We start from the raw sequence: 144,179 nt of genomic DNA on the forward strand, positions 1-144,179 counted from the left end.
TCGTCCATCCATCAACTGCATCTTCTGATTCTTCCTCCTCCCTCACCCTGGGAAGTGTTGTCACAATGGTCTTCGGCCGCAGAACCTCCACTTGTTTACCTGCTACAGTCGGGGTGAGTGAGAGCCTTTCTGCTGATTCGGAAGTGGACTACATGCTGTTTTTAACTGATCTTACATATTAAGCACACCCCATCTTTCTCAATCCACCATAACTTCGCAGCCTGCACCTCTCTCACAGTCCAGTAGCTTGTCGTGTTCACCCTACTCCACTCTCTGCAGGACACAGCAGCCAGCCCTCGTTTGTACAGTTGTGCTCATGTAAAAGATTGTTTCCTCCTACACATGGCAAAGCTAAGAGCTTGAACTTCACCAATTTCAATCTATTATTAATAATAACGCTTATTTATATAGTGGAAACATTTTCTGCAGCGCTTTATGAGTCAGCAGTTTATATAAAACAGTCAAAAGTTACAAACTTAACAATAATCAATCAATTAAAGTAAAAATAATGACAACTCTGCACTTCAGAGCTTACAGTCTACAATGATGTGGGGGTGACAAAAGTACAGGTGCTTATTTGCAATGAAAGTCCAACCATCTTCAGGAAATGGGGGTAGATAAAGGCTGCATGAGGCTTTTGGGTATGGTTGAGTTTGATGGAAAATTATCTTCAGAGAAGTAAAAAATAGGCTATATATAAAAAGAACTTTGATTAGAGAACGGGATGGGCCGCCCTAAACAGATGTGTTTCTAGAGAGCTTCTAAAAATGTGTAAGTTTTGGTTATACTCCTAATTTCATGAGGGAGAAAGGGTAATAGGTGAGTTATAAAGGTAGGAGATTGAACTGAGCCAGACAAAAACCAGATCAGGGGTGTTACTGTCTTTGTGTGTCTTATAAGTCAAAAGTTGTAAGAGGCCACGAGAAGTGGCTAGAGATAGAAGCTGGGATGTTGTAGGGGATGTGGGGCTGTTGAAGTCTCCCAGGAAAAGGGTTGGCAATTCTGAGGATATAAAATATGGCAGCAAGGAAGAAAAGTATTCAAGGAAGTGGGTGGGTGAGCCTGGGGAACAGTATATGACAGCTACTTGGAAGGAGAGGGGATAGAAGTTCCTAATAGTGTGAACCTCCAAAGAAGAATGGTGTCCAAAGGATCTGTATTTTTTTTTTAAAATGGGATTGGTGGTGGCAGCAAGGAGTGTGAGGTTATTGTGGAGTTAGAACTGATCGTACAGCGGAATATACTCATATTCCATGCTATTAGTTTTCTGAGAACTAATTATTGTGACCAGCCTGCAGCTTCCACAATTGATAGTCGCCCATTAATGTAATTGTCTCAACTATAGGGGCCAACTGAGAGCTTATTGCTTCAATGATCACAGCGGGTTGTTCTGCATGACTCACAGCCTGTGAGCTCTGTGATAATTGGATGGCCAATCCAATCTGTTGGCCACGGAAATGCAGCCTTTTTGCCTTGTGGATAGACAGTTTCTGAAAGCTGATGGCCGTTGTAATCCCCAGTACCAGTTGCTCAGTCACCATTACTTCTCTAAGAAAGATGTGCCTGCGATACACCAGCATGACACAGACAACATCACCCATTCCCTGAAAAAAATCTATGGCTTCAAGGAGCATTTCAACACTGACCTGGATGACCAAGCATGGACAGGGGTGTTACATCTTGCTGACTGGACTCTGGGTGACCCTGGTGCCTGTGGGGGCAGTCAGGGAAGGGGCTGCTCCACAAATCTTGGAATCCCCAAAGCTTGCAGTATGCTTGGGGATAGAGAACTAATCTACTAAACAGCTAGGGTTGGAGAATGAAATAAATACACACCAGAACATGGAGAACTAAACTAATACACAACAGGGGTTGGCGAACTAAACTACTTACTGCTTGGGTTGGAGAAATAAAATAGTACACACCTGAAGATGGAGATCTAAAGCACTAGACACCAAGTATTGGAATGGCCAGGTCTTGCGGGCAGGGCCGTATTTAGAGTTTATGCTGCCCTAGGCACTTTTAGTGCTGCCTCCCCCATTGGTGAGTATGACTAATGCAGCCACTGTTGGCAGTGACATAGGCTACTTTCACATCAGCGATTTTTGCCATTTGCGGCAGATGTGCGTTCTGCCTCATTCATTCCCTTCTGCTATAAGGACATGTGCATCACTTGTGGTTCCACCGCGATCCGGCAAATGCGGTACTTGCAGCAATGGGAAGAAAAGCTGCAATGAGGCCGAATCAATGTATATGCCCATGTAGCTCTTTCAAAAACAATTCCAGCAATATTTTTACATGTTTAGTCCATTCATCTGAAATCGATTTGCATACAAAAGTAAAAAAAAACAAACAGTACATACTTACCTACAGCCGTCTGTCCTCCAGCGCTGTGCTCTGCACTCCTCCTGTACTGTCTGTGTGAGCACAGCGGCCGGAAAGCAGAGCGGTGACGTCACCGCTCTGCTTTCCGGCTGACCGACGCTCACAGCCAGTACAGGAGGAGTGCAGAGCACAGCGCTGGAGGACAGACAGCGGTAGGTAAGTATGTACTGTTTGTTTTTTTTTACTTTTAGGATGGTAACCAGGGTAAACATCGGGTTACTAAGCGCGGCCCTGCGCTTAGTTACCCGATGTTTACCCTGGTTACCAGTGAAGACATCGCTGGATCGGTGTCACACACGCCGATCCAGCGATGTCAGCAGGGAGTCCAGTGACGAAATAAAGTTCTGGACTTTATTCAGCGACCAACGATCTCCCAGCAGGGGCCTGATCGTTGGTCGCTGTCACACATAACGATTTCATTAACGATATCGTTGCTACGTCACAAAAAGCAACGATATCGTTAACAATATCGTTATGTGAGAAGGTACCTTAAGTAATGAAGAGAAAATGAGTGGCAGCCATAGATATCACTTCCAGTTAATGTCCCATTAACCCGACACTGGTGGAACAGAGCCAACACAAGGGGTCAACCTTCACAGAACTGTGGTGACAGTGCAGGCAGGGCTGCCACTAGGAATTTTGGGGCCCCATACTGGTAAAATTTGCGGGCCCCCTTGAGACTCTGCCCAGGCTCCACACCGAGCTCCGCCTCCACAGCCTCAAGCGTTCCATAGTCCCAACGCCCACTCTTCTGGACCACATGCTCACCAATCTGATATTAACAGTTCTCAGCAGACAGCAAATCACATACATAGCCAGCTGCTTTTGATTTGGCCAAAATAATTTTTAAGCCTCCACCACAAAAAGGTAGAATTTTTTGGCCGGGCCCTACTCTACTCTGACCTATTAAACATTTCTTAAAATATCCAATACTCTTTTTAGGTATATTTTTATTTATTTTTAAGGGAATAAGTCACATATATTTTTTAGAATTACCATTAATACCACATACAAGAGAGAAATACCATCACACCATGACCAGACAACATATTACCACCACATAGTGAGGAATAATACTACATACAAGGAACAAATACCTCCATACCGTGGCCATATCACATATTCCCATCACACAGTGACCAAATAATACCACATACAGGGAGAAATAATGCCACACTGTCATGCTGCTGCAGTGCAGTATAGCGCAACCTCTACCAGGGGGAGCTTGAGAGGGAAGTGAGACTACACACAGAGCAGCAGTACAGACGCCACCAAGTGGTGAGAGAGTGGTCAGACAAGCCGAGTCAAAAAGCTGTCAGAAGCAGAAATACCAACAGTAGCAGCAGTATAAATGGTCAGGAACAAGCCAAGGGGTTCAGCAACGGTCAGAAGTGGATAAGACAAAGACAGAAGGCAGAAGCGAGTCCGATTACGAGCCAAGTCAAAATCAAGAGAATCAAACCAACAAACAGGGAAACCCTGGGAAAGGGGTAGACAGAGGGAGTCACAGCAGGACAGATCAAGAGCTACCAGAGTCAGTTTCACATGCCGAAGGCAGAACTATAGCTAACATTGCCAGCAGGATGCATCGGAGCTAAATAGCAAACCTGAACCCAGAATGAGGCAGAGCAAAGTTAACCCTTGACATAATCCACCCGGATAAAGGGCAGACAGGATCATGACACACACCATAACCAGATCACATATTACCACCACATAGTGATAAATACTACAAAACTGATCAATAATAAAAAAACAACACTAATGCCATTTTACACAGGAGCTCTGTATATAATGTCAGTGTATAGGTATTAGAGTGTATAGTGTCAGTGTACAGGTAACACACTGTTTGTGCTCTCCAGAATGTGCACGGAGGCATAGTGAGGCCATGAGGGCATACTTCAGACACAGATGTAGCTTTAATTAGAATGGTGAAGCAGTGACTGATTAAAAGCCCTGTAGTAGAGGGGGAGGTGTGTCAGTGTTGTTCTTGGAAGCAGACAGAGCAGTTGTCTGCAAAGCACTCCCTGTGTGAAGCAACACAGGGGTGAGAGGAACCAAAGAGACTGACACCCTGTGTCTCGGGCTGTCGGATGTTTACCCAGCTGCAGTCCGGAGTATAAAGCGTGCGGTGCACGGTGTGAGTAAAGAGACTTGATACCGGCGTATGGTCGTCCAGGGAAACTGGACAAAGAGAAGTCCGGCCTGTTTAGGGACTGCAAAGTAAAGCCATGTGTTGTGTATTTCCAATGGTCTGAGTGAAGAAGCCGAGTATTGTGTATTTCTAATGGATTGTGTGAAGTAAAACATTAAATGAATTTTTTGTTTGAACTTGCTTGGATCACTGCCATTTGACTGCATACGGTGCTACCACTGCATCACAATAGTTGCCTAGAGCACCGCTTCCAGAGCACATTCCCCACTTTTTCCCTTTCTTCTGCTGCACTACACATCTGAATACAGACGTGCACCCACCATTAATATTTAATTAGTTATTATTAATCCACCAATACACACCAACAATAAATAGCGATTTTCCCCACTTAATAAATATACACATTAATTAGCCCCTGTACGCTTCCCCCCAATTCATTACCAGTCACTGCATCCTCAACGCCCCCGCTCCCCCGATTCATTTTATTTACATGCCCCTTCCAACCCAATTAATTGTCATTTCTTCTCTCTCACCCACCCCTACCCTCTATTCATTATCAACTGCTCTCCCCCCACATTCAATACATCATTTACTCCCACTACCCTCAAAATTCATCATTACTTGCTCTCCCCCAGGTCCTCATTTGCTCTGCCCATCCCCACTTCAATTGCTGTCCGCCATCCCTTTCTTCATCATTTGCAGTCCCCCTCACATCATCATTTGCTTTCCTACTCCCCCTCATTCCATCATTTGCATTAACCCTTCCCATCCCTTCATCATTCACAGTCCCCCATTTTCCCTTCACTTCATAATGTGCAGTCCCCTTCCATTCATGTGCAGTCCCCCGTCCCCTCCCTCACATCATTTGCAGCCCCCTCCATCATTTGCAGCCCCTTCATCATTTGCAGCCCCCTCCATCATTTGCAGCCACCCACCATCATTTTCAGCCCCCTCCATTATTTGTAGCCCCCTCCATCATTTGCAGATCCCCCTCCATCCATCATGTGCAGATCCCCACCTCCATCCATCATGTGCAGACCCCCCTCCATCCATCATGTGCAGATCCCCATAATGTCCAGACCAGACCAGAGGCAGAGATATATTATACCCCCACCCCACTCAGTCTATCTGGGACTTGGCACAAACATTGCCAGTGCTGCTGCTGCTGTCTGTGCTCCAGCCTCCAGGCAAAAATGACCCTGAGGAGTCTGAGGGAAGTGGTGAGTCACTAACAAAGCCATGCAGCAGGCAGTGCCAGGGCGGGAGATCATGTTTACTTACCGACATGTACTACTCTGCCATTGCGAGTCCCAGGCCAGGCCAACAATGTATGTCCCAGGCAGGTCAGGAGACAGGGCACCACCATTCCATCTTAGCCCCACCCCCGGTAAGTGGACGAGTAACTTTGGTAACAGTCAGTCATCACCTTCCGGGCCGGATATGAAGATAGGCTGTGCCTGTGAGCAGGGGCACATGCACAAATCATGTCACTGTATGTCATCAGGGAGTAGGGAGAGTTGGCACCAGCACCACATGTACTGACTGCTGCTCTGCCGCCCCCTGAATTCAGGGATGCACCGCCGCTGCCGGACTAAAGAAAAAAACATGCTTAGGTGCCACCTTCCCACATCCTCCTGCCCTAGGAATGTGCCTTCAAGTGCCTAGTGACATATACGGCACTGTTTGCAGGACAAACCTCTATATCTAACACTTCCTTCACTGTTTCTGCCTCCTCCACCTCCTCTAGGTCCTCCATCTGTGCCCCCAACTTCTGCCTTAATGAGACACACATTCCAACACTGCAAAGAGAGTTCCCTCTTCACATCCATGCTGCACAACCAGGGCTCACCACAATCAGGCAGTGTTTAAATAAATATGCCTTGGAGATCACAGTCGTACAGATCAATAGTTGTGGACAGCTATCCATGCTGCGTTTGACCATTAGCTGTCTCCACTGAACCTGGAGCCAGAGAAAGCCGTGTGCCATAACTGTGCAAACCTGGTGGCGGCACTACGGTGAGGCAACCTCACACCATTGCCTTGCATGTCTCGCATCCTCAACCTGATGGCACAGCAATTCCTCTGCCACTGTCCTAGCCTAGATGCGCTGCTGCAGAAACCACTGTCATTGTGTGCTCATTTCCGCCATTCTCAACCCGTGGATCATCATTTAAATTGGTATAGAGATCTTTCATTATACTGGTTAACAGGTTGATATGTAATGTGACAACACCATAGAATTCAACTCTGCACATGTTGCAGCAACTGTAGTAGCAGTACTGAGACCTGGTACAGTATGACATTTTGCATAGCCTGGCCCAACGCAGTACGGACTTTGTGTAATTCACAGTTGCAGAGTGGACACAGATGAACAACCTCTGTATGTTTTCAAAATGGCGACTAAGATGGTTAACGCTGATGATTCTGTCATCAGCATCAGTATTCCATTCATTTACATGCTGGAGCACATTTTGAATAATCTGCGAGATGAGGTGGTGGTGGCCCCAGAGAAAGAGGAGAAAGCAGAAGAGGATGCAGAAGGATAAATAATATCTGTAAGTTCTGGTCTGTCATCTCACAGGTGGTTGCCATGGGAAGAACAAATGAAGAAGGATGAGGAGGAAGAGGTGATGGACTCACAACAGTTAGGAGATGAAGAGGATAATTATTCCCTTTCTGTTGTCCGTGGTTGCCAGGAGGGAAAGGAGGAAGCAAGCTTGAGTATTATCCAGCCACCAACACACTATGGACTTGGACCTCATGAAAGAGAGTGATCCATGAGCACCTTCTTGCAGTTATATCTGCACCATGATTGCTGCCCATATTGTTAGGATTCAAAATAGTGCTGACTAATGGGTTGCTAGTCTGTTCAATCCACGATACAAAAGTACATTTTGCCATTTTCTTTACACCCTGGATAGGGATGCACCCATGCTGCAGTATCAAAACATGCTTGAAGATAATCTAGGTAGTGGTTTCCCCAAGACAGCAATGAGGCACACAGTGTGTATCGCAGTGATAGGCTTCCAACATTGGAAAGCTGAATCGTCAATGCAAAAACATTAGCAGTCTTGCAGCGCTGGGATCCTGTGTTCCATCCCCACCAAGGACAGCATCTGCAAGGAATTTGTATGTTCTCCCCATGTTTCCAAGGGTTTCCTTTGAGTACTCATTTTTCTTCCCACATTTCAAAGATATACTGATAGGAAATATAGATTTTGAGACCCAAAGGGGACAGTGCCATTGATGTCTGTAAATTTCTGTAAAGCACTATAAGGCTGCCGTCATACTAGCAGCATTTGGTCAGTATTTTACATCAGTATTTGTAAGCCAAAACCAGGAGTGGAACAAATAGAGGAAAAGTATAACAGAAACATATGCACCACTTCTGCATTAATCACCCACTCCTGGTTTTGGCTTACAAATACTGATGTAAAATACTGACCAAATACTGCTACTCTGTGTGCAGAATTATTAGGCAAATTGTATTTTGATCACATGATACTTTTTATACATGTTGTCCTACTCCAAGATGTTCAGGCTTGAGAGCCAACTACCAATTAAGTAAATCAGGTGATGTGCATCTCTGTAATGAGGAGGGGTGTTGTCTAATGACTAGGGTTGAGCGAAACGGATCGTTCATTTTCAAAAGTCGCCGACTTTTGGCACAGTCACGAAACCCAACCCCTGTGTGGGGTCGGCCATGCGGTACGCAACTTTCACGCCAAAGTCGCGTTTCAATGACGCTAAAAGCGCCATTTCTCAGCCAATGAAGGTGGACGCAGAGTGTGGACAGCGTGATGACATAGGTCCTGGTCCCCACCATCTTAGAGAAGGGCATTGCAGTGATTGGCTTGCTGTCTGCGGCATCACAGGGGCTATAAAGAGGCGTTCCCGCCGACCGCCATCTTACTGCTGCTGATCTGAGCATAGGGAGAGGTTGCTGCCGCTTCGTCAGAAGCAGGGATAGCGTTAGGCAGGGTCCATTAACCACCAAACCGCTTGTGCTGTAGCGATTTCCACTGTCCAACACCACCTTTTGTTTGCAGGGACAGTGGAAGCTACATTTTTTTTTCCTCAGCGCTGGAGCTCATTGGGCTGCCCTCGAAGGCTCCCTGATAGCTGCATTGCTGTGTGTACGCCGCTGTGCAAACCAACTGCTTTTTTCAAAGCACAAATCCTGTTGTTCCTTCCTTTCTGCACAGCTATCTTTTTTGCTTGTCCACACATTTGATTTAATTTGTGCAGCAGTCCACTCCTTGTTATTGCTGCCTGCCATACCTGGCTGAGATTACTGCAGAAAGATAGTAATTGTAGGACAGTCCCTTTTTTTTTTTTTAAATTCTCCCTAAAAAAATAAGTTGTGGGAGATTAAGATTGGCATTTCTGCTAGAGTGCCAGTCCTGTGTGTGCCATCTCTCGTAAATAGTGGGCCATAGAAAGCCTAGTGTTTTTTTTTTTTAAATTGGTATCTAAATTCTCCCTGAAAAAAAAAACAGTGGGAGATTAATATTGGCCTTTCTGCTTGTCTGCCAGTCCTGAGTGTGCCATCTCTCTTAAATAGTGGGCCATAGAAAGCCTAGTGTTTTTTTTTAAATTTGGTATCTAAATTCTCCCTGAAAAAAAAAACAGTGGGAGATTAATATTGGCCTTTCTGCTTGTCTGCCAGTCCTGAGTGTGCCATCTCTCTTAAATAGTGGGCCATAGAAAGACTAGTGTTTTTTTTTAATTTGGTATCTAAATTCTCCCTGAAAAAAAAAAACAGTGGGAGATTGATATTTGCCTGTCTGCTTGTCTGCCAGTCCTGAGTGTGCCATCTCTCTTAAATAGTGGGCCATAGAAAGCCTATTTTTTTTTTTAAATTTGGTATCTAATTTCTCCCTGAGAAAAAAAAACATTGGGAGATTAATATTGGCCTTTCTGCTTGTCTGCCAGTCCTGAGTGTGCCATCTCTCTTAAATAGTGGGCCATAGAAAGCCTAGTGTTTTTTAAAAAAAAAATTTGTATCTAAATTCTCCCTGAAAAAAAAAACAGTGGAAGATTAATATTGGCCTTTCTGCTTGTCTGCCAGTCCTGAGTGTGCCATCTCTCTTAAATAGTGGGCCATAGAAAGCCTAGTGTTTTTTTTTTAAATTTGGTATCTAAATTCTCCCTGAAAAAAAAAAAACAGTGGGAGATTAATATTGGCCTTTCTGCTTGTGTGCCAGTCCTGAGTGTGCCATCTCTCTTAAATAGTGGGCCATAGAAAGAATATTTTTTTTTTTAAATTTGGTATCTAAATTCTCCCTGAGAAAAAAAAACATTGGGAGATTAATATTGGCCTTTCTGCTTGTCTGCCAGTCCTGAGTGTGCCATCTCTCTTAAATAGTGGGCCATAGAAAGCCTAGTGTTTTTTTTTTTAAATTTGGTATCTAAATTCTCCCTGAAAAAAAAAAACAGTGGGAGATTAATATTGGCCTTTCTGCTTGTGTGCCAGTCCTGAGTGTGCCATCTCTCTTAAATAGTGGGCCATAGAAAGCCTAGTGTTTTTTTTTTAAATTTGGTATCTAAATTCTCACTGAAAAAAAAAAACAGTGGGAGATTAATATTGGCCTTTCTGCTTGTCTGCCAGTCCTGAGTGTGCCATCTCTCTTAAATAGTGGGCCATAGAAAGCCTAGTGTTTTTTTAAAAAAAAATTTGTATCTAAATTCTCCCTGAAAAAAAAAACAGTGGAAGATTAATATTGGCCTTTCTGCTTGTCTGCCAGTCCTGAGTGTGCCATCTCTCTTAAATAGTGGGCCATAGAAAGCCTAGTGTTTTTTTTTTAAATTTGGTATCTAAATTCTCCCTGAGAAAAAAAAACATTGGGAGATTAATATTGGCCTTTCTGCTTGTGTGCCAGTCCTGAGTGTGTCATCTCTCTTAAATAGTGGGCCATAGAAAGCCTAGTGTTTTTTTTTTTAAATTGGTACCTAAATTCTCCCTGAAAAAAAAAAACAGTGGGAGATTAATATTGGCCTTTCTGCTGGTCTGCCAGTCCTGAGTGTGCCATCTCTCTTAAATAGTGGGCCATAGAAAGCCTAGTGTTTTTTTTTTAAATTTGGTATCTAAATTCTCCCTGAAAAAAAAAAACAGTGGGAGATTAATATTGGCCTTTCTGCTTGTGTGCCAGTCCTGAGTGTGCCATCTCTCTTAAATAGTGGGCCATAGAAAGCCTAGTGTTTTTTTTTTAAATTTGGTATCTAAATTCTCACTGAAAAAAAAAACAGTGGGAGATTAATATTGGCCTTTCTGCTTGTCTGCCAGTCCTGAGTGTGCCATCTCTCTTAAATAGTGGGCCATAGAAAGCCTAGTGTTTTTTTTTTAAAAAATTTGTATCTAAATTCTCCCTGAAAAAAAAACAGTGGAAGATTAATATTGGCCTTTCTGCTTGTCTGCCAGTCCTGAGTGTGCCATCTCTCTTAAATAGTGGGCCATAGAAAGCCTAGTGTTTTTTTTTTAAATTTGGTATCTAAATTCTCCCTGAGAAAAAAAAACATTGGGAGATTAATATTGGCCTTTCTGCTTGTGTGCCAGTCCTGAGTGTGTCATCTCTCTTAAATAGTGGGCCATAGAAAGCCTAGTGTTTTCTTTTTTAAATTGGTACCTAAATTCTCCCTGAAAAAAAAAAACAGTGGGAGATTAATATTGGCCTTTCTGCTGGTCTGCCAGTCCTGAGTGTGCCATCTCTCTTAAATAGTGGGCCATAGAAAGCCTAGTGTTTTTTTTTTAAATTTGGTATCTAAATTCTCCCTGAAAAAGAAAACCAGTGGGAGATTAATATTGGCCTTTCTGCTTGTCTGCCAGTCCTGAGTGTGCCATCTCTCTTAAATAGTGGGCCATAGAAAGCCTATTTTTTTTTTAAATTTGGTATCTAAATTCTCTCTGAGAAAAAAAAACAGTGGGAGATTAATATTTGCCTTTCTGCTTGTCTGCCAGTCCTGAGTGTGCCATCTCTCTTAAATAGTGGGCCATAGAAAGCCTATTTTTTAAAAAAAATTTGGTATCTAAATTCTCCCTGAGAAAAAAAAACAGTGGGAGATTAATATTGGCCTTTCTGCTTGTCTGCCAGTCCTGAGTGTGCCATCTCTCTTAAATAGTGGGCCATAGAAAGCCTAGTGTTTTTTTTTTTAAATTTGGTATCTAAATTCTCCCTGAAAAAAAAAACAGTGGGAGATTAATATTGGCCTTTCTGCTTGTGTGCCAGTCCTGAGTGTGCCATCTCTCTTAAATAGTGGGCCACAGAAAGCCTAGTGTTTTTTTGTTTAATTTGGTATCTAAATTCTCCCTGAAAAAATAAAAAAAAAAGTGGGAGATTAATATTGGCCTTTCTGCTTGTGTGCCAGTCCTGTGCCATCTCTCTTAAATAAATCACCAAGGAAGAATATCTTCATATACGGCCAATAAAATAGACATAATCTTTATTAAATCTTTTGAAAACACATATCAGTGCAACAGGTACATAACCACAGGCACAGGTAACAGTAGGTGGGAAACCCCAGGTAATGACTCCAAAGTTAACAAGAATATATATAATACATATGATAGCTCACAAAACATGTGATATAACAATTAACACAGGTACCATGTCTGACAACTGTGTAGCCATGCAATCTTCAGGCACAAAACAAAAAATAGTAAAAATACAAGTGTATAAAAAGTCAATACTATAACATATTTACCAAGGAGCACTCCTGAGGACCCACCACACCCGACGCGCGTTTCGCACGGAATTGCTTCGTCCAGGGGTGGTTGGGTGCTGGCCAGCTATGTTAATATATTCCCTATGGACCAATAAGATAAGCGCACTAATCAAACGGATAATAGATACCTACTGTGTAAAGGACACACATAACACACATGGAACGCCAGAGTACCGGAAGTGGATCACCGCAGTAGTATAGGCGCATACAATTAGCTAAACCGCCCAAGTATGCGGCCGCCATGTAACAAAGAATAAGGCCCGCTGACGTCATATCCGGCGCGCATCCACCAATCATCGGGACGCGACTCCTAGGAACTACACGCCACCGGATACAACGGCGCATGACCGGAAACGCCCACATGCAACAGCACCGCAGACACATAAACACATAAGGTGACAGACCTCTGACATCATATCCGGTATGCGCCCTGCACTCAATTAATGCGACTCCTAAGAACTACAAACTGCCGGATAAAAAGGCGCATGACCGGAATAAGCACCTAACGCGCAATAATAAAACCGCAGCTACTCAAAAACCGTAATAAGCAGCGTAAAAAGTGCGTAAAGTGATTTAAAGTGCGTATGTGCATAGAAAGATGATAGAAAGACCTATAAAAAGGAAAATATTAAGACACATACAACAATACACATATAAATATATATATGTACACATGTGATATTTATAGGGTATAGTAATTTCCCACGGGATCAATAAAGTGTATCGTATCGTATCGTAATATAGATGTACAGGTGCATAAATGCATATATTTATTTACAAAAAGGGTTTACCAAACAATCATATAACATTAATAAATCACATATAGTGCCAAAAAGTGCATGGACACACAGCCGCACGACAGAGGGTAAATTCGAAGGAGCCATCAACGAAGAATAACACTTAAGTCCAGTGCTTGAGAATCCACTGTAGGGAAGCAGATATCGGTACTACAAAATCCTTAAAGGGAAAAACACATAAACAAAAAAAGTTAAAACAAATAAAACCAAGCTAAAAGGCCAGAATCAAAAAGACAGCAATATGAACAGAGCAACCAATCTTATCAAGGGGCCACCGACTCAGACAGGTAGAAAAGGGGCAAAGCTGTTATGGTCATTAAGGCCAGATGGTGAAATAGTATCCAATTTAAAGATCCATCTGGCTTCTTTCTGTGCCAACATCCTTTTCCAATTGCTGTCTTTTTGATTCTGGCCTTTTAGCTTGGTTTTATTTGTTTCAACTTTTTTTGTTTATGTGTTTTTCCCTTTAAGGATTTTGTAGTACCGATATCTGCTTACCTACAGTGGATTGTCAAGCACTGGACTTACGTGTTATTCTTCGTTGATGGCTCCTTCGAATTTACCCTCTGTCGTGCGGCTGTGTGTCCATGCACTTTTTGGCACTATATGTGATTTATTAATGTTATATGATTGTTTGGTAAACTCTTTTTGTAAATAAATATATGCATTTATGCACCTGTACATCTATATTACTATACCCTATAAATATCACATGTGTACATATATATATTTATATGTGTATTGTTGTATGTGTCTTAATATTTTCCTTTTTATAGGTCTTTCTATCATCTTTCTATGCACATACGCACTTTAAATCACTTTACGCACTTTTTACGCTGCTTATTACGGTTTTTGAGTAGCTGCGGTTTTATTATTGCGCGTTAGGTGCTTATTCCGGTCATGCGCCTTTTTATCCGGCAGTTTGTAGTTCTTAGGAGTCGCATTAATTGAGTGCAGGGCGCATACCGGATATGATGTCAGATGTCTGTCACCTTATGTGTTTATGTGTCTGCGGTGCTGTTGCATGTGGGCATTTCCGGTCATGCGCCGTTGTATCCGGTGGCGTGTAGTTCCTAGGAGTCGCGTCCCAATGATTGGTGGATGCGTGCCGGATATGACGTCAGCGGGCCTTATTCTTTGTTACACGGCGGCCGCATACTTGGGCGGTTTAGCTAATTGTATGCGCCTATACTACTGCGGTGATCCAATTCCGGTACTCTGGCGTTCCATGTGTGTTATGTGTGTCCTTTACACAGTAGGTATCTATTATCCGTTTGATTAGTGCGCTTATCTTATTGGTCCATAGGGAATATATTAACATAGCTGGCCAGCACCCAACCACCCCTGGACGAAGCATTTCCGTGTGAAACGTGCGTCGGGTGTGGTGGGTCCTCAGGAGTGCTCCTTGGTAAATATGTTATAGTATTGACTTTTTATACACTTGTATTTTTACTATCTTTTGTGCCTGAAGATTGCATGGCTACACAGTTGTCAGACATGGTACCTGTGTTAATTGTTATATCACATGTTTTGTGAGCTATCATATGTATTATATATATTCTTGTTAACTTTGGAGTCATTACCTGGGGTTTCCCACCTACTGTTACCTGTGCCTGTGGTTATGTACCTGTTGCACTGATATGTGTTTTTAAAAGATTTAATAAAGATTATGTCTATTTTATTGGCCGTATATGAAGATATTCTTCCTTGGTGATTTATCTGGCATATTGCTTCATGGCCCCATATATAGGATATACTTAGGTGTGCATCTCTCTTAAATAGTGGGCCATAGAAAGCCTATTTTTTTTTTTAAATTAGGTATCTAAATTCTCCCTGAAAAAAAAAAACAGTGGGAGATTAATATTGGCCTTTCTGCTTGTCTGCCAGTCCTGAGTGTGCCATCTCTCTTAAATAGTGTGCCATAGAAAGCCTAGGGTTTTAAAAAAAAAAACAGTGGGAGATTAATATTGGCCTTTGTGCTTGAGTGACAGTCCTGCGTGTGTGGCATCTCTCTCATTTGGTGCCACAGAAAACAGAGTGTGTAACATCGTGCCTGATTTTCCTTGCGGTCTCACCCACCTATAAAGGGATATCTAAATCATACAGAAGTTAGAGTTCACCTTGTAAGTTGTTTGACAGTAACAAATACCGTTAGTTTGGTGACGTTTTTAAAACAATGAGGAAGTCTGGTGGAAGAGGTCGTGGCCGTGGGCATTCATTGCTAGCTGGTAATGATGGTAGTGGTAGTGGAGCATCGGGTGGTCGTGGGAAAAAAAATATAGCACCTAAGTCTCGAGCTGTGGAGCCAGGTTCGTCGTCTGGCTACACAAGGCCTCGAACGCTCCCTTTTCTGGGAGTAGGAAAACCGCTTTTAAAGCCGGAGCAGCAAGAGCAAGTTTTCGCTTACCTTGCTGACTCAGCCTCCAGCTCTTTTGCCTCCTCTTCTGAAACTGGTAAATGTAAAAGCAGCGCGTCGTTAGTGGATGTTCACGGTCAGGGACAAGTCACTTCCTTGTCCTCTTCAGCAAAAACAGCAACAGAGAAGGATGCAGCAGGCGACACAACGGGTTACTCCATGGAGCTCTTTACACATACCATCCCTGGCTTAGAAAGTGAAACAGTTAACAGGCCATGCCCATTACAAGTTGAATCTGACATGGAGTGCACTGATGCACAGCCACAGCCAGATTACTATGCTGGTCCTTTGACTCAGACCACAACATTGCCCTCGCAGGGTGCTGATCAAGAATCAGACCCTGATGAGACTATGTTGTCCCATCATGAACGCTATACCACCGACTTACACGGTGACACAGACGAAGTTGCACACGAGCTAGAAGAGGAGGTTATAGATGACCCAGTTGTTGACCCCGATTGGCAGCCATTGGGGGAACAGGGTGCAGGCGGCAGTAGTTTTGAAGTGGAGGAGGAGGGGCCGCAGCAGGCATCAACATCGCAACAGGTTCCATCTGCCGGGCCCGTATCTGGCCCAAAACGCGTGGAAAAGCCAAAACCTGTTGGAGGACAGCGTGGCCATCCGGTTAAAGCTCAGTCTGCAATGCCTGAAAAGGGATCCGATGCTAGAAAGAGTGCAGTCTGGCATTTTTTTAAACAACATCCAATTGATCAGCGCAAAGTCATCTGTCAAAAATGTTCAACTACCTTAAGCAGAGGTCAGAATCTGAAAAGTCTCAATACAAGTTGCATGCATAGACATTTAACCACCATGCATTTGCAAGCCTGGACTAACTACCAAACGTCCCTTAAGGTTGTGGCACCCTCGGCCAATGAAGCTAGTCAGCAACGCTACATCCCTTCCGTCAGTGTAAGGCCACCATTTTCCGCACCACCTGCAGTATCTGTGCAGATTTCTTTGCCAGGCCAAAGCAGTCATGGTCAGGGAATCACCAGTTTCGTAGTAGGAAACACTGCATCTAGGGCACCGGCAGCAATAATACCGTCTCCAACCGTCTCTCAGTCTGCCATGTCCACCGGCACCCCCGCAAGTTCCACGATCTCCAGCTCTCCAGTCCAGCTCACCCTACATGAGACTCTGGTTAGAAAAAGGAAGTACTTAGCCTCGCATCTGCGTACACAGGGTTTGAACGCCCACATAGCAAGACTAATCTCGTTAGAGATGATGCCCTACCGGTTAGTTGAATGTGAAGCTTTCAAAGCCCTGATGGACTACACTGTACCACGCTACGAGCTACCCAGTCGACACTTCTTTTCGAGAAAAGCCATTCCAGCCCTCCACCAGCATGTTAAAGAGCTCATTGTCCATGCACTCAGGCAATCTGTGAGTACAAAGGTGCACCTGACAACAGATGCATGGACCAGTAGGCATGGCCAGGGACGTTACGTGTCCATCACGGCACACTGGGTGAATGTGGTGGATGCAGGGTCCACAGGGGACAGCAATTTTGGGACAGTTCTGCCTAGCCCACGGTCTAGGAAACATTTGGCTGTAGCCGTTTGCACCCCCTCCTCCTCATCCTCCTGCAGAAGCGAGAGCTCGTCCACAGACCGCAGTCGCCCAACCACTCCATCCGCAGCTGCCACTGTTGCACACCAGTTGTCCCATTATGGGGCAGCTACTGGCAAGCGTCAGCAGGCTGTATTGGCTATGAAGTATTTGGGCGACAACAGACACACCGCGGAAGTTCTGTCCGAGTTCTTGCAGAAAGAAATGCAGTCGTGGCTGGGCACTGTAGATCTTGAGGCAGGCAAGGTAGTGAGTGATAACGGAAGGAATTTCATGGCTGCCATCTCCCTTTCCCAACTGAAACACATTCCTTGCCTGGCTCACACCTTAAACCTGGTGGTGCAGTGCTTCCTGAAAAGTTATCCGGGGTTATCCGACCTGCTCCTCAAAGTGCACGGACTTTGCTCGCATATCCGCTGTTCGCCCGTACACTCCAGCCGTATGCAGACCTATCAGCGGTCTTTGAACCTTCCCCAGCATCGCTTAATCATAGACGTTGCAACAAGGTGGAACTCAACACTGCACATGCTTCAGAGACTGTGCGAACAGAGGCATGCTGTTATGTATTTGTGGGAGGATACACATACACGGGCAGGCAGTAGGATGGCAGACATGGAGTTGTCAGGTGTGCAGTGGTCGAAGATACAAGACATGTGTCAAGTCCTTCAGTGTTTTGAGGAATGCACACGGCTGGTTAGTGCAGACAACGCCATAATAAGCATGAGCATCCCCCTAATGCGTCTGCTGATGCAAAGTTTGACGCACATAAAGGAGCAGGCGTGTGCAGCAGAGGAAGAGGAAAGCCTTGATGACAGTCAGCCATTGTCTGGTCAGGGCAGTGTACAGGACGAGGTAGCGGGCGAACAGGAGGAGGAGGACAAGGAGGATGATGGGGATGAGTATTTTGTTAATGAGGAAACTTTTCCGGGGCCACTGGAAATTGGTGGCGTGGCAAGGCCGGGTTCTGGTTTTTTGAGGGACACAAGTGACGTAGATTTGCCTGAAACAGCCCCTCAACCCAGCACAACCGCAGATTTGACAACTGGAACTTTGGCCCACATGGTGGATTATGCCTTACGTATCCTCAAAAGGGACACATGCATTACTAAAATGATGACTATTACTGGTTGGCCTGCCTCCTTGATCCTCGCTATAAAGGCAAATTGCAAAATATTATGCCACATGAGAACTTGGAACTAATATTAGCAACCAAACAATCAACTCTTGTTGACCGTTTGCTTCAGGCATTCCCAGCACACAGCGCCCGTGATCGTTCTCACACGAGCTGCAGGGGGCAGCAGACCAGAGGTGTTAGAGGTGCAGAAATCAGAAGTGGCGTTGGACAGAGGGGTTTTCTGACCAGGTTGTGGAGTGATTTTGCTATGACCGCAGACAGGACAGGTACTGCAGCATCAATTCAAAGTGACAGGAGACAACATTTGTCCAGTATGGTTACTAATTATTTTTCATCCCTTATCGATGTTCTCCCTCAACCGTCATTCCCATTTGATTACTGGGCATCCAAATTAGACACCTGGCCAGAATTGGCAGAATATGCATTGCAGGAGCTTGCTTGCCCGGCAGCTAGTGTCCTATCAGAAAGAGTATTCAGTGCTGCAGGTTCAATATTAACCGAAAAAAAGGACTCGTCTGGCTACCCAAAATGTGGATGATCTAACCTACATTAAAATGAACCACAACTGGATTTCGAATTCTTTTGCCCCACCTTGCCCGGCTGACACCTAGCTTTCCTATGAAAAGGTCTTGCTTGTGGACTACTCTGACTGACTTTTCCAATCTCGTAATTTGCAGCAGCTGATTGTGCAGTATACGACATGTTTACACCTCCCTAAATGGCCAAACTCCCCCCACGGGGCCGTGGTCTCGCCACTTGGCGCAAGCACCCGTGAGAGTGCCGTTTGTCTGAAGAAGTGGGTGTGCCCGCTTTTGGTCGACGGCACTGCCACTGGGTCCCTCATAGTACAATAAATTGACTCTGGTGGTGGTGGTGCGCACCCAACGTCAGACACACTGTTGTAACATGAGGGGCCCTGGGCCTGTACCGCCGGCCACAAGAGAGTTCCCCCCCCAGCTCAAACATTGCTCTACCACTTGCACAATTATCTCTCACAGTTTCACCAATGTTTAGTCTATGCGCTGACATCATTCAATGCCTGGCACTGACAATACCATTGTGTTGACATGTATGATGGTACTTAACAAAGTCAGGGGCAGTGTCCAATATTTACACCAGTAAATAATTAGCGCCAAATTACTAGGTCTAAAACTCAGTAGAGGAGCCCACCCCTGTACCTTATTATTCCACCCTTTTGTGTTTTGGTTTTGTTGTAATGCGAGACAATAACATCTATTTATTTTTTTGGAGTACTAACTGGCAGACACTCACTACAATCGGCCTCCGCTGACAACACCAATGCTGCCTGCGTACCCCTGCAAGAGAATTGCAAGTGCGTACAGCCAAATTTTGTTATGTTAGGCCTACTACGCCTGTCTGCGGTCCCTCCTTCCACTCGTCCTCCAGTGACCTGTCCACTGCTGCCCGTGTACCCCTGGAACCAATGTAAAAGTGCCTACAGCCAAATTTTGTTATGTTAGGCCTACTACGCCTGTCTGCGGTCCCTCCTTCCACTAGTCCTCCAGTGACCTGTCTACTGCTGCCCGTGTACCCCTGGAACCAATTTAAAAGTGCCTACAGCCAAAATTTATTATGTTAGGCCTACTACGCCTGTCTGCGGTCCCTCCTTCCACTAGTCCTCCAATGTCCTGTCTACTGCTGCCCGTGTACCCCTGGAACCAATTTAAAAGTGCCTACAGCCAAATTTTGTTATGTTAGGCCTACTACGCCTGTCTGCGGTCCCTCCTTCCACTCGTCCTCCAGTGTCCTGTCTACTGCTGCCCGTGTACCCCTGGAACCAATTTAAAAGTGCCTTGTTATGTTTGCTAATGACAGGTGTTATGAAGGCAATCCAGAAACACAGTGTGCTTAGCGATCAGAGCGCACACAGTGATCTGACAAATACCCAAAAATACAAGAACGAGCTCTGAGACGTGGAAACTCTGTAGACTGCACACCTGATCCTATCCTAAACACAACTAAAAGCGGCTGTGGATTGCGCCTAACAACTACCTAGGCAACTCGGCACAGCCTAAGAAACTAGCTAGCCTGAAGATAGAAAAATAGGCCTGACTTGCCCCAGAGAAATTCCCCAAAGGAAAAGGCAGCCCCCCACATATAATGACTGCGAGTAAGATGAAAAGACAAAACGTAGGGATGAAATAGATTCAGCAAAGTGGGGCCCGATATTCTAGGACAGAGCGAGGACAGTAAAGCGAACTTTGCAGTCTACAAAAAACCCTAAAGCAAAACCACGCAAAGGGGGCAAAAAAAAACCACCGTGCCGAACTAACGGCACGGCGGTACACCCTTTGCGTCTCAGAGCTTCCAGCAAAACAAAAGACAAGCTGGACAGAAAAAAAGCAACAAAAAAGCAAAAAGCACTTAGCTATACAGAGCAGCAGGTCACAGGAACAATCAGGAGAAGCTCAGATCCAACACTGAAACATTGACAAGGAGCAAGGATAGCAGCATCAGGCGGAGTTAAGTAATGAAGCAGTTAACGAGCTCACCAGAACACCTGAGGGAGGAAGCTCAGAAGCTGCAGTACCACTTGTGACCACAGGAGTGAATTCAGCCACAGAATTCACAACAGTGCCTACAGCCAAATTTTGTTATGTTAGGCCTACTACGCCTGTCTGCGGTCCCTCCTTCCACTAGTCCTCCAGTGACCTGTCTACTGCTGCCCGTGTACCCCTGGAACCAATTTAAAAGTGCCTACAGCCAAATTTTGTTATGTTAGGCCTACTACGCCTGTCTGCGGTCCCTCCTTCCACTAGTCCTCCAGTGTCCTGTCTACTGCTGCCCGTGTACCCCTGGAACCAATTTAAAAGTGCCTACAGCCAAATTTTGTTATGTTAGGCCTACTACGCGTGTCTGCGGTCCCTCCTTCCACTAGTCCTCCAGTGACCTGTCCACTGCTGCCCGTGTACCCCTGGAACCTATTTTAAATTGCATAGAGAATCCTTTTTTTAATAGTAGGCATACAAACTCTGTCTGTGGTCCATAATTGAAATTGTCCTCCACTGAACAGACCAATGCTGCCTGTGTACCCCTGTAACCTTTTTTAAACTGCATTGAGCAAAATAATGTGTTTAAGGCCTACTACCTGTGTCTGTCTGCGCCACTCAATACAGCTGTCCTCCTTTTAAAAAACTGAGCGTCAATAGTCTGGTTTTCAGCCTATAGGAATTTGAAAACTGCATTGGGGCTACTACTACTACTTCGCTAGGGCCTACTAACGGTGTCTGCCGCTCTAAGGTGTTCCCCAGGTTTCCTCTCTATAGCTTAGAGCTTCTAGCTCTCGTTTAGTAGTTGTTGAAAACAACACTGCATTCGGCCTACAAGTTGGGTCTGGGGTGTAGAGACGGTGTCTTCCGCTCTAAGGTGTTCTCCAGGTTGCCTCTCCATTGCTTCAATCTTAAAGCTCTTGTTTAGTAGTTGTTGAAAACAACACTGCATTCGGCCTACAAGTTGGGTCTGGGGTGTAGAGACGGTGTCTTCCGCTCCAAGGTGTTCTCCAGGTTACCTCTCCATTGCTTCAATCTTCTGGCTCTCGTTTAGTAGTTGTTGAAAACAACACTGCATTCGGCCTACAAGTTGGGTCTGGGGTGTAGAGACGGTGTGTTCCACTCCAAGGTGTTCCCCAGGTTGCCTCTCCATTGCTTCAATCTTAAAGCTCTTGTTTAGTAGTTGTTGAAAACAACACTGCATTCGGCCTACAAGTTGGGTCTGGGGTGTAGAGATGGTGTGTTCCACTCCAAGGTGTTCCCCAGGTTGCCTCTCCATTGCTTAAATCTTAAAGCTCTTGTTTAGTAGTTGTTGAAAACAATACTGCATTCGGCCTACAAGTTGGGTCTGGGGTGTAGAGACGGTTTCTTCCGCTCCAAGGTGTTCCCCAGGTTGCCTCTCCATTGCTTCAATCTTAAAGCTCTTGTTTAGTAGTTGTTGAAAACAACACTGCATTCGGCCTACAAGTTGGGTCTGGGGTGTAGAGACGGTGTCTTCCGCTCCAAGGTGTTCCCCAGGTTGCCTCTCCTTTGCTTCAATCTTAAAGCTCTTGTTTAGTAGTTGTTGAAAACAACACTGCATTCGGCCTCCAAGTTGGGTCTTTGTTGTAGAGACGGTGTCTTCGGCTCCAAGGTGTTCCCCAGGTTGCCTCTCCATTGCTTCAATCTTCTGGCTCTCGTTTAGTAGTTGTTGAAAACAACACTGCATTCGGCCTACAAGTTGGGTCTGGGGTGTAGAGACGGTGTCTTCGGCTCCAAGGTGTTCCCCAGGTTGCCTCTCCATTGCTTCAATCTTAAAGCTCTTGTTTAGTAGTTGTTGAAAACAACACTGCATTCGGCCTACAAGTTCGGTCTGGGTTGTAGAGACGGTGTCTTCGGCTCCAAGGTGTTCCCCAGGTTGCCTCTCCATTGCTTCAATCTTAAAGCTCTTGTTTAGTAGTTGTTGAAAACAACACTGCATTCGGCCTACAAGTTGGGTCTGGGGTGTAGAGACGGTGTCTTCCGCTCCAAGGTGTTCCCCAGGTTGCCTCTCCATTGCTTCAATCTTAAAGCTCTTGTTTAGTAGTTGTTGAAAACAACACTGCATTCGGCCTACAAGTTGGGTCTGGGGTGTAGAGACGGTGTCTTCCGCTCCAAGGTGTTCCCCAGGTTGCCTCTCCTTTGCTTCAATCTTAAAGCTCTTGTTTAGTAGTTGTTGAAAACAACACTGCATTCGGCCTACAAGTTGGGTCTGGGTTGTAGAGACGGTGTCTTCCGCTCCAAGGTGTTCTCCAGGTTGCCTCTCCATTGCTTCAATCTTAAAGCTCTTGTTTAGTAGTTGTTGAAAACAACACTGCATTCGGCCTACAAGTTGGGTCTGGGTTGTAGAGACGGTGTCTTCCGCTCCAAGGTGTTCCCCAGGTTGCCTCTCCATTGCTTCAATCTTAAAGCTCTTGTTTAGTAGTTGTTGAAAACAACACTGCATTCAGCCTACAAGTTGGGTCTGGGTTGTAGAGACGGTGTCTTCCGCTCCAAGGTGTTCCCCAGGTTGCCTCTCCATTGCTTCAATCTTAAAGCTCTTGTTTAGTAGTTGTTGAAAACAACACTGCATTCAGCCTACAAGTTGGGTCTGGGTTGTAGAGACGGTGTCTTCCACTCCAAGGTGTTCCCCAGGTTTCCTCTCCATTGCTTCGATCTTCTGGCTCTCGTTTAGTAGTTGTTGAAAACAACACTGCATTAGGCCTACTAGTTGGGTTGGGGCCTTCTATCTGTGTCTGCCGCTCCTTGCTGTTCTCCTTCAGTGAACAAAGCTGTGCCGCCGGTTTACTACTGTTGCCAATTTTGAACTGCATTTAGAATACTTACTGATTTGGGCCTACTCTCTGTGTCAGCCTCTCATTCCAGTTGTCCTCCACTGAACAAAACAATGCCCCCTGGTTAGTCCTGTTACCAATTTTGAACTGCATTTAGCCCACTTTATTCTTTGGGCCCATATCTGTTTCCCTCTCATCCTGCCCATTGCCCAGCCAGTGATAGATGTGTCTGCTGGTACATTGACCAATAATGCAACATTCCCCGTGCACGCTACACTGCAAGATTGCAAGATTGTGACCCTGCTGAAAGTCAGGTTCCTCTTCCCGCATACCATACCACCTTACACGGGGACAAAGAGGAAGGTGCAGATGAAGGTGCAGGTTCCTTCATCAGGTGGGGGGAGGAATACTCGTTGGCGACGTCACTGGCACAGGGCCTCTCATAGTACGCAAAAGTGTTGCTGCCGGTGGGAGGCGCCCCCGCTGTGCAAACACACCGCTGTACTTTGAGGGGCCCTGTGCCAGTGCCAATGCCAACGAGTGGGCCCAGCCCCTGCTTGCTCAGGATCACAGCACTTGCAAAGTTGAAATACTTACCTCTCCCTGCTCCACTGCCGTGACGTGGTCCAGATTTACTGGGTCCACTAATTACTTGAACCAGCCCTACCCCCCACAACTTTAGCCAAATGACCCCCAATTTCAAATGCCTTACAATTATTATAAGCTAAATTAAGATTGACAAGCTTCAGTAACAAGAATGAATGTTTTTGCCATTAAAATGGGCTCTGTACATGTTTTCCTGGCCTCTACTCACTGCCGACTATGCTCCCCCATTCACTTGCATTGGGTTTCCTGTTTCGGTCGATCCCCGACTTTTCGCGATAATCGGCCGATTCCACTCGACTCGACTTTTGAGATAGTCGGGTTTCGCGAAACCCGACTCAACTCTAAAAAGGTCAAGGTCGCTCAACCCTACTAATGACATCAAAACCCTATATAAGGTGTGCTTAATTATTAGGCAACTTTCTTTCCTTTGGAAAAATGGGTCAGAAGAGAGATTTGACAGGCTTTGAAAAGTCCAAAATTGTGAGATGTCTTGCAGAGGGATGCAGCAGTCTTGAAATTGCCAAACTTTTGAAGCGTGATCACCGAACAATCAAGCGTTTCATGGCAAATGGCCAACAGGGTCGCAAGAAGCGTGTTGGGCAAAAAAGGCTCAAAATATCTGTCCATGAATTGAGGAAAATCAAGCGTGAAGCTGCAAAGATGCCAATTACCACCAGTTTTGCTATATTTCAGAGCTGCTACTGGAGTAACAAAAAGCACAAGGTGTGCGATACTCAAGGACATGGCCAAGGTAAGGAAGGCTGATAAATGACCACCTTTGAACAAGAAACATAAGATAAAGCATCAAGACTGGGCCAAGAAATATCTTAAGACTGACTTTTCAAAGGTTTTATGGACTGATGAAATGCGAGTGACACCTGATGGGCCAGATGGATGGGCCAGAGGCTGGATCAGTAAATGGCAGAGAGCTCCACTCCAACTCAGATGCCAGCAAGGTGGAGGTGGGGTACTGATATGGGCTGGTATCATCAAAGATGAACTTGTGGGACCTTTTCGGGTTGAGGATGGAGTGAAGCTCAACTCCCAGACCTGCTGCCAGTTTCTGGCAGACAACTTCTTCAAGCAGTGATATAGGAAGAAGTCGGCATCGTTCAAGAAAAACATGATTTTCATGCAGGACAATGCCCCTTCACATGCCTCCAACGACTCCACAGTGTGGCTGGCCAGTATAGGTCTCAAAGAAGAAAAAATAATGACATGGCCCCCTTGTTCATCTGATCTGAACCCCATAGAGAAGGTTGTGTGGAGGCTGTGGTGGCTGCTGAACGCAATGTTGATCGTAAACAGATCAAGCAACTGACAGAATATATGGATGGAAGGCTGTTGAGTGTCATCATAAAGAAAGGTGGCTATATTGTCACTAATTTTGGGGGGGTTTGTTTTTGCATGTCAGAAATGTTTATTTCTAAATTTTGTGCAGTTATATTGGTTTACCTGGTGAAAATAAACAAGTGAGATGGAAATATATTTGGTTTTTATTAAGTTGCCTAATAATTCTGCACAGTAATAGTTACCTGCACAAACAGATATCCTCCTAAGATAACCAAATCTAAAAAAAAACCACTCCAACTTCCAAAAATATTAAGCTTTGATATTTATGAGTCTTTTGGGTTGATTGAGAACATAGTTGTTGATCAATAATAAAATAATCCTCTAAAATACAACTTGCCTAATAATTCTGCACACAGTGTAGTGTGACGGCAGCCTATAAGTGAGTAAAAAAAATAAATAAATAGAAATTGATGCCACTTTAGTAGTATCTGCCCATAATTTTTGAAAATGTTTGGTCTCCACTCTCCAATTTGGGCCTCCTTCATTTGTGTTGCCTATATTTGGCAGAGCTCTCAGGGCAAGAGGCCTACACCTGTCACTCATCCACTAGGTACTGATCAAACTTTAAGCAAGAAATACTGCTCCAAGCCCTGTCCAATGCTTTAATGTGGCGTGGTTTCAGGACCACACTATTAGCACAAAGAATTTATGTTGTGAAATGTGGACTTCTGGCTGGAGCACAATACTTGCCCAAAATAATTAAACGATTTAATGTGGCCTGCATTATGTAGCACAGTTGTAACAGAAAAAAAATTAGATTTTTTTTTTACTGTGGACAAGCCTTGGATACAATAGAATCTCATTACAAAAGAATTACAACCTCAGATGTGGCCAACTTTTTGGAGCACGGTAATAACAGAACAAGTTTATATTTTATGATGTATACCCCTGTATGGAGAACAATATCTGCACCAAAGAATGGAAAGATGAAATGTAGCCAGCTTTAAATAACATGATAATAAGAAAAACAATTTAGATTTTATCATGTATACTTCTATATGGAGAACAATATCAGCTCCCAAAAATTTCAAACTGACATCTGGCCTGGTGTATGACGTTACTAACAGAAGAAAGTATTTTTGTTATTGTGGATGAGGTCTGTATAACTTGGAATATATGTTCCAAATAATTTCAAACTGAGATCTCCCTTACTGTATCACGTTAGTAACTGAAGAAAGTATTTTTTTTTGTGTGTGGTTGAGGCCTGTATAACATAGAATATACTCTCCAAACAATTTCAAAAATCAGATCTAGCCTGGTTTACCATATTTTACACTGCATGAACTCTTCACACAGCTGAATTTCACCGCCACAAAATAACAAAGTGACATACTGTAGGACACTAGCTATCTAAACTATCGAACAACCACCTAGCTAACAAGCTAAAATCTATCAGCAAACAATCCAATGATGGCAAAACAAGATGTCTGTTCTTCATATACACACGTGGTCAAAATTGTTGGTACCCCTGGTTTAATAACAGAAAAACCCACAATGGTCACAGAAATAACTTGAATCTGACCAAAGTAATAATACTTAAAAAAGATCTATGAAAATGAACAAATGAAAGTCAGACATTGTTTTTCAACCATGCTTCCACAGAAATTTTTAAAAACTAAAACTCATGAAATAGGCTTGGACAGAAATGATGGTACGATTAACTTAAGGCTACTTCCACACATCAGGTTTTTCGCCACATGCCGGTTCCATTTTTCAGCCTAATCAGGTGTCCGGATCCGGCGAGAAACTGGAGCCATCCCATCCGGTTGTCATTTGTTTCATCCGGTTTTCCATCCGGTTTTTGACGGATCCGGTTTTTCAAAACGCCCCCTGAAAGGCTGAAAATGTGATTGGCCCACTGAAAACTATATATACAGTGTTCCTACAGCCCATCTGTGACAGGTTTGAGAGGAGCAAGATACAGAGCAAGATAGACATCATTATTGCAAAGATTCTGCAGAACAACGTGGATTTCATCGTGGAGGCGAATCGATTGAAAACAATTGTTCTTGAGAAGGAGCGAGAGAGACAGCGCATCATGCATCTGCTGATGGCCATCGCCAATGCGGATTACAAGTTTGTAGCGGTGAATATTGGGGCATATGGCCGCTCTAATGATTCCCAAGTTTTCAAACTGTCTGCAATGGGGCGGCATTTGTATGGACACACTTTTCAATTCCCCCTCCAAGTCCACTGCCTCAAACCTCTGAGCTACCAATGCCTTTTGTTTGTGTTGGGGATGAAGCTTTTCAGCTTTCAGAACATCTTTTGAAACCCTACTCCAGTCGTGGTTTACCCAAACTAAAAGAATTTTTAACTACCGACGCACATGTGCATGGAGAATGGTGGAGTGTGCGTTTTGGATCTTAACCGCCAAATGGAGAGTTCTCCTGACATCCATTAAATTAAAGACAGACACTGTGGATGAGGTAGTGAAAGCGTGTGTTGTCATGCACAATTATGTGATATCCAAGGAACAGATTTCCATTGAGGACTAGTCTGAACAAACCACCTTGGCTGATTATAGCAACCAAACGTATAGAAGTTCTGCCACTGTTTCCAGAATTTGGGATTACTTTGCAGAATATTTTATTTCACCCGAAGGAAGAATACACTGGCAGGATGAAAGAGTTTAAACAATTTGTCTTGAACCTAGTAACAACTTTTTTACCTTTTACCCATGTCGTGTACCTGTTTGGGTAGTACCCAAAGTATTTAACCTTTTACCCACGTTGTGTACCTGTTTGATTTTACATTTGACCAAAGTTGTGTACCTATTTGGTTAGTACCCTATGTATTTTACCTTTTACCCAAGTTGTGTACCTGTTTGGTTTTACCTTTTACTCAAGTTGTGTAGCTGTTTGGTTTAACCTTTTACCCAAGTTGTGCATCTGTTTGGGTTGTACCCAAAGTATTTTACCTCTGACCAATAAACCATGTTTAACCAAAATGTTAATCTATACCTTATAAAGAATAAATACAAGATAGCTGTAAACAACAAAGTTTTATTCAAACTTTTTTTTAAATATAAAAACCAAAGTTTTATTTTGAAACACAAAAAATAAATAAATTTTGCAGCATACAAAAACTAGAGATTGGAATAAGTCGGGGTGGAGATAGTGGTGGAGGGGCTGCCGGATAGGGACACTTCGACAGTGGGAGTGTGGAGAGAGGAATGTGTTGTTGGTGGGGAAGGATCAATAGGTAGTGGTGAAGGAGTGGAGAAGGCAATTGAGCGGGTGGACAGGAAAGTGGGATTGGGGTTAGGAGTTTGGTAGGATGGAGGGGTGTAGCTGATGTTTTGGGAGGATTGGAAGGCAGAAGCAGTGATGGGTGGAGAAGAGGGTTGGGAAGGAGGTGAAATAGGCTGTTGGTAGTGGGCAGGGAGAGGAGGCTCGGATGAAGTAGAAGGGAAGTGGCAAGGGTCAGGATCATCATATTGGTGGGAAGGGGCACGGACGGGACGCTGGTAGTGTGGCTGGTGGTAAGGGGCACGGGAATGCTGTGAGGGTTGTGGCTGGTGGGATGGGGTACGGGCATGATGTGGTTGATGGTGGGGATGGTGGGATGGGGCATGGGCAGGTTGGTGGTATGGGTCAGGAGGATGGTAGTGGCTGTAGTGATGGACAGTGGAGGAAGGGGGCAGTTGCAGCATGGGTGGCAAGAGCATCGGCTTTTGAGGCAATGAGGGCTAGAGTTGACTGGCAGGATTCCATTACTTGCATCTGCTGAGAAGTAGATAGTGTCTCCATTTGCTCAAGTACCGACTGGAAAAAAGTGTTGTTCGGTGACTGTCTTGCCTCTGAATGCATCGTTACCAGAAGTGTATGCATCTCGAGTATACTTTTATTTATGAAATTAAAACCTGCAGCCATTTGCTCGGACAAAACTTTCAGACAGTTCTGGAAGGATGCATTCAGGTGTAAGAATTCGGGAGCATAACTCTGCACCTGACCTCTCTGCCGATGGCGCCCCGATGCTACAGGTGTACTAGAGGTGGCAGCAGCACAGGGGTGGGGTACAGAAAACGCTATATCCTCACCAGCAGATACATGCAATGGAACCGGCCAGGATGCTCCAGCGCTCGCGGATGGGACAGAGGGATCCGATGTGTGGGAAGGCTGGGAATGTGTAGAGTGGGAAGGTTCAGAATAGGAAGGTGCAGAGGGGCCCTCACTGTCAATGTGTCCCTTGGTGGCGGCCTCCTAAGGTATCGCCCCAGAAGTATTCAACTGTGCTGCAGGCTCCCGAGTGCTGCCGACGGTGCTGTGGAACAAAAGAGAAAAAACAAGCAATTAATATACTATAATTGCATGGCCCTGGCTGAAAGAGCAAAAGAGGGTTAGACATGTAAAACATTGGTTATCATCACATGTGGTGCGTAATGTTTACCTTTGTGTCACCATCGTTGACCTGAGGAATGACAGGGCTTCAGCATACTTGTATCTGCTCCTGCGTCCTCCAGATCCACTCGGGGCCCGCATCTCTTTATTGAATTCCTTCTTGAAGCGATCCCTAATCGACCACCACCGTTTTACAATCCTCTCACCTGTTAAAAAAGGAGAAACACAACTTGGTTACTAAAAATACTTAGAATGCATCAAGAAAACTGAACAGAGTATACTTACGTTCTTGATTCTGGGCCCGAACATCGAGGTCCTCCCACTTCGCAATAAGCTGTTGGCAGACTTGCTCCCAGAGTCACTGGGTCACGGTGATATCAGCATGGTGGAGGTCACCCATGTTCCACAGCGGCTCCCTGTCTCGGACAAGATCGATGAGGAGTTTAATATCTAGGCCGACCTCCTCACTGTCAGAATCAGGAGCATGCTGTGAAGCCGGTTAAAAGAAAGAAAAAAATTAAATTAAATTGTAAACAACATAAAGAATAAACCTTAAAAAATATATATATATATGCTTACACGATGACGGCCGCCATGACTCACATGCCGACGACCCCGGGAGCCACTGGGAGGACCTCTGGATTGAGCACCAGAATCCAAACTCTAGAAGAGAAAAAAAAATAACAATTATGTGCTTGAATGTTGCCTTTTTATGTGTAGTGTGCCGTGTGATATCTATAATGATCATTTTTTTGGTGTTGTGTGATGTCTGAATTTATCAGTTTGTATGTTTTGAGTTCTATCTGTAACTATCTTGTGTTGCTGTGTTGTGTGTAGTATGAGGTTGTGGTTCCAAGATACATGAAAGAAACATACCAATTGTGATCCCTCTCCATGCCTTTCTCCACCCCTTCCCTCTTCTTCGGGGAGCACCTCTTGAACTGTGGCGGCAGCTTCAGCAGCTTCCTACAAAGATGAAAAATGGCAAAATACATTAATATATACACATACATACACAAATACACATACAGATATGCATACACACACATGCACACACACATACACACACATACACACACACACACACACACACACACACACACACACATACACACACACACAAAAGACAGTGAGGGAGAGAGAGCAAGAGAGCAAAATTATGTTAAAAACATATTTACCTCAGTGCGCTGCTGACGGGAGGGAGGGCTCCCAGAAAAAGACATGGCTGCTCTGGTACGGCTTGGCTGGCTGGGCTCTGTAGCAGGAGAGCTGGCTGTAATCTGTGGCAGGAGAGCTGGCTGGGCTCTGTGGCAGGTTATAGCTGGCTGGCTGGCCTCTGTGGCAGGCCCGTGGCTGGCTGGGCTCTGTGGCAGGAGAGCTGGCTGGGCTCTGTAGCAGAAGAGCTGGCTGGGCTCTGTGGCAGGTTATAGCTGGCTGGCCTCTGTGGCAGGTTATAGCTGGCTGGCCTCCGTGGCTGGCTGGGCTCTGTAGCAGGAGAGCTGGCCGGGCTCTGTGGCAGGTTATAGCTGGCTGGCCTCTGTGGCAGGAGAGCTGGCTGGGCTCTGTGGCGGGTTATAGCTGGCAGGCCTCTGTGGCAGGTTATAGCTGGCAGGCCTCTGTGGCAGGTTATAGCTGGCAGGCCTCTGTGGCAGGTTTATAGCTGGCTCCGCTCTCTGGCTCCTTTGTTCTTCTGTCTTGGCTAGGTGTGGTCTCTCTGGCTGGCAGTATGGCTGGAAATGAGTGAAGGCCTCAATGGCATTGTTTTATATATGTGTCCTGTGGGCAGGCCCATAGTTTCTGAGCATGCTCAGTGTAAAAAGCCGGATCAGGCCGCCGGATCTGCCTTTTTCCAATCCGGCGGCCATAGACATGCATTGTAGCGAAAAGCCAGAAAGGCTGGATCCGGCCCTTCCGGCTTTTTCGCCACAGACAAAAAACGTTACAGTAGACGTTTTTTCCAGGCGCCGGAATCGATTGTACACTGGATACGACATCAAACTGGAAAGAACGCTGGGCCATCCGGCGCAATCCGGCGCTAATACAAGTCAATAGGGGGAAAACTGGTTCCGTTTTTCTATTTTCCGATTACGGTTTTTCTCTGAAGAGCCGTATTTAGCCTGAAACAAAAAACCTGATGTGTGAAAGCAGCCTAATATTTTGTTGCACAACCTTTTGAGGCAATCACTGTAATCAAAGATTCCTGTTCTGCACCTCTTTACAGGTGTTTTTGCCCACTCCTCAAGAGCAAACTGCTCCAGTTGTCTTGTGTTTTAAGGTTGCCTTTTCCAGATGGCATGTTTCAGCTCTTTCCAAAGATGCTCAATAGGATTTAGTTCTGGGCTCATAGAAGGCCACTTCAGAATAGTCCAATGTTTTATTCATAGCCATTCTTCGGTGTTTTCAGCTGTTTTGGGTCATTATCCTGTTGCAACACCCATAACCTGCGACTGAGACCAAGGTTTCTGACTCTGTGCAGCACATTTCTCTCTAGGATCCCTTGATAGTCTTGTGATTTCATTGTATCCTGCACAGGTTCTAGACACACTGTGCCAGATGTAGCAAAGCAGCCCTAGGACATAACAGAGCCTTCTCCATGTTTCACAGTAGGGACAGTGTTCTTTTCTTGATATGCTTCATTTTTTCGCCTGTGAACATAGAGCTTATGTGCCTTACCAAAAAGTTCCATTTTTGTCTCATCTGTACATAGGACATTCTCTCAGAAGTTTTGTGGCTTGTCAACATGTAGTTTGGCAAATTCCAGTCTGGCTTTTTTAGGATTTGTCTTCAACAATGGTGTCCTCCTTGGTCGTCTCCCATGAAGCCCACTTTGGCTCATGCAATGTCGGATGGTGCGATCTGACACTGATGTTCCTTGAGATTGAAGTTCACTTTTTATCTCTTTAGAAGTTTTTCTGGGCTCTTTTGTTACCATTCGTATTATCCATCTCTTTGATTTGTCATTAATTTTCCTCCTGCAGCCACATCCAGGGAGGTTGGCTACAGTCCCATGGATCTTAAATTTCTGAATAATATGTGCAACTGTAGTCACAGGAACATCAAGCTGCTTGGAGATAGTCTTATAACTTTTACCTTTAACGTGTTTGTCTATAATTTTGCTTCTAATCTCCTGAGACAACTCTTTCCTTTGCGTCTTCTGGTCCATGTTGAGTGTGATAAACACCATGTCACCAAACAGCACAGTGAGTATCTGAAGCCCTATATACAGGCCCACTGACTGATTCCAATATTGTAGACACCTGTGATGCTGGTTAGTGGACACACCTTGATTTAACATGTTCCTTTTGTCCCATAATTTTCAGGGATACCATTATTTCTGTCACGGCCTATATCATGAGTTTTATTTTTTTTTTTATTCTGAGGAAGCATGGTTGAAAATGCAGTGTCTGATTTTCATTTGTCATTTTCATAGATCTTTAATTTATTATTACTTTTGTCAGATTCAAGTTATTTATGTGACCATTTTGAGTTTTTCTGTCATTAAATGAGGGGTACCAACAATTATGACTATGTGTGTAGAGAGGGACATGTGATTTCAGCAGCCAATGACATGATCCCTTGTGTCGTGGACATTGTGGATGTTTCATGCACCTTGATTGGCTAGCCGATATATGCATACATAAAGACAGAAAATAAATACATAAATAAACAACAAGCACACCGCTCCACTGAACCCTTCTCATTCAATCTCCTCATCAAACACATGCTCTCCGCTCCTGATACACCACCACTATCCTAGCCAAAGGTCTAAAAATACTTTTGTGGCAACGCAATTATTTTTCTGCACTTTTACACATTTTTACAGTTTTTGCCAATTATAAGAAAAATTCAGGTTTCTGATCATGAATCGAAATTTGCAATATTCATGCCGAATTAATGTTTGGCAATCGTTTTCCGAACATATTAGCTCATCTCTAGCTATAACTCACTACAGTAGATTATGACATGCACACTTTGTCTAGCAAATATGGCATTTAGATTATTTTTATTTTTATCAATATTGTATGGCTTGCTTCTGAATGAAGAATAAAAATCTGAAATGTTTAATTGAAGTAGCGGATGCAGCAGCGGCAGTGAACAACTACACTATAAAATAATCACAGTTGTGATCAATTACTGCTGCTCTGAACTCTACTTTCTCACTCTCCTTTTCCCTATAAATAGATTCTATGTAATATTCTCTTTTTATTACAGAATAGAATAACCTTCTTTTCTTCTACTGTTTTTCTATGTGTATAATCTGTCTACTGTTTTATGGAATTATCTTCCAATCTCTTTTGCTAAAATGTGAGCTGAGTAGTGATGAGCGAGTATACTCGTTGCTTGGGTTTTCCCGAGCACGCTCGGGTGACCTCTGAGTATTTGTTGGTGTTCGGAGATTAAGTATTCATCTCAGCTGAATGATTTACAGCTATTAGCCAGGCTGAGTACATGTGGGGGTTGCCTGGTTGCTAGGGAATCCTCTCATGTAATCAAGCTGTCTAGTAGCTGTAAATCATTCAGCTGCTGCGATGAAAACTTAAAGGGAACCTGTCACCCCCCCAGGCGTTTTTAACTATAAGAGCCAGCTTGTGCAGCACTAATGCTCCATTCTGTCAAAGTGGCTTTTAGTTCGGGCCCCTGCAAGCGCTGAAATAATTGCTTTTATAATGTGCCCCTCGTACCTGAATTTTTCAGGGGGGCATGTCTTTTCCCCCTGACACAAACGCCTCCCAGCCATCACTCAGGGCCTCCATGCGCCGGGCGCCGCCCCCATTGCCTTCATGAACGTCTCCGGCACCTACGCTGTAAGTTCGAAGGGCAGCGCAGACTGCGCATGGCAGAAAAAATAACTTACAGCACAGGCATCGGGGACATTCAGGAAGGAAATGGGGGCGGCAACCGGCGCACGGAGGCCCTGAGAGACGGTTGGGAGGCATTTGTGTCAGGGGGGAAAAGACATGCCCCCCTGACAAATTCCGGTATGGGGGGCACATTATAAAAGCGATTATTTCAGCGTTTGCAGGGATCCGAACTAAAAGAGCCACCTTGACAGAATGCAGCATTAGTGCTGCACAAGGTGGCGCTTTTAGATAAAATCGCCTGGGGGGGTGACAGGTTCCCTTTAATCTCCGAACACTAATACTCGGAGGTCACCCGAGCATGCTCGGGAAAACAAAAGTAACGAGTACACTCGCTCATCACTAGAGCTGAGATGTCCTCCCGCTATTTAGATTAATGTCAAAGTGACTGCTACATTCCCTTTTTTGCTTTTTCACAAGAGGAAGTGGTCCATCTTTTGCTTTGCGCTACGATGTGATATGATATTGATAAGGCATTATGAGGAAAACTGGCCAAAGTCATGTGAGTCTTTTTTGGCTGATGCAAAATACTGCAGTGTGTAAAATAGCAATGGGCGTTTTTTATCCTTCATGCAAAGCAATTCATAAATTATTAGAAAACCCCAAAATTCAACCAAAAATATGATTTCAATAAAATGAATTTACTCACCTCTACTTGTTTAATATAGATGGTAACTAAAGTACGAATTCCTCAGTCTTTGGCCTTACTCTGGTTCTAAGATTCCTTGTGGAAACTGAATTCATATATGCTTGCTGTGCCATTTAGGTGAACAGACTATGAGAATTTTTTGGCAAGAACTTGGGCTCTGTTTCCATGCAAAGCTATGTGCACACATTGCGGATTATATGCATTTTTGCCTCAGTTTTTTCGAGGCAAAAACGCATACACAACACAGCCCATTGAATTCAATGGGATTCCGCAATGCTGTGCTAATGCTGCGTATTTTTCCACAGCGGAATCGCATCGTGGAAAAATACGAAGCATGCTCATTCTTTGTGCGGAATCGCGGTGATTCCGTACAAATAGGAATGCATTGATCTGCTTACTTCCCGCATGGGGATATGCCCACCATACGCAAAGAAAGCGGATCATGTGCAGGTGGAACAGGGGTGTGGAGGAGAGGAGACTCTCCTCCAGGCCCTGGGTACCATATCCCTGTTAAAAAAAGAATTAAAATAAAAAATAGCTATATACGCACCTCCTGGCGGCCCCTGGATCCAGCCCAGGCCTTAGCGATGCTCCCGACAGCTCACGTTCCCAGTGATGCTTTGCGACAATGACCTGTGATGACGTAGTGGTCTTGCGTGATGCTACATCATCTGGGGTCATAGTTGCGAGGTATCACTGGGAACGTGAGTTGCTGGGACCATCGGGAAGGCTGTGGGGGCTGCCAGAAGATGAGAATATCATGACATTTTTATTTTTTAAAATATTTTTAAATATTATATCTTTTTACTATTGATGCTGCATAGGCAGCATCAATAGTAAAAAGTTGGTTACACTTGTCAAACATTATGTTTGATAAGTGTGACCAACCTGTCAATCAGTTTTCTAAGCGATGCTACAGAACGCTTGGAAAATGCTAGCATTCTGCAAGCTAATTATGCTTGCAAAACACTAGTGTTTAGCGGGAATACGCATGCCAATTCCACATGCGTTGTACCCATGGCAGGGAGTCGCGGAATTGCCGTGGAGATTTCCGCGGCAATTCAGCAACGTGTGCACATAGCCTTAAAGCTGTGGGATGCATAGAAGCTTACTTAATAAGAATTGGATTCCCAAAGTTAAGATAAAAACAGAGGAGTAATATCAGCCTTACAACTCCTGGTAAATGAAACAGAGAAAAAATATTATTGAATCAAGATGCAATAGTTATGAAAACAACTAGAGGTGCAGGCATTATTAAAAGAGCACCTGTTTCAACACGCTGAAAAAGATAAGATTTTTCATAAATGTGAAGGTTACTTCTTTTGCTACAATAGCAAGGACTCTACAGGACTCCTTTTTATCTAGTTCAAAACACCACATCATGGCATTAGTTCTTACTCAAAAAGAATTAGAAAATGAATTTCACTCATTTTACAAGGACCTTTTGACCTCTAAAATGTCAAAAATTGTAAAGGCTTTAATAAATATATAGACAAAATAACTTTATGTTCTGATGAACATGAACATTGCTCTTTACTAGAAATTTCCCTCACTACAGAAAAATTGGAGGATGCATTATGCATATTCCAGAACAATAGTGTCCTTGACGTAGATAGATTGCCAATTTCAATTTTATGAAAATCAGAAACATGTTTTACTTCAGGTATTTCAACATTTCTTACAGCTGGAAGATCAGATGAATTCCATGAAAAAAGCTATTGTAGTTACAATGCACAAATCCAGCAAAGATGCTAACAGAATCTAATAGACACATCTAACCTTAGAACAGATATAAAAATATAAGCAAAAGGCTGGGTTTACCAGCCAATGGAAGGGATCACACATCAACTACATAAAGACCAAGCAACTGAAACTTTGAGTTCATCCTTCAAAGATTCCAGTTTTATCTATGATCCTGCAACCGAAATGTGACTGTCTGCTGACAATAATTTTTTAGGGGACGTTTTGGAGTCAACAATGCTCAGTGGCATTGGTCTCAATAGAAACTCAGAGGATCACTCTAGTTTGAACATAAACTGTATCATATCGGTCGTAATGTCTAAAAATCAAAAGTGTGGTTTAGTTGCACCATATATTTGTATGCAGTCCAATTTAAACAATAGAAATTTGTCATCTTTTGCAAAAATTTTTCCAAAATCATTTGATTTGCCATGAATTAAAATACTGTAAGCCTCCAATCGCACAGGAAATAATTATATTGCACTCATAGGATTCCTAGGAATCTTATTAATCCTTTTAACATTTTTAATGGCAAAACAGCCTTAGTAATTTGTGAGTAACCTCAACCTATCTGGCTAGAAGAAAGCAGATGATAACAGGTGGCAACCCAATGCCTATTTAAAAATACACTGCAGTATAAGTCATTTTCAGGATACTTAAATTATAAAAACGATTCACAAATGATTCGTTTTTGGAGACCAACTGTCTGGCCGTTATTAGGTTCACAAAAACAAGCACCTGCAAATGCCTGCTGTACTCAGTTTGCATGCACTGGACTAATAGACTTCTAGAACAAAGTAGTGTGCTGAAAAATATTTTCCCCACTTTGTGAGATATATATCTTATATATCTTATCTAATGTAATCTATCTATCTAAATACATATATTATCTTTCCTGTATCAAATTTGTGAGATAGAATAGACATTTTCCTTTAAATATCAGCTCATGTGTTGTCCGTCTCATATGCACAAGCCTTGGATTCAGAATTTTTCTTCTGCAGCAAATTTAGGAAAGAGGGTTATTAATCTGCCTTCCTTGTTTGCAGTGAATCAAAAATAAAAAATATATATTATTAAGGTGCTTTTTTGCTGTATATTACAGATCAAACAATTCACAGTCTCCCTAACTCTGAAGGTACGGCACCTCACTGTCGTATTATTAGTGTTATTCACAGGCTGAGACAATCACTAATATTTTCAATGTGCTTCAGTACTGCAATAGTATAACACAATAAGATTTAGACTTTTTTATCGCTGCGTGGAATGAGCTATGTGCTCTTACCTTCTATCCCTAGGCTCTAAAAACCTAAACTGGCCATTGCATTCCATACCCTTAACTTTAATAGTCCCTATGATAGTTTCCCCTGATTAGCTGTGTTCTGTCTTCATACACGTTGATACGGTGTGTGACCCGACATACGGCATAAACCACTTCTGTCTCCCAAATAAGCAGACTGTTCTCTGTAGTCTAACTTGTTTATTGGTAAACATGAGCGCGGTAAAACGGATAATCTTAACCGGAATGGCAAGTAAGTGAGGTAGTTCAACACAGCAGATTAACACGTGTGTCCAGGGAAATACACAGAGAGAAAAATGGAGTTTCCCCTTCCCATGATACCTTGGTGAATCCCAGAATGCAACACTCTAATAGTTACTGAAAAACACAGGTAATAAATGTAACCACCACTGGGTGGTGCTATAACACAGCAAAACCAAAACTATGGTATTAAACCTTTTTAATACAAGATATGAACCTGTCCTTCGCTAGAAAGGGCAGAACACTCCCCGCTTGGCATCAACTGATGCCACCCACAGGTTCTTTTGGTGAAAACAGTAAGACAAGTTCCGCAACTGGTCTGAGGAATAGTTTACTCTCCCCGGACTTGCCTACTTTGACCTCAACCTTACGCACTTTCCCATCTTTGCTTGGGAATATTTTAGTGATGAGGCCTAGTGGCCACTCATTACGGTGAGACTGGCTGTCTTTCATGAGAATGACATCGCCGGTTTTGATGTTTGGTTTGTCGGTCTGCCACTTCTTCCTGGGTTGTAAGGTGGAGAGGTACTGCTTCCTCCATCTGTCCCAGAAGGTATTGGAGAGACTTTGGACTTGTCTCCATTGTCGTCTGTAGAGGTCTTTGTTGCTAAATTCTCCAGGTGGAGCGCTGAGAACGCTGGCTTTCTGAGTAAGTAACATGGCAGGAGTGAGAATGGTCGGATCCTCAGAGTCACTAGAAAGTGAAGTCAATGGTCTAGCATTAATGATCGCGGAAACTTCTGCCAGGAATGTGGTCAAACTTTCATGTGTGAGTCTTGCGCTACCTGCTTGCAAGAAGATGGAGTCAAGGATTCTGCGTGCCATTCCTATCATCCTCTCCCAAGCACCTCCCATGTGAGAAGAGTGTGGAAGATTGAAAGTCCAGGTGCATCCCTGCTCGTTCAAGTATCTTTTCACACTGGTGGTGTCTAGGTTGGAAGGAATTTGAAGTTCTTTCACTGCTCCTACAAAGTTGGTACCTCTATCGGAGCGTATGTGCTTCATGGGCCCTCTGATGGCGATGAAACGTTGGAGTGCATTTATAAACCCTGAAGTGTCCATGGACTCAATTACTTCAATGTGGACTGCTCTGATGGACATACAGGTGAACATAACCGCCCAGCGTTTGGCGTTGGCTTGGACTCTTCTAGTGTGCCGTGCAACCACAGACCATGGCCCGAATACGTCCAGTCCGACGTTGGTAAAAGGAGGTTCTGTACTAAGTCTGTCTGGTGGGAGATTGGCCATCTTTGGCTTTTGAGTCCCACCACGGAGTTTGCGACAAATCACACAGTTGTAAATGAGTTTACTCACGCATCGCTTTGCTCCAACTATCCATAATCCAGCCGTTCGTAGATTTCCTTCAGTAAACAGTCGGCCCTGATGTTTCACCAAGACGTGGTGGTGTTGCACAAGCAGGGTCGTGACATGATGATGTCCAGGAATTATTATAGGGTGTTTCTCCCCAAATTCCACTTCAGCTTCTTGAAGACGACCTCCAATTCTTAACAGCCCATCTTGGTCGATGATTGGATCAAGCTTCTTCAAGACACTGTCTCTAGAGACAGGTTGATTTTTATTGAGGTTATCTATTTCTTTGGCATAACATTCACGCTGTATGGTACGAATTATAACGTTCTTGGCATTTTCAATGTTTGGAACGGTAAAGGCAAGCTTGCAGTGGTGCCAACCTTTGCAAGGTTTCTGGATGGCGGGTGACGTTGACTTGTAGGATCGAGCCACATGAATTAAACAAACGAGGGCACGAACAAGCGAGTTCCAAGTTGAGAACCTATTGAAACGGTGGGATTTGAGGTGATTGTCTTTAGTCACCGTACGTAGGACGGATACCTGAGGGCGGATTTCCTCATCTGCCACCGGATCTACCAGTTCAAAGATGTTTGACTCGTCCATGTATGGCGTCGAACGGTATAAGCATGTAGGGCCAGTAAACCAGGTTGTGTCCTTAAGGTGACTTGCTTCAATGGATCTGGTTGCGTGGTCCGCAGGATTGTGGTTTGTGGACACATAATGCCACTGTTTAGGGTCGGTGGATCTCCTGATCCTTAGCACCCGATTGCTGACATAGACATAGAAACGACGAGTTTCATTGCAAATGTACCCCAACACTACCTTGCTGTCGGTGTAGAACTCGATTTCTTTGACCTCCAGGTCCATTTCTGTCGAGATAAGCTCAGCTAACTCTACTGCTAACACAGCTGCACAGAGTTCCAGTCTGGGTACTGTGTGTTCGCGGAGTGGGGCCAATTTTGTCCGGCTCATAACAAGCCTCACGTGGCATTGTTCATTGATGTCAGTAGTTTTCAAATACGCCACTGCTGCAATTGCTTTGGTTGAGGCATCGCAGAAGATACAAAGCCTTTGCATCTTGACTTCTGTTGATGGCACAGAAGCATATGGTCGTGCAACGTAGAGACTTGACAGGGCTTCTAAAGAGTTCTTCCATCTTACCCACAAGTCTCTTTTCTCACTGGGAAGCGGATCATCCCAATCGGACGTCTCTTGGGTGAAGTCTCTCAACATCATTTTACCTTGGATAGTTACGGGAGTTACAAATCCCAGAGGATCGTACAAGCTGTTCACAACGGACAGGATGCCTCTACGCGTGAAAGGTTTCTCTTCTTCGCTGATCTGGAAGGTGAATGCATCCTTTTTCAAATCCCAAAGTAAACCCAGGCTCCGCTGCATAGGAAGGGAGTCCGTGCTTAAATCCAAGTCTTTTAAATCGGTTGAGTAATCTTGAGAGGGAAAGGCTGCCATTAGTTTTTGGCTGTTGGAAGCAATTTTGTGCAACCTCAAATTGGATGAAGCGAGCATTTCTTGTTCCCTTTTCAGGAGACTGACTGCCGACTCATCTGTGGGTGTGGATTTCAGGCAGTCATCTACGTAGAAATCCTTTTCCACAAAAGATCTTACATCCGATCCATACTTTGCTTCACCCTCTCTGGCTGAATGTCTAAGCCCATAGATAGCGACAGCAGGGGAAGGGCTGTTCCCGAAGATGTGTACCTTCATACGATATTCCACGATGTCCTTGTAAGGGTCATTATCGCGGTACCAGAAAAACCTCAAGTAGTTTCTGTGTTCTTCTTTAACAAGGAAGCAGTGAAACATCTGTTGTATGTCGGCCGTAAATGCTACTGCATCTTTGCGGAAACGAAGGAGTACTCCCAGAAGTCTGTTGTTGAGGTCTGGACAAGATAGAAAGACGTTGTTTAAAGAAACACCTTCGTATCTGGCACTTGAGTCAAATACCACTCTTATCTGACCAGGTTTCTTCGGATGATACACGCCGAAAATAGGTAAGTACCAACATTCCTCGGACTCTTGAAGTACAGGTGCAATTTCCGCGTGGCCACTCTGGAATATTCTCTCCATGAAGGTAAAGAAGTGTTCTTTTGTCTCTGGTGACTTCTGCAATTTGCGTGTAAGGGAGACAAATCGACTGTACACAAGTTCTCTGTTGTTGGGTAAGCGTTGCCTCTGTGGTTTGAATGGTAAAGGTGCGACCCAACTCTTTGATTCATCTCTTACTATCTCTCGCTCCATGATGTCCAAGAACAGTCTGTCCTCTATGGACGTTGCTACCTGGTTGTCTTCTCTTGTCCTGTGGAAAACTGTGCACCCTATATGATCTTGCTCACCGTCGCATGCATGGTCTTCACAGGAGGGATCAGCTAACGGACAAGATGGAGGGGTGTTGTGTGGCAATTCTTTAATCAGGAAACTGCTCTCGCATGGCTGGAAGAGAGACGGGCGTCCATTCTCGAGGGTATTGGTGAGCATGCTGTTGACTGATGTCGGCCTGTGTGCTCCACCCAAACAGACGTCTCCCACAATGACCCATCCTAGGTCAAGTCTCTGAGCATATGGGGCATTTTGTGGGCCGTTGATCTGTCCTCTAGCCTTGTGGACCCGTAGAATGTCTCTTCCAAGGAGTAAGACGATAGGGGCTCCTTGGTCAAGCTCCGGTATCAGGTGAGCTATACGTCTCAAGTGGGTGTGATGAGCTGCTACCTCCGGTGTAGGTATCTCAGACCTGTTGTCCGGAATTTGATTGCACTCTAGTATTGATGGTAAGGATAAGCAGGTTTGACCGTCCATAGACTCTACTTTGAATCCGGTCGCTTTTCTCCCCGCCGTCTCGACAGTACCTGCACATGTCTTCAAGGAGTACGGAGAGCCGGGACCAGCAATGTTGAAGGTGTCGAAGAGAAAGGGCTTAGCTAGAGACCTGTTGCTCTGATCGTCCAATATTGCATATACCTTGATTGCCTTATCCCGTTGACTCACTGGGAATACTCTGACAAGACAGATCTTCGAGCAGGATCTCCCTGCTACAAATTCCTTGCAGATCTCTGTACACTGAGAAGTGACCACTGGGGTGTCAATGTCAGTGTCCGTCTGTTTTTCGGCAGACTCTTCTACTCGTGACGATACCCCTGAGGGTGGTCCAGGGTGTAAAGCCGTGTTGTGCTCCACACTACTGCATTCTGCGCATTTCACACTGGTTTCACAGTTCTTGGAGAAGTGTGAGGTAGTCGCGCAGCATCTGAAGCATATCTTGTTTTCCCTTAGGAAGCTCTTACGGTCTTCTAGAGGCTTCTCCCTGAAGGCTCTACATTTTAGTAGAGGATGAGGTTTCTTGTGTAGGGGGCAGTGTTTGCTGGGATCCTGAGGTTTGTCCTCCTCTGGAGAGGACTTACTTGCCCTGTAAGGAAAACCTGTGGAGGTAACATTAGTTTTGTGTACTGCCACTGGTGTTTTACTGGGTTTTACACCGGAGGCAGTGGTACATGACATAGTGAAATCGAACCTGGGGTCATTTCTAACTTTAGCCTGCTGAGCAACAAAGTCTACAAACACCCTGAAAGGAGGAAATGGCACCTTATGAGCCTGTTTGTAACGGGACCCGTGACTGACCCACTTTTCTTGTAAATTGTAAGGGAGCTTTTGGACAATCGGGTTGACACCTCTGGCAGTGTCCAGGAATGCCAACCCTGGTAGGTCACCTTCTGCCTGAGCAGCATGTACCTCCATTAACAAGTCGCTCAGTTCCCTGAGCTTTTGATAACCCTTATTTGCTATCTTGGGGAAATCATCAATTCTTTTATGCAAAGCATTTTCTATAGCTTCTATTGACCCATAACATTTTTCGAGTCTCTCCCACACCATGCGAAGTCCTGTGTGTGGGTACTTTATGTTAATGTTCCTGATTCTTTTGGCGTGTTCAGCTGACTCGTTCCCAAGCCACTTAACCAGTAGATCTAACTCTTCACTACTGGAAAGATGCAAGTCTCTGATGGCATTCTGGAAGGAGGCTCGCCATGCTCTGTAGCTTTCAGCTTGATCAGTGAACTTTACAAGTCCCTTGGTGACCAGCTCCCGGCGGGTAAAGAACCTTGCAAAGTTCATAGTGGCTGAGTCAGTGCCAACATGAGCTGGTGTGCTGTTGTCATGCGGTGTGTGTGGTGCATCCTCATACCTGGTAGGAGCTTCTGGCTTAGGAAAGTCTGTATAAAACCGTTCTGAAGCGAAGGGTGTCCCTGTCAGTCTGGGAGGAGGCCGTACCTTCTGTTCTGTAAGACGGTAGTGGTGGTCGACGTCGTTTTGCAGTATACCTTCCTGCTTCCAGTACGGTGTTTGGAGGAAGGATCTCTGGTAATCTGTATAGGCTGGTTGGTGTAACGGATCAGAGTTGTCTTCTATTCCGGGATGTTGGTGGACATATTCTGAGATGCGTTGAGCAGGGTCCTGACGATCAAGGTCTGGTCCACGTACGTCGCTGTCACGCTCAGATTCGGGAAACTCCACGGCTTCTAAGAACTCAGCTTTGGCTATTGCGGCTGCTGCTTCTTTTTCAGCGGAAAGCCTTTCTAAGGTCGCTCGCAGGCGTGCTGTATCTGCATCTCTATCGGCTTGCAGGCGGGCTCTTTCTGCTTCTTGGCAGGCTCTTTCTGCTTCTCTATCTGCTTGCAGGCGGGCTCTTTCTGCTTCTTGCTCTGCTTGTCTTAACTTTACCTGCATCTCTTGTGCAGCGAAGGAGGATCTTACCTTCGCCGCCTCAGCTTCTGCTCGGGCGAGGGTGACAGACCTTTTCGAGGAAGGCTTGCTAGAGCGGCTTGTTTGAGACCTCATCCTGACTGAGGATGCTCGACTTGCAGACATCGTGTGTCCGTTTGCAGGCTGTAGGACGTCTCAGAGCGGGTAGGAATGACTTCAGCGTAGACTGAGACGTGTAGCGCTTGGCGGGCAATATGGCGGCCGCTGCGGTATCTGCAGGCTGTGCGGTGAGGTACAAGCGGCTGTGTAAGTGGTCTTGTTATTGCTGGCGTCTAGCCTGGTTTTGCTAGCCTCCGCTGGTATTTAGCTTCTGTTTTACTGCTTGCTGGTATCTAGCCTGCGTTTTTCTGGCCTCCGCTGGTATCTAGAATCCGTTTTACTGCTTGCTGGAATCTAGCCTGCGTTTTACTGGCCTCCGCTGGTATCTAGAATCCGTTTTACTGTTCTGTCTTCATACACGTTGATACGGTGTGTGATCCGAAATACGGCATAAACCACTTCTGTCTCCCAAATAAGCAGACTGTTCTCTGTAGTCTAACTTGTTTATTGGTAAACATGAGCGCGGTAAAACGGATAATCTTAACCGGAATGGCAAGTAAGTGAGGTAGTTCAACACAGCAGATTAACACGTGTGTCCAGGGAAATACACAGAGAGAAAAATGGAGTTTCCCCTTCCCATGATACCTTGGTGAATCCCAGAATGCAACACTCTAATAGTTACTGAAAAACACAGGTAATAAATGTAACCACCACTGGGTGGTGCTATAACACAGCAAAACCAAAACTATGGTATTAAACCTTTTAATACAAGATATGAACCTGTCCTTCGCTAGAAAGGGCAGAACAAGCTGCAGTAGACCTTGTGATGTGATAGCTGCAAAGCATTATGGAGAAGTCATGCCTGATGTCATTAGTTCACATTATGTCTACTGCAATTGTCAGCACTATGTGAAATGACACCAGCATTTTCTTTTAAACTTCATGAATTAAATCACAAAGTGTTTGAATTCCCTCTTTCTGGAGAAATTCGGAAAATTGAACTCAAAGTCTATTCACAGTGTATGTATCTTCTCATCTAACTGGCATGCTGTAGCCATTTGATTTTGTGTAGAAAAATGTAAAGAGTAACCGCCATTTCAATTTTTATTTCATAATCATAATGCAATAGTACATATGAAAATAAGACATTTTGAAATATCTTTTCAGATAAATCTGCTTCTCTTTCAGGAATTATCTTTCATTTTAAATCCTCCCTTGGCTAAAATCTGACATGAGTGAAGACAGATTTTTACATTATTTAGGCAGGACATAGCAGTGGCTACAATTGAGATGCTATGTACAAGGGGCCAGCTCTGGGAAACCATTCTGCTTCCACATATGCAAATCTCTTCTTGGGCTGGTGGGAGGAAACTGTGGTGTTCTGTGAGGCTAATAACTGTCCTTCTTCTCATATAGCCATTGCTATGTTTTATTGATGATATGATGAATTTGTGAACAGGAACGGAACACCTCTTTGGTAAGTTTGTGACATCCCTGACCAATAATAAAATTGGTGTGAGTCTGACCTCAAATATTGATGTCTTTCAAATTCCATTCCTAGATTTCTGGATTATTAAAGTTGGAAATGGTCAACTATCAACCACCATTTACAGGAAACCAACATCTACTAATAGCCTGTTGGAATGGAATAACCATCACCCTCGTGCCTTAAAATGTGGAATACCGAAGGATCAGTTCCTCAGAGCTAGACGTAACTACTCTTAGTTATCTAAATTTGAGCACAGAGCAGTGGAACTGGAGAATAGGTTCAGGATCTGTGGCTACTCGAACAGAGTGAAGAAGCTTATCACCATGCAATCAGTCTTCTCTTCTAGTTCCTAAACCAAAAGATGATAACAATGGCATTATTATTTTGATAGTGACTTTTGACAATTGTTCTGGCAAAGTAATTGATACTCTCAAATTGTATTGGGAGATTCTGAAAATGGACTCAGACATTAAAGGGATTGTAACAATGAAACCATCAGTAACTTATTGACGTGAGTGCAATCAATGAGATAGGAATAATGAGATGACAATTTGTGTGACATATAAAATATATTGTTTACAGAGTGTTCCTGTATCCAATGGTATTATATACTCTGTCACTGATTCTTATCTGGTAGCAGAAGGGAGGGATTTAAGCTGTCACTTGCCCCTGGTTTACTGCGTGGCTTCTCAGATGCGTTTGTGAGTTGCTATGACTCTGGGAATACCTGCAATATCAGTATTGAGCCACCTATGACGTGTAAACATGTGACCATGAATAGTCTGATCTGGTTGGTTGGATAGTACAAGCACACTGATTGGTTCTGCAGCGACTTTATCATGTCTGGGGGTGAGCAGTTGTTTATAAAAGATCAAAGTTTGTGCTGTCTCATATTGTGGTTGCCAGAGTCAACATCAGGATTCTAGTGCCATATTTAAAAAATATTTTTTAAAAAGGGTGTCACCTGATGTGCTCACCCAGCACAGGGTGGGTGAAATGCATAGATGCGTTAGCTGACAGGGCAGGGCCGGCGTCAGCACCCGGCGTACCCAGGCAAGTGCCGGGGCCCTGGCAAGACAGGGGGGCCCATTGACGGTATGACACTGAGGTTCCTGGGGGGCCCACACAGCCGGACTACATCCCCTGTCCCCTGTAATACACAGTACAACTCATAGGACTCGGAGAACATCCCCAGCCGCAGGTGGCACAGAGCTCTGGAAGTTTCGCAACTGCTGGAGAGCCATGACGCGTCACCGTTGATTATCAGTCTCACCATGGATATGCAGTGACTTCCGGTCTGTGTCTTCACTTCCAGGTGAGAGTGAGGATGAGAGATCAGAGCGGTCCGTCCTGCCCTGGGAGTCCTCATTGTCCAGCGGCACGCGGGGTCCAACCGTCCAGTGCCCAGAGCATGAGCAGCATGAGCAAAAACGTGCAGCAGTGCAGCACATGTGGGTGTCCATGACAGTGAAAGTGAAGCAGTCTTCCTGGAGCAAAGGCAGACCTAAAGTTTGGCACCTGAGTGAGTGATGCTGGGACTTGTAGACTACTGTCTGTATATACTACACTACATGGCTGTGCTATATACTAGGTGGGCTGTGCTATATAGTACGTGGGCTGTGCTATATACTACGTGGGTTGTGCTATATACTACGTGGGCTGTGCTATACACTACGTGGGCTGTGCTATACACTACATGGGCTGTGCTATACACTACGTGGGCTGTGCTATACACTACGTGGGCTGTGCTATATAGTACGTGGGCTGTGCTTTATACTAAGTGGCTGTGCTATATACTATGTGGCTGTGCTATATATTATGTGGGCTGTTATATACTATGTGGCAGGCTGTGCTATATACAGTTAGGTCCATATATATTTGGACAGAGACAACATTTTTCTAATTTTGGTTAGAGACATAACTACAATCAATTTTAAACAAAACAATTCAGATGCAGTTGAAGTTCAGACTTTCAGCTTTCATTTGAGGGTATCCACATTAAAATTGGATGAATTGTCTAGGTGTTTCAGTTCCTTAACATGTGCCACCCTGTTTTTAAAGGGACCAAAAGTAATTGGACAGATTCAATAATTTTAAATAAAATGTTCATTTTTAGCACTTGGTCGAAAACTCTTTGTTGGCAATGACTGCCTGAAGTCTTGAACTCATGGACATCACCAGACGCTGTATTTCCTCCTTTTCGATGCTCTGCCAGGCTTTCACTGCGGTGGTTTTCAGTTGCTGTTTGTTTGTTGGCCTTTCTGTCTGAAGTTTAGTCTTTAACAAGTGAAATGCATGGTCAATTGGGTTGAGATCAGGAGACTGACTTGACCATTCAAGAATATTCCACTTCTTTGCTTTAATAAACTTCTGGGTTGCTTTGGCTTTATGTTTTGGGTCATTGTCCATCTGTAGTATGAAACGATGACCAATCAGTTTGGCTGCATTTGGCTGGATCTGAGCACACAGTATGTCTCTGAATACCTCAGAATTCATTCGGCTGCTTCTGTCCTGTGTCACATCATCAATAAACACTAGTGACCCAGTGCCACTGGCAGCCATGCATGCTGAAACCATCACACTGCCTCCACCATGTTCTACCGATGATGTGGTATGCTTTGGATCATGAGCTGTACCACGCCTTCGCCATACTTTTCTCTTTCCATCATTCTGGTAGAGGTTGATCTTGGTTTCATCTGTCCAAAGAATGTTCTTCCAGAACTGTGCTGGCTTTTTTAGATGTTTTTTAGCAAAGTCCAGTCTAGCCTTTTTATTCTTGATACTTATGAGTGGCTTGCACCGTGCAGTGAACCCTCTATATTTACTTCCATGCAGTCTTCTCTTTATGGTAGATTTGAATATTGATACGCCGACATCCTGAAGAGTGTTGTTCACTTGGTTGGCTGTTGTGAAGGGGTTTCTCTTCACCATGGAGATTATTCTGCTATCATCCACCACTGTTGTCTTCTGTGGGCGCCCAGGTCTTTTTTGCATTGATGAGTTCACCAGTGCTTTCTTTCTTTCTCATGATGTACCAAACTGTAGATTTTGCCACTCCTAATATTGTAGCAATTTCTCGGACGGGTTTTTTCTGTTTTCGCAGCTTAAGGATGGCTTGTTTCACCTGCATGGAGAGCTCCTTTGACTGCATGTTTACTTCACAGCAAAACCTTGCAAATGCAAGCACCACACCTCAAATCAACCCCAGGCCTTTTATCTGCTTAAATGATAATGACATAATGAAGGGATTGCCCACACCTGTCCATGAAATAGCCTTGGAGTCAATTGTCCAATTACTTTTGGTCCCTTTAAAAACAGGGTGGCACAGGTTAAGGAGCTGAAACTCCTAAACCCTTCATCCAATTTTAATGTGGATACCCTCAAATGAAAGCTTAAAGTCTGAACTTCAACTGCATCTGAATTGTGTTGTTTAAAATTCATTATGGTAATGTCTAGGGTTGAGCGAAACGGATCGTTCATTTTCAAAAGTCGCCGACTTTTGGCAAAGTCGGGTTTCATGAAACCCCATCCGACCCCTGTGCATGGTCGGCCATGCGGTACACGACTTTCGCGCCAAAGTCGCGTTTCAATGACGCGAAAAGCGCCATTTCTCAGCCAATGAAGGTAAACGCAGAGTGTGGGCAGCGTGATGACATAGGTCCTGGTCCCCACCATCTTAGAGAAGGGCATTGCAGTGATTGGCTTGCTGTCTGCGGCGTCACAGGGGCTATAAAGGGGAGTTCCCGCCGACCGCCATGTTACTGCTGCTGATCTGAGCTTAGGGAGAGGTTGCTGCCGCTTCGTCAGAAGCAGGGATAGCGTTAGGCAGGGTCCATTAACCACCAAACCGCTTGTGCTGTAGCGATTTCCACTGCCCAACACCACCTTCGGTGTGCAGGGACAGTGGAAGCTACATTTTTTTTTTTTCCCCCTCAGCGCTGTAGCTCATTGGGCTGCCCTAGAAGGCTCCCTGATAGCTGCATTGCTATGTGTACGCCGCTGTGCAAACCAACTGCTTTTTTCAAAGCACAAATCCTCTTGTTCCTTCCTTTCTGCACAGCTATCTTTTTGGTTTGTACACACTTTTTATTTAATTTGTGCATCAGTCCACTCCTTATTGCTGCCTGCCATACCTGGCTGAGATTACTGCAGGGAGATAGTAATTGAAGGACACTCCCTGTTGTGGGAGATTAAGATTGACATTTCTGCTAGAGTGCCATCCCTGTCTGTGTCATCTCTCACTCAGTGGGCCATAGAAAGCCTATTTATTTTTTTGCTTGATTTGGGTTCTAAAATCTACCTGAAAAAATCACTACATCAATCAGTGGGAGAAAAATATTGGCCTCAGGGCTTGTGTGCCACTCTTGACTCCTGTGTGCATCATCACTCACTCAGTGGGCCATAGAAAGCCTATTTATTTTTTTGCTTGATTTTGGTTCTAAAATCTACCTGAAAAAATCACTACATCAATCAGTGGGAGAAAAATATTGGCCTCAGGGCTTGTGTGCCACTCCTGACTCCTGTGTGCATCATCACTCACTCAGTGGGCCATAGAAAGCCCATTTTTTTTATTTTTTTGCTTTATTTCGGTTCTAAATTCTACCTGAAAAAATCAATAAATCAATCAGTGGGAGATTAATATTGGCCTTTGGGCTTGTGTGCCAGTCCTAAGCGTGCCATCTCTCTCTCTCAGATAGTGGGCCATAGAAAGCCTATTTATTTTTTTTTTGGGGTTTATAAATTTTCCCTGGAAAAAAAAAAAAGTGGGAGTTTAATATTGGCCTCTGGGCTTGTGTGCCAGTCCTGAGCGTGCCATCTCTCTCACAAATAGTGGGCCATAGAAAGCCTATTTATTTTTTTTTTTTTGGTTTTATAAATTCTCCCTTAAAAAAAAAAGGGAGATTAATATTGGCCTTTGGGCTTGTGTGCCAGTCCTAAGCGTGCCATCTCTCTCTGTCTCTCAGATAGTGGGCCATAGAAAGCCTATTTATTATTTTTTTATTGGGTTTATAAATTTTCCCTGGAACAAAAAAAAAAAAGTGGGAGATAAATATTGGCCTCTGGGCTTGTGTGCCACTCCTGACTCCTGTGTGCGTCATCTCTCACTCAGTGGGCCATAGAAAGCCTTTTTTTGTTTTATTTGTTTTCTAAATTCTCCCTGAAAAAATCATTTTATTTTCTTTGGTTTCTAAATTCTTCCTGAAAAAATCATTTTATTCTATTTTTTTTTTCCTAAAGTCTCCCTGAAAAAAAAAAAAAAAAAAACAAATCAGTGGGAGATTAATATTGCCCTTTCTGCTTGTGTGCCAGTCTTGACTCCTGGGTGTGCCATCTCTCTCTCTCTCTCCAATTGTGGGCCATAGAAAGCCTATTATTTTTTTAGCTTGATTTGGGTTCCAAAATCTACCTGAAAAAATCACTACATCAATCAGTGGGAGATAAATATTGGCCTCTGGGCTTGTGTGCCACTCCTGACTCCTGTGTGCGTCATCTCTCACTCAGTGGGCCATAGAAAGCCTTTTTTTGTTTTATTTGTTTTCTAAATTCTCCCTGAAAAAATCATTTTATTTTATTTGGTTTCTAAATTCTTCCTGAAAAAATCATTTTATTCTTTTTTTTTTTTCCTAAAGTCTCCCTGAAAAAAAAACAAAAAAAAAAACAAATCAGTGGGAGATTAATATTGCCCTTTCTGCTTGTGTGCCAGTCTTGACTCCTGGGTGTGCCATCTCTCTCTCTCTCTCCAATTGTGGGCCATAGAAAGCCTATTATTTTTTTAGCTTGATTTGGGTTCCCAAAATCTACCTGAAAAAATCACTACATCAATCAGTGGGAGATTAATATTGGCCTCTGGGCTTGTGTGCCACTCCTGACTCCTGTGTGCGTCATCTCTCACTCAGTGGGCCATAGAAAGCCTTTTTTTGTTTTATTTGTTTTCTAAATTCTCCCTGAAAAAATCATTTTATTTTATTTGGTTTCTAAATTCTTCCTGAAAAAATCATTTTATTCTTTTTTTTTTTTCCTAAAGTCTCCCTGAAAAAACAAAAAAAACAAAAACAAATCAGTGGGAGATTAATATTGCCCTTTCTGCTTGTGTGCCAGTCTTGACTCCTGGGTGTGCCATCTCTCTCTCTCTCTCTCTCCAATTGTGGGCCATAGAAAGCCTATTATTTTTTTAGCTTGATTTGGGTTCCAAAATCTACCTGAAAAAATCACTACATCAATCAGTGGGAGATAAATATTGGCCTCTGGGCTTGTGTGCCACTCCTGACTCCTGTGTGCGTAATCTCTCACTCAGTGGGCCATAGAAAGCCTTTTTTTGATTTATTTGTTTTCTAAATTCTCCCTGAAAAAATCATTTTATTTTATTTGGTTTCTAAATTCTTCCTGAAAAAATCATTTTATTCAATTTTTTTTTTTCCTAAAGTCTCCCTGAAAAAAAAAAAAATCAAATCAGTGGGAGATTAATATTTACATTTGTGCTTCAGTGACAGTCCTGCGTGTGTGGCATCTCTCTCATTTGTTGCCACCAACAACAGAGTGTGTAACATTGTGCCTGATTTTCGTTGTGGTGTCACTCACCTGTAAAGGGGTAGCTAAATCATACTGAAGTTATAGCTCACCGTGTAATTTGTGTGACAGCAACAAATACCGTTAGTTTGTTTACGTTTTTAAAACAATGAGGAAGTATGGTGGAAGAGGTCGTGGCCGGGGGCGTTCATTGTCAGCTGGTAATGAGGGTAGTGGTAGTGGTGGAGCATCAGCTGGTCGTGGGAAAAAAAATATTGCACCTAAGTCTGGAGCTGTGGAGCCAGGTTCGTCGTCTGGCTACACAAGGCCTCGAACGCTCCCTTTTCTGGGAGTAGGAAAACCGCTTTTAAAGCCGGAGCAGCAAGAGCAAGTTTTGGCTTATCTTGCTGACTCAGCCTCTAGCTCTTTTGCCTCCTCTCGTGAAACTGGTAAATGTCAAAGCAGCGCGTCGTTAGTGGATGTTCACGGTCAGGGACAAGTCGCTTCCTTGTCCTCTTCAGCAAAAACAACAACAGAGAAGAATGCAGCAGGCGACACAACGGGTTACTCCATGGAGCTCTTTACACATACCGTCCCTGGCTTAGAAAGTGAAGCAGTTAACAGTCCATGCCCATTACAAGTTGAATCTGACATGGAGTGCACTGATGCACAGCCACAGCCAGACTACTATGCTGGTCCTTTGACTCAGACCACAACATTGCCCTCGCAGGGTGCTGATCAAGAATCAGACCCTGATGAGACTATGTTGCCCCATCACGAACGCTATACCACCGACCGACACGGTGACACAGACGAAGTTGCACACGAGCTACAAGAAGAGGTAATAGATGACCCAGTTCTTGACACCGATTGGCAGCCATTGGGGGAACAGGGTGCAGGCGGCAGCAGTTCAGAAGCGGAGGAGGAGGGGCCGCAGCAGGCATCAACATCGCAACAGGTTCCATCTGCCGGGCCCGTATCTTGCCCAAAACGCGTGGCAAATCCAAAACCTGTTGGAGGACAGCGTTGCCATCCGGTTAAAGCTCAGTCTGCAATGCCTGAAAAGGTATCCGATGCTAGAAAGAGTGCAGTCTGGCATTTTTTTAAACAACATCCAATTGATCAGCGCAAAGTCATCTGTCAAAAATGTTCAACTACCTTAAGCAGAGGACAGAATCTGAAAAGTCTCAATACAAGTTGCATGCATAGACATTTAACCACCATGCATTTGCAAGCCTGGACTAACTACCAAACGTCCCTTAAGGTTGTAGCACCCTCGGCCAATGAAGCTAGTCAGCAACGCAACATCCCTTCCGGCAGTGTAGGGCCACCATTTTCCGCACCACCTGCAGTATCTGTGCAGGTTTCTTTGCCAGGCCAAAGCCGTCAGGGTCAGGGAATCACCAGTTTCGTAGTAGGAAACACTGCATCTAGGGCACCGGTGGCAACAATACCATCTCCCACCGTCTCTCAGTCTGCCATGTCCACCGGCACCCCCGCTAGTTCCACGATCTCCAGCTCTCCAGTCCAGCTCACCCTACATGAGACTATGGTTAGAAAAAGGAAGTACTTAGCCTCGCATCCGCGTACACAGGGTTTGAACGCACACATAGCTAGACTAATCTCGTTAGAGATGATGCCCTACCGGTTAGTTGAAAGCGAAGCTTTCAAAGCCCTGATGGACTACGCTGTACCACGCTACGAGCTACCCAGTCGACACTTTTTTTCCAGAAAAGCCATCCCAGCCCTCCACCAGCATGTTAAAGAGCGCATCATCCATGCACTCAGGCAATCTGTGAGCACAAAGGTGCATCTGACAACAGATGCATGGACCAGTAGGCATGGCCAGGGACGTTACGTGTCCATCACGGCACACTGGGTAAATGTGGTGGATGCAGGGTCCACAGGGGACAGCAAGTTTGGGACAGTTCTGCCTAGCCCACGGTCTAGGAAACAATTGGCTGTAGCCGTTCGCACCCCCTCCTCCTCCTCTTCGTCCTCCTGCAGAAGCGAGAGCTCGTCCACAGACCGCAGTCGCACAACCACTCCATCCGCAGCTGCCACTGTTGCACACCAGGTCTCCCATTATGGGGCAGCTACTGGCAAACGTCAGCAGGCTGTATTGGCTATGAAGTGTTTGGGCGACAACAGACACACCGCGGAAGTTCTGTCCGAGTTCTTGCAGAAAGAAACGCAGTCGTGGCTGGGCACTGTAGATCTTGAGGCAGGCAAGGTAGTGAGTGATAACGGAAGGAATTTCATGGCTGCCATCTCCCTTTCCCAACTGCAACACATTCCTTGCCTGGCTCACACCTTAAACCTGGTGGTGCAGTGCTTCCTGAAAAGTTATCCGGAGTTATCCGACCTGCTCCTCAAAGTGCGTGGACTTTGCTCACATATCCGCCGTTCACCCGTACACTCCAGCCGTATGCAGACCTATCAGCGTTCTTTGAACCTTCCCCAGCATCGCCTAATCATAGACGTTGCAACAAGGTGGAACTCAACACTGCACATGCTTCAGAGACTGTGTGAACAGAGGCGGGCTGTTATTTTTTTGTGGGAGGATACACATACACGGGCAGGCAGTAGGATGGCAGACATGGAGTTGTCAGGTGTGCAGTGGTCGAAGATTCAAGACATGTGTCAAGTCCTTCAGTGTTTTGAGGAATGCACACGGCTGGTTAGTGCAGACAACGCCATAATAAGCATGAGCATCCCCCTAATGCGTCTGCTGATGCAAAGTTTGACGCACATAAAGGATCAGGCGTCTGCAGCTGAGGAAGAGGAAAGCCTTGATGACAGTCAGCCATTGTCTGGCCAGGGCAGTGTACAGGACGAGGTAGCGGGCGAAGAGGAGGAGGAGGACGAGGAGGATGATGGGGATGATTATATTTTTAATGAGGAAGCTTTTCCAGGGCCACTGGAAATTGGTGGCGTGGCAAGGCCGGGTTCTGGTTTTTTGAGGGACACAAGTGACGTGGATTTGCCTGAAACTGCCCCTTAACCAAGCACAACCGCAGATTTGAGAACTGGAACTTTGGCCCACATGGCGGATTATGCCTTACGTATCCTCAAAAGGGACACACGCATAACTAAAATGATGAATGATGACGATTACTGGTTGGCCTGCCTCCTTGATCCTCGCTATAAAGGCAAATTGCAAAATATAATGCTACATGAGAACTTGGAACTAATATTAGCAACCAAGCAATCAACTCTTGTTGACCGTTTGCTTCTGGCATTCCCTGCACACAGCGCCCGTGATCGTTCTCACACGAGCTGCAGGGGCCAGCAGACCAGAGGAGTTAGAGGGGCAGAAATCAGAAGTGGCGTTGGCCAGAGGGGTTTTCTGACCAGGTTGTGGAGTGATTTTGCTATGACCGCAGACAGGACAGGTACTGCAGCATCAATTCAAATTGACAGGAGACAACATTTGTCCAGTATGGTTACAAACTATTTTTCATCCCTTATCGATGTTCTCCCTCAACCGTCATTCCCATTTGATTACTGGGCATCAAAATTAGACACCTGGCCAGAATTGGCAGAATATGCATTGCAGGAGCTTGCTTGCCCGGCAGCTAGTGTCCTATCAGAAAGAGTATTCAGTGCTGCAGGTTCAATACTAACAGAAAAAAGGACTCGTCTGGCTACCCAAAATGTAGATGATCTAACCTTCATTAAAATGAACCACAACTGGATTTCGAAATCTTTTGCCCCACCTTGCCCGGCTGACACCTAGCTTTCCTATGAAAAGGTCTTGCCTGTGGACTATTCTGAATGCCTTTTCCAATCTCGTAATTTTCTGCACCTGATTGTCCAGCATACGACATGTTTACACCTCACTAAATGGCCAAACTCCCCACACGGGGCCGTGGTATCGACACTTGGCGACAGCACCCGTGAGAGTGCAGTTTGTCTGAAGAGGTGGGTGAGCCCGCTTTTGGTCGACGGCACTGCCACTGGGTCCCTCCTAGTACAATAAAGTGTCTCTGGCGGTGGTGGTGCGCACCCAACGTCAGACACACCGTTGTAATATGAGGGGCCCTGGGCCTGTACCGCCGGCCACAAGACAGTTTCCCCCCACCCCAGCTCAAACAGTGCTCTACCACTTGCAAAATTATCTCACAGCTCCACCAATGTTTAGTCTATGCGCTGACATCCTTCAATGCCTGCCACTGACAATACCATTGTATTGACATTTTTGTTATGTTAGGCCTTCGATGCCTGTCTGTGGTCACTCCTTCCACTAGGCCTCCACTGACCACACCACTGCTGCCCGTGTACCCCTGTAACCAATTTAAAATTGCCTACAGCCATGTGTTATTATTTTAGGCCTTCGATGCCTGTCTGCGGTGACTCCTTCCACTAGGCCTCCACTGACCAGGGCACTGCTGCCCGTGTACCCCTGGAACCAATTTAAAATTGCCTACAGCCATGTGTTATTATTTTAGGCCTTCGATGCCTGTCTGCGGTGACTCCTTCCACTAGGCCTCCACTGACCACACCACTGCTGCCCGTGTACCCCTGTAACCAATTTAGAATTGCCTACAGCCATGTGTTATTATTTTAGGCCTTCGATGCCTGTCTGCGGTCACTCCTTCCACTAGGCCTCCACTGACCACACCACTGCTGCCCGTGTACCCCTGGAACCAATTTAAAATTGCCTACAGCCATGTGTTATTATTTTAGGCCTTCGATGCCTGTCTGCGGTCACTCCTTCCACTAGGCCTCCACTGACCACACCACTGCTGCCCGTGTACCCCTGGAACCAATTTAAAATTGCCTACAGCCATGTGTTATTATTTTAGGCCTTCGATGCCTGTCTGCGGTCACTCCTTCCACTAGGCCTCCACTGACCACACCACTGCTGCCCGTGTACCCCTGGAACCAATTTAAAATTGCCTACAGCCAGCCCAATTTTTTTATTTTAGGCCTTCGATGCCTGTCTGCGGTCCATTCTTTCAACTACTACTACACTGACCAGGGCACTGCTGCCCGTGTACCCCTGGAACCAATTTAAAATTGCCTACAGCCATGTGTTATTATTTTAGGCCTTCGATGCCTGTCTGCGGTGACTCCTTCCACTAGGCCTCCACTGACCACACCACTGCTGCCCGTGTACCCCTGTAACCAATTTAGAATTGCCTACAGCCATGTGTTATTATTTTAGGCCTTCGATGCCTGTCTGCGGTCACTCCTTCCACTAGGCCTCCACTGACCACACCACTGCTGCCCGTGTACCCCTGGAACCAATTTAAAATTGCCTACAGCCATGTGTTATTATTTTAGGCCTTCGATGCCTGTCTGCGGTCACTCCTTCCACTAGGCCTCCACTGACCACACCACTGCTGCCCGTGTACCCCTGGAACCAATTTAAAATTGCCTACAGCCATGTGTTATTATTTTAGGCCTTCGATGCCTGTCTGCGGTCACTCCTTCCACTAGGCCTCCACTGACCACACCACTGCTGCCCGTGTACCCCTGGAACCAATTTAAAATTGCCTACAGCCAGCCCATTTTTTTTATTTTAGGCCTTCGATGCCTGTCTGCGGTCCATTCTTTCAACTACTACTACACTGACCAGGGCACTGCTGCCCGTGTACCCCTGGAACCAATTTAAAATTGCCTACAGCCATGTGTTATTATTTTAGGCCTTCGATGCCTGTCTGTGGTCACTCCTTCCACTAGGCCTCCACTGACCACACCACTGCTGCCCGTGTACCCCTGGAACCAATTTAAAATTGCCTACAGCCAGCCCAATTTTTTTATTTTAGGCCTTCGATGCCTGTCTGCGGTCCATTCTTTCAACTACTACTACACTGACCAGGGCACTGCTGCCCGTGTACGCCTGGAACCAATTTAAAATTGCCTACAGCCATGTGTTATTATTTTAGGCCTTCGATGCCTGTCTGTGGTCACTCCTTCCACTATGCCTCCACTGACCACACCACTGCTGCCCGTGTACCCCTGGAACCAATTTAAAATTGCCTACAGCCAGCCCAATTTTTTTATTTTAGGCCTTCGATGCCTGTCTGCGGTCCATTCTTTCAACTACTACTACACTGACCAGGGCACTGCTGCCCGTGTACCCCTGGAACCAATTTAAAATTGCCTACAGCCATGTGTTATTATTTTAGGCCTTCGATGCCTGTCTGCGGTCACTCCTTCCACTAGGCCTCCACTGACCACACCACTGCTGCCCGTGTACCCCTGGAACCAATTTAAAATTGCCTACAGCCATGTGTTATTATTTTAGGCCTTCGATGCCTGTCTGCGGTCACTCCTTCCACTAGGCCTCCACTGACCACACCACTGCTGCCCGTGTACCCCTGGAACCAATTTAAAATTGCCTACAGCCATGTGTTATTATTTTAGGCCTTCGATGCCTGTCTGTGGTCACTCCTTCCACTAGGCCTCCACTGACCACACCACTGCTGCCCGTGTACCCCTGGAACCAATTTAAAATTGCCTACAGCCATGTGTTATTATTTTAGGCCTTCGATGCCTGTCTGTGGTCACTCCTTCCACTAGGCCTCCACTGACCACACCACTGCTGCCCGTGTACCCCTGGAACCAATTTAAAATTGCCTACAGCCATGTGTTATTATTTTAGGCCTTCGATGCCTGTCTGCGGTCACTCCTTCCACTAGGCCTCCACTGACCACACCACTGCTGCCCGTGTACCCCTGGAACCAATTTAAAATTGCCTACAGCCATGTGTTATTATTTTAGGCCTTCGATGCCTGTCTGTGGTCACTCCTTCCACTAGGCCTCCACTGACCACACCACTGCTGCCCGTGTACCCCTGGAACCAATTTAAAATTGCCTACAGCCATGTGTTATTATTTTAGGCCTTCGATGCCTGTCTGTGGTCACTCCTTCCACTAGGCCTCCACTGACCACACCACTGCTGCCCGTGTACCCCTGGAACCAATTTAAAATTGCCTACAGCCATGTGTTATTATTTTAGGCCTTCGATGCCCGTCTGCGGTCACTCCTTCCACTAGGCCTCCACTGACCACAACACTGCTGCCCGTGTACCCCTGGAACCAATTTAAAATTGCCTACAGCCATGTGTTATTATTTTAGGCCTTCGATGCCTGTCTGCGTTCACTCCTTCCACTAGGCCTCCACTGACCACACCACTGCTGCCCGTGTACCCCTGGAACCAATTTAAAAATGCCTACAGCCAGCCCAATTTTTTTATTTTAGGCCTTCGATGCCTGTCTGCGGTCCATTCTTTCAACTACTACTACACTGACCAGGGCACTGCTGCCCGTGTACCCCTGGAACCAATTTAAAATTGCCTACAGCCATGTGTTATTATTTTAGGCCTTCGATGCCTGTCTGCGGTCACTCCTTCCACTAGGCCTCCACTGACCACACCACTGCTGCCCGTGTACCCCTGGAACCAATTTAAAATTGCCTACAGCCATGTGTTATTATTTTAGGCCTTCGATGCCTGTCTGCGGTCACTCCTTCCACTAGGCCTCCACTGACCACACCACTGCTGCCCGTGTACCCCTGGAACCAATTTAAAATTGCCTACAGCCATGTGTTATTATTTTAGGCCTTCGATGCCTGTCTGTGGTCACTCCTTCCACTAGGCCTCCACTGACCACACCACTGCTGCCCGTGTACCCCTGGAACCAATTTAAAATTGCCTACAGCCATGTGTTATTATTTTAGGCCTTCGATGCCTGTCTGTGGTCACTCCTTCCACTAGGCCTCCACTGACCACACCACTGCTGCCCGTGTACCCCTGGAACCAATTTAAAATTGCCTACAGCCATGTGTTATTATTTTAGGCCTTCGATGCCTGTCTGCGGTCACTCCTTCCACTAGGCCTCCACTGACCACACCACTGCTGCCCGTGTACCCCTGGAACCAATTTAAAATTGCCTACAGCCATGTGTTATTATTTTAGGCCTTCGATGCCTGTCTGTGGTCACTCCTTCCACTAGGCCTCCACTGACCACACCACTGCTGCCCGTGTACCCCTGGAACCAATTTAAAATTGCCTACAGCCATGTGTTATTATTTTAGGCCTTCGATGCCTGTCTGTGGTCACTCCTTCCACTAGGCCTCCACTGACCACACCACTGCTGCCCGTGTACCCCTGGAACCAATTTAAAATTGCCTACAGCCATGTGTTATTATTTTAGGCCTTCGATGCCCGTCTGCGGTCACTCCTTCCACTAGGCCTCCACTGACCACACCACTGCTGCCCGTGTACCCCTGGAACCAATTTAAAATTGCCTACAGCCATGTGTTATTATTTTAGGCCTTCGATGCCTGTCTGCGGTCACTCCTTCCACTAGGCCTCCACTGACCACACCACTGCTGCCCGTGTACCCCTGGAACCAATTTAAAATTGCCTACAGCCAGCCCAATTTTTTTATTTTAGGCCTTCGATGCCTGTCTGCGGTCCATTCTTTCAACTACTACTACACTGACCAGGGCACTGCTGCCCGTGTACCCCTGGAACCAATTTAAAATTGCCTACAGCCATGTGTTATTATTTTAGGCCTTCGATGCCTGTCTGTGGTCACTCCTTCCACTAGGCCTCCACTGACCACACCACTGCTGCCCGTGTACCCCTGGAACCAACATCAGAAAATATAAAAATAAGTATTTTGCTTATAAAAAAGAAAATACTGGAGAGATATCAAATGCAGACATTTTAACATTAAAAACAAACACATACAACAAAAATCTGGTACAGTACTAAAAATGGCCACCAGCTACAATAACTTTCTCCTGCAAGTAGTTAACTGAAAGGTTTTTTCAATTTTAAACACAGATATGGCATCCACCGAGTGTTGTCCTGTCGCGTCTTCTTTATATTATTGCCAAGAAGATGCAAAACAATGAAAATAATAAAATCATTATTTACGAAAAAAATAGAGTAAGTCAAAACCACATTGCAAATAAACATTCATTACAAATAAAGAAGCAGGGCGCGTCCGAGGGTGAGTATATACCTAATAAGAATATAATCACCCTCGGACGCGCCCTGCTTCTTTCCGACAGGCTTCCTTCCTAAGAATCAGCCCTTCCGTGGTGTAGAGAGAGGGTTTGTTACACTCCAAGGTGTTCCCCAGGTTGCCTTTCCTGAGCTTCGATCTTCCGGCTCTCGTTTAGCAGTTGTTGGAAACTACGCTGCATTAGGCCTACAAATTGGGTATGGGGTGTAGAGAGATGGTGTGTTCCACTCCAAGGTGTTTTCCAGGTTGCCTTTCCTGAGCTTCGATCTTCCGGCTCTCGTTTAGTAGTTCTTGGAAACTACACTGCATTAGGCCTACAAATTGGGTATGGGGTGTAGAGAGATGGTGTGTTCCACTGTAGAGAGATGGTGTGTTCCACTCCAAGGTGTTCCCCAGGTTTCCTCGCCAATGCTTCGATCATCATGCTCTCGTTTAGTAGTTGTTGGAAACTACGCTGCATTAGGCCTACAAATTGGGTATGGGGTGTAGAGAGATGGTGTGTTCCACTCCAAGGTGTTTTCCAGGTTGCCTTTCCTGAGCTTCGATCTTCCGGCTCTCGTTTAGTAGTTCTTGGAAACTACACTGCATTAGGCCTACAAATTGGGTATGGGGTGTAGAGAGATGGTGTGTTCCACTCCAAGGTGTTCCCCAGGTTTCCTCGCCAATGCTTCGATCTTCATGCTCTCGTTTAGTAGTTGTTGGAAACTACACTGCATTAGGCCTACAAATTGGGTATGGGGTGTAGAGAGATGGTGTGTTCCACTCCAAGGTGTTCTCCAGGTTGCCTTTCCTGAGCTTCGATCTTCCGGCTCTCGTTTAGTAGTTCTTGGAAACTACACTGCATTAGGCCTACAAATTGGGTATGGGGTGTAGAGAGATGGTGTGTTCCACTCCAAGGTGTTCCCCAGGTTTCCTCGCCAATGCTTCGATCTTCATGCTCTCGTTTAGTAGTTGTTGGAAACTACACTGCATTAGGCCTACAAATTGGGTATGGGGTGTAGAGAGATGGTGTGTTCCACTCCAAGGTGTTCTCCAGGTTGCCTTTCCTGAGCTTCGATCTTCCGGCTCTCGTTTAGTTGTTCTTGGAAACTACACTGCATTAGGCCTACAAATTGGGTATGGGGTGTAGAGAGATGGTGTGTTCCACTGTAGAGAGATGGTGTGTTCCACTCCAAGGTGTTCCCCAGGTTTCCTCGCCAATGCTTCGATCATCATGCTCTCGTTTAGTAGTTGTTGGAAACTACGCTGCATTAGGCCTACAAATTGGGTATGGGGTGTATAGAGATGGTGTGTTCCACTCCAAGGTGTTTTCCAGGTTGCCTTTCCTGAGCTTCGATCTTCCGGCTCTCGTTTAGTAGTTCTTGGAAACTACACTGCATTAGGCCTACAAATTGGGTATGGGGTGTAGAGAGATGGTGTGTTCCACTCCAAGGTGTTCCCCAGGTTTCCTCGCCAATGCTTCGATCTTCATGCTCTCGTTTAGTAGTTGTTGGAAACTACACTGCATTAGGCCTACAAATTGGGTATGGGGTGTAGAGAGATGGTGTGTTCCACTCCAAGGTGTTCTCCAGGTTGCCTTTCCTGAGCTTCGATCTTCCGGCTCTCGTTTAGTAGTTCTTGGAAACTACACTGCATTAGGCCTACAAATTGGGTATGGGGTGTATAGAGATGGTGTGTTCCACTCCAAGGTGTTTTCCAGGTTGCCTTTCCTGAGCTTCGATCTTCCGGCTCTCGTTTAGTAGTTCTTGGAAACTACACTGCATTAGGCCTACAAATTGGGTATCGGGTGTAGAGAGATGGTGTGTTCCACTGTAGAGAGATGGTGTGTTCCACTCCAAGGTGTTCCCCAGGTTTCCTCGCCAATGCTTCGATCATCATGCTCTCGTTTAGTAGTTGTTGGAAACTACGCTGCGTTAGGCCTACAAATTGGGTATGGGGTGTAGAGAGATGGTGTGTTCCACTCCAAGGTGTTTTCCAGGTTGCCTTTCCTGAGCTTCGATCTTCCGGCTCTCGTTTAGTAGTTCTTGGAAACTACACTGCATTAGGCCTACAAATTGGGTATGGGGTGTAGAGAGATGGTGTGTTCCACTCCAAGATGTTCCCCAGGTTTCCTCGCCAATGCTTCGATCTTCATGCTCTCGTTTAGTAGTTGTTGGAAACTACACTGCATTAGGCCTACAAATTGGGTATGGGGTGTAGAGAGATGGTGTGTTCCACTCCAAGGTGTTCTCCAGGTTGCCTTTCCTGAGCTTCGATCTTCCGGCTCTCGTTTAGTAGTTCTTGGAAACTACACTGCATTAGGCCTACAAATTGGGTATGGGGTGTAGAGAGATGGTGTGTTCCACTCCAAGGTGTTCCCCAGGTTTCCTCGCCAATGCTTCGATCATCATGCTCTCGTTTAGTAGTTGTTGGAAACTACACTGCATTAGGCCTACAAATTGGGTATGGGGTGTAGAGAGATGGTGTGTTCCACTCCAAGGTGTTCTCCAGGTTGCCTTTCCTGAGCTTCGATCTTCCGGCTCTCGTTTAGTAGTTCTTGGAAACTACACTGCATTAGGCCTACAAATTGGGTATGGGGTGTAGAGAGATGGTGTGTTCCACTGTAGAGAGATGGTGTGTTCCACTCCAAGGTGTTCCCCAGGTTTCCTCGCCAATGCTTCGATCATCATGCTCTCGTTTAGTAGTTGTTGGAAACTACGCTGCATTAGGCCTACAAATTGGGTATGGGGTGTATAGAGATGGTGTGTTCCACTCCAAGGTGTTTTCCAGGTTGCCTTTCCTGAGCTTCGATCTTCCGGCTCTCGTTTAGTAGTTCTTGGAAGCTACACTGCATTAGGCCTACAAATTGGGTATGGGGTGTAGAGAGATGGTGTGTTCCACTCCAAGGTGTTCCCCAGGTTTCCTCGCCAATGCTTCGATCTTCATGCTCTCGTTTAGTAGTTGTTGGAAACTACACTGCATTAGGCCTACAAATTGGGTATGGGGTGTAGAGAGATGGTGTGTTCCACTCCAAGGTGTTCTCCAGGTTGCCTTTCCTGAGCTTCGATCTTCCGGCTCTCGTTTAGTAGTTGTTGGAAACTACACTGCATTAGGCCTACAAATTGGGTATGGGGTGTAGAGAGATGGTGTGTTCCACTCCAAGGTGTTCCCCAGGTTTCCTCGCCAATGCTTCGATCTTCATGCTCTCGTTTAGTAGTTGTTGGAAACTACACTGCATTAGGCCTACAAATTGGGTATGGGGTGTAGAGAGATGGTGTGTTCCACTCCAAGGTGTTCTCCAGGTTGCCTTTCCTGAGCTTCGATCTTCCGGCTCTCGTTTAGTAGTTCTTGGAAACTACACTGCATTAGGCCTACAAATTGGGTATGGGGTGTAGAGAGATGGTGTGTTCCACTGTAGAGAGATGGTGTGTTCCACTCCAAGGTGTTCCCCAGGTTTCCTCGCCAATGCTTCGATCATCATGCTCTCGTTTAGTAGTTGTTGGAAACTACGCTGCATTAGGCCTACAAATTGGGTATGGGGTGTAGAGAGATGGTGTGTTCCACTCCAAGGTGTTTTCCAGGTTGCCTTTCCTGAGCTTTGATCTTCCGGCTCTCGTTTAGTAGTTCTTGGAAACTACACTGCATTAGGCCTACAAATTGGGTATGGGGTGTAGAGAGATGGTGTGTTCCACTCCAAGGTGTTCCCCAGGTTTCCTCGCCAATGCTTCGATCTTCATGCTCTCGTTTAGTAGTTGTTGGAAACTACACTGCATTAGGCCTACAAATTGGGTATGGGGTGTAGAGAGATGGTGTGTTCCACTCCAAGGTGTTCTCCAGGTTGCCTTTCCTGAGCTTCGATCTTCCGGCTCTCGTTTAGTAGTTCTTGGAAACTACACTGCATTAGGCCTACAAATTGGGTATGGGGTGTAGAGAGATGGTGTGTTCCACTCCAAGGTGTTCCCCAGGTTTCCTCGCCAATGCTTCGATCTTCATGCTCTCGTTTAGTAGTTGTTGGAAACTACACTGCATTACGCCTACAAATTGGGTATGGGGTGTAGAGAGATGGTGTGTTCCACTCCAAGGTGTTCCCCAGGTTTCCTCGCCAATGCTTCGATCTTCATGCTCTCGTTTAGTAGTTGTTGGAAACTACGCTGCATTAGGCCTACAAATTGGGTATGGGGTGTAGAGAGATGGTGTGTTCCACTCCAAGGTGTTTTCCAGGTTGCCTTTCCTGAGCTTTGATCTTCCGGCTCTCGTTTAGTAGTTCTTGGAAACTACACTGCATTAGGCCTACAAATTGGGTATGGGGTGTAGAGAGATGGTGTGTTCCACTCCAAGGTGTTCTACAGGTTGCCTTTCCTGAACTTCTATCTTCAGGCTCTCATTAAATTGTGGTTAAACGGAACAACTGCATTTGGCGTACTAGTTGGTTTGGGGCCTACTATCGGTGTCTGCCACTCCTTGCTGTTCTCCTGGTTTCCTGTCCTGAAATTCCGTTTTCAGGCGCTCGTTAAGTAGTTGTTAATGTTAGACTGCATTTTGCCTACTAGTTGGGTTGGGGCCTACTATCGGTGTCTGCCACTCCTTGCTGTTCTCCTCCACTGAACAAAGCTGTGCCGCCTGTTTACTACGGTTGCCAATTTTGAACTGCATTTCGACTACTTACTGATTTGGGCCTACTCTCTGTGTCAGCCTCTCATTCCAGTTGTCCTCCACTGCAATGCCCCCTGGTTATTCCTGTGTTACCAATTTTGAACTGCATTTAGCCAACTTTATTCTTTGGGCCTATATCTGTGTTTCCTCCTCATCCTGCCCATTGCCCAGCCAGTGATAGATGAGTCTGCTGGTACATTGACCCATAACGCAACATTCCCCGTGCACACTACACAACAACATTGTGACCCTGCTGAAAGTCAGGTTGCTCTTCCCGCATACCATACCACCTTACACAGGGACAAAGAGGAAGGTGCAGATGAAAGTGCAGGTTCCTTCATCAGGTGGGGGGAGGAATACTAGTTGGCGACGTCACTGGCACAGGGCCTCTCATAGTACGCAAAAGTGTTGCTGCCGGTGGAAGGCGCCCCCGCCGTGCAAACACACCGCTGTACTTTGAGGGGCCCTGTGCCAGTGCCAATGCCAACGAGTGGGCCCCCCCTGCTTGCTCAGGTTCACAGCACTTGCAAAGTTGAAATACTTACCTCTCCCTGCTCCACTGCCGTGACGTGGTCCAGATTTCCTGGGCCCACTAATTACTTGAACCAGCCCTACCCACCACAACTTTAGCCAAATGACCCCCATTTCAAATGCCTTCCAATTATTATAAGGTAAATTACGCTTGACAAGCTTCATTAAGAAGAATGGATGGTTTTGACATTAAAATGGGCACTCTAGGTGTTTTCCTGGCCTCCACTCACTGCCGACTATGCTGCCCCATTGACTTGCATTGGGTTTCGTGTTTCGGTCGATCCCGACTTTACGTCATAATCGGCCGATTTCACTCGACCCGACTTTTGAGATAGTCGGGTTTCGCGAAACCCGGCTCGACTCTAATAAGGTCAAGGTCGCTCAACTCTAGTAATGTCTATAACCAAAATTTGAAAAATGTCTCTGTCCAAATATATATGGACCTAACTGTACTACGTGGGCTGTTATATAATACGTGGGCTATTAATCTGGCATTGTACTACACCTATATTTTGTCTGCTGTATCTGTACATCATGAATCGTGGTTTGTGTTAAAGGGGGGGCCCACTGAGACTTTTTCGCCCGGGGCTCTCAAAAACCTGGAGCCGGCCCTGTGACAGGCGATAGTGTCACTGCACTCCAGATGTCAGTTTCATATGTATGTGAAGTGAGAATTAACATATAGGGGACTTGTGACTAGGCAATTCGCTAGTTGAGATGTCTATGATTAACTACTACGATGTGCAATAATACAACTTGCTGTTGGGATTGTGTGGGATTAGTGTTGTAAATGATAGCTGTGAAATACAGCAACATTAAAATATATGGCAACAGTTTGATAAAACTTGTTGATAGTATTTCAAAACAGAGTGAATGTCATAATAGGTAGCTGGTGTATTTTTAGCAATACCATCATATTTAGTTACCTTTTCAAATATCATTAAGATGTCAGTTCGATAGATATTAATCTCGCAAAATATTTTTATTTGGCAAACAAATATTCCTCAGTCTCAGGACTAGAAATGAGCAAACATGTTCGGAAAACATTCACCAATCTCAAATTCGGCACGTTTGGATTCGTGTTCGCTTTTTTACAAGCATTTTTACTCAAAGTCAGCAAAAGTCGGTCACAGTTTGGTAATCATCATGCTTCCATTCATGCTTTTACTTTTGCTAGGATATTGGTGCTTATGATGAGCAGGGGGACGGAGGGACAAGTTTGATGAGGGGACGGGTTGTATCTAGGTCAGAGAAGCATGTGTTGAGGTTACAGCAGTGGCACAAGCTTTTTTCTTTTTCTTCCCTTAATTTTTTGTGTGTTGATTCCGGCAACCAATCAGGGAGCAGAAACCATCCACAACGACATGACACAAGGTCTTCTGTGATTGGTTGCCGAATTACATGTCTCGGGCCATATAAAAAGCGGACATTTTGTTTTACTGGTGCCATTTGCTCAGTGTCACGGTACAGAGAGGTCGCTCCTGCGCTTGTGCTGGTGCTGCTGAAAGTGAACTTATCCTGTGTGAAATCGATCTTCCAGCATCAAATTAGATTGTGCAAAAACTTTTGGGCAGTCTCCGGAAGCCACAATAGCTACTCTAAATTGTTTGTGCTAAAATTGTGTTTCAGTGTCAAATCAGAAGGCCAGATTTTCACTTAAACATTTTTAGGCCTAATATTGTGGTGCAACCACTAGGCCCAATTAGCTACTCCTAATCGTTTGGGCTAAAACTGTGTTTCAGTGGCAAATCAGAAGGCCAGGTTTCCACTTAAAAATTGTTAGGCCTAGTGTAGTGATGCAGCCACTAGGTGCAGATAGCTACTCCAAATCGGTTCTGCTAAAACTGTGTATCAGTGGCGAGTCAGAACAGATTTCCACTTAAAAAGCATTTAGCCTACTACAGTGCTGCATCCACAAAGCCCAATTAGCTACTCCAAATTGTTTGTGCTAAAACTATGTTTTAGTGACAAATTAGAAGGACAGATATCCACTTAAAAATCTTTAGGCCTACTATAGTGTTGCAGCCACGAGGCCCAATTAGCTAGTTCTAATCGTTTGCGCTAAAACTGTGTTTCAGTGGCAAATCAGAAGGCTATATTTCCAATAAAAAGTTGCTAGGCATAACAGTGTTGGTCTGGTACACTATCTAAGAAAATAAATAGTGATTCTTCATTAAGTGACTGATGACTGACAGCTGTGGGCCTAAGGTTGTGAAACAGTCGGGTACTTGAGGGGAAGGCTACTTACAACATGAGTGGGAAAAAACAAGGTCGTGATAGAAGCAGGATAGGCTTGGTGTTCAACATGTGCGTGGGTTAGGTGTTAATGTCAATGAAAGTTCAACTGAGCAAATACCATCTTGTCCTATCCAAAGACCACTGACAACATCTGTCGCTGGCCAGCCTACTCGGCTTCCTTTCTTTGGCAGCCGCACCGTGGGACACCTTGTAGAACGAGCATGTGCTCTAGTGGATGGCAAGTGCTGCATCAAATGGCCTCTCCTCCTCTTCCTCCACCTTAACATCACACAAAGTACAATTCTCAGAAAAAAGAAAAAAATATATACCAGCTCACCTGTCGGCATGTGTTGTGGGGAAGCACGGATAACGTGTAGTCATCACGTGAGCAAGCAATCTAAAAAAAGAGAAAAAAATCCAGCTTCCAAAAACTTACAAATTTATTCAGGATAAAAGGCAAAGTCCAGTCCAATCCAATAAATTACATAGTGAAGAGCAGCAAGCTACGCGTTTCGAACAATGGTATGTTCTTGAGAAAGAACATACCATTGTTCGAAATGCGTAGCTTACTACTCTTCACTATGTAATTTATTGGATTGGACTGGACTTTGCCTTTTATCCTGAATAAATTTGTAAGTTTTTGGAAGCTGGATTTTTTTTCTCTTTTTTTGGATTACAATTCTCAGAGGTGGCACACCAATCTCCCTTGCTTCCCCCAGCGTCAAACATTTTCAAAAGACCTACTGACTCTGGGGAACCTCAGATAGGCTATTCTGAAGACCTGTTCACGCATTGAATTCCATAGCTGGAGGTGATCAAGGGTGGAGCTGATCCTGATGAGACTCAGATACCCGAGGTGCATGCAAGCTGTACCGTGGTTTCATGGCAGGAAGAAGAGGATGTTGAATCTCAGGGTGAGGATTGTGAGAACAGAGACGATGATGATTAGGTTGAAGATCCCACTCAGTGTGAACCCAGAGGTATGCAGCTGAGTAGCTCAGCAGAGGAGGTGGAGGAGGAGGAAGATGATGAGGTTACGTTGTGGCTTCTCACACAGACTCGAAGTGACGCAACCACGACAAGTACTGCATATTTAGCCCCAACCATGCATGAGGCTAGCAATGATCGCAAGTGTGCACTTTGCAGGGGTGGCAAGTGTTGCCAACCCTGAGCGTTTTTTGAGACTGCAAAGAATGACCTAACACACGTTACCATTCAAATTTTTAAAAAAATACTTAGTAGAGGGAAAATGTGCAATAATTTGACTACTACATGTATGAACCTTCACATGCACAATTAACATGCGTTACTCTTGGAGTCCCATTGCACTAAAATGCAGACCATCAGATCTCAACAACCATCTGCTTCCCCATCCATCACATCTGCTACTTCTTCCTCCTCCGGCACCATTCCAAGTGTTCACACACACAAGTCTATGGCAGCAGAAACTACAATTCTTCACCCTCTACAGTCAGGGTGAGTGAGAGCCAATCAGCTTGTATGGAAGTAGACATGACTGCTGCTTTTGAGTCACCAAGCACAACACATCTTTCTCAATGAACCATAACATCTCCGCCTGCACCTCATTCACAGTCCAGCAGTTTGTCCTGTCCTCCATACTCCGCCCTCTCTCAGCACAGCAACCAGTACCAGTTGCCCAGTCCCATTACTTCTCAAAGAAAACTGTGCCCGCGCAACACCAGCATGTTGCTGATAACATCACCTATTCTCTGAAAAAATATGTCTGCCAGGGTGCATTTCACCATTGACACCTGGATGAGCAAACATGTGCAGGGGCATTACATCTTGCTGACTGGGCCCTGGATGACTCTGGTGACTGTGGGGGCAAGTCTTTGAATCCCCAAGGTTTACAGGACAAACCTCTGTATCTAACACTTCCTCCACTACTTCTGCCTCCTCCACCTCTTCTAGGGTTTCCACCTGTTCCCTTTAATCAGACACACATTCCAACAGTGCAGATAGAATCAGGCCAAGTTAGAGCAATGTCTGTCTTTAATAAACTTGGAGCCAGGGAAGGCCGTGTGGGATCACGGTCCAAATCTAGTGGGTGCCCTATGCCGTGGCAACCTCACAAATGCGCCTTGCATAGCTCACGTTCTCAATCTGGTGGTATAGCTATTTCTCCACCACTATCCTGGTCTGGATGCGTTGCTGCAGAAAGCATGGTTGCCTTGTACTCACTTTTACTGATAACACCCCGCAGCTCATCGACTTGCATCACTACAGAGGTCTTTCAGCCTACCAGTTAACCGTTTGATTAGTAATGTTCTGACATGGTGGACTTCCACTCTGCACATGTTGCAAATCCTGTGGAAGCAGTGACAAGCCCTGGTTCAGTATGTCCTTTTGCCAAGCTAGGGCCAACAAAGTCTAGGCGTGGTGAAAATCACTTTGGGCACAGGTTAAGGACCTCTGCACCCATCTGCACAATTTTGAAATAACTACTAAGATGGTTAGCGTTGACAACACCATTATCAGCATAATTATTCTGGTCACCTACATGCTGAAGCACACTTTGAAAAGTCTGTGTGATGAAGTGATGGTCCCAGAGGAATAGTTGGAAGGGATAACAATATCTCAAATTTCCAGACCGTCATTGTACAGGCGGGTGATATGGGAAGGTGGCTTACAGTGATCAAGGGGGGCTCATGGTACCAGACAAAGTGTTAGTGAAGCTGCAGGAGCTGAGGAACACATTGAGGAGGAAGAGGTGATGGACGCGCAACAGTCAGGAGATGAAGAGGATAATGATATGCTCTCTGTTGTCTGTGGTTGGTGGGAGTGGATGGAAGAAGCAACCTTGACTTTTACCCCGCCACCAACACAGCATGGACTTGGCACTCATGGAAGATCCTGACACATGAGCGCTTTCTTGCTGCATTATCTTCAACATGATGCCCTCATACTTAAGGTTAGAAATAGTGCGGACTACTGGGTTGGCACTCTGTTAGAACCACCGTCAAAGAGGAAATTTAGTCAGATGCTTTCCCCAAGAAAAAGGATGAGCACATACTGGAGTATCGAAATCCGCTTATAGACAATCTTAACGATGGTTTTCCCCAAGACTGTGCATCCCAGTTGTAGACATCCAACCCCAGGAACATCAAGGTGTCATCGCCAAAACATTAGCAGCAGCAGCAGTGTAAGTGGCATAAGCAAACTTCTGTGAGTCATTTAACATAAATTTAGACCAGTCCATTCACCAGCCAAACAGAGTATAAGTCTGTCATGTTGTGAACGATTGGAGAGAATAGTGCAGGAGTATCTGGAGCTCAATATCAATTTTGGACCCTTGTAAAAGTTTTGACCCTTTTACATTTTGGTCTTCAGAAATGGAAGTGTGGCCTGAGTTTGCCTGTCATACCTTGGAGGTTTTGTCATGCCTCACAGCCAGCATTCTCTCAGAATGTGTCTTCAATGCTGCTGATGGTGTTGTGACGGATAAGCACATCCAGCTCTCTCCTCAAAGTGTAGACTGCCTAACTTTCATAAAAATCCATGACTTTTGCACCCCAGTCACAGATTGGGCAGACTAGGCAATGGTGTAGTTTTTAGTGTCATGTATTGATCTTGTATTATTGCTGTCCGTGCCATCTTTGTGGAGTTGTCTGTGCCTGCTACTACTACTACTGCAGAGACCATTATACTGATTCTGCTCTGTGGAAATTGATGCCAATTTAATGCTGTGTGACAATTATTTTTTGAAATATGGAGACTCCAAGTCGTGTCTCCATCTATTGGGTTGCATGTGGTAGAAGATGTGTCGGACGCCTATTGCTTATGTGATATTATAACAGGTTCTAGTGTTGGTCAATTGATCAGTCAACTACTTGTTTTACTATTCTTACATTTTTCTATCAATACTAGTCTATAAAACTGATGTTTGTGCCATCTGAGTGTAGCTGGAACAAAAAAAAAATTGGAGATGTTGAATCAGGCATCAGGTCTCCCAGCTTACACAGCTGCCTTAACCACCAGGTCTTCATTAAAACTTCAATTCCAAGCTGTAAATGCGGGGCCAGACCCTGGTACCTCATGCATGGCCCTTGCCTGACTGCTTGTGTGCCATCATAACAGGTTCTACTGTGGGTCTATTCATCAGTCAAATACCTGTGCTATTCTTACATTTTTTTCTATCAATGGTATTCATCTCTGCTCAGGACAAGTGCTATCTTTCTCCTGAAACTAATTATTTTCCTAAATAGAACAGCACATAGCACTGTGGAATTTTATTGTTACATTTAAAAAATATAGTAAAAGTTATAGTTTATCATATTAATCCACTTTGGTCAGTGATTTTCATTGATAACAGATATTAACTGATAATTGAGAATTTTGAGAATGAATGATCAGTTATTATGTTTCTTATTTCATGTGAGCTATTGATTTATAACGTGAAAATTAAAGTGTTATTATTTAAGCCTGGACCAAAAGGAATTTGTAACATAAAAAACTTTGACTTCTTACACACCAATTAGGCATACGACCTTGTGAAGTGGCAGGAATATGTTTTCTACATCTAAGCTATTAGTAAGTACCGAGCACATATGCAAGTTTGAAACATATAGGAAAGAACAAGATGTACTATTTTTAGCATTTTGGATAATACTTTTAACTTGGATTAATAGTATAGTGTTTTAAAAGTACGCTGAATGCTTGATATTCATTATTTGGAAATATATAGGGGTTATACATGCTACCAACAAGGGAATTTTTCCCGCTTTACTACAAAGGACAGTACGATTTCTCGAAGATGACAGTAATTTTAAAAACTGCCTCAATGAGTCTCTCCCAGACCCAATCAATTCTCAAGAAGGGTTCATCCTTCTTCCTTCCTACTCGCACCGCATACCACTTTCCTGCAATATTAACCCTCCATTTTTATGAATGCTACCCTGGTTCCAACCATCAGCTCTTCCAGCCTTTCAGGCAAGTGTTTCGTCTCTACTGTCCGCTGATTGAACAAGATGTGATGACGGGTCCCAAACTCTTTGATAGATCTCATTCTCCTCTGCGGGTCGTAAGTGAACCCCTCCTCCCGGGATGCCAACTGCTGGAACCTTTCAGCTAGAAGGCTCATTAGCATTTCTCAAGCCCTAGTCCTGGCTCACCTCCTTGTTTCTTCCGACCAACCTAAACCCCACAATCCGCTCACTAGTATCTGGTTCCTGGCTCTCCTGTCTGCAGAGCACAAGAGTTGAAGGCTGTGGACTTGGTTCGGGCCTTGTTGATTCTGTGAAAGCATCTGGTATTGGACCGCAGGCTACTGCCACCTCCACTGTCGCACCAACTTGGTCTGGCTCCAATATTCCTCTGGTCGCACCCTCGGGAGACTCATGGTATTCTGCCATTTTTGTTGCCTTGTAGCTCGCTAAGCACTCTAAACTGTATGGATTGGTAATTTAATCTGGAAACTTTTGGAATGCTTTTTTGGAGTGTTATAAATCACCGAAAGCATATAATACTTTTTGGCTGTGTAATTCGATACAGAAAAAAAATTTGAACACTTTTTAGGGTGTTTTATACTAACTAAATGTAACAGAAAGAACATAATATTTTATGTATGAGTAACTGAATCCAAATACATTTTAAACTCTTTTTTTTGGAACATTACATATCACAGACATGTACCACAGAGGAGATAATACTGTATGGATGAGTAAATGAATACAGAAAAATTGTTCTCTGCTGTTTTGGAGGGTTATATACCACCGAAATGTACCCCAGAACATGTTGTACGCTAAGGATGAGCAATATAATACAAAAACATTTTTGAAAATTCTTTTGAGGTTTATTTACCACTGAAATGTCCTCCAGAGTATGTAATACTGTATGGATGAGCAATATAATACTAAAATATTTTTTTTACAATTTTACAGGGTTATGTACCACCAAAATAAACCCCAGAACATGTAATGCTCTATGGATGAGCATTATAATACCGTACAATTTTTTAACAATTTTTTATGGATTCAATAATTCATTCATACACTGTAATGTGGTTTTAGTTACATTATGGTACTATATAACCTTCCTATCACGTTCCGTAATCAGTAATTTTATGTTTGTGTGTGTGTAGCCCATTCACTATCTCCATCTACCCCCCACCCCCTGAAGATGGCTGGACCATCATTGTAAATACATCATTGTAAAAACACACCTGTACTTTGTATCTCCCCCACCTCATTGTAGATTGTAAGCTCTCACGAGCAGGGTCATCTTATTTTGCTTTATTACTGTATTGTTAACATTGTTACCTATAACTGTTGTGTTTGAAACTGTTAAACTGTAAAGCGCTGCAGAATATGTTGGCGCTATATATATAAATAAAGATTATTATTATTATTATTATTATTAAAAAAAAACATTGAACAATTTATCTTGAAGGGATTTTACAAGATTTATATAGCGCTGTAATGTAACAAAACAAAAAAAGCAACTGCTGCAGCTATATATTTAGCAATGGACTATGTGCTGTTCAGTTTATTCTCATAGACTTTCAGCCATACATGGACATTCATGTAATGGTAATATACTTAGTTCTATCATCTATTGTATTTGTTATACTTTGCTATCATCTACTGTCCATTGCTGTATTACACTGTAATATTTTGTTATTGTACTTTCCCATAATACTTCTCAGTCTATAGCTCCTCCTATCTTTTTCCTTCTCTTCCTGTTTGTACTCCATGCCATCTTAGAACACACATGTGCTGCAGAGCTGGAGAAAGGATTCTCTTGTTATCTCTAACCTGGAGCTTCTATTATCTCTAATCTGGTGCTTCTATAAGGCTGTGTTCACACGTTGCGGTTTTTTTGCGCTTTTTTCGCAGTTTTTCCCAATAAAAACGCTATAAAACTGCAAAAAAACCCGCATACAATAAGCATCCCATCATTTAGAATGAATTCCGCATGTTTTGTGCACATGGTGCGTTTTTTTCCGCGAAAAAAACGCATCGCGGCAAAAAACGCAGCATGTTCATTAATTTTCCGTTTTTTTTGCGGATTTCCCACTCCAAAATGCATTGGGAAGTGTCCGGAAAAAAACGCGGCAAAAACGCGTCAAAAACGCGGCAAAAACGCATCAAATCCGCGGCAAAATCGCGGCAAAAACACATGCGGTTTTCTTGCGGATTTCTTGCAGAAAATGTCTGGAATTCTCAGGAATTTTCTGCAAGAAATCCTGAACGTGTGCACATAGCCTAACAGCTCTAACCTGCAGTCCTCACACCTACCTCATCTTCATTCCTTCATCTTCCCTGACATCTCATGTCATCAAGGTACTGTAAATAAAGTCTGTTGAATTCATCACTGCATCATCCTTCCGGACAACCATGCGTAGCTGATAAAGACTAGGAGCACAGGTTGGCGAGTAACGCTATCCGCCATTGCTTATACAGAGATTTGTGATCACATCCCTCAGACACATCTCATCCACATATATCGGTGGCAGAATGGTAACAAGAGACCTAAGTCTACAGTGTCTGTGTGCATATGCATTGTCTGCTAACAAGTCTTAACCATCCGCGTGTACGCGTTTGGCCGCTTTTGACGACGCATGCGTCGTTTCGATGCTTGCATTTTGGTGCGGAAATGCAACATGTAGTAATTTCTAGAGACGTTTTTTGCCGCAAAAAAAACGCATGCGTTCGATTGCGTCAAAAAAACGTATTGCTGTCTATGTAAACGCATGCATTTTTCAGCACATGCGTTTGGTTGCGTTTTTGAACGCATGCATTTCAATAGAGAAAAACAAGTCTAGACACTGATAAGCCACCCCCCACCATCAAGGTGATAAAGGGATCCAAACCCTAACCCTAGCCCTAACCCTATCCCTATCCCTAACCCTAACCCTAGCCCTAACCCTATCCTTAACCCTAACCCTAATGGGAAAATGGAAATAAATACATTTTTTTAATTTTTTACTTTTTTCCGTAACTAAAAGTTGATGAAGGGGGTTTGATTTCTATTTATAAGGGGTTTTCTAGCGGATTTTTATGATTGACAGCTGTCACACACTGAAAGACGCTTTTTATTCCGATGTTTGTGAAGCAGAATGAACAAAAACCAGCTTGTGAAATTTCTCATCATGCGTACCAAAAGCGCAAACGCAGGAAAAAAACACATGGAAACGTGTACAAACGCCGCATTTTTTTAACCGCATGGGACATGCGTCTAAAAAACGCAGCGTTTGTACGCGTTTACATGCATTTTTTTCACCACTTGTGGATGCGTTTAAAACGCCGCGTTTTTAAATGCAAATGTGAAACCAGCCTAAAACATGTCCACAAAAGGCACCTTGGACCCATCTGCAAGTGAAGCACATCAGGTTCCTGACACCACAGATGCTGCAGGAGCAGAGTCCACACTTACTGCTGAGTAGTGTTGAGCATTCCGATACCGCAAGTATCGGGTATCGGCCGATACTTGCGGTATCGGAATTCCGATACCGAGATCCGATACTTTTGTGGTATCGTGTATCCGTATCGGATCAATAGGGATGTGTAAAATAAAGAATTAAAATAAAAAATATTTATATGTTCACCTCTCCGGCGGCCCCTGGACATCACGCTGGTAACCGGCAGGCTTCTTTGTTTAAAATGAGCGTGTTTAGGACCTGCGAATGACGTCGCGGCTTCTGATTGGTCGCGTGCCGCTCATGTGACCACCACGCGACCAATCAGAAGCCGCAACGTCATTCTCATTCACTAAACTCCTAATTCTAGGAATTAAGGACCTGCGAATGACGTCACAGCTTCTGATTGGTCGCGTGGCGGTCACATGAGCGGCACGCGACCAATCAGAAGCCGCGGCGTCATTCGCAGGTTCTAAACGCGCTCATTTTAAACAAAGAAGCCGGCCGGATACCAGCGTGATGTCCAGGGGCCGCCGGAGAGGTGAGCATATCAATATTTTTTATTTTAATTCTTTATTTTACACCTCACTATGGATCCCAGGGCCTGAAGGAGAGTTTCCTCTCCTTCAGACCCTGGGAACCATCAGGATACATTCCGATACTTGATGTCCCATTGACTTGTATTGGTATCGGATATCGGTATCGGCGATATCCGATATTTTTCGGGTATCGGCCGATACTATCCGATACCGATACTTTCAAATATCGGATGGTATCGCTCAACACTACTGCTGAGCAAGACATATGACCTAGACGTGTAACCAAGCCGACACAAAAGGCCAGAGAGAATTTTGAGACTACTAGAGACGAGTTCCATGATAACCTAGTGGATGCTTTCCTAAAACGGAAAGTACTTGCAAGCAGCATAATACAAAGAATAGCAGGTTTACCCAGAATCCTTTGCAGTAGGCGGAGCTATGCAAATCATCTCTTTCCACCCCAGTCTAATCCACAGCGCTTGGAACCGCCAAGCGTGCAATGCTGCGGATTAGTTTCTAAATTTACACAGAAACTAATCCGCAGCATTGCACGCTTGGCGGTTCCAAGCGCTGTGGATTAGACTGGGGTGGAAAGAGATGATTTGCATAGCTCCGCCTACTGCAAAGGATTCTGGGTAAACCTGCTATTCTTTGTATTATGCTGCTTGCAAGTACTTTCCGTTTTAGGAAAGCATCCACTATGTATTTCCTTTAAGTAGAGGGCTTTTCGGTCTCTTTCGTCCCGCTACATTTAGCCCAACTTGGGTCTCTCCCTAAGGTGGCTAGCATGTGTGTATGATAACCTAGAACATTTATGGGGCAGAGTTGATCATTATTTAGCAGCTCTTCCACTCTCTCACAGTGACGCTGCAGATTTAACTGCCACATTGAAGAGTTTATCTGCCGTCTATGATTGCTACCAGAGACTGTCTGCAAAGTACATCACATTCCTGAGTAACTGTGACATGGAAGATGCCCCAGCAGAACTAGCTGAAAGGGAAACTCTTCTCCAAGAAAAGACCTCATTAGTATGAGATGCCCAGGATAAAGCAGAACTCTGCATCACTCACCTCCAAGAGGTTAGGTCACATATCACAACATTGACCAAAATCACATCTTCGTCTTCCAGATCATCTCACTCCAGGAAGTCAACATAGTCCGACAAGCTACTGGAGATCCGTGTGGCCCGCAGAGGAAGCTAAAGTAAAAAGCTCCTTTGCTAAGAGGGAGGCTGAAGTGGAAGCAGAAGCCCAAATGGAAGCTCAAAGAAATGAGATGGAGGCTCAAAGAAACAAAATGGAAGCTCAAAGGAAATTAAACATACTGCAAGCAGGTTGTGCAACCAAGTATTAGGCTGAGGGTGCCAATACTTTTGTCTGGCCCATTTTTTGAGTTTTCTGTGAAAAGATCAATGTTTTGCTTTTTGCTTCATTCTCTTTTGTGTTTTTTCATTTAAGACAAATTAACCCCTTTTTGACCTCGGACGGGATAGTACGTCCGAGGTCAGATCCCCTGCTTTGATGCGGGCTCCGGCGGTGAGCCCGCATCAAAGCCGGGACATGTCAGCTGTTTTGAACAGCTGACATGTGCCCGTAAAAGGCACGAGCAGAATCGCGATCTGCCCGCGCCTATTAACCAGTTAAATGCCGCTGTCCGCGTTAACTACTGCTTTCGGCCGGACGGCCGGAAATGACGTCATCGCTGACCCCCGTCACATGATCGGGGGTCGGCGATGCTTCAGAATTGTAACCATAGAGGTCCTTGAGACCTCTATGGTTACTGATCGCCGGCAGCTGTGAGCGCCATCCTGTGGTCGGCGCTCACAGCACACCTGATTTTCAGCTACATAGCAGCGAACAGCAGATCGCTGCTATGTAGCAGAGGCGATCGTGCTGTGCCTGCTTCTAGCCTCCCATGGAGGCTATTGAAGCATGGCAAATAAATGTGAAAAAAAATTAAAAAAAATATAAAAGTTTAAATCACCCCCCTTTCGACTCAAAATAAATCAATAAAAAAAATATCAAATCTACGCATATTTGGTATCACCGCACTCAGAATCACCCGATCTATCAAATAAAAAAAAGCATTAACCTGATCGCTAAACAGCGTAGCGAGAAAAAAATTAGAAACGCCAGAATTACGTTTTTTTGGTCACTGCGACATTGCATTAAAATGCAATAATGGGCGATTAAAAGAATATATCTGCACCAAAATGCTATCATTAAAAACGTCATCTCGGCACGCAAAAAATAAGCCCTCAACTGACCCCAGATGATGAATTATGGAGACGCTACGGGTATCGGAAAATGGCACAATTTTTTTTTTTTTAGCAAAGTTTGGAATTTTTTTTCACCACTTAGGTAAAAAATAACCTAGTCATGTTAGGTGTCTGTGAACTCGTACTGACCTGGAGAATCATAATGGCAGGTCAGTTTTAGCATTTAGTGAACCTTGCAAAAAATCCAAACAAAAAACTAGTGTGGGATTGCACTTTTTTTGCAATTTCACCGCACTTGGAATATTTTTCCCGTTTTCTAGTACACGACATGCTAAAACCAATGATGTCGTTCAAAAGTACAACTCGTCCCGCAAAAAATAAGCCCTCAGATGGCCAAATTGACGGAAAAATAAAAAAATTATGGCTCTGGGAAGGAGAGGAGTGAAAAACGAACACGGAAAAGCGAAAAATCCCAAGGTCATGAAGGGGTTAGTGAAGATAATAATATCGAAGAATTTGTGATTGCAATCATTTTCAGGTAGAAACTGAGTATTATCTGACAGAATTGCAGGGGTGTCAATACTTTTGGCCACAACTGTAAGTCTGGTTAAGGTCTATTCATAAGGACAACCCGACAAGGCCTCCAAAATGTATGCCATAATAGATGAGCAAAGTAACCGATCTCTAGCAATGCCCAAATTCTTTGAGATCTTCAACATAAAGGGACAAACGACTCCATACACCCTCAACACCTGCTCTGGTCGTATTAAGACTTCTGGCAGGAGAGCCTCTGGGTACATAGTCTCTTCAATCAAGGGAAATGTGCATATACCCTTGCCAATCCTAATTGAATGTGACCAGATACCTGATAACAGGGAGGAGATTCCCACTCCGGAAGCCACGCTTCCTCATCGCTACGTGAGGCACCTAATTAAATTCCTCCTCTGGACACGAATACTGATATTCTACTCAGGAGGGACATTCTGAAGGTCCACAAGGTGTGCCAACAATGCAAAGGCCCAGATGATGTTCCATACGCCCAAAGACTCGACCTAGGCTGGGTAATCATGAGCGATGTATGTCTGGATAGGAGTCAAAAGGCATCCGAAGTCAACACCTGTAAAACATATGTGCTCCAAAATGGTCGCGCAACTCACTTTAAGCCATGCCCTCCTCACTACGAAGTGAAAGATAGGTTCTCTGATTGCATCTGGGAACCTGACATCATTCCCACTCCCTACGGTGATGACTTAGGGAGAACAGTGTTTCACACAACAAAAGATGACAACAAAGTTGCCTTATCCATAGAAGACAAGGAGTTTCTTAAAATGATGAACAGTGGATTCTTCAAAAATGAATCTGACCGCTGGGTTGCTCCCTTACCATTCAAGGCTTCAAGGACCAGGCTTCCTAACAACAGAGAACAGGCCTTATCTAGATTAATCTCACTGCAGAGAACATTAAGTAACAAGCCTTATGAAGGAACATTTCATAGCCTTTATGGACAAGATATTTCGCAATGACCACGCAGAGCCAGCTCCACCATTGCAAGCTGATGAAGAATGCTGGCATCTACCTTCCTTTGGAGTATATCATCCAAGAAAGCTGAAACAAATCAGAGTCGTGTTCAATTCAAGCGCCAAACATGATGACGTATCTCTGAATGACGTTCTCCTCACTGCTCCGAACCTGAATAATAACCTGGTGGGAGTGCTCATGAGATTCAGAAATGAACCATCGCCATTACCGCCAACATCGAACAAATGTTCCATTGTTTCATTGTGCAACAAGATCACAGAAATTATCTCCGTTTTCTATGGCACCGAGACAACGACACCAACAAGGAAATGGTCGAATACCACATGAAGGTGCACGTGTTCGGAAACAGTCCTTGTCCTGCAGTTGCTACATACAGCATACGTAGGGCAGCCTCCGATGGCACAGCAGAGTTCGGGAAGGATGCCCAAAAGTTCGTTGAAAAGGACTTCTACGTGGATGACGGTCTTAAATCACTGCCCATAGCGGAAGAAGCCATAGATCTGCTCAAACGGACACAAGGACCAAAATGACCAAGGCGAAGAGACTGCCGTTGAAGACAGCTTCAACATTCAGGAGCCAAATGACGACCCAGAGATCCATCCTGATGTCAGCACCTTCATCACCAAATTCAAGGAGCAGGTTGGCTTGGACTGTCAGCGTTTTGATCGCTTCTCAAGATGGAAGAGGCTGGTTCGTGCCATTGCAAGGTTAGTACACATTGTAAAATGCTATCGCAATATGGATAGTAACACTGATTGTCTTGGTTGGCATATCTGCCGTAAGCCTCTCTCTGCAGAAGACATTGCTCTGAGTGAACTCTTTGTGATTCGCAATGTGCAGCAGAATGTTTCTCACAAAGAACTGGAATGTATACGTAAAAAACAAGACATTCCTAAAAACAGCCCCATTGTCAACTTAAACCCAGTAAAAGACGAGAGGTGTTTATTGAGAGTTGGTGGTCATTTAAACAAAGCTAAATTGGATGAGTCTGAAAAGATACCTCTAATTATTCCTGGTCATCACCATATCACCAATCTACTAATACGACATTACCATGAAAAAATCAAACATCAAGGCAGACACTTCACTGAAGGAGCCTTGAGAGCTGCAGGCCTCTGGATTGTGGGAGCAAAGAGACTGGTTTACCATTTAATTCATCATTGTGTTCAGTGTCGTAAGACAAGAGGAAAACTGCAACAACAACAGATATCTGATTTGCCTGCCGATAGAACAAGCACAGAGCCTCCATTTACCTTTGTTGGCTTGGACGTTTTTGGCCCATGGGCAGTCGCTGCACGTCGGACCAGAGACGGACATGCAGAAAGTAAACTTGGGCAATGTTGTTTACGTGCATGAGTGTACGAGCAATACACATAGAAGTGATAGAGTCCATAGATTCCTCCAGTTTCATCAATGCCCTAAGACTATTCTTCTCCATCAGAGGACCAGTAAAACAATTAAGATCTGACTGTGGAACAAACTGTGTAGGTGCCTGTCGAGAACTACAACTGAATTCAACACCAGTCCAGAACTTCTTGACAACCAATGGCTGTTCCTGGGTCTTCAATCCTCCACATGCTTCCCATATGGGCGGATCATGGGAAAGAATAATAGGCATTACTCGTCGGATACTGGAATCTATGCTGATAGACTCAAGTATTTCAAGAGACCTTGACCACTTTCTTAGCAGAAGTCTCTGCTATAGTAAACTCAAGACCTCTTGTACCCAAATCTATGGATCCAGAATCTCCTACTATTCTCACTCTGGCAACTCTCCTCACCCAGAAACTTGGAATTGTTCCTAACCCGAATGAAGACTCTGTCTCCAGTAAAAAATATCAGAAACGGTGGAAACATGTGCAACATCTGGCTAATTGTTTCTGGAATAGATGGAAGAGGGAGTACCTGACACTTCTCCAAAAACAAAGAAAATGGCAACAAGTAAAGCCAAATTTGCAAGTAGGAGATATTATCCTCATGAAAGACCAGAAGGAGGAAAGAAATACATGGCCTATCGGACTTATATTTTAAACCTTTCCAGGTGATGATGGCAAGGTACGCAAGGTAGAAGTGACAGTTACTAAGCAAGGTGACCCCAAATCTTTGATTAGGCCTATATCAGAGATTATCTTACTCATACCAGTTGAGGATTGATTATCAACTTGAACTTGAACCTTTGGATTACAAATGGGTTGGAGACAGTTTGGCCTAGCGCGGCTACTCCAATCCAAAAATGGATTATCCTTTGGATTACTTCAAGAACTCATTATAGACATTCATCTATCTTGTTATGCAATATGTTATTGTTGCATTGCATGCGTTGTTTTTATCTTACAGGTTGAGGTATCCCTCCATGCACTTGAGACTGATGTTATAGTGAAATCCAAGGATTTCAGACAGGGAGTATGCTGTTCAGTTTATTCTGATAGACTTTCAACCATACATGGACATTTATGTAATGGTAATATACTTAGTTCTATCATCTATTGTATTTGTTATACTTTGCTGCCATCTACTGGCCATTGCTGTTTTACACTATAATATTTTGTTATGGTACTTTCCCATAATACCTCTCTGTCTATAGCTCCTCCTATCTTTTTCCTTCTTTTCCTGTTTGTACTCCATGCCATCTTAGAACACACATGTTCTGCAGAGCTGGAGAAAGGATTCTCTTGTTATCTCTAACCTGGAGCTTCTATTATCTCTAATGTGGTGCTTCTATAACAGCTCTAACCTACAGTCCTCACTCCTATCTCATCTTCATTCCTTCATCTTCCCTGACATCTCATCTCATCAAGGTACTGTAAATAAAGTCTGTTGAATTCATCACTGCATCATCCTTCCAGACCACCACACATAGTTGATAAGGACTAGGAGCACAGGTTGGCGAGTAACGCTATCTGCCATTGCTTATACAGAGATTCGTGATCACATTCCTCAGACACATCTCATCCACATATATCAGTGGCAGAATAGACTGCAAAGCCCTAATCTGTGCCTACATACTGTATTCATCCACTCTCCCTGCTCCTGCAACTCTCAACCTCCCTAGACTAAATACAGAATGTATGTGATACAAGCAACAAAGCAAAGGATTAGCCCTTACAAGGGCTCTTAGTATGATAGTTCATCTTCAGCAACAGTATCATCACAACAGGACTCGGATTTGTTATACTGTGCACACACAGGCATAGGCAAGCACTCCCTTCCCCCAATAATAACTGTCACAGAGCTGTGCAACGGTGTCAGTGTGCCGAGCCTGGTGGGGCCTGTTCTTTTACAATACCTGATGATGTCATACGACCAGCCAATCACAGTAATGCAACTACAAGATGGAAACAACAACCTCCGCATGCTTGTTAGCTGTGTAACAGGTGCCAAACATGGGGGAACAGGGATTCGAGTTTGAAATCAAGCATCAGCTAATGCTCAGCGAGTAATGAGCACCCAGTTACTCGCTTGATATCCAAATATCACAGAGCACGCTCATTCATCCCTAATTATAATCAGTATAATGTAGTCAGCATTTAAAATTAAGGCATGCTTAGACCACCTAAAAGATTTAAAGGGAACCTGTCAGCAGGATTGTGCACAGTAACCTACAGACAGTGTCAGGTCGGAGCCGTTATACTGATTAAAATGATATCTTGGTTGATGAAATCCATCGTGTGCTTGTTTTTTAATCTTTATTCTCAGTTTTTAGTTAATGATATGCTTGTGCTCTGGGGCGGCCTGGAGGGGGCTCTCTATGTGGTGCTCTGATTAGGTCTGCATAATGCAGACTGCTGACAAGGTCACTGATCCCTCAGTGACCTGCCTGTTATCTGGAATCTGTCTCCAATGAATTAGTAGAACCATCTCAAGGAGGATCACAAGGAAATGGACAACATGTGACTTAAATTTGAGTGTCTGAGCAAAGGGTCTGAATACATATGGCCATGTGATATTTCAGTTTTTCTTTTTTATTAAATTTGCAAAAATTGCTACATTTCTGTTTTCTCAGTCAAGATGGGGTGCAGAGTGTGCATTAATGAGAAGAAAATGTTTAATTTACCAAATGGCTGCAATGAAACAAAGAGTGAAAAACTCTGTTTTTATCAATGTCTTCATTTGATAATCGTTTAAGCAATGATCTGCCCAAGGTCATTGCTAAGGTTCTAAAAGATCATGGGCCCAAGCCCCAAAGTGCATGTGTCCCCATAAAACCCCCCTCCCACCATTTAAAAGCAGATGTATACATAAATACAGTCTTGGTTGAATGTGTTGGCACCTTTGAAATTGTTCCAGAAAATGCATAAAATGAAGTATTTTCCCAAAAAATTATTGCAATCACATGTTTTGTCATACATGTTTATTCCCTTTGCTACAACTTTAAAAAAAAACAGAAAAAAGGCAAGCTGGACATACTTTCACTGGACAAAATTGTTGTCACTTTTTCAAAATTGTGGGTAAACAATTTTGTTTCAAGCATGATGCTTGTGAAAACTCACCTGTGGTGAGTAACAGGTGTGGTCAATGTGATAGTCACACCTGAAGCAATATAAAAGGGGAGACGTTAACTCAATATTTGCATTATGTGTCTGTGTGCGCCACACTAAGAATGGAGAACAGAAAGAAAAGAAGAGCAGTATCTGCAGGCTTGAGAACCAAAATTATTGATCTTAAGATTACAACTACATCTTCAGATATCTTGATGTTCCTGTGTGCACTGTGCACAACATAATCAGGAAGTTTACAACCCATGGCACTATAGCTAATCTCCTTGGACGTGGACACCAGAAAAAATTGATGAAATGTTGCAACACAGGCTAGTCCAGAAGATGGATAAGCAGTCCCAATCAAGTTCCAAATAAACTCAAGCTGTCCTGCAGGCTCAAGCTGCATTAGTGTCAGTGCAAACTATCCATCGACCTTTGAATAAAGTGAAACGCTATGGCAAGAGATTCAACACAACCCCACTACTGACACAGAGGCATAAAAAAAGTGCATAAAAGACTGCAGTTTGCCAAAATGTACTTGAGTAAGACAATATCCTTCTGGGAAAGAGTCTTGTGGACAGATGAGACCAAGATAGAGCTTTATGGTAAAGCACATCATTCTATTCTATTATAAAAATGGAATGAGGCCTATAAGGAAAAGAACACAGTACCTACAGTCAGATATCATGGCGGTTCAAAGATATTTTAGGGTTGCTTTGCTGCCTCTGGCACTGGAAGCTTTGACTATGTAAAAGGCATCATGAAATCTGAAGATTTCAAATGAATTTTGAGTCACAATGTGGTTTCCAGTGTCAGAAAGTTGGGTTTGCGTCCTTGCTCCTGGGTCTTCCAGTAGGACAATGACCTCAAACACTCTTCTAGTAGCACCAAAAATGGCTGGAAACAAAGCACTGGAGAGTTCTGAAGTGGTCTGTAATAAGTCTGAATCTCAATCCCATTGATCACATGTTGAAATAAATTAAAATTGCTGTTGGGAGAAAGCACCCTTCAAATATGAGAGACCTAGAGCAGTTTGCAAAAGAAGAATGGTCCAAAATTCCAGTTGAGAGGTGTAAAAAAATGATTGATGGCTATAGGAAGCGATTATTTGCAGTCATTTATTCCAAAGAGTGTGCAACTAAATATTTTGTTGATATTGGCAACAATTTTGTTCATCCCATTTTTGGTGTTTTGTGTTAAATTATGTCCAATTTGCCTTTTTTCTCTGTATTTTTGTGTTGCTCCAATACACACAACAGATATAAACATGTGTATAACAAAATGTGCAAAATGGCAATAATTTTCTGGGAAAAATACTTCATTTTCTGGAACAATTTCAACAATGCCAACACTTTCAGCAATGGATTTTCAGGTGTTTCAGTTGGGTACAGATCAGGAGACAATTATTGGCTACACAATCACTTTATTTTACACTGTTCAGAAATGCACCGACATGTGCTTTAGATCATTGTTATGTTAGAAAAGTGCACGTCTACCAAGGGCAAAGAGTGATGGTAGCATCTTCTCTTTGCAGTATATATTATTATTATTATTATTATTATTATATTTATTTATTTATATAGCACCATTGATTTCATGGTGCTGTACATGAGAATGGGTTTCATACAAGTTACAGATATCACTTACAGTAAACAAACTAACAATGACAGACTGATACAGAGGGGCGAGGACCCTGCCCTTGCGGGCTTACATTCTACAGGATTATGGGGAAGGAGACAATAGGTTGAGGGTTGCAGAAGCTCCGGTATTGGTGAAGCAGTATCTCCGGTAGTGATGAGGAGGCAGCGGGGTCAGTGCAGGCTGTAGGCTTTCCTGAAGAGATGGGTTTTCAGGTTCCATCTGAAGGCTCCGAATGTGGTTGATAGTCGGACGTGTTGGGGCAGAGAATTCCAGAGGATGGGGATATTCTGGAGAAGTCTTGGAGGCAGTTGGATGAGGAGAGAATAAGTGTGGAGGAGAGAAAGAGGTCTTGGGAGGACCAGAGATTACGTGAGGGAAGATATCGGGAGATTAGTTCAGAGATATATGGGGGAGACAGGTTATAGATGGCTTTGTAGGTCAGTATTAGTAATTTGAACTTGATACGCTGAGGGAATGGGAGCCAGTGAAGAGATTTGCAGAGGGGGAAGCGGAGGAGTAGCGAGGAAAGAGATGAATTTGTTGGGCAGCAAAGTTAAGGATGGACTGGAGAGGCGCAAGGGTGTTAGTAGGGAGGCCGCAGAAAAGGATGTTGCAGTAGTCAAGGCCGGAGATGATGAGGGCATGCACAAGCATTTTAGTAAATTGATGGTTGAGGAAAGGACAGATTCTGGAGATATTTTTGAGCTGGAGGCGACAGGAGGTGGACAGAGCTTGGATGTGTGGTTTGAAGGACAGGGCAGAGTCAAAGGTTACTCCGAGGCAGTGGACTTCCGGTACGGGGGAAAGCATGATGTCGTTAAAGGGAACCTCTCACCCCCTCCCAGGAGTTTGAAACTAAAAGAGCCACCTTGTGCAGCAGTAATGCTGCATTCTGACAAGGTGGCTCTTTTAGTTATTGGTGCAGTAAAAGCAGAAATAATCCGTTTTGTAACTTGTCCGAAATACCTGTCTTCAGTCCTGGAGGCAGGTCTTTCCCCCCGCTGCTGCAGATGCCTCACAGGCATCACTCAAGTCTTCTTGGCGCCGGGCGCCGCCTTTTCAGTGTTGTTTGTTTTGTAATCTGCCGGCACATGCGCTCTTTTGTCTTTCCTGGGCAGGCGCAGTAAGCGCTGCCTGTCTGTCCTCATATGCAGTCTTGCTGACTGCGCCTGTGTGGCTGCCCTGCTTGTGAATCCCAGCCCCTCAGTGTCTTATGATTTATTCACACTGCGGGGCTGGGATTCCTGGGCATGCGCACTGCGTGTCTAAGCCACTCACCCAGGTCGCAGTGCGCATGCCCAGGAATCCCAGCCTCGCAGTGTGAATAAATTATAAGACACTGAGAGGCTGGGATTCACAAGCAGGGCGGCCGCACAGGCGCAGTCAGTGAGACTGCATATGAGGACAGACAGGCAGTGCTCACTGTGCCTGCCCCAGGCAAGACAAAAGAGCGCAGGCGCCGGCAGATTTCAAAACAAACAGCGCTGAGGAGGCGGCGCCCAGCACCAAGAAAACTTGAGTGACTGCTGTGAGGCGTCTGCAGCAGGGGGGGAAAGACCTGTCTCCAGGACTGAAGATATTTGAAGGTATTTCGGACAAATTACAAAACTGATTATTTCTGCATTTACAGCACCAATAACTAAAAGAGCCGCCTTGTCAGAATGCAGTATTACTGCTGCACAAGGTGGCTCTTTTAGTTTCAAACGCCTGGGGGGTGACAGGTTCCCTTTAATTGCGATAGATAGGTCAGGTAAGGAAGAACTATGGGATGGAGGAAAGATGATGAGTTCAGATTTGTCCCTATTGAGTATGAGGAAGAGAGAGGAGAAGAAGGAGGATATGGCTCATAGACACTCCGGGATTCTGGACAGCAGAGCAGTGACGTCTGAGAGGTAGATCTGAGTGTCATCCAGTGGTACTGGAATCCATGGGACTTTATGAGTTGTCCCAGGCCAAGTGTATAGATTGAGAAGAGTAGGGGTCCTAGAACAGAGCCTTGGGGGACTCCAACAGAGAGAGGGTGGGATGAGGAGGTAGTGTAGGAGTGGGATACGGTGAATGTGCAGTTGGAAAGGTACGAGGAGATCCAGGATAGGGCGAGGACTTTGATGCCAAAGGAGGAGAGGATCTGTAGTAGGAGGCAGTGGTCAACTGTGTCGAAAGCAGAGGACAGGTCTAGAAGGAGGAGTACAGAGTATTGTCCGTTAACCTTGGCGGTAAGTAGGTCATTAGTGATTTTTGTCAGGGCTGTCTAAGTTGAGTGATGGGGGTGGAGACCAGATTGTAGATTGTTAAAGAGCAAGTTAGATGAGAGGTGGGAAGAAAGTTCAGAGTGGACGTGCTGCTCCAGGAGTTTGGTAGCAAATGGGAGCAGCGATATTGGGTGATAGCTGGACATAGCAGTTGGATTGAGGGTTGGCTTTTTAAGGATAGGCGTGATTGTGGCATGTTTGAAAGCAGAAAGGAAGGTGCCAGAAGTTAGTGATAGGTTGAAGAGGTGGGTTAGGGATGGGATAAGTGTGGTGGTGAAGTTGGGGAGGAGGTGGGATGGGATGGGGTCAAGCGAACAGGAGGTGAGGTGCGATTTGGAGAGGAGACAATTAAGCCCCCCCTTCATTGATGTTGGATAGGGAGGTTATGGGGTTTGGGCATTGGTCGGGTATACAAAGGGGTTGTGGTAGTTGAACAGTGAAGACTTGCCTTGTCTGGTCGATCTTATTTTTAAAGTGTGTGGCAAAGTCCTCAGCAGAGATGAGGAAGGTTGGAGGGGGCTGTGGGGGGCGGAGGAGGGAGTTAAAGGTTTTGAATAACTGTTTGGGGTTATAGGATAGGGAAGATACGAGGGTTGTGAAGTAGACCTGTTTAGCAGAGGTGAAAGCAGATTTAAAAGTGAGTGTTGCTTGTTTGAATACAGTGAAGTCATGTTGCGAGTGTGTTTTCTTACAACGCCGCTCTGCAACCCTGGACACTTGCCGGAGCTATGTGAATTCATGGCCAATTAAATGTACCCCAGCAGTAGAATACATAAAGCATTATGTAATGGTGGAGCCACCACTTTGGTTTACTGTTTGTAGCATACATTTAGGAAAATTAATTTTGAAAAATGCATGGTGCCTACAGTATAACATATTGGGTGCAGCATCCAACCACCGTTTTGATTTTTTTGTTGTTCATAAATCAATACTATACATGAAAATAAGTAACTTTGTAATATATTTTATAAAAGAAATCTGTTTTTTTTTTTTCTTTCTGGACTGATCTCTTACTTTCAATTTGTGGCTAAAATCTGTGTTCTGTGAAGATAGATATTTCAACTACTGAAATAGGAAATGAGTGCTGTTACCTGCCATTTTAAATGAGGCATCATTGAACATGCACTGGCATTGAGTACCACGTCTCAGTAAATTGTCACAGACTAAAATACAGTTTAAAAAAAGAGTTTGAAGACTATTCTGAAGCAGAAAATACAAATTACAATATTGGTTAAAGCAATCACAGACACTAAACAGCATTCTATGACACACTAATTTGTTAAAGACCAAACTAGAATTCATGGTGGTGTTTAAATCCTAGTTTGATCACATACTATCTTTCTGTATTCTGTATAATAGATCTTTCTGACTGAGCTCTGACCTCTCTCCTATACCCATTCTCTTTGAAACAGCAGCAGTATCTCCTGCTTTGGCTCTTAAATGAGTTGTCAGTGACCTCATCGCTATATTACCTAATAATTGAATTGGCTGTACTTTAGGATGGGGTGGCTGCAAAGCATTATGAGACTGCATCAAAGATTACTTATTTGACCTGTGCGATTTATAACATTTGAGGGAATTTCTCAGAAACAGAGAATTTTTCAGATTCTCAAAATACTATACATTAAAAAGAATTACCGTATATACTCGAGTATAAGCCGAGATTTTCAGCCCAAATTTTTGGGCTGAAAGTGCCCCCCTCGGCTTATACTCGAGTCACGGTAGCGGTGGGGTCGGCGGGTGAGGGGGTGAGGGCGCTGAGGCATACTTACCTAGTCCCAGCGATCCTCGCGCTGTCCCTGCCGTCCCACGGGCTTCTGTGCTGCAGCTTCTTCCTCTCTTCAGCGGTCACGTGGGACCGCTCATTACAGAAATGAATAAGCGGCTCCACCTCCCATAGGGGCGGAGCCGCTTATTCATTTCTCTAATCAGCGGTGCTGGTGACCGCTGATAGAGAAAGAAGCTGCAGCGCCGAAGACAGGAGGGGACAGCGCGAGGATCGCCAGGACTAGGTGAGTATGTTATATTCACCTGTCCTCGTTCCAGCCGCCGGGCGCCGATCCATCTTCCCGGCCGGCGCCTCCATCTTCCCGGCGTCTCTGCTCTCTGACTGATCAGGCAGAGGGCGCGATGACGCATATAGTGTGCGCGGCGCCCTCTGCCTGATCAGTCAGAGCAGAGACGCCGGGAAGATGGAGGCGCCGGAACGAGACGCCGGGAGCTGCAATCAAGGGAGGTGAGTATGTGTTTTTTTTTCTTTATTGCGGCAGCGGCGGCACAAATTTATGTGGAACATCTATGGGGCACAGTGAACGGTGCAGAGCACCGTATATGGCACAGCACAGCTATGGGGCACAGTGAACGGTGCAGAGCACCGTATATGGCACAGCACAGCTATGGGGCACAGTGAACGGTGCAGAGCACCGTATATGGCACAGCACAGCTATGGGGCACAGTGAACGGTGCAGAGCACCGTATATGGCACAGCACAGCTATGTATGGGGCACAGTGAACGGTGCAGAGCACCGTATATGGCACAGCACAGCTATGGGGCACAGTGAACGGTGCAGAGCACCGTATATGGCACAGCTATGGGGCACAGTGAACGGTGCAGAGCACCGTATATGGCACATCTATGGGGCACAATGAACGGTGCAGAGCACCGTATATGGCACAGCTAGGGGGCATAATGAACGGTGCAGAGCACTATATGGTTCACACCTATGGGGAAATATGAACGGTGCAGAGCACTATATGGCACAGCTATGGGGAAATAATGATCTATTTTTATTTTTGAAATTCACCGGTAAATGCTGCATTTCCACCCTAGGCTTATACTCGAGTCAATAAGTTTTCCCAGTTTTTTGTGGCAAAATTAGGGGGGTCGGCTTATACTCGGGTCGGCTTATACTCGAGTATATACGGTATACCAAAATTTATTTGTGCATACTCGATTCACTTATTTCTAGTAATAATGCATCATGAGTGATTTTTATGTTACAGATCAAGCATATCTTTTTGAGAATTAGATTATTTTATAGCATTATTTGTCCCAGACATGGAAGAAGTTGCATATACATGTAAAAAGAAGTTTAGTTAGACTCTTCTGAATAATATTTATTTGCAGAGATGTAAACAAATATGATTTTAATGGAAAATACGGTGGAAAAATGCAGCAACCACAAAAAAAATCATTAGAGAGATACCAGTGGAGTAGAAATATCCATAAATTTAGAACTACTTGTTAGGACTGGCGGAACGCACCAAGAGAGATGATATAGATGCGTTCGCAGTCCGGGGTCCACCGTGCAGGTGAAACCTGCTGCTAGGAAATGACAGACTATATGGCGGTATCCAAAAGTATACACGCGTGGGTTAAACCTCACCCAGCGTGAAGAAAGCGATCCTGTTGCGTCACAGGACCGCGGTACCGCACATAGAGCGCAAGCAAGTGGTCAGCGAACTTAGCCCCAACAGGGATTGTAGTCTGATTAGACCCTTGCTGGCACTACACCGCTACTGGGTGTGTAAGGAAATATATAATTATAGCACCGAAGTGCGAACTGTGCCGTGCTGGCAGGTACCACTAAGCACCCAGACGTGGGTCAGGAAGCGCACACTGGCGCGTGGCACCGCACTGGCGGTCACAGCAATAGACGCTGATACGTGTGTGACACGTTGAGTGATTAGTTGGGCGCTAGATAGCAGCCATACACCATACGCGAACAGTCATACAATAGGGTAGGGGTATTTAAAGAACGACTTGCACTCACAACAAACACACGTATTAAATTGTACACTAGCGCATGGCCGTGCAGTCATGCGCAGTTTATATAGTTGCAGGACAGGAAGTGGCCACGTAAACTTTGCCCTTCCAAGACCTGCCAAGAGGACCAATAGAATGCGCTGCAGAGTCTGAGCACATGACCCTCGATCTCCAACGGGAGATCTTGCCCTGGGCATGCTCAGTGTGCGCAGACTAGGACTTAGTCCCAGAGAAGTCCACTCGCTGCTGACCAGCACTGACTTTAATGGCAGGAGCTGAAGAAGCAGCAGTAACTCTCTGAACAGAGTGAGACCGAGCAAGACGCTGGGACCGACGTCCCTGCTGAGCAGGCTCCACTGCGGCTGGATAGGAATGGGGGACCGCAGCGGAGACGGCTCGAGATTCCCCCTGTGCAGAAGCGGGAACTCGAGACCTAACATTACCCCCCCTCCCAGGGCCCCCCCTCCTTGGGCCTCGCTACGCTCGAAGGCAGCAATGAGCTGTGGGGCCCGAATGTTTTCAGCAGGCTCCCATGACCTGTTCTCTGGACCATAACCCTTCCAATCCACCAGATAGAACTTTTTGCCGCGTACCACCTTACACCCAAAAATAGCGTTCACCTCGTAATCGTCCGTAGACGAACCCGATGTCCCGGCAGATGACTCGGAAAACCGGGACATGTATACGGGTTTCAAGAGGGACACATGAAGGGTGTCGGTGATACCCAAGCGTGGAGGAAGAGCCAGGCGGTAGACCACAGGATTAACCTGTTCAAGAACCTTGAAGGGACCCAAGTAGCGAGGAGCAAACTTAGTGGACTCAACTCGCAGCCTGATGTTACGGGCGGAGAGCCACACCAAGTCGCCAGGAGCAAAGGTCGGAGCAGGGCGCCGATGAACATCGGCGGAGGACCTCATTCTCTCCTTGGAAGCCCGAATGGCATCCTGAGTGCGATCCCAAATGTCCCGTGCCTCCACAGCCCAGTCTGCCACCCTGGAATCGGCGGAAGACACGGGCATAGGCACAGGTACCCGCGGATGCTGACCATAGTTAAGGAGGAATGGAGTCTGTCCAGTGGAGTCAGCTACAGCATTGTTAAGAGCAAACTCCGCCCACGGTAGCAAAGATGCCTGTTGTGAATTCTGTAGCTGAGTTCACTTCTGTGGTCACAAGTGGTATTGCAGTCTCTGGGCTTCCTCCCTCAGGTGTTTTGGTGAGCTCGTTGGCTGCCTTGCTATTTAGCTCCACCTGAGTCTGTCTTCCTTGCTCCTTGTCAATGTTCCAGTGTTGGATCTGAGCTACTGCATCTTTCCTTGGGCCTGCTGCTCTGCTAGATAAGTGCTTCTAGTTTGTTTTCTGTTTTTTCTGTCCAGCTTGTTATTATCTTTTGCTGGTAGCTCTGAGAAGCAAAGGGGTGCACCGCCGTGCTGTTAGTTCGGCACGGTGGGTCTTTTTGCCCCTTTGCGTGGTTTTCGTTTTAGGGTTTTTTGTAGACTGCATAGTTCTCTTTGCTATCCTCGCTCTGTCTAGAATATCGGGCCTCACTTTGCTGAATCTATTTCATTCCTACGTTTGTCTTTTCATCTTGCTAACAGTCATTATATGTGGGGGCTGCCTATTCCTTTGGGGTATTTCTCTGAGGTAAGTCAGGCTTGTATTTCTATCTTCAGGCTAGTCAGCTCCTCAGGCAGTGCCGAGTTGCATAGGTAGTTGATAGGCGCAATCCACTGCTGCTTCCAGTTGTGTGAGGATAGATCAGGTACTGCAGTCTACAGAGATTCCACGTCTCAGAGCTCGTCCTATTGTTTTGGGTTATTGCCAGATCTCTGTATGTGCGCTGATTACTGCACGCTGTGTTGCCTGATTGCCAGCCATAACAGTACAAGGAGCCGATCAATGATTTCCAATAGAGGGAAAAAAGAAATCCTGACATCATTTTTTTTTCTTAGCTCTGTCTTCAGTCTTTTTTTTCCCCTAGACATTAGAGTGCTTCAGGACACAGCTGTGGACATGGATATTCAGGCTCTGTGCTCCTCAATGGATAATCTCGTTGTAAATGTACAAAAGATTCAAGATACTATTGATCAGAAATCGATGCTAGAACCAAGAATTCCGATTCCTGATTTGTTTTTTGGTGACAGAACTAAGTTCCTGAGCTTCAGAAATAATTGTAAGCTATTTTTGGCCTTGAAACCTCATTCTTCTGGTAATCCTATTCAACAGGTTTTGATTATTATTTCTTTTTTGCGCGGCGACCCACAGGACTGGGCGTTTTCTCTTGCACCAGGAGATTCTGCATTGAGTAATGTTGATGCATTTTTCCAGGCGCTGGGATTGCTTTACGATGAGCCTAATTCAGTGGATCAAGCTGAGAAAAATCTGCTGGCTTTATGCCAGGGTCAGGATGATGTAGAAGTATATTGTCAGAAATTTAGAAAATGGTCAGTACTCACTCTGTGGAATGAATCTGCACTAGCGGCTTTGTTCAGAAAGGGTCTCTCTGAAGCTCTTAAGGATGTAATGGTGGGATTTCCTATGCCTGCTGGTTTGAATGAGTCTATGTCCTTGGCCATTCAGATCGGTCGTCGCTTGCGCGAGCGTAAATCTGTGCACCATCTGGCGGTATTCTCTGAGAGTAAGCCTGAGCCTATGCAGTGCGACAGGACTATGACTAAAGTAGAACGGCACGAACACAGACGTCTGAACAGACTGTGTTTCTATTGTGGTGATTCTACTCATGCTATTTCTAATTGTCCTAAACGCACTAGGCGGTTCGATAGCTCTGCCGTTATTGGTACTGTACAGTCCAAATTCCTTTTGTCCATTACCTTAATGTGCTCTTTGTCATCATATTCTGTCATGGCGTTTGTGGATTCAGGCGCTGCCCTGAATCTGATGGATTTGGATTATGCTAAACGTTGTGGATTTTTCTTGGAGCCTTTGCGGTGTCCTATTCCGTTGAGAGGAATTGATGCTACACCTCTGGCCAAGAATAAGCCTCAGTACTGGGCCCAGCTGACCATGTGCATGGCTCCTGCACATCAGGAAGTTATTCGCTTTTTGGTACTGCATAATTTGCATGATGTGGTCGTGTTGGGGTTGCCATGGCTACAAACCCATAATCCAGTATTGGATTGGAACTCTATGTCGGTAACCAGCTGGGGTTGTCAGGGAGTACATGGTGATGTTCCATTTTTGTCTATTTCGTCATCCATTCCTTCTGACATCCCAGAGTTCTTGTCGGACTTTCAGGATGTATTTGAAGAGTCCAAGTCTGATGCCCTTCCTCCGCATAGGAATTGTGATTGTGCTATCGATTTGATTCCTGGTAGTAAATTCCCTAAGGGTCGTTTATTTAATTTGTCCGTACCTGAACACACCGCTATGCGCAGTTATGTGAAGGAGTCCCTGGAGAAGGGACATATTCGCCCATCGTCGTCACCATTGGGAGCAGGTTTCTTTTTTGTAGCCAAGAAGGATGGTTCGCTAAGACCGTGTATTGATTACCGCCTTCTTAATAAGATCACTGTTAAGTTTCAGTATCCCTTGCCATTGATTTCTGACTTGTTTGCTCGGATTAAGGGGGCTAGTTGGTTTACTAAGATTGATCTTCGTGGTGCGTATAATCTGGTGAGAATCAGGCAGGGAGATGAATGGAAAACGGCATTTAATACGCCCGAGGGTCATTTTGAGTATCTGGTGATGCCGTTCGGACTTGCCAATGCTCCATCTGTTTTTCAGTCTTTTATGCATGACATTTTCCGTGAGTATCTGGATAAATTCTTGATTGTTTACTTGGATGACATTTTGATCTTCTCAGATGATTGGGAGTCTCATGTGAAGCAAGTCAGAATGGTTTTCCAGGTACTGCGTGCTAATTCCTTGTTCGTGAAGGGATCAAAGTGTCTCTTCGGTGTGCAGAAAGTTTCATTTTTGGGGTTCATCTTTTCCCCTTCTACTATCGAGATGGATCCGGTTAAGGTTCAGGCCATCCAGGATTGGACTCAGCCGACATCTCTAAAAAGTTTGCAGAAATTCCTGGGCTTTGCTAATTTTTATCGTCGCTTCATCTGTAATTTTTCTAGCATTGCCAGACCATTGACCGATTTGACCAAGAAGGGTGCTGATTTGGTTAATTGGTCTTCTGCTGCCGTGGAAGCTTTTCAGGAGTTGAAGCGTCGTTTTTGCTGTGCCCCTGTGTTGTGTCAACCTGATGTTTCTCTTCCGTTCCAGGTCGAGGTTGATGCTTCTGAGATTGGTGCAGGGGCGGTTTTGTCACAGAGAGGTTCTGGTTGCTCAGTGTTCAAACCATGTGCTTTCTTTTCCAGGAAATTTTCTGCTGCTGAGCGTAATTATGATGTGGGCAACCGAGAGTTGCTGGCCATGAAGTGGGCATTCGAGGAGTGGCGTCATTGGCTTGAGGGTGCTAAGCATCGCGTGGTGGTTTTGACTGATCATAGGAACCTTACTTATCTTGAGTCTGCCAAGCGCTTGAATCCTAGACAGGCCCGTTGGTCGTTATTTTTTGCTCGTTTTGATTTTGTGATTTCATACCTTCCGGGCTCTAAAAATGTGAAGGCGGATGCTCTGTCTAGGAGTTTTGTGCCCGACTCTCCGGGGTTATCTGAGCCGGCGAGTATCCTCAAGGAAGGAGTCATTGTGTCTGCCATCTCCCCTGATTTGCGGAGAGTGTTGCAGAAATTTCAGGCTAATAAACCTGATCGTTGTCCGGCCGAGAAACTGTTCGTCCCTGATAGGTGGACTAGTAAAGTTATCTCTGAACTTCATTGTTCGGTGCTGGCCGGTCATCCAGGAATCTTTGGTACCAGGGAGTTGGTTGCTAGATCCTTCTGGTGGCCATCTCTGTCACGGGATGTGCGTGCTTTTGTGCAGTCCTGTGGAATTTGTGCCAGTGCCTGCTGTTCACGTGCCAGTGGGTTGCTTTTGCCCTTGCCGGTCCCGAAGAGGCCTTGGACACATATTTCGATGGATTTCATTTCTGACCTTCCCGTTTCTCAAAAGATGTCTGTCATTTGGGTGGTCTGTGATCGCTTTTCTAAAATGGTCCATCTGGTGCCCTTGGTTAAATTGCCTTCCTCCTCTGATTTGGTGCCTTTGTTCTTCCAGCATGTGGTTCGTTTACATGGCATTCCTGAGAATATTGTTTCTGACAGAGGTTCCCAGTTTGTCTCGAGGTTCTGGCGAGCCTTTTGTGGTAGGATGGGCATTGACCTATCTTTTTCCTCGGCCTTCCATCCTCAGACTAATGGCCAGACCGAACGAACCAATCAGACCTTGGAAACATATCTGAGATGTTTTGTTTCCGCTGACCAGGATGATTGGGTGTCATTTTTGCCGTTGGCTGAGTTCGCCCTTAATAATCGGGCCAGCTCGGCTACCTTGGTCTCTCCATTTTTCTGCAATTCTGGGTTCCATCCTCGTTTCTCTTCAGGACAGGTTGAGTCTTCGGACTGTCCTGGTGTGGATTATGTGGTGGACAGGTTGCAGCAGATCTGGACTCAGGTAGTGGACAATTTGACCTTGTCCCAGGAGAAGGCTCAGCTTTTCGCTAATCGCAGACGCCGTGTGGGACCCCGACTTCGTGTTGGGGATCTGGTTTGGTTATCTTCTCGTCATATACCTATGAAGGTTTCCTCTACTAAATTTAAACCTCGTTTTATTGGTCCGTATAGGATTTCTGAGATTCTCAATCCGGTGTCTTTTCGTCTGACCCTCCCAGACTCCTTTTCCATACATAATGTATTCCATAGGTCGTTGTTGAGGAGATACGTGGCACCTATGGTTCCATCTGTGGAGCCTCCTGCCCCTGTTTTGGTGGAGGGGGAATTGGAGTATATTGTGGAGAAGATTTTGGATTCTCGTGTCTCTAGACGGAAACTCCAGTATCTGGTCAAATGGAAGGGATATGCTCAGGAAGATAATTCCTGGGTTTTTGCCTCTGATGTCCATGCCCCAGATCTTGTTCGTGCCTTTCATGTGGCTCATCCTGGTCGGCCTGGGGGTTCTGGTGAGGGTTCGGTGACCCCTCCTCAAGGGGGGGGTACTGTTGTGAATTCTGTAGCTGAGTTCACTTCTGTGGTCACAAGTGGTATTGCAGTCTCTGGGCTTCCTCCCTCAGGTGTTTTGGTGAGCTCGTTGGCTGCCTTGCTATTTAGCTCCACCTGAGTCTGTCTTCCTTGCTCCTTGTCAATGTTCCAGTGTTGGATCTGAGCTACTGCATCTTTCCTTGGGCCTGCTGCTCTGCTAGATAAGTGCTTCTAGTTTGTTTTCTGTTTTTTCTGTCCAGCTTGTTATTATCTTTTGCTGGTAGCTCTGAGAAGCAAAGGGGTGCACCGCCGTGCTGTTAGTTCGGCACGGTGGGTCTTTTTGCCCCTTTGCGTGGTTTTCGTTTTAGGGTTTTTTGTAGACTGCATAGTTCTCTTTGCTATCCTCGCTCTGTCTAGAATATCGGGCCTCACTTTGCTGAATCTATTTCATTCCTACGTTTGTCTTTTCATCTTGCTAACAGTCATTATATGTGGGGGCTGCCTATTCCTTTGGGGTATTTCTCTGAGGTAAGTCAGGCTTGTATTTCTATCTTCAGGCTAGTCAGCTCCTCAGGCAGTGCCGAGTTGCATAGGTAGTTGATAGGCGCAATCCACTGCTGCTTCCAGTTGTGTGAGGATAGATCAGGTACTGCAGTCTACAGAGATTCCACGTCTCAGAGCTCGTCCTATTGTTTTGGGTTATTGCCAGATCTCTGTATGTGCGCTGATTACTGCACGCTGTGTTGCCTGATTGCCAGCCATAACAGATGCCCAGTCATCTTGCTTAGCAGAGACAAAATGTCGCAGATATGTGACCAAGGTCTGGTTGGCTCTCTCCACCAACCCATTCGTCTCGGGATGATATGCCGAAGAGAGATTCAACTCGATACTGAGAAGGTGACAAAGCTCTCTCCAGAACCGAGACGCAAACTGGGGACCCCGGTCACTGACAATTTTGTCTGGCATACCGTGAAGACGGAAGATGTGTTTAACAAACAATGCTGCCAAGGCCCGTGCAGAAGGTAGCCGAGGAAGCGGCACCAAATGCACCATTTTAGAAAAATGGTCGGTGATAACCCAAATGACAGTACAGCCACATGACTTGGGCAAACCCACCACAAAGTCCATCCCGACCATCTCCCAGGGCCTGTCTGCCACCGGCAGAGGGTATAACAACCCAGCTGGCCGTTGACGGAGAGACTTATTTTTGGCACAAGAGACACATGCCCGAACGTAGTCTCCTACGTCACAAACCATATGTGGCCACCAATACATTCTCGCCAACAACTCAGATGTCCTCTTTGCCCCAAAGTGTCTACCCACTCTGGACGAATGAGCCCATGAGAGAATCTCCGGATGCAAATTGATGGGAACAAAAGTCTTGCCCGGAGGCACAGACTCAAGCAAAACCGGAGCTATGGTTCTCAGACTCTCTGAAGGGACAATGAGCCGAGGCTCGTCCTCCTCCTCCACAGTTGACACCAGGGAGCGAGAGAGAGCGTCAGCACGAATGTTCTTCTCCCCGGCGAGATAATGTAGAGTGAAGTGGAACCGGGAGAAAAACAAGGACCATCTGGCCTGACGAGAATTCAGCCGCTGGGCTGTCTGTAAATAGACCAAATTCTTGTGGTCCGAGAAGACTTGGAATGGGAACTGAGCACCCTCCAAGAGATGTCTCCATTCCGAAAAGGCCAACTTCATTGCCAGCAGCTCCCTATCCCCGATGGAGTAATTTCTCTCCGCTGGAGAGAAGGTCTTTGAGAAGAAGAAGCATGGGTGCTTCCGACCTTGAGCATCCTTTTGATAGAGGACTGCTCCTGCACCAACGGATGAGGCGTCCACCTCCATTAGGAATGGCTTATCCACATCGGGACGATGTAAGATGGGAGCGCTAGCAAAGTGGGACTTAATAGAAGTGAAGGCCTTGGAGACCTCTTCAGACCACAATTTAGGATTCGCTCCCTTCTTGGTGAGGGATACCAAGGGAGCTACCAGGGTTGAGAAGTGGGGGATGAACTGACGATAGTAATTTATGAACCCCATAAAGCGCTGCACCGCTTTCAGAGAATGGGGTTCCAGCCAGTCCATCACTGCCTGTAGTTTGGCAGGATCCATAGCCAATCCCTGGGCCGAGATGATGTAGCCCAGGAAAGGTAAAGACTCCTGCTCAAACATACACTTCTCCAACTTGGCATAGAGGGAGTTTGCCCGTAGGAGGTCGAAGACTTTGCAAACATCTCTCCGGTGGGAGTCAATATCTGGAGAGTAGATGAGAATATCATCCAGATAGACTACGACCGAGGTGGAAAGCATATCCCGGAAGATATCGTTCACAAAGTCTTGGAAAACGGCTGGGGCATTACAGAGCCCGAAGGGCATCACCAGATATTCATAGTGCCCATCCCTGGTGTTAAAGGCCGTCTTCCATTCGTCCCCCTCACGGATGCGAATCAGGTTGTAAGCACCCCGCAGATCTAATTTAGTAAATACCCTTGCTCCCTGAAGTCTATCGAATAACTCAGATATCAAGGGCAAATGGATACTTATTCTTAACGGTGATGGCGTTAAGACCCTTGTAGTCTATGCATGGGCGCAATTCCCCATTCTTCTTCTGCACGAAGAAGAACCCTGCCCCAGCAGGTGACACTGACTTCCTAATGAATCCTCTTGCCAGATTTTCCTGGATGTACTGTGACATTGCCTCCGTCTCCGGGAGAGATAGCGGATAAACTCGACCCCCGGGGAGGCTCAGCACCAGGCAAGAGATCAATAGGACAGTCATAGGGGCGATGAGGCGGAAGGACCTCCGCCGCCTTTTTGGAGAACACGTCTGCATAAGACCAATACTGCTTGGGGAGAGAGGATAGATCTGCGGGTACCTCAGTAGTAGCAACCTGAACGCACTCCCTCTGACACCTACCCCCACAAGATTCACCCCAACCCAGAATTCTGCCTGAGGACCACTCGATATGAGGAGAGTGGTACCGTAGCCAAGGTATTCCCAACAGGACCTCATCAATTCCTTCCGGAATGACGAGCAGAGAAATTATCTCCTGATGAGATGGCGACATGGACAGAGTAAAAGGGATGGTCTGGTGTGTTATCTGTGAGGGCAATGTCGACCCATTCACCACTCGCACCGTTACTGGTTGAGCAAGCATTACCAGGGGTATTGCGTGACGTTGGGCGAAGGCAGAAGACATAAAATTGCCCTCCGCCCCAGAATCCACGCAGAGCTCTACCGAGTGGGAGAATGAGCCAATAGTAATTGTCCCCTTAAAGGACAACTTAGATGCAAACGTCGCCGTGTCTAGTGTACCTCCACCTACTACCACTAGACGCTGACGTTTCCTCGACCGCTGAGGACATCTGGTGGCTAGATGTCCTGACTGCTGGCAAACATGACAGACCCTGAGTGCACAAGTGGTCCGGGACTTAGATCCTGCTTGTGACACTTCCCTGGCCTCATGTGGCTCAGGAACCAGGACCGGAGATTCCAGAGGTTTGGCGAAAGTAGGAGCCATCCGAAACCTCTGCCTACACTGGGCTCGCTCTAACCTCCGCTCGTTAAAACGGAGGTCAATTCGAGTGGAGACAGTTATTAACTCCTCCAGTGTGGCAGGAATCTCCCTAGTGGCCAGAGCGTCCTTTACGTGGTCAGCCAAGCCCCTCCAAAATATGGGGATAAGAGCTTTATCTGACCAATCCAGCTCAGATGCTAAGGTGCGGAATTGGACGGCAAAATGACTGACCAAGGACTCACCCTGAGTTAATGCCAGCAATTGGAGCGCAGTATCATGGGTGACTTGAGGTCCTAAAAAGACCTGTTTCAAAGCGCTCAGAAACAGCGGAGCATTCTGCATCACATGATCGCCACGCTCCCACAGCGGCGTAGCCCATTCCAACGCCCTGTCCGACAATAGAGACAGAATAAATCCCACCTTAGCCCGCTCTGTGGGAAAACGTGCAGCCAGGAGCTCGAGGTGAATAGAGCACTGACTCACAAATCCCCTACAAAACTTGCTATCACCAGAAAATTTTTCTGGCAGCGGGAGGCGAGATAATGTCGGAACAGGGGTGGCAATGGACATAGTAGCTGCAGCCATGCTGGCAGCCTGTACAGCTACTGCAGTAACATCCACAGCTGAAGTCGCGCTCTCGAGAGCCGCCAACCTACCCTCCAGCTGCAGGATATACCGCAGAGATTGCTGTTTGTCTGTCATCACTAGCCAGACCCTGGCGCTAGTGTAATGTTAGGACTGGCGGAACGCACCAAGAGAGATGATATAGATGCGTTCGCAGGCCGGGGTCCACCGTGCAGGTGAAACCTGCTGCTAGGAAATGACAGACTATATGGCGGTATCCAAAAGTATACACGCGTGGGTTAAACCTCACCCAGCGTGAAGAAAGCGATCCTGTTGCATCACAGGACCGCGGTACCGCACATAGAGAGCGAGCAAGTGGTCAGCGAACTTAACCCCAACAGGGATTGTAGTCCGATTAGACCGTTGCTGGCACTACACCGCTACTGGGTGTGTAAGGAAATATATAATTATAGCACCGAAGTGCGAACTGTGCCGTGCTGGCAGGTACCACTAAGCACCCAGACGTGGGTCAGGAAGCGCACACTGGCGCGTGGCACCGCACTGGCGGTCACAGCAATAGACGCTGATACGTGTGTGACACGTTGAGTGATTAGTCGGGCGCTAGATAGCAGCCATACACCATACGCGAACAGTCATACAATAGGGTAGGGGTATTTAAAGAACGACTTGCACTCACAACAAACACACGTATTAAATTGTACACTAGCGCATGGCCGTGCAGTCATGCGCAGTTTATATAGTTGCAGGACAGGAAGTGGCCACGGAAACTTTGCCCTTCCAAGACCTGCCAAGAGGACCAATAGAATGCGCTGCAGAGTCTGAGCACATGACCCTCGATCTCCAACAGGAGATCTTGCCCTGGGCATGCTCAGTGTGCGCAGACAAGGACTTAGTCCCAGAGAAGTCCACTCGCTGCTGACCAGCACTGACTTTAATGGCAGGAGCTGAAGAAGCAGCAGTAACTCTCTGAACAGAGTGAGACCGAGCAAGACGCTGGGACCGACGTCCCTGCTGAGCAGGCTCCACTGCGGCTGGATAGGAATGGGGGACCGCAGCGGAGACGGCTCGAGATTCCCCCTGTGCAGAAGCGGGAACTCGAGACCTAACACTACTCATATTAAAATTGTATAAAAAAGGAGGACATAGAGTTTACCAAACATACAAATTTTATTTTAATCAAAAGATTTACATTAGTAAAAATGGATATCATAAGTCAAGTCCATAGTAACATGTGAACCATACCCAGGTGTGATAACTTGACCAGTGGTTCCCACTTTAAACCGGAAGAGTAGGCATTTGTTATATACAGGTAGTTGCACTGCGTGTGGGTGTAATTGATATTACTGAATATCGTCCATATATAGCGTGGCCCCCTGAGGAAGCGAGGCTATCACAAGCATGCGAAACGCGCATTGGGGTGACCGAGGCTCTCACCAAAACTGGATATGGGTAATTATTAACCTTGATTTATGCTATATCAATAGGCTATATTTGTTTCTTGATGTTACAAATATAAGAGCAGTGGGTGGCTGATACTTTAGGAACAGTGTTCCGAGGGACGATATTCAGTAATATCAATTACACCCACACGCAGTGCAACTACCTGTATATAACAAATACCTACTCTTCCGGTTTAAAGTGGGAACCACTGGTCAAGTTATCACACCTGGGTATGGTTCACATGTTACTATGGACTTGACTTATGATATCCATTTTTACTAATGTAAATCTTTTGATTAACATAAAATTTGTATGTTTGGTAAACTCTATGTCCTCCTTTTTTATACAACCACAAAAAAAAGTTTATATTTGTAAAACATCACATTTATTTGGATATAGCTAATAAAGAAAAAATGAAGAGAATATAAAATAGCATGATGGACACCAGGTCTACAGGTTTTGAGCCTTACTGGTGTCGTTACCACATTATGTTGAACGTTCTGGGAAGTCGTGCCTGCTCCAAATTGAATTGTAAAATTCAAATATGTGCACGGAAGAGCCATTCTAATACATTAAGAATAAAAGTAGACCTTTCTTTTATTACTCATAACATTATCTTATATAGGTTATTAGTATTCATGCATTTTAACAATATAATTGGCTCATCTTATCTCTAAATATGTGCTGGCATTAGCATACATACATCTCATTGGCTAAAGGTGATTCTGTCTAAACCCAGCTGAATAGTTAGGTATGTTTCATCTGCTTAGGTTTCCTGTATCCTACTGTGCTATGTTTTCTTTAAGTATGCTACACAAAGACATCGCTAAGGAACTTCAGTTATATCACACACACATACTGGATCAAACTCCATAGTGGAAAGCAGATGAGGATTTATGTAGAATATCAACAATAGAGTCAAGATAGCTGAGTCCAAATCATGTTCTCACACAGGCACTTAGTCTTAACAAATACCGTAAAAGAAATGTGGCTATACTGTATATATAGCAACTGCCCTAAAGGATGTGTAGAGAAATTCAATGATCAAGTCTAACCCTATAGGGAGCACTGGGTTCATATATATAACAGCATTGAGAAAAAAATTATGGATTAGGATAGTGGTGAAAAAATTGCAGTACCACAAAGTTGAGAACATGTCCAATGCAAGGCACGTGTGTGAGGTTGCCCTGGTGTAGGGCTGCCAGCAGGTTTGCAACGTTATCGCACACGGCCTTCCCTGGTTCCAGGTTCAGTGGAGACAGCCACTGCTCTAAATCGGCCTCGATAACTGTCAAAAACTCTTGAGGTGTGTGACTGCAATCTCCAAGGCACATTAGTTTAAATACTGCCTGATTGCGTTGAGCCCTGGCTGCACAGTATGAAAGTGGGGAATTCTCTCAGCACTGTTTGAATGTGTGTCTCATTAAGGGAGAGGTTGAGGGTGCAGATGGAGGCCCTAGAGGAGGCAGAAACAGTGGAGAAATTGTTAGATTCAGAGGTTTATCCCACAAGCCTTGGGGATTCACAGACTTGTGGAGCAGCCCCTTGCCTGCCTGCTCCAACAACCACATAGTCACAGTGCCCAGTCAACAAGATGTAATGCTCCTGCCCATATTTGCTCATTCAGGTGTCAGTAGGGAAATGCTCCCTGGAAGACATAGATTTTTTCAGGGAATCGGTGATGTTGTCTGCGACATGTTGGTGTAGGACAGTCATAGCTTTCTTAGAGAAGTAATAGCGACTTGGCAACTAGTACTGGGAACTGAGACAGCCATCAACTTTTGGAAACCATCTATATCCACCAGGCGGAAAGGCAGCATTTCCATGGATATGGTTTAGTTTAAGCTCTTTGTTTTGGCATGTGTATTTTATGTGACCACAACTGCAGGACCGAGGGTTGGCTGCTGTGCTGAGAGAGGGTAAATGAGATGAACAAGACAAACTGCTGGACTGTAGGTAAAGTGCAGGTGAAGATGTTATGGTGGATTGAGAAAGATGTGTTGTGCTCCTTGAAGCAAAAGCATCAGGCATCTCCACTTCCATAACAGCTAAATTGAATGTGTGAACAGCTCTGCAGACTATCCCATGTGTGTTTCCTCACAGTCAGTTGGGCAGTTGGAAAGTTGTGACACATATGGGGAAATAAGAGTAATTGTGGTGCCACCTCTGAATATTGTACTGTGTGTGATTTTAAGGAGGAGGAAGATGAGGAGAGGCCACTTGATGCAGCGCTTGCCATCCACTGGAGCACATGCTCTTTCTGACCCTTATATACAAGGCATACCACTGTGCGGCTGCGAAAGAAAGGGAGTCGAGTAGCCCGTACAGTAACAGATCTTGTCAGTTGTCTTTGGATAGGATGAGACAGTGTTTGTTCAGTAGAGCTTTCAGTAATATTTCCACCTAACCCACATATACTTTGAACACCAAGTATATCCCCTCTTCATCATGACCTCACTTTTTCCCATGTTGTATGTGCCCTTCCCCTTTTTTAACCAGCTGTTCACAGCCCTAGGCCCAGACCTGTTAGTCCCCTGTCACTAAATGAACAAGCAGTAATTATTTCAGAGCTAGTGTGCTTGAACAACAATATTAATCCTAACAATTTTGATTCTCATATGGGGCGTGGTGCCTGCACCACAATATTGGCCCTAATGATTTTTATTTGCAAATGGGGCCTCCTGGCTGCACCCCAACATTAGCCCTAGTGATTGTGATTAGCAAATGGGGCCTGGTGCATTCACCCCAAAATTAGAACTAACGATTTTGATTAGCAAATTAAGCCTCCTGCCTGCACCCCAATATGAGCCCTATTGATTTTGATTAGCAAATGGGGCCTCCTGGCTGCACTCCAGCGTTAGCCCTAATGATTCTGATTAGCAAAAGCGTCCTGGTGCCTGCACCCCAATATTAGCCCTAACAATTTTGATTAGGAAATGAGGCCTCCTGACTGCACCCAAATATTAGCCCTTGCCGTTTGGTTAGCAAATTGAGCCTGGTCCCTGCACCCCCATATTAGCCCTAAAGATTTTGATTAGCAAATGTGACCTCCTGAGTCCTGACTGCAACACAGTAATAGCCCAAATGATTTTGAGTAGCAATAAATACGGACTCCTACCTGCGCAATACTGTTAGCACAAACTAGTTAAATGCTGAAAATTCAATTTCACACAGGACAGGATCCTACCTACCTATATGACAACTTGCAGCAGAAGGAGAAGCCTCTCACAGGGTGCCGCCTCCTCTCTGTCGTGACGTCGCCATCGCCAAGGCCCCAAATCCTGCCCCGCAAGTGTGTTATGATGGGTTCACACTCTGGGACTGGGCATCTGGCACCTGCGCAGTGGAGCGGGTCACCGTGCTCCATTGAAGATAGTGCCGAAGTCACATGAGATTTGTAAAGAGATCAATGCATACTAGGACATAATCATAAGTGCCCACCTTAAGTAGCTGTATGTAGTCCACCTGCAGTCTCTAAAATGGGTAATCTGGATTCGGTGTGCATTTCTGTGGGAATCAAATATGTCTACCGAGGTTATGTTTTGCACAAATGAGACATACTTTGTAGCTACTTTCGGGAACCCTGTGGTACACCAGTTTTGTAGCACCACTGCACACATCCCATCCTTTGAGTTGTGCACGAGGGAAATGTCCAAGGGCAGCCATTATGGGGAACAGGCAGTACGAAAGGCAAATCCTGGTGTTTACCTGCAATACCCCTGACAGAGACCGTACAGCACCCGCTTAGACACTTGTGGGGGACCTGGGTCTGGAAGACCTGCAGTAGTTTGTGATCAACAGCCACTGGGACTGGCGTGGTGACAGTCTCCTCTGTCAAAAGAGGGTTTTCTGCACTTTTGGTTACTGAGTCCCCTGGGATAGCCAGGTCAGCTATGGCCAATATACCTGTCAGAGGTAGTCGTGATGTTTCCTTAGCCCCCTTGTCTGCTAAGGCGTTCCCTACTGTAAGGGGAGTTTGTTCCTGTGTGTACCAATAGCTGCAAGTCAGGCAGGGATGGACTGGGACTCAAATTCAGCCCTATCAAAGAGACAAATGGTTGCACTCAATTGTACTAAATCAAGGGAATGTGCGATACATGAAATGTGAATAGCATAATGGCTTGTGAAATCTATGAAAAAACACATGAGATACTTGGCACAAAATTTGGCCAAAAAATGTGAGCCCATCCATCCAATGTCAAGGTAATCTCATGGATCGGATGGGTCCCTGACCTGACTACCTAGTGTGAACACTTACCTCTGGATAATATCATGGTAAAGCCTGCTTTTATAGCAAAGTCAGAGCCAAATGTGTTTGGATGTAATTAAAATCACAGCATGGTGAAGAGCAGTGTGTTCAAGTCAGAAAAAAATTGTACATAGCAAGTAATGGTAAACTGACTAAACAGCGAACTATATCAAAAAACTTGGCACTCAATAATGCTTGTAGAAAATAAAGTCATTTATTTTGCATCAGGACAAACAGATCAGCTGTAGCTCGTATCTTGCTAAACGTTTTCGGTCCTTTGTGGACCTTCCTCAGAGCAAGTTTATCTGGAGCGTAGGATCTGGACATTTAATCAGATGCATGAGTATGCTGACACTATATGTAGAGGCAAATTTCAGAGGCACTAATGGAGACCGTAACTGAGCAGATAAAGCTGCTTGGGCATACGATGTGCCCACACTGTGCACGTTCTATTGCCTGGAGCGCTGGTGGCGTGCTGAGACGCTGAGGGAGCGTCGCGGCTTCTGATTGGTCGCGTGGCGGTCACATGAGCGGCACGCGACCAATCAGAAGCCGCGACGTCATTCGCAGGTCCTAAAGGCGCTCATTTTAAACAAAGAAGCCTGCGGGGTTCCAGCGTGATGTCCAGGGGCCGCCGGAGAGGTGAATATATCAATATTTTTTATTTTAATTCTTTATTTTACACCTTAATATGGATCCCAGGGCCTGATGGAGAGTTTCCTCTCCTTCAGACCCTGGGAACCATCAGAATACCTTCCGATACTTGGTGTCCCATTGACTTGTATTGGTATCGGATATCAGTATCGGCGATATCCGATATTTTTCGGGTATCGGCCGATACTATCCGATACCGATACTTTCAAGTATCGGACGGTATTGCTCAACACTAGTTACGAATACATTAGATATAGGGTATACATTAGATATAAACGCACTCAGATAAAAGTACCTGATGCTTAGCTGCCCCTATCTCCCCCACCGGTAATATCATGTGCAGCACAAGTTCCTGACTGAGGCTCCTCCACACGTGAGTAGGATGATGAGCTGAGCTCCAGGGCTACAGCAGAAAGAAAATCTGGTCCCTTATTGGTCAACGTTTGGCCAATCAACGCTGGCTGCAGTCACATCACCTGTCTCCCCTGCGGGGCTACAGCTGAGCAGCCAGAGGATGAGATAGGAGAGAGGCAGAGAGCATGGCACCATTCCACCTCCTCAGTGCCTCTCTCTGGTTGTAAGAGGGAATGGAAGTCGCACATGTGTGATTGCACATAGCTAAGGCCGGCCATGGTTACCAGTTTGGAAAGAGCAGGCAATGATATGGTGGGCACTCAGACGATCAATAGATTTCTTGCTCAGTGGTAGAATAAACTTGATACAGAATGAAATACCACGGCAGAGATATATTCCAATGAAAAAGACGTAATTTTAAGGGTGAAGCAAAATGTGTCTGTACAAGATTGTTGGTCAATGTTTCGGTCTCCAGACCTTGCTCACAGCCGACAAAATGCACACACACACACACACACGAGAAAACAGGATACATGCATAATGTGAAAAAAATTATAAAATAAAAAACATTAATAATAAAAACGTACATAATATAAACTGCATATGCAAAAATGTATAAATGCATGAGGGGTATCAATAAGAATACAAACTAATAATAGTTATATATCAGTAAATACATGGAAACAAGCCATAGAGAAAAAGAATAAGTAAAGAAATAGAAGACAAGAAAGAGAAAAGGGAAGGGAAAAAAAAGTAAAAAAAAAAAATGGGAATATGACCTGGAGGTGGGAACAAATAAGGTAAGGACTAAAATGAACTTGAAATAACAGTAAAGGTGAGGAGAAGTGTAATTTATAAGGCACATAAGGATTAAAGCAGGTGAGAAAGACTAGGGAAGGGACTAAGTATAGAAAGTGAGGAAGGAAAAAAAAGGGGGGGGGGGGGGGTAATTATATAACAGGAGTGGTTATATAAGAATAAAAAAAGAGAACAACAAAAAAGCCAGCAATAAAATGGAGAGCAAAGTCTAAAATATGTAATGCAGCAAACAATTATGATTGAACATGGAGGCAAACAGGAGGCAGCTAGGGGAAAGGAGTGAGGAGAAATGAGGACTGCAATGGTGATGATGCTGAACAGAAATACTCTGAAAAAGGTGTCTACATGACAGATAACTGGTAAACCAGCAAGGGGAGGAGGCGTCACAAGCACTCAGCAGGCAGGGGAGACAGACGTCCATCTGCTGCTGCTGAAGATGCAGAAGGTGTCAGCAAGCTTGGTTTGAATACACTGCTTGCGCAGGAGACTACCTCTTGAAGCTCATCAAGAGAATGCCAAGAGTGTGCAAATTAGTCATCAAAGCAAAAGGTGGCAACTTTGAAGAACCTAGAATATAAGACATAATTTCAGTTGTTTCACACTTTTTTGTTAAGTATATAATTCCACATGTGTTACTACATAGTTTTGATGCCTTCCGTGTGAATGTACAATTTTCATAATCATGAAAATACAGAAAAGTCTTTAAATGAGAAGGTGTGTCCAAACTTTTGGTCTTTACTGTGTATGTATATTTAATTGACTAAATAATAATCAAAGCAAAGTATAAATATTTACCATAACACTAAAAAAAAAACCCTATTGATTTCCTTTTAAAATAATATCTACAAGCGCTTTCAGACATTAGACATTTGTTGAACTCTTATGCCACGTCCCCACAATGAACTTTTAGTGCATGTTTGACGTTGTGTGTTTTTGCTGCTTCCTAAATGCAGTGTCTCAAAGAACCAATGAAGTGGATGTGATTTATAGAAATCTTATGCTCACTGTACTTCTTTTCAACACTATGTAAACTGACCTACGCTGCTTTTTTCCAACCCTCACAATGTCAATTTCTCTTGTTGGTACACTTAGTTTTCTGTGCAAAATATCCCCATAGACTAACATCAGGTGAGGAAATTTTGCAGGTAAAAAATATGCGTGTTTTAGTGCATTTCTTCATGAACTCCACACCTAAGTATGTCAATAAACTTTTGTAAAACCAAAAAAACAAGAAGTATCAAAAATAAGTATATTTAAAGCACGACACACCAACAAGAGACAAAAACCACAGCATCAAGAACACAATAAAACACATGCTGCAACATCAAAAACTCACCAAAAACTTATTGTGGGAATGTAGCCCTATAGTGTAATATATAGCTCTGGGAATATATGAAAAACTACAGACAGTATTCTGCATTCTTTCACCTGTCAGGCCTTACATGAAGTGCATCTCCCATTAATGTAGAGTAATATATTAGAATCCGGAAAACCAGCATTAATGATGGTTTGTTTCTTGTTAATTTTACAACATTCAACCATGATATTAATACTTGTTCTCTATTGTTACATGCTGGAAACAATATACTATCGTTTACTGTTAGTTTTCTTTTCCACAGGCAGAAAGACATTTTCAATACCACAGATGGTGCGAGCAGCATAGGTCAAGGTCCCAGTGCAGAAGAACGATGGCAATACTTTAAAAAGTTCAAACAAGTCTAAACTGGCATTGTGACAGTTATCATAACCCACAAAGGAGCTGCTACTGACAGATTGAAACTAAGGTTGAAAACAACTGACAGCAATATTTAAACAGGATTCACAGGGCAGCGCAATTCAAGAACACAGCTATAACTTTACACAATAAAAAAATGTCAGTTATCGATTTTTACTACATGGTCAGATTAAAGCCAGAAAAGCAGAAACTCAAAAAATAATAAAAAGACTACAAAATTGTAATAAGAGCGTCACGATGAGAAAATGTATGCTAATGTATGCAAGATATGTGATGTGACTAGGAAAAGATGACAAGTCGCTGATAAAAAAGGTATGTAGCAAATGTCTGAGCCATATGGCTAACTACATCCTAAACTAACAGCAATATGCTAATGATTATGCAGTTATTTAAACTGGCAGTGTTTGCTTTAATGTACATACATATGCAGTCAGCATTAGTTGGCAACACAGTGAGACAGGACAATATTTCCCAACCACCTGGTAAATGCTGGAAATTGTAATCCTTTCTTTAAAGCAAAAGAGAATTGAAATCACGTCTGTCCTGCATGGCTAGCTTCACATTGTTCATTAAATATTTAAGGTTATTTGTTTTGTCATTGGATGTGTTGAATCAGTGTATTATGTGATTTTTGTCATGTATAGTGTTGAGCATTCCGATACCGCAAGAATCGAGTTTCGGCCGATATTTTCGGTATCGGAATTCCGATACCGAGCTCCGATACTTTCAGTATATCGGATACCAGAATCGGAAGTTCCCATAATTCAAAGAGCCAGAATTCAGCCAATGAGGAATGATTAGAAGTGTGGGCACATGCTGTTCTGCATGGTAGGCATGATAATGATGTCATGATGCACTATAAAAGTCGCCGCCGCCATTTTGGGTTCACTCTGCTGTGAATTCATTTAGGGACAGGACACTGTGTTCTAACTGAGGGCCAGTTTTGAGATAGTGATTTGCTTCATTGTGCTTTACCCAGGCTAATTTAGCAACCGCTGTGGGAGAACCTAGTTTTTGCCTTGCAGCGCTGTTCAGAGCAGTCTGCAAGGTCTCTGTGTGAGTGCAGCTCACGCAGTTGTCTGTTCTGCAGCCACCGCTGGTTGTAGTCAGCGAGGCGTGCGTCACTGCCTCATACTATTCAATTGTCCATTTTTGCAGTAGTGCTGCCTGCAGCACATTTTTCCTATTTTTCTCCTATTAGTGGGTTTCCATCCATATCCTGCTAGATTGTGGAAAAACACTATATAGGATTAGATAGAGGAGCATTTTTTTTGGCCTTGCAGCGCCGTTCACGGCTGTCTGCACTGTCTGTGTGTGAGTACAGCTCACTCTGTAGTCTGTTCTGCCGCCAGAGCCGGTTGTAGTCAGCTCAGGGTGCGTCACTGCCTCATACTGTTCCATTGTCCTTTTTTCAATTAGTGCTGCCTGCTGCGCATTTTTTCAAATTTAGCCTATTAGTGGGTTTCCATCCATATCCTGCTAGATTGGGGAAAAACACTATATAGGAGTACATAGAGGAGCTGTTTTTGGCCTTGCAGTGCCATTTACGGCTGTCTGCATGGTTTGTGTGTGAGTGCAGCTCACTCTGTAGTCTGTTCTGCGAAAAAAAAAAGTTAATTAAGTTCACCAAACACTCCACTTTACAGTTGTGTAGGCCACATTAGCTCATATTAAAGTTTAGTCCACACTTTAGAAAATTAGTGTTTCTTATACCTGTTAGGAGCTGTTCAGGAATAATCACACTAGGCCCTTAGTACTTTTCTGCTTATCTTATCAGTCTACCAAGATGAAGAAGGCAGGGAGTAAGGCACGTGGTCATGGGCATGGAGCAGGGAGAGGTCGTGGGGATTCTGTGCCTGCTGCGAGCACCGGTGACCCATCATCCCCCAGTTTCAGCAGGGAACAGTCCTTCATGCGCAGCTTTGTAGGAGATCGCCGTACCCCGCTGCTGCGGGAAGAACAAATTGAACACATCCACATCCTCTCAGGCACAGAGCACTGGAGAGCACCCATCTGTCTCTTCACCACCTGCCAAATTGCCCAGGCAGTCAGAGAGCCCAGGACAGGAGCCATCTCAACTTCTGTTCTCTGAAACTCTTGGCTTGGAAAGAGGGGGCCAGCCAAGCAGCATTCGAGAAATGGAAGAAGAGGCAGTATGCAGTAAGGCCCAACAGCATTGTCTCTCTGAATCTGAAGAGGCGGGTGGGCCAGTGCCTCCGGTAAGCACACCTCAGTACACATCTGATGATGAGACTCAGGTGCCACTTTCTGGTGCATACTGTGCTGCCGAGACTACCCAGGAGAAGCAGTTGTTGGAAGAGGGTAGTGATGAGGGGACTCATTTAATAAGTGTTTAGTTCAGCGTGTGCAAGGAGCATAACTATTAGAGCCACATTTTCCTTGTGCAGCATTACTGTTGCACAAGTTGGCTCTTTCAGTTACTAATGCCTGGGGGGGTTAAAGGTTCCCTTTTGAATTGCTCCAATTACGCCTTAGCCTACACTATGCTTCTCCTTGATACCCTGGGCTCCAACACCGCCAGTTGCTGCTTGGAACTGCCGCCTGCTCAACACTTGCTGTCGTATTATTGGGGTTCAGTAACGTCAGCCGTTCCCCAGCTGTGTATCCAGCAATTGCTCCTGCTACCTCCATGCTGACACAACAACAGATATTAAACTGCATTAACCCTGCTGTTCTGGTCGCATTTGTTATATACTTGTACTGTTCCCGGGTCAATATGACCCGACCTTTTAATTCTTGATTTTTAGCTACTCTAAGTGTTTTATATGAATACTTTTGTCATTATTATACTATATGTGAACATAGTTGATCATAAACAAATGAAAAATTAAAATTTAGACTTAATTTATTTTTTTCATAAAAAGGTTACACAGGCTTTTTACAATTATCATTGATTGTTGGCATTCTGCACACAAATAACAAAGAAGCTTTACATTGCTATTACTAAAACATGAAATTTAACTTTTTGAAAACAATATTTATAAATCAAAAAATGAAAAATCATAAAAACTTCAACCTTTTTAGAAAGAAAAAGAAAGCTGAACATGTCCATGTGTTTTTACATTGAACACAATAATAAGACACATGTCCTTTACACAGATATTTTGAACATCCAGCACATGTCAGATTAGTCTTATTGTCACAGGAAGATGGACAGAAGCTACATCTCTTCCTTTTTTTGCTGGTAGCTGTGCTGCTGGTAGCTGTGCTGGTGGAGGCAGTGGAGTCTCTTTCTTGAGCATGCTGGACACTTTTTACAATGGCTGTTGCTCCTTCACTTCTGGGGGTCACTTTTCTGCTCTCAGTATATGGCCTAACCAGGGATTTGCCCAATTCCTCAAGAAATAATCTTCTTTTATGCAGCCTATTCTGGTTCCAATCGGGGTCGATTTCTCTCCATAAGACAAATGCATTGTATGCAGAAACGTCCAGTATGTTATAAAATAAAATCATTGTCCACCGATTGGTTTGGCGTTTGCATGTATATGTTGATATTGCTTGGTCTAAAGTATCAACTGCTCCCTTTGTGGCATTATAATCCAAAATAATGTCAGGCTTTCTGTATTCTCTATCACTTACGGCATTGTCATGGTGCATTGTGCTCATTAGAATTACCTGCTTGATTTTTTTTGGAACATAAGAAACAACAGTTGTATTTCCCAAAAAAAAAGTAGAACTGTACACCTCTCTCTTGTTAAGGATACCTTGCGGTAGTTCAGGTTTGTTTTTTCTTATAGTACCCAGCATGGTAAGTTGTTTTTTGTTCAACATCTGGCCTAGTTGATAGGATGTAAAAAAGTTGTCACTAGTGTTGAGCGATACCTTCCGATATCGTAAAGTATCGGTATCGGATAGGATCGGCCGATATTCAAAAAATATCGGATATCGCCGATACCGATACCCGATCCCAATGCAAGTCAATGGGACCAAAATATCGGAATTAAAATAAACCCTTTCTTTCCTTGTAGGTTCATTCTACATGAAGGAAAACAACTAAGAATAATGCAGGATATATTTGGGGAGGTGGCGGAGACATTAAAGTCATAGAGGTTTAGCCCAAACAAATAGAATAGCATGTTTTTTTGTTTTTTTTTTAAAGACGTTCGGAGTGACAAAGATATTGACTATGTAAATTTTTTTTTTATTTTGTCAGATATTGATGTTTCACTATTCCACGCCCTTCCCCTTCTTTTTTTTTTACTTTTCCCACACTTTCATCTTCATCATCATCAGCATCTTGGACATCAACTTCTTCTTCACCTTATCCATCTTCTTCTTCATCCTTTACCTTTTTTTTTCTTTAATACATTCTTCATATTCATTTTTTTCAACTATTATTATTCTTCCTATTCTACATATTCATTTTATTCAACTGTTATTATTCTTCCTATTCTACTTCTTCATCATATTCTCATTTGTGACAGGCATTCCCGTAGTTGTTATCTATAAAAGTTGAAAGATTACACCTTCCGTTCTGCCAGTCACAAAAGTTACATTTGTCCGCGTTCAGTTTGGCCTGCAGCATCAGGCTTTATCCAGGGGCACCACGAGGAGGAACGGACTCACCCCCATACACTGCTTAGTCTTCTTCTGCATATAATTTAGATAATATCTTTTGCTCTGATATTAAGTGTTATGCTTAATGTTCTTCTGCTCTTTGTTCTGCAGCCTCTTGTTCTTCTGCTTCTCGGTCTCCCATGTCGTCGTCTCCAGGGTCGTCGTCTCCAGTGTCGTCGTCTCCGCCGTCGTCGTCTCCGCCGTCGTCGTCTCCGCCGTCGTCGTCGTCGTCATTGGGGTGGTCTTCCGGGTCGTCGACGTTAGGGTCTTCAACTTGTAAATGTAGCAGAAGGTACAAGAAGGCTGAGAAAATGCCAAGAACCAGCTGATGGAACTGGAACTCAGATGGCTACCCGAAGGTTCAATAGCCTATGGAACTAGCGAGGACCAGCTGACGTTACTGGAACCCGGTTACTAAGCAGGAGGTACCCGTGCTAAAAAGCACTACCAAGGACCGCCTGACGTTGGCGGAACTCGGATACCCAGAAGGAGGCACCTAAGCCAAAGGCTCTGCCCGGAACCAGCTGACGGTACTGGAACCAGGATGGGGAGCAGAAGGTACAAGAGCAAAAGACACTGCCGAGAACCAGCTGACGGTACTGGAACCCGGATGGGTAGCCGAAGGTCCAAGAGCCAATGGAACTACCGAGGACCAGCTGACGTTACTGGAACCCGGTTACTAAGCAGGAGGTACCCGTGCCTGAAAGCACTACCAAGGATCACCTGACGTTGGTGGAACTTGGATACCCAGAAGGAGGCACCTAACCCAAAGGCTCTGCCCGGAACCAGCTGACGGTACTGGAACCAGGATGGGGAGCAGAAGGTACAAGAGCAAAAGACACTGCCGAGAACCAGCTGACGGTGCTGGAACCAGGTGGTGGACCCGAAGGCCCACAGGAGAGGAGAGAACAGCTAGGCCGCGAGGCAGCCGCAGTTACCGATCCCCAACAGTCCTACAGGGGGAGCTGGGCCTACTGGCACTACAGAACCAGCCTTGACTACCAATTCACGCAGCCCACATAGGAAGCTCCTAAACTGGAGGCACCCTGGAGTTGGCTAACCCGACCACAACACGACGGGGCAAGCATAGGCGTCTCAGTGAGTTTGACAGTACCCAGAAACAGCTGACGGTGCTGGAACCAGGCTGGGCACGAGGGAGTACCCATGACAAAAACACTGCCGAGAACCAGCTGGCGGTGCTGGAACCCAGATGCGTTGCCCCATTGTGCAAGAGCCAATGGCACGACCGAGGACCAGCTGACGGTGCTGGAACCCGGTTACTAAGCTGTAGGTGCCTGCGTTTAAAAGCACTACCAAGGACCGCCTGACGTTGGCGGAACTCGGATACCCAGGAGGAGGCACCTAAGCCAAAGGCTCGGCCCGGAACCAGCTGACGGTGCTGGAACCAGGTGGTGGACCCGAAGGTCCACAGGAGAGGAGAGAACAGCTAGGCCGCGAGGCAGCCACAGTTACCGAACCCCAACAGTCCTACAGGGGGAGCTGGGCCTACTGGCACTACAGAACCAGCCTTGACTACCAATTCATGCAGCCCACATAGGAAGCTCCTAAACTGGAGGCACCCTGGAGTTGGCTAACTCGACCGCAACACGACGGGGCAACGCATAGGTGTCTCAGTGAGGTTGACAGTACCCGGAAACAGCTGACGGTGCTGGAACCAGGCTGGGCACGAGGGAGTACCCGTGACAAAAACACTGCCGAGAACCAGCTGGCGGTTCTGGAACCCAGATGCGTTGCCCCAGTGTGCAAGAGCCAATGGCACGACCGAGGACCAGCTGACGGTGCTGGAACCCGGTTACTAAGCTGTAGGTGCCTGCGCTTAAAAGCACTACCAAGGACCGCCTGGCGTTGGCGGAACTCGGATACCCAGGAGGAGGCACCTAAGCCAAAGGCTCGGCCCGGAACCAGCTGACGGTGCTGGAACCAGGTGGTGGACCCGAAGGTCCACAGGAGAGGAGAGAACAGCTAGGCCGCGAGGCAGCCGCAGTTACCGAACCCCAACAGTCCTACAGGGGGAGCTGGGCCTACTGGCACTACAGAACCAGCCTTGACTACCAATTCATGCAGCCCACATAGGAAGCTCCTAAACTGGAGGCACCCTGGAGTTGGCTAACTCGACCGCAACACGACGGGGCAACGCATAGGTGTCTCAGTGAGTTTGACAGTACCCGGAAACAGCTGAAGGTGCTGGAACCAGGCTGGGCACGAGGGAGTACCCGTGACAAAAACACTGCCGAGAACCAGCTGGCGGTGCTGGAACCCAGATGCGTTGCCCCAGTGTGCAAGAGCCAATGGCACGACCGAGGACCAGCTGACGGTGCTGGAACCCGGTTACTAAGCTGTAGGTGCCCGCGCTTAAAAGCACTACCAAGGACCGCCTGGCGTTGGCGGAACTCGGATACCCAGGAGGAGGCACCTAAGCCAAAGGCTCGGCCCGGAACCAGCTGACGGTGCTGGAACCAGGTGGTGGACCCGAAGGTCCACAGGAGAGGAGAGAACAGCTAGGCCGCGAGGCAGCCGCAGTTACCGAACCCCAACAGTCCTACAGGGAGAGCTGGGCCTACTGGCACTACAGAACCAGCCTTGACTACCAATTCATGCAGCCCACATAGGAAGCTCCTAAACTGGAGGCACCCTGGAGTTGGCTAACTCGACCGCAACACGACGGGGCAACGCATAGGTGTCTCAGTGAGTTTCACAGTACCCGGAAACAGCTGACGGTGCTGGAACCAGGCTGGGCACGAGGGAGTACCCGTGACAAAAACACTGCCGAGAACCAGCTGGCGGTGCTGGAACCCAGATGCGTTGCCCCATTGTGCAAGAGCCAATCACACGACCGAGGACCAGCTGACGGTGCTGGAACCCGGTTACTAAGCTGTAGGTGCCTGCGCTTAAAAGCACTACCAAGGACCGCCTGACGTTGGCGGAACTCAGATACCCAGGAGGAGGCACCTAAGCCAAAGGCTCGGCCCGGAACCAGCTGACGGTGCTGGAACCAGGTGGTGGACCCGAAGGTCCACAGGAGAGGAGAGAACAGCTAGGCCGCGAGGCAGCCGCAGTTACCGAACCCCAACAGTCCTACAGGGGGAGCTGGGCCTACTGGCACTACAGAACCAGCCTTGACTACCAATTCATGCAGCCCACATAGGAAGCTCCTAAACTGGAGGCACCCTGGAGTTGGCTAACCCGACCGCAACACGACGGGGCAAGCATAGGCGTCTCAGCGAGCTTGACACAACCCGGAAACAGCTGATGGTGCTGAAACCAGGTTTGGCACGAGGGAGTACCTGTGACAAAAACACTGCCGAGAACCAGCTGGCGGTGCTGGAACCCAGATGCGTTGCCTATTAAAGATTGTCTTCCTAGAGCCCCAACTAGCGGTGCTGGAGCAAAGGGTAAGCAGGGGGAGCAGAGTGTAGGCCGAAGCCTGCACTGGAGGCAGCTTTGTGTCTGCGTTGCGTTTGCAGGACACTTTGCCGGCTACACAGTGGGGGAACAGCTGGCTTTGCTGAACCCCACTAACACAATGGCGGGTGTTTTTCTCTGTGCATCCAGCACTTGCGGGCAAAAACTAGCGATGTTAGAGCCCGTGGTGAAGCAGGAGGAGGAGGAGAGGAGCAGAGTGTAGGCCGAAGCCTAGTTGAACCAATTTCAAAGGAAACCTTTAACCCCCCCTCAGGTGTTACAAAGTACAAGAGACACACCTTGTGCAGTATTAATGCTGCACAAGTGAAAGGTTGCTCTATTAATTTGTCTACTTGCACACGCTGAATGAAAGACGTACACAATTTAGCCCATTCTACAGTCAAACTGTAGTGGATGCGTGACTTGGCTTTTTAAGGAGACGCAGCACAGGTGTCCCAAATAACGCCTTGGTGCTTGGCGCAGCTTCCTGAGCGTTGTTATTTGCTGTACAGGAGTCTGCGCTCTTGTGTTATCTGTTGTGAATTCTGTGGCAGAGTTCACTCCTGTGGTCACAAGTGGTACTTCGGCTGATTCTCTCTGGGATCTTCCGTTTGTGGAGGAAAGTGGTACTGCAGCTTCTGAGTTTCCTCCCTCAGGTGATCTGGTGAGCTCGTTAGCTTCTTCTCTACTTAACTCCACCTGATGCTTTGATCCATGCTTCCTGTCAGTGTTCCAGTGTAGGACTTTTTTCCCTGGATCATTCCTGTGGCCTGCTGCTCTGCAAAGCTAAGTTTTGCTTATGTTATTTTGTTGCTATTTTTCAGTCCAGCTTGCTTTATTGGTTTTTCTCGCCTGCTGGAAGCTCTGAGACGCAGAGGGACCACCTCCGTACCGTTAGTCGGTGCGGAGGGTCTTTTTGTCCCCTCTGCGTGGTTATTTATAGGTTTTTGTGCTGACCGCAAAGTTATCTTCCCTACCCTCGTTCTGTTCAGCTAGTCGGGCCTCACTTTGCTAAATCTGTTTCATCTCTATATTTGTGTTTTCATCTTACTCACAGTCATTATATGTGGGGGGCTGCCATTTCCTTTGGGGAATTTCTCTGAGGCAAGGTAGGCTTAATTTTCTATCTTCAGGACTAGCTAGTTTCTCAGGCTGTGACGAGGCGCCTAGGTTCTGGTCAGGAGCGCTCCACGGCTACCTTTAGTGTGGTTTGATAGGATTAGGGTTTGCGGTCTGCAGAGTTCCCACGTCTCAGAGCTCGTTCTATTATTTTGGGTTATTGTCAGATCACTGTATGTGCTCTGACCTCCATGTCCATTGTGATTCTGAATTGCCTTTCATAACAGTACAGGAAGCCAAAAGTGCTAATGATTCTCAATAGAGGGAAAAAAGAAGTTCTGAGACCATTTTTTTTTCTTTGCACTGTGTTTTGTCTTTTTTTTCCCCTAGACATTTGGGTGGTTCAGGACACAGGTGTAGCAATGGACATTAAAGGTCTGTCTTCATGTGTGGATCAGCTCACGGCAAGAGTTCAAAATATTCAAGATTTTGTGGTTCAGAATTCTTTGCTAGAACCGAGAATTCCTATTCCAGATTTGTTTTTTGGAGATAGAACTAAATTTCTGAGTTTCAAAAACAATTGTAAACTATTTCTGGCTTTGAAACCTCGCTCTTCAGGTGACCCAATTCAACAGGTTAGGATCGTCATTTCTTTTTTGCGCGGCGACCCTCACGACTGGGCGTTTTCTCTTGCGTCAGGAGATCCTGCATTGAGTAATATCAATGCGTTTTTCCTGGCGCTTGGGTTGCTGTATGATGAGCCTAATTCAGTGGATCAGGCAGAAAAAAATTTGCTGGCTCTTTGTCAGGCTCAGGATGAGATAGAGGTATATTGTCAGAAATTTAGAAAGTGGTCAGTGCTCACTCAATGGAATGAATCTGCGCTGGCAGCAATATTCAGAAAGGGTCTCTCTGAAGCCCTTAAGGATGTCATGGTGGGATTTCCTATGCCTGCTGGTTTGAATGAGTCTATGTCTTTGACCATTCAGATCGGTCGACGCTTGCGTGAGCGTAAATCTGTGCACCCTTTGGCGGTATTACCTGAGCTTAAACCTGAGCCTATGCAGTGTGATAGGACCTTGACCAGAGTTGAACGGCAAGAACATAGACGTCTGAATGGTCTGTGTTTCTACTGTGGTGATTCCACTCATGCTATCTCTGATTGTCCTAAGCGCACTAAGCGGTTCGCTAGGTCTGCCACCATTGGTACTGTACAGTCAAAATTTCTTCTGTCCGTTACCTTGATCTGCTCTTTGTCATCGTATTCTGTCATGGCATTTGTGGATTCAGGCGCTGCCCTGAATTTGATGGACTTGGAATATGCTAAGCGTTGTGGGTTTTTCTTGGAGCCCTTGCAGTGTCCTATTCCATTGAGAGGAATTGATGCTACGCCTTTGGCCAAGAATAAGCCTCAATACTGGACCCAGCTGACCATGTGCATGGCTCCTGCACATCAGGAGGTTATTCGCTTTCTGGTGTTGCATAATCTGCATGATGTAGTCGTGTTGGGGTTGCCATGGCTACAAGCCCATAATCCCGTATTAGATTGGAAATCCATGTCGGTGTCCAGCTGGGGTTGTCAGGGGGTACATGGTGATGTTCCATTTCTGTCAATTTCGTCATCCACCCCTTCTGAGGTCCCAGAGTTCTTGTCTGATTACCGGGATGTATTTGATGAGCCCAAGTCCAATACCCTACCTCCGCATAGGGATTGTGATTGTGCTATCAATTTGATTCCTGGTAGTAAATTCCCAAAAGGTCGATTGTTTAATTTGTCCGTGACTGAGCACACCGCTATGTGCAGTTATGTGAAGGAATCCCTGGAGAAGGGGCATATTCGCCCGTCATCGTCGCCATTAGGAGCAGGGTTCTTTTTTGTAGCCAAGAAGGATGGTTCGCTGAGACCTTGTATAGATTACCGCCTTCTTATTAAGATCACGGTTAAATTTCAGTACCCCTTGCCATTGTTATCTGATCTGTTTGCTCGGATTAAGGGGGCTAGTTGGTTCACAAAGATAGATCTTCGTGGTGCGTATAATCTGGTGCGAATTAAGCAAGGCGATGAATGGAAAACTGCATTTAATACGCCCGAGGGTCATTTTGAGTATCTTGTGATGCCGTTCGGACTTGCCAATGCTCCATCAGTGTTTCAGTCCTTTATGCATGACATCTTCCGAGAGTACCTGGATAAATTCCTGATTGTGTACTTGGATGACATTTTGATCTTTTCGGATGATTGGGAGTCTCATGTGAAGCAGGTCAGAACGGTTTTTCAGGTCCTGCGTGCTAATTCTTTGTTTGTGAAGGGATCAAAGTGTCTCTTTGGTGTGCAGAAGGTTTCATTTTTGGGGTTCATCTTTTCCCCTTCTACTATCGAGATGGATCCTGTTAAGGTCCAAGCCATCCATGATTGGACTCAGCCGACATCTCTGAAAAGTCTGCAAAAGTTCCTGGGCTTTGCTAATTTTTATCGTCGCTTCATCTGCAATTTTTCTAGTATTGCTAAACCATTGACCGATTTGACCAAGACGGGTGCTGATGTGGTCAATTGGTCTTCTGCTGCTGTGGAAGCTTTTCAAGAGTTGAAGCGTCGTTTTTCTTCTGCCCCTGTGTTGTGTCAACCAGATGTTTCTCTTCCGTTCCAGGTCGAGGTTGATGCTTCTGAGATTGGAGCAGGGGCTGTTTTGTCACAGAGAGGTTCTGGTTGCTCAGTGATGAAACCATGCGCTTTCTTTTCCAGGAAGTTTTCGCCTGCTGAGCGAAATTATGATGTGGGCAACCGAGAGTTGCTGGCCATGAAGTGGGCATTCGAGGAGTGGCGTCATTGGCTTGAAGGAGCTAAGCATCGCGTGGTGGTATTGACTGATCATAAGAACTTGACTTATCTCGAGTCTGCCAAGCGCTTGAATCCTAGACAAGCTCGTTGGTCGTTGTTTTTTGCCCGTTTTGACTTTGTGATTTCGTACCTTCCGGGCTCTAAAAATGTGAAGGCGGATGCCCTGTCTAGGAGTTTTGTACCCGACTCTCCAGGTTTGTCTGAGCCGGCGGGTATCCTCAAGGAGGGAGTAATTGTGTCTGCCATCTCCCCTGATTTGTGTCGGGTGCTGCAAAAATTTCAGGCTAATAAACCTGATCGTTGCCCAGCGGAGAAACTGTTTGTCCCTGATAGGTGGACGAATAGAGTTATCTCTGAACTTCATTGTTCGTTGTTGGCTGGTCATCCTGGAATCTTTGGTACCAGAGAGTTAGCGGCTAGATCCTTTTGGTGGCCCTCTATGTCGCGTGATGTGCGTATTTTTGTGCAGTCCTGTGGGATTTGTGCTCGGGCTAAGCCCTGCTGTTCTCGTGCCAGTGGGTTGCTTTTGCCCTTGCCGGTCCCGAAGAGGCCTTGGACACATATCTCTATGGATTTTATTTCTGACCTTCCCGTTTCTCAAAAGATGTCAGTTATTTGGATGGTCTGTGATCGCTTTTCTAAGATGGTCCATCTGGTACCCTTGTCTAAATTGCCTTCCTCCTCTGATTTGGTGCCTTTGTTCTTCCAGCATGTGGTTCGTTTGCATGGCATTCCAGAGAATATTGTTTCTGACAGAGGTTTCCAGTTTGTTTCGAGGTTTTGGCGAGCCTTTTGTGGTAGGATGGGCATTGACTTGTCTTTTTCCTCGGCTTTCCATCCTCAGACTAATGGCCAGACCGAGCGAACCAATCAGACCTTGGAAACATATCTGAGGTGCTTTGTTTCTGCTGATCAGGATGACTGGGTGTCCTTTTTGCCTTTGGCTGAGTTCGCCCTTAATAATCGGGCCAGCTCGGCTACCTTGGTTTCACCGTTTTTCTGCAATTCTGGGTTCCATCCTCGTTTCTCTTCTGGACAGGTTGAGTCTTCGGACTGTCCTGGTGTGGATACTGTGGTGGACAGGTTGCAGCAGATTTGGACTCAGGTAGTGGACAATTTGACCTTGTCCCAGGAGAAGGCTCAACGTTTCGCTAATCGCAGACGCCGTGTGGGTCCCCGACTTCGTGTTGGGGATCTGGTTTGGTTATCTTCTCGTCATATTCCTATGAAGGTTTCCTCTCCTAAGTTTAAACCTCGTTTTATTGGTCCGTATAGGATTTCTGAGATTCTTAATCCTGTGTCTTTTCGTCTGACCCTTCCAGATTCTTTTTCCATACATAACGTATTCCATAGGTCATTGTTGCGGAGATACGTGGCACCTATGGTTCCATCTGTTGAGCCTCCTGCCCCGGTTTTGGTGGAGGGGGAATTGGAGTATATTGTGGAGAAGATTTTGGATTCTCGTGTTTCAAGACGGAAACTCCAGTATCTGGTTAAATGGAAGGGTTATGCTCAGGAAGATAATTCCTGGGTTTTTGCCTCTGATGTCCATGCTCCCGATCTTGTTCGTGCCTTTCATGTGGCTCATCCTGGTCGGCCTGGGGGCTCTGGTGAGGGTTCGGTGACCCCTCCTCAAGGGGGGGGTACTGTTGTGAATTCTGTGGCAGAGTTCACTCCTGTGGTCACAAGTGGTACTTCGGCTGATTCTCTCTGGGATCTTCCGTTTTTGGAGGAAAGTGGTACTGCAGCTTCTGAGTTTCCTCCCTCAGGTGATCTGGTGAGCTCGTTAGCTTCTTCTCTACTTAACTCCACCTGATGCTTTGATCCATGCTTCCTGTCAATGTTCCAGTGTAGGACTTGTTTTTTCCCTGGATCATTCCTGTGGCCTGCTGCTCTGCAAAGCTAAGTTTTGCTTATGTTATTTTGTTGCTATTTTTCAGTCCAGCTTGCTTTATTGGTTTTTCTCGCCTGCTGGAAGCTCTGAGACGCAGAGGGACCACCTCCGTACCGTTAGTCGGTGCGGAGGGTCTTTTTGTCCCCTCTGCGTGGTTATTTATAGGTTTTTGTGCTGACCGCAAAGTTATCTTCCCTATCCTCGTTCTGTTCAGCTAGTCGGGCCTCACTTTGCTAAATCTGTTTCATCTCTATTTTTGTGTTTTCATCTTACTCACAGTCATTATATGTGGGGGGCTGCCTTTTCCTTTGGGGAATTTCTTTGAGGCAAGGTAGGCTTAATTTTCTATCTTTAGGACTAGATAGTTTCTCAGGCTGTGACGAGGAGCCTAGGTTCTGGTCAGGAGCGCTCCACGGCTACCTTTAGTGTGGTTTGATAGGATTAGGGTTTGCGGTCTGCAGAGTTCCCACGTCTCAGAGCTCGTTCTATTATTTTGGGTTATTGTCAGATCACTGTATGTGCTCTGACCTCCATGTCCATTGTGATTCTGAATTGCCTTTCATAACAGTTATCCCTTGGCAATGCCCTGTTAGCGCTGCCCGTCTTATGACCTCATTTCATGTTGGCCGGTGCGGTTAACGATGGCCATAAATCCCAGACCCACAGTGCCTTGGATTCGTGGCCTTGAGCAGTAAATATTTTGGCCGCTCACACACGTCCTTACACCTGCTTCAGACTGGGCGTCCTCTGCTGGTCCCTTCTCGCATGCCGCGGCCATGAGGCTGCACAGTCTGAAGAAGGCGGAAGGAGATGAGTGACGACAGGCGAACATATGCACTGCTCGTGCCCATAAACCACACCCTTGCTGACAAAATAAATAAGAAACCGAGGGGCATTGTTTGGAGCAGGGCGGACGCACAGGCGCAGCCAGCTAACCAATGATGTCAAAAGACGGGAAGCGCTACCAAGTGTGGTGCTGCGTATCATTAGAAAGGAAAGTCACACCTCAGGGACAGTGGAATGGTCTCAATGAGACACATTTTGTACGTGTTGAGTTCCACGTGGGCAAGTAGAAAAAGTCAGCCACCTTGTACAAATGCAGCAGTACTGCTGTACAAGGTGGCTGTTATACATAGAAACACCTGGGGGTGGGAGGCAGGCTTCCTTCAATTTCAGTTCATGTGCCTGCGTGGCATTTGCAGGTCACGTTGCCGGCTACACAGCAGGGGAACAGCTGGCGTTGCTGAACCCCACTAACACATTGGCTGGTGTTTTTCTCTGTGCAGCTAGCACTTCCGGGCCAAAACTAGCGGTGTTTGAGCCCAGGGGCAGCAGCAGGAGGAGAGGAGCAGAGTGTAGGCCGAAGCCTAGTTGAACCAATTTCAAAAGTTACCTTTAACCCCCCCTCAGGTGTTGCAAGGTGCAAGAGCCACACCTTGTGCAGCAGTAATGCTGCACAAGTAAAAGGTTGCTCTATTAATTTTGCTCCTTGCACACGCTGAATAAAACACGTACACTATTTAGCCCATTATACTGTCAAACAGTAGTGGAGGCGTGACTTGTCTTTTTAAGGAGACGCAGCACAGGTGTCCAAATTTACACCTAGGTGCTGGGTGCAGATTCCTGAGCGTTGTTATTTGCTGTACAGGAGTCTGCGCTCTTGTTATCCCTTGGCCATGCGCTGTGAGCGCTTCCTGTCTTCTGACCTCATTTCATGTCGGCCGTTGCGGTTAGCGATGGACATGAATCCCAGACCCACAGTGTGTTTTCAAAAAAACACACTGCGTGGCTGGGATTCGTGGCCTTGTGCAGTAAATATGTTTGCCGCTCACACATGTCCTTACACCTGCTTCAAACTGGGCGGCCTCAGCTGATCCCTTATCGCCTACCACGGCCATGAGGCCGCCCAGTCTGAAGAAGGCGGAAGGAGATGAGTTAAGACAGGCGAACATATGCACTGCACATGCCCATCAATCACACCCTCGCTGTCCAAAAAAATAAGACAACGAGGGGCGTTGTTTCGAGCAGGGCAGACGCACAGGCGCAGCCAGCTAACCAATGATGTCAAAAGACGGGAAGCGCTACCAAGGGTGGTGCTGCGTATCATTAGAAAGGAAAGTCACACCTCAGGGACAGTGGAATGGTCTCAATGAGACACATTTAGTACGTGTTTAATTAAACGTGGGCAAGGAGAAAAAATCAGCCACCTTGTACAAATGCAGCAGTACTGCTGTACTACGTGGCTGTTATACATAGAAAGACCTGGGGGGGTGGGGCCAGGTTCCCTTTAATTTCAGTTCAGGTGCCTGCATGGCGTTTGCAGGACACGTTGCCAGCTACACAGCAGGGGAACAGCTGGCGTTGCTGAACCCCACTAACACATTGGCGGGTAGTTTTCACTGTGCAGCTAGCACTTCCAGGCTACAACTGGCGGTGTTATAGCCCAGGGTCAGCAGGAGGAGGAGAGGAGCAGAGTGTATGCCGAAGCCTGCACTGGTGGCAGCTTTTGGTCTGTAGTGCCAGCGTGGCTTGTGCTGGACATGATGCCGGCTACACAGCAGGGGAACAGCTGACGCTGCTGAACCCAACTAACACATTGGCTGGTGTTGTTCTCTGTGCAGCTAGCACTTCCGGGCAAAAACTATCGGTGTTTGAGCCCAAGGGCAGCAGGAGGAGGAGAGGAGCAGAGTGTATGCCGAAGCCTGCACTGGTGGCAGCTTTTGGTCTGTAGTGCCAGCGTGGCTTGTGCTGGACACGATGCCGGCTACACAGCAGGGGAACAGCTGGCGGTGCTGAACCCCACTGACACAATGGTGGGTGTTTTTCTCTGTGCAGCCAGCACTTCCGGGCCCCAACTGGCGTAGTTAGAGCCCAGGGTCTGCAGGAGGAGCAGAGTGTAGGCGGAAGCCTACTTGAACCAATTTCAAAGGTAACCTTTAACCCACCCTCAGGTGTTACAATGTTGAAGAGCCACACCTTGTGCAGCAGTAAAGCTCCACAAGTTAAAGGTTGCTCTTTAAGTTTTGCTCATTGCACACGCAGAATGAAAGACGTGCACAATTTAGCCCATTGAACAGTAGTTCAGTTCTGTATTGGAGGCGTGACTTGTCTTTTTAAGGAGACGCAGCACAGGTGCACATAAATAACGCCTTGGTGCTGGGCGCAGCCTCCTGAGCGTTGTTATTTGCTGTACAGGAGTCTGCGCTATTGTTATCCCTTGGCCATGCGCTGTGAGCGCTGCCTGTCTTCTCACCTCATTTCATGTTGGTCGGTGCGGTTAGCAATGGCCATGAATCCCAGACCCGCAGTGTGTTTTCAACAAATCACACTGCGTGGCTGGGATTCGTGGCCTTGTGCAGTAAATATGTTTGCCGCTCACACATGTCCTTACACCTGTTTCAGACTGGGTGGCCTCAGCTGATCCCTTATCGCCTACCACGGCCATGAGGCCGCACAGTCTGAAGAAGGCGGAAGGAGATGAGTTAAGACAGGCGAACATATGCACTGCACATGCCCATCAATCACACCCTCGCAGCCAAAATATATGAGACAACGAGGGGGGTTGTGTCGGGCAGGGCGGACGCCCAGGCACAGGCAGCCAACCAATGATGTCAGAAGACGGGCAGCGCTAACAATGGGGGTGGTGCGTGTCATTAGAAAGGAAAGTCACACTTCAGGGACAGTGGAATGGTCTCAATGAGACACATTTTGTACGTGTTGAGTTCCACGTTGGCAAGGAGAAAAAGTCAGCCACCTTGTACAAATGCAGCATTACTGCTGTACAAGGTAGCTGTTATACATAGAAACACCTTGGGGTGGGTGGCAGGGTCCCTTTAATTTCAGTTCATGTGCCTGCGTGGCGTTTGCAGGTCACGTTGCCAGCTACACAGCAGGGGAACAGCTGGCGTTGCTGAACCCCACTAACACATTGGCTGGTGTTTTTCTCTGTGCAGCTAGCACTTCCGGGCCAAAACTAGCGGTGTTTGAGCCCAGGGGCAGCAGCAGGAGGAGAGGAGCAGAGTGTAGGCCGAAGCCTGCACTGGTGGCAGCTTTTGTTCTGTTGTGCCAGCGTGGCTTGTGCTGGACACGTTGCCGACTACACAGCAGGGGAACAGCTGGCGGTGCTGAACCCCACTGACACATCAGCTAGTGTTTTTTCTGTGTAGACAACACTTCCAGGTGGCAACTGACAGTGTTGAAACCCAGGGAATCAAAGAGGAGCAGAGTGTAGGCCGAAGCCTGCAGTGGAGCAACTTGAAAGGGAACCTTTAACCCCCCCCCCAGGCATTTGTAGCTGAAAGAGCCATCTTGTACAGCAGTAATACTGCACATGGAAAATGGTGGCTCCGAAAATTATGCTCCTTGCAAACGCTGAAGTACACACTCATATAATGTGTCCCCTCACACCGTCAAACCGTCCTGGAAGTGGGACTTTCCTTTGTAATGTGACAGCACAGCCGTCATTCCAACCCCCTTGGTGCCGTGCGCCACCTCCTCAACGTTGTTTGGTTCTGTCACGGAGCCCGCGCTGTAATGTTATCCCTTGGCCATGCACAATTAGCGGTGCCCGTCTTCTGACATCATTTAGGTGTCAGGCTGGCAGTGCCTGTGCGTCCAAGCTGCCCGAGATCCAACCTCGCAGTGTCATCTAATGTAATCCCACTGCGGGCCAGGCATCCATGGGCATGCGCAGTGCATATCATCGCCTCTCACTCACCTCCTTCCTGCTTCTTCAGACTGTGCGGCGTCACGGCCGTGGCATGCTATTAGGGATCAGCTGACGCCGCCTAGTCTGAAGAAGCGTGAAGAAAGGGAGTGAGAGGCTAGTATATGCACTGCGCATGGCCATGGATACCAGGCCCACTGTGGGATCACATTAGACGACACTGCGAGGTGGGATTTCGGGCAGCGTGGACGCACAGGCGCAGCCAGGACGACAACAAACGATGTCAGAGGACGGGCAGCGCAAACTGTGCATGGCCAAGGGATAACATAACAGCGCAGGGTCCATGACGGAATCAAACAACGCTGAGGAGGCAGCGCACGGTGCCAAGGGGGTAGCAATGACGGCTGTGCTGCGTCACATTACAAAGGAAAGTCCCACCTCCGGGACGGTTGGACGGTGTGAGGGGACACATTACATGAGTGTGTAGTTCAGCGTTTGCAAGGAGCATAATTTCAAGAGCGACCTTTTCCTTGTGCAGTATTAGTGCTGCACAAGGTGGCTCTTTCAGTAACAAACGCCTAGGGGGAGGGGGGACAGGTCCCCTTACATTTTAGTTGTGCCAGCATGGCGGTCGCATGACACGTTGCCGGATACACAGCTGGGGATCAGCTGATGTTACTGAACCCCAATAACAGAGGAGCGACTGTTGACTGTGCAGACAGCACTTCCAGGCACCAACTGGCGGTGTTAGAGCCCAGGGACAGCAGGAGGAGCAGATTGGAGGTATTGCCGCACACACAGCTGGGGATCAGCTGACGTTACTGAACCCCAATAACAGAGGAGCGACTGTTGACTGTGCACACAGCACTTCCAGGCACCAACTGGCGGTGTTAGAGCCCAGGGACAGCAGGAGGAGCAGAGGAACAGAGTGTAGGCCGAAGCCTGATTGGAGCAAGTTGAAAGGAAACCTTTAACCCCCCCCCCCCCAAGACGTTTGTAGCTGAAAGAGTCATCTTGTGCAGCACTAAGGATGCAAAAGGAAAAGGTTGCTCTTTTAATTATGCTCCTTGCAAACACAGAAGTAAACACTAAAAATGTGTCCCCTTATACCGTTAAACCGTCCCGGAGGTGTGAATTTCCTTCGTAATGGGACACAGCACAGCCGTCATTCCTACCCCCTTGGTGCCATGCGCTGCCTCCTCAGCGTTGTTTTAAGCTGTCACGGAGCCTGCGCTGTTCTGTTATCCCTTGGCCATGCTCAATTAGCGCTGCCTGTCTTCTGACATAATTTGGTGTCAGGCTGACAGTGCCTGAGCGTCCACGCTGCTCCAGATCCCACCTCGCAGTGTCGTCTAACGTAATCCCACTGCGGGCCTTGGATCCATGGGCATGCACAGTGCATATCCTCGACTCTCACTCCCCTCCTTCCCTCTTCTTCAGACTGTGCGGTGTCACGGCCGTGGCATGCTATTAGGGATCAGCTGACGGCGCACAGTCTAAAGAAGGCGGAGGGAGATGAGCGAGAGGCCGAGGGGAAGATATGCACTGCGCATGCCCATGGATCCCAGGCCCGCAGTGTGATTCAATCAGAAGACAGTGCGAGGCGGGATCTCGGGCAGCGCGGCCGCACAGGCGCAGCCAGCCTGACACCGAATTATGTCAGAAGACAGGCAGCGCAAATAGGGCATGGCCAAGGGATTACAGAACAGCGCAGGCTCCGTGACAGCTTAAAACAACGCTGAGGAGGCAGCGCATGGCACCAAGGGGGTAGGAATGACGGCTGTGCTGCGTCACATTACGAAGGAAAGTCCCAGCTCCGGGAAGGTATAACGGTATCAGTGAACACATTTTATAAGTGTTAAGTTCTGCGTGTGCAAGGAGCTAAACTAAAAGAGCTACCTTTTCCTTGTGCAGCATTACTGCTGCACAAGATGGCTCTTTCAGTAACAAACGACGGGGGGGGGGGGGACAGGTTCCCTTACATTTAGGTTGTTGTGCCAGCGTGGCGGTCGCAGGACACATTGCCGGCTACACAGCTGGGGATCAGCTGACGTTACTGAAACCCAATAACACTGGGTCGTATGTTTTTACTGTGCAGCCTGCACTTCTGAGCCGCAACTGGCGGTGTTGGAGCCCAGGAATAGCAGTTCAGGTGGTAGAAAGATGAACACAGCAGGAGACCTGGATGACACCCAATTACTTAATCAGGCAGAGGAGTGGCAAATTCCTGCGAGATCCAGGCCTGGTTCATTTTCAGGAAAGTAAGCCGGTCAACGTTATCGGAGGATAGTCGCATGCGACGGTCTGTTAGTACACCACCTGCGGCACTAAAGATACGTTCCGATAAGACACTAGCCGCAGGGCAAGCCAGCACCTCCAATGCATACTGGCTTAGCTCTGGCCATGTATCCAGCATAGAGACCCAAAACTTGAACGGGGAAGAGCCGTCTGGGAGTACAGTAAGAGGGCAAGCCATGTAGTCTGTCACCATCTGACGGAACCGTTGCCTCCTGCTGACTGGAGCCGCCGGTGATGGTGTAGACATTTGGGGCGGGCACACAAAAGTGTGCCAGAGTTGTGCCATACTGGGCTTGCCTTGGGCAGAGGCACTGCTTCTGCTCCCTCTTTGGGCAGAGCCTCCCCCACTGCCTCGACGCACTGAGCTGCTTTGTAAAGTACTAGCAGCACTCCTCTCAGTTGGACTGGAGAAGATGATGGAATTCACCAGTGTGTCGTGGTACTCCCGCAATTTACGCTCCCGGGTCAACGCTGGGATGAGGTTTTGGACGTTGTCCCGGTAGCGAGGATCGAGGAGGGTGAACACCCAATAATCAGGCATGTTGAGAATGTGGTCGATGCGGCGGTCGATTCTCAGGCACTGCAGCATGAAATCCACCATGTGCTGCAGACTGCCAACTGGCCCAGAAACGCTGTCCCCTGCTTGAGACATGATCTCTGCCCGCTCGTCATCACCCCACCCTCGCTGTACACACTGACCACTGGACAATTGTGTCGCTCCCTCCTCTGGACGGAGCTCTTCCTCCTCCATTGACTCCTCCTCATCCTCCTCACAAAGTGGCCCCTGCGTACCCCTTTGTGAGGAACCACGTGGCGCTGACTCTCCAGAAGCTGATGGAAAAGGTGACTCCTCATCCTCCACCTCTTCCACAACATCATCCCTTAACCCTTGCAAAGTTTGCTGAAGCAGGCAGATAAGGGGGACAGTCATGCTGACTAGTGCATCATCTGCACTTGCCATCCGCGTGGAATAATCAAAAGGACGCAAAACCTGGCAGACGTCCTTCATAGTGGCCCACTCTGTGGTTGTGTAGTCTGATCGGCGCTGACTGCGACTTCTTTGCGCCTGATGCAGCTGGTACTCCATAACTGCTTGCTGCTGCTCACACAACCGCTCCAACATATGTAACGTGGGATTCCACCGGGTAGGTAGGTCACATATGATGCGGTGTTCCGGAAGGCGGAATCGGCGCTGCAGAGCAGCAATTCGGGATCTTGCCAAGCTGGAACGCTGCAAGTGAGCACACTCTAGGCGGACCTTGTGCAGCAGGGCATCAAGATCCGGATAGTCCCTCAGAAAACTCTGCACAACCAAATTGAGCACATGTGCCAGACATGGGATGTGAGTGAGGTTGCCAAGGGCCAAAGCTGCCACCAGATTTCGGCCATTGTCGCACACTACCATGCCTGGCTGGAGATTCGCTGGCAGTAACCACACATCGCTCTCCTGCTTGATGGCATTCCAGAGCTCCTGCGCTGTGTGGCTTCGATTCCCCAATGAAACTAGTTTCAAGACGGCCTGCTGACGTTTGGCCACGGCTGTGCTCATGTCGGTCATAGGTAAACGTTCACGGGTCCATGTGGAGGTGGACTGTGACGGCTCCTGCAGAGATGATTCTGAGGAACTTGTGTAAGAGGAGGAGTCAATGCGTACAGACTGGATTCCTGCAATCCTTGGAGTGGGCAGGACACGTCCTGCGCCACTCGCACGATCTGTACCTGGCTCAACAACATTAACCCAATGGGCAGTGAGGGAAACGTATCGCCCCTGTCCATGCTGACTGGTCCACGCATCGGTGGTGAGGTGGACCTTGCTACTGACGGCGTTCAGTAGCGCATGTTTTATGTTTCCCTCAACATGCCTGTGCAGGGCAGGGACAGCTTTCCTGCTGAAGTAAAAGCGGCTGGGCACCTTGTACTGTGGGACTGCCAATGCCATCAAGTCACGGAAGCTGTCAGTCTCCACCAGCCTGAATGAGAGCATTTCCAGGGACAACAGTTTGGCAATGCCTGCATTCAGAGCCTGTGCTCGGGGGTGGTTGGCCGAGAATGCCCGCCTTTTCTCCCATGCCTGTACTACCGATGGCTGTAGAGTAGACTGGGAGTGTGAGGATGACTGGGAAGGTGGTGCTGTGGGTGGAATTACACAAGGTCTCTGGACAACAGTGCCAGAGGTTCTTCCATGGCGATCCTGGGAGGAAGCCAAACCAGCTGTGCGTGAACTGGAGGAAGAGGCAACACGAGCTGAAGAGGTGGTAGCTGCCGCTGTTGGTTGGCCTACATCTTCAGTGTGTTTCTGTAACTCCACCGCGTGCCTGGTCCGCACATGTTTCCACATATTTGTGGTATTGAGGTTGCTGACATTTTTCCCTCTTTTTACTTTCTGATGACACAGCTTGCATTTGACAAAACAAATGTCATCTGCAACTGTGTCAAAAAAGGACCAGGCACTGCAAGTCTTGGGAGCGCCCTTTTTGGATTTGGAAAGAGACAGGCTCCTAACGGGTGCCAAAGTGGAGGCTACAGGCTCCGCAGTCTTCCCCCTCCCTCTCCCTCTTTGGCCCGTAAGGGGAAGCTCTTCCTCAGAGCTGCTCCCACCACCTTCCTGTTCCTCACGCCACGATGGGTCAACGACCTCATCATCTCCACTACCCTCTGCCACCAACTGCTCCTCCTGGGTAGTCTCGGCAGCACAGTACGCACCAGAAAGCGGCACCTGAGTTTCATCATCAGATGCGTACTGCGCTGTGGTCACCGGAGGCACTGGCCCACCCGCCTCTTCAGAGTCAGAGAGACAAAGCTGTTGGGCATCACTGCACACTGCTTCTTCTTCCATTTCTGGAATGCTGCTTGGCTGGCCCCCTGTTTCCAAGCCAAGAGATTCAGAGAACAGAAGTAGAGACGGCTCCTGTCCTGGGCTCTCTGACTGCCTGGCCAATTTGGCAGGTGGTGAAGAGACAGATGGCTGCTCTCCAGTGCTCTGTGCCTGAGAGGATGTGGCACTAACTGAAGTCGATGCCGAGGCGTTAGCTGCCATCCACCCGACAACGGCTTCAATTTGGTCTTCACGCAGCAGCGGTGCACGGCGCTCTCCGACAAAGCTGCGCATGAAGGACTGTTCCCTGCTGAAACTGAGTGACGACGAGTCACCGGTGCCCGCAGCAGGCACAGAATCACCACGTCCTCTCCCTGCTCCTCTCCCTGCTCCACGCCCACGTGCCTTACTCCCTGCCCTCTTCATCTTGGTTGACAGATAAAGATAAGCAGAAAAGTACTAAGGCCTTAGTGTGCTTATTCCTGAAATGCTCCTCCTAACAGGTGTAAGAAACACTAATGTTGTAAAGTGTGGACTAAACTTTATTATTTTTCAAATGTGGCCTACACAAGTGTTAAGTTGTGTTTGGTGAACTTTCCTTTTTTTTTTTTCTGCAGATCGGACTACAGAGCAAGTTTAACTCACACGGGGACCGTGCAGACAGCCGTAAACGGCGCTGCAAGGCCCAAAAACCCTCCTCTAGGTTATCCTATGTAGTGTTTTTCCACTATTTAGCTGGAGACGGGTGGAAAGACACTAATAGGAATTTTTTTTTTTAAATCTTAAACAGGCTGCACTATTTGAAAAAAAGGAAATTTTTTTTCAAGGTATGAGACAGTAACGCACCCTGAGCTGAATCCAACCGGCTATGGCTGCACACAGACTACAGGGCGAGCTGCGCTCACACAGAGACCGTGCAGACAGCCGTAAACGGCGCTGCAACGCCCAAAAAACCCCCTCTAGGTTATCCTATGTAGTGTTTTTCCACAATTTAGCTGGAGACGGGTGGAAAAACACTAATAGGAATTTTTTTTTTAAAATTTTAAACAGGCTGCACTATTTGAAAAAAAGGAAAATTTTTTTCAAGGTATGAGGCAGTAACGCACCCTGAGCTGAATCCAACCGGCTATGGCTGCACACAGACTACAGGGCGAGCTGCGCTCACACAGAGACCGCGCAGACAGCCGTAAACGGCGCTGCAAGGCCCAAAAAAACCCCTCTAGGTTATCCTATGTAGTGTTTTTCCACAATTTAGCTGGAGACGGGTGGAAAAACACTAATAGGAATTTTTTTAAAAAATTTTTAAACAGGCTGCACTATTTGAAAAAAAAGGAAAATTTTTTTCAAGGTATGAGGCAGTAACGAACCCTGAGCTGAATCCAACCGGCTATGGCTGCACACAGACTACAGGGCGAGCTGGGCTCACACGGAGACCGTGCAGACAGCCGTAAACGGCGCTGCAAGGCCCAAAAACCCCCCTCTAGGTTATCCTATGTAGTGTTTTTCCACAATTTAGCTGGAGACGGGTGGAAAAACACTAATAGGAAATTTGAGAAAAAATGTGCAGCAGGCTGCACTATGAGCAAAAAAGGACAACTGTGTGAGGCAGTGTGAACCCCCCCTGAGCTGAATACAACCGGGTATATGACTGCACACAGACTACAGAGTGAGCTGCACACACACACACAGAGACCTTGCAGAACACTGTTAAAACAGCGCTGCAAGGCAAGAGCAAGGTGAACAGTGAAGAACACACAGCGTTTTGCTAAATTAGCCTTGGGAAAGGAAAATAAAGCAATTAGCTATCTCAACTGGCCCTCAGTTAGAACACAGCGTCCTGTCCCTAACTGAAATCACAGCAGAGTGAGTGCAAAATGGCAGCAGCGTTTTTTATAGTGCAGAGTGACATCATTTCAGCAGCCAATCACAGCCTTGCCAGTAGTTACATGCCCACCATGCTAAACAGGATGTGCCCACACTTCCAATCATTCCTCATTGGCTACTGAGTTCAGTTTGAATTCTGGGAACTTCTGATTCCGGTATCCGATACGCGGGAAGTATCGGAATTCGGTATCGGAATTCCGATACCGCAAATATCGGCCGATACCCGATACTTGCGGTATCGGAATGCTCAACACTAGTTGTCACATGTCACATTTTGTCCTTTTAGTCCATGAGTCAAATCGAGAACAACACGCATATCCTGATTTTTTTCAGGTCTTTCACCAGGGTTTTTTCCTGTATACACTTGAACATTTAGAGCAGGGGTGTCAAACTGCATTCCTCGAGGGCCTCAAACCATGCGTGTTTTCAAGATTTCCTTAGCATTGCACAAGGTGCTAGAATCATTCTCTGCAGGTGATTAAATTATCACCTTTGCAATGCAAGGAAATCCTGAAAACATGACCTGTTTGCAGCCCTCGAGGAATGCAGTTTGACACCCCTGATTTAGAGCATATGAACTTTTGCTGACGCAAAGTGTCCAGATCTTGATGCCGTATTTTGCTGGCTTACTTGGTATATATTGTCTGAATGGGCATCTACCTCGGAATGCCACCAGTTGCTCATCAACAGTTACATTTTCACCACTATTATACAATTTTGGTAGAATCTCTACCCATTGATTCCAAACATTTCTAATAGGTGCTAGTTTATCTTTAGCTCTTCTTTCCATTCTATCTATTTTAGAATCAAACCGCAGTACTCTAGAAATTTCATGAAACCTTTCAAGACACATTGTAGCTCTAAATATGTGGCGACCGGTTTCACAATTCCACAAACTTTTAGTTGATTCACCATAAGATTTGTACACTACCGCTAAAAGAAGTAAACCAATATAAGCATTTAGAGCTGTCACATCTATTTTTCTCCATTTATCACCATAAACTACTTGTCCCTCAATGTTTGTCATTTGTATTATAATATTTAAGATAGTCATATTTAGGAACAATGCGAATGCTGATCCTATATCAAATATTCTTGATGTAACGTACCTTGTAGGACCAGGAGTAGCTTTTATGATATTTTCAGAGGACAATCTACCAGCCTGACTAGGCTGCTATTTCCAAATTACACACTTGTTTTTAGAAGGGATTTCTTGCATCCGGCTAGTTGTCTGGGTATCATGTTCCTCTTCATACTCCACTTCAGAATCCGAATTTTCAACTTTGCTTTCCATCTCGCTTATGTGGTCCTCCTCTTCGGACATTATTTCCTGTGGGACATCATCTTCTGTCCCCCAGCCTTTGAATGATAGACAACCAGTCTCCTCTCTCACAAACAGCAAATGGATAATACTAGATAATTACTTGTTTACTGATAAGAACAGTGAAACCACCACCATTTTGAGATGAAGTACACATAAAAAAACATAACTTTTGCAGTCAGAAATAATCAGAGACCTATAGAACAGTATAAAATGCTATTGGGTCATATTGACCCGAACAGTACAAGTGTAACAATCAGCGTGTAGCAAAAAGTATGCAAACAAAAAAAAAACAAAAAAAATATATAGAGCTCCACAAATGAGGACAATTCAAGATACTGTTATGGAAATTTGGGTTGGATAAATCTAAACCGTGTGTGCTGCGGCCGTTCCCAATAAGACTGAGTATTTTGAGTGCTCAAGAATAAGACTGCACAACATTGTGACAATAACATTCCATCAATACTGATCATTTATTGTACATACATAGTTTTATAATTGCATATAGAAAGGAGTGGTTAGGGGGTGGTTAGTGAATTACCATATTGTCTAGCTCCTCTGTTATTGGTTATCTAAATATATATGGAATATTGTGATTAATGCACATATGAATGCTGATTAAGCAACTAAAATGTAGCTCTCGGCATTTAGGACAAAGTTGAGACATCTGATCAGCACTTAATACATCTGGCATTGTTGATCTGCCATTTCAGCAAGATTCAGCGATATTCTAGACATTACTTCAGAACATCTGGCCTAAGTTCCTGTTTTTGCTTGGAAAACCCCATACAGTTTGTCTGGCTTATATCAGTTTATGTCAGCTATTTTAAGCCATTGATTATAATGTATATATTAGCTGTGGATATATGAGTATATATAATTTTAGAGGAGTATACATGCAAGTGAGATCTATATGATATATATATATATGATATATATATATATATATATATATATCACAATATCACTAGGTTCAAATCCTCATATAAAAAAATCTACAGGGTCTCAAAAATCATTTCGGGTCATATTGACCCGAACAGTACAGCAGGGTTAAGTGCAGGCCTTGGCCTAGACTCTGCTTTTCCTGGATTCCCTGGGCTCCATCACTGCCAGTTGCTGCTCGGAAGTGCCGCATGCACAGTCAACACTTGCTGCTGTGTTATTGGGGTTCAGTAACGTCAGCTGCTCCCCTGCTGTGTATCCGGCAACTGCTCCTGCTATCTCCACACTCACACGACTTCAGATATTAAACTTGCTCCAAATAGGCCTCGGTCTACACCCTGATTGACCCTGGGCTCCAACACCGCCAGTTGGTGCTCGGAAGTGCTGTCTGCACAGAGAAAAGCACTCGCACCTGTGTTAGTGGGGTTCAGTAAGGTCAGCTGCTCCCCTGCTGTGCATCCAGCAATTGCTCCTGCTATCTCCATACTCACACAACTTCAGATATTAAACTTGCTTCAATTAGGCCTCGGCCTACACCCTGATTGACCCTGGGCTCCAACTCCGCCAGTTGGTGCTCGGAAGTGCTGTCTGCACAGAGAAAAATGCTCGATCCTGTGTTAGTGGAGTTCAGTAACATCAGCTGCTCCCCTGCTGTGTGTGCGGCAAGTTCTCCTGCTCCCTCCACACTAAGACTACATCAGATATTAAACTTGCTTCAATTAGGCCTCGGCCTACACCCTGATTGACCCTGGGCTCCAACGCCGCCAGTTGCTGCCCGGAAGTGCCATTTGCACAGTCAACACTTGCTGCCGTGTTATTTGGGTTCAGTTACATCATCTGATACCCAGCTGTGTATCCGGCAATAGCTCCTGCTACCTCCACACTCACACTACTACATAAATTAAAGGAAACCTGTCTCCCCCAGGCGTTTGCAACTGAAAGAGCCACCTTGTGCAGCACTAATGCTGCACAAGGAAAAGGCGGCTCTTTTAGTTATGCTCCTTGCACACGCTGAACTTAACACTTCTAAAATGTGTCCCCTCATACCGTGAACCGTCCCGAGGTGGGACTTTCCTTCGTAATGAGATGCAGCACAGCCGTCATTCATACCCCCTTGTCGCCAGGCTCCACCTCATCATCGCTGTTTGAATCTGTCTCGGAGCCTGCGCTGTTATGTTAAACCTTGGGCATGGGCAGTTAGCGCTGCCAGTCTTCTGACATCATTTGGTGTCAGGCTGACTGCGCCTGTGCGGCCGCGCAGCCTGAGATCCCGCCTCGCAGTGTCTTGTGATTTATTCACACTGCAGGGCTTGGATTCATGGCCATGCACAGTGCACATCTTTGCCTGTCACTCATCTCCTTCCGCCTTCTTCTGACTGTGCGCTGTCAGCTGATCCCTAATCACATGCCACCGCCGTGACCCCACACAGTCTGAAGAAGGCGGAAGGAGATGAGTGAGAGGCGAAGATATGCACTGCACATGCCCATGAATCCCAGCCCCGCAGTGTGAATAAATCAGAAGACACTGCGAGGCGGGATCTCGGGCAGCGTGCCCGCACAGGTGCAGTCCGCCTGACAAATGATGTCAGAAGATGGGCAGTGCTAACTGCCCATGCCCAAGGTTTAACATAACAGCGCAGGCTGTTATGGACCTGGTGGTTAGGAGCACCCAGCACGACCTGATAGTTAAACTCACACAGGACAAGCTCTGGGATGTGGGGGCTCTGCTGACCGCAACCCCTAATCCTATCACAACAACTAGAAATAGCCGTGGAGCGTTCCTGACACTCCCTAGACGCCTCTTCACAGCCTAAGAGCTAGCTAGCGCTAGAGATAGAAAATAAAGCCTACCTTGCCTCAGAGAAATTCCCCAAAGGAAAAGGCAGCCCCCCACATATATTGACTGTGAGTAAAGATGAAAGTCACAAACGCAGAAATGAAACAGGTTTCAGCAAAGGGAGGCCAGACTTACTAAACAGAAAGAGGATAGGAAAGGTATCTTTGCGGTCAGCACAAAAAACTACAAAAGACCACGCAGAGTGTGCAAAAAGACCTCCGCACCGACTAACGGTGCGGAGATGCCACTCTGCATCCCAGAGCTTCCAGCTAGCAAGGCAAAATCATGATATCCAGCTGGACAAGGAAACAATGAACAAAAAATAACTAGCAGGAACTTAGCTTCTGCTGGAGTAGACAGGTCACCAGAAAGATCCAAGAGCGAACTGAACCAATGCAGGAACATTGACAGCTGGCATGGAGTAACGATCTGAGTGGCGTTAAATAGAGCAGCCAACCAAAGGATAAACCACGTCACCTGTGGAAGGAACCTCAAAAGCAGCAGCTCCACTCACAGCCACCAGAGTGAGTCCATGGACAGAACTCGCCAAAGTACCATTCACGACCACAGGAGGGAGTTCGACAACAGAATTCACAACAGCAGGCCTCAGGACAGATTCAAATAATGCTGAGGAGGTGGCGCCCGGCGACAATGGGGTAGGAATGACAACTGTGCCGCATCTGATTTGGAAGGAAAGTCCCACCTCCAGGACTTTCACGGTATGAGGGGACACATTTTATAAGTGTTTAGTTCAGCGTGTGCAAGGAGCATAACAAAAAGAGCCACCATTTCCTTGTGCAGCATTAATGCTGCACAAGGTGGCTCTTTCAGTTACTAATGCATGGGGGGTTAAAGGTTATTTTTAAACTAGCTCCAATTAGGCCTCGGCCTACACTCTGCTTCTCGCATTGACCCTGGGCTCCAACACCGCCAGTTGCTGACCGGAAGTGCTGTCCGCACAGTCAACAGTTGCTCCTCTGTTATTGGGGTTCACTAACGCCAGCTGTTCCCCTGCTGTGTGTGCGGCAAGTTCTCCTGCCAGTTTCTTGCATTGACCCTGGGCTCCAACACTGCCAAATGCTGCCCGGAAGTGCTGTCCGCACAGTCAACAGTTGCTCCTCTGTTATTGGGGTTTAGTAACGCCAGCTTTTCCCTTGCTGTGTGTGCGGCAAGTTCTCCTGCTCCCTCCACACTAAGACTACATCAGATAATAAACTAGCTCCAATTAGGCCTCGGCCTACACTCTGCTTCTAGCATTGACCCTGGGCTCCAATAACACCAGTTGTTGCAAGGAAGTGCTGTCCGCACAGTCAACAGTTGCTCCTCTGTTATTGGGG

This window comes from Ranitomeya imitator, chromosome 7, assembly GCF_032444005.1.
Source record: "Ranitomeya imitator isolate aRanImi1 chromosome 7, aRanImi1.pri, whole genome shotgun sequence".
Lineage (NCBI taxonomy): Eukaryota > Metazoa > Chordata > Amphibia > Anura > Dendrobatidae > Ranitomeya > Ranitomeya imitator.